Source organism: Ixodes scapularis, unplaced genomic scaffold (assembly GCF_016920785.2).
Source record: "Ixodes scapularis isolate PalLabHiFi unplaced genomic scaffold, ASM1692078v2 PGA_scaffold9__187_contigs__length_104089568, whole genome shotgun sequence".
NCBI lineage: Eukaryota > Metazoa > Arthropoda > Arachnida > Ixodida > Ixodidae > Ixodes > Ixodes scapularis.
In genome coordinates, this window is record NW_024609884.1 from 63,240,627 (window position 1) to 63,384,805 (window position 144,179).

The following is a 144,179-nucleotide window of genomic DNA, read 5'->3' on the forward strand; positions in this document are numbered from 1 at the left end:
CTATCGATAAATGAATGGTTTAAGTACTGGGTCAGGTTAATCAATATAAGACAAATAATTACACACGCGTAGCGTGATATAATGTGTTCATTATTCGATATGATTGAAATCAATAAACAATAAAGACGAAGAGGAAAATAACACACCCGAGTTCACTTCATGCCTAGAGTCACTAAATGAGCTTTAAAGTATCGGCACTCCGTTCCCCAAACTTGTTTTGGGCGCCGCTATTTTGGGTCTTGTTCAGAGCAAACGCAACTGCCGATCGTCATGATCCAAAAGTACTTCCTCAGCATTGGATGCGTTGATAGGAAGCTGATGCAATATTGCAATGCTCTGTCGCGGGTTGTTTAAACATTTTTGGGGGACGGAAAAGCGTTTCCTGTGATTTTCGATAAAGCTTCAGGTACCTGGCAACCATTATTTTAAGCCACAATATGACCAAGTGTCGTTACTCTGAACCGTAGCTAATTTACTGGCACAAGCGGGAACAATGAGGAAGAGGCAGGTGTCAAAAGGTCGTGGCTTGTGGAATCCACGGGGCTTACGTCATGGCCCCTCCAGGTGTTACAAGCCTCTTGAACAAGAGCATGAATAGTGTCATTAAATAAGCTACGCGGCAGAGTAGCGACACTTGGCCATATTGTGGCTTAAAATCATGGTTGCCAGTTATTTGAAGCTTTATCTGAAATCACAAGAAACGCTTTTCCGTCCTCCACTTTAAACAGTCTCCGACAAAGCAAAGCAAGATTACATGAGCTTCCTAACACCGAATCTAATGCTGAGGATGTCGCACTTTAGAGTCATGACGATCGCAGTTGCGCCTGCTCTGCACAAGCACCAGAATGGCGGCGTTCAAAACACTGTCGGGGAAGAGAGTGCCGATACTCTAAGCGAAGCTCATTTATTAGCTCTAGTTCCCGCGAAACTCCTTTTCCCTGACTGAAACTGAAAGTAAATATGAATAATACACCATTATTATAGCTTAATTAGTTATAACTAACTACACATAATGAGAGGAGGAAGCGGCCGGGTAGGAGAAACGCGGGTTTTATGTGCGACCGTTCTAACCGTCTCAAAAGAGAGAACGCGCGAGCTCGCGCTGGTTTAAAAAAAGGCATCCAAAGAAAAGAGGTGGCACGCTGTGCTCTTTGTTATTATGCGTCTAATTAGGGGGATCGGTGGCCGAGTGGTCTAGCGCACACCAGCTCGGAGCACGTGGAGCGAAAGCTCGCGCTGCAGAACCCAGGGATCCTGGGTTCGAGCCCCACCCCTGCCCGTTTCGATCTGGATGAGCATCGTACCGGCGTGCGGTCGTGTATCACTACTGCGTGATGCACGTTAAAGACCCCAGGCTAGCGGCTGTACCGCACTGGCTAAATTTCTCATCTACAGCTGGGAGACTCGTCGCCCCTGTGAGGCAGACCAAGTTCTAGGCTGTATAAACACACACACAACCCAATTTTTTATGCGTCTAATTGCAAAGTGTTGTCCGCCTTAGTGGGCGTCTGGTGTCTCAGCTGTAGATGAGCAATTTAGCCAGTGCGGTACAACCGCTAGCCTGGGGTCTTTAACGTGCACCACGCAGTAGTGATACACGACCGCACGCCGGTACGATGTTTATCCAGACAGAAACGGGCAGGGGTGGGGTGACTTCTGCAGCGTGAGCTTTCGCTCCACGTGCTTCAAGCTGGTGTGCGCTAGACCATGCACTCGGCCACCGACGCCCCCCCCCCCCCCCCCCCCCCTTTGTGCGTCTAATTTATATACATGTATAAGTATTTGAAGATCGACGATGGACGTCGATCGTCTCGAGGTAATGTAACGTAATAACATTATATAAATAATAAACTTGTTGAAGCACTGAACGACTCAATTTTTCAATTCTTGAATTGTAATATGTCGGTAGCCTATTGTACTTACTGTTGATGAAGAGCAATATGAGGTGACGAGGTAATGATTAAATGATGAGGCTCTATAAGGACGACGACATTAGTAGGTGTCGAACCAACACGTACAGTGCCAGACTTGTTTCAAGTATCGTGTACCCAAAGACTTTCTTTACCCGCAACAGAATATGGTAGAATCAATGAGGACGCTGCTTTACAACTGTACGTGGAACAGGAAAACTGCACTGTGCAGAAGTGCGGCTTATTCGTTAATAGGAGGGACGGATTTCTAGCAGAATTCCCTGATTGACTACTTGGAACAAATGGCCTCGTTGACATAAAGTGTCCCCGTTCCAAAAGATTCTTGAAGCATACTTAAACCGCAAAGGAGTATGAGGCGAAAAATAAGAAAAAGGAGCCTGGTGTGAAAGGTCCAAATCACCACCATAGCTTCTACTATCAAATACAAGGGCAGTTACACAATACACAAAGAGAGTTTTGTGACTCAGTTATATTTACACTCAAGGGCATTGATATCAACGCATTCAGAGAGATGACACCTTCTGGTCAACCAACATAGAGCCTTTTCTACTCAAGTTTTACATGGAAGGCCCGACTTCCGCTGCAATTCCTTACGTAGACGAGTTGTCCGATCGAATAAGCTGCAATGACTTTCGATCTGGGAATCTCTCGATCTTCGTTTGTAAGCCATAGTATCATGAGATCGAGGGAACCGCCGAATATTGCTTCGGCGGGTGTTTTTACCGTGTAAGATGAGACCGTCGGCGTGCTGCTGGAACAACAACCTGGCGATTCTTCACTGAACTGCTTCTTCCGTTAGCTTCAAAAAAGCTTTTTTTTTTTTTGTTTCGCACACCATCTGTTCTGCATGCCCGTTAGTTGCAGGATGGTATGGTGCACTAATGTGATGCCTGACGCCGGTTTTTTTCTTCAAAAGCTTGTTTATTTTGTTTGAAGCAAGATTTGGCGCGTTATCAGAGAAAGTATTTTCGGTAGGGCAAAAGTAGGTAAAAGAGACCGTAGAACATCAATGACGTGTTTGGACGTCGTGGCAGGCATCGTGTAAACTTCCAGCCACTTAGAGTACGCATCGCCCATGACTCCGCAGATGCGGATACGTTTCGCCACCCACCGATTGAATAGTGGATCGTTTTCAGTTACTGTCCATGATGGCGTTGGACTCAAGGAAGACTTCGAGTCTTTCCAGAAAGTTAGCCTAGATGCCAGGACTTTTGTCGAAAGCGGTAAGTGTTCGAAACGTCGACAACGTCGGTAGCCACGTGTTGTGCTTGACACTGGACACTTACCATTCGCTGAGAAGAAACTTGCTTGCTCGTCTGCCACGAGTCGTTCGATATCAGGTCATCACCGCAACACCATCTCCCGACAAAAACGCATGTCCATAGTTGGCAATCACGTGAACTTATAAATTCCCGAACGCTCATAACTTGCCGTCGCTAAACGCCTTTCATTCATAGCGTCTTCATTGCAAATAAACGTCTTCCTGTTTCTTCTGATGGTTTTCACCATATTCCTCCTAAGCTGTACTTACAACATTATGTGTCGGTACTTCCGAAAATATTTCAACGGCGTTTGTTTTCTGGGAACTATAATGTAACAACCTTTACAACGTCTTCCCGACGATATTTCGTGACGTTATTTTAGTCGTCATTAAAATGGTGAGGTAAGTACCGTAAATCGCGAAGCAGTTTACTTGACGTCCGCTTCCACTGGTGTCTTGGAAGATTGAGTCTACTGAGCGTGCATTCCTGCAGAAGAATTTTTCATTGATAGAATATTAACACGTCAATCAACATTTGATTCCTTCTTGATAAGATTTATTGCGAAAGTCCGTTACAACCGCGGAACCGCACCTCCCTATATCAGAGAACAATTTATACCCAGTCTGACATTCTCGCATACATCCGTTTGCTGGGCCACGCTACTTGAGCTAGCTGAGCACAGCTGGCAGCGGCGCGAGCAAGGCCACGAGGGGAACGTGATGGTGCTCGAGCCATCCCACTATGAGCCAATGTTTCGGCCACCCCACAGGTGCGTGTCGCCATCTATTGGTTGAACTAACGCCTTGTTCAAGATGGCTGCCGTGGGACCGCAGCCTTAAAAAGGAAAGCAGAAATTGTAACACTGGTGTCAGAAGTGGGCACGACGAGCGTTCCCTTCGTCGCGTGCCGTCGCGTGCCGGTGGCTTCTCTTTTATGTTTTTTGTTCACCCCGCACTCAGCGGCTCCGCTACAATATTAAAACATTTCAACTTGGAATGTGCGAGAAAATAAAGGTGAGGCAAAACAAGAATCTGTGACAATCACACATTTTTCGTGAACACCTTCCAGCGGTGTGAAGAGATCAAAACGATGTTTTCCCGCATACCAGAAGTGACGACATTCAAGGTGGCTGCACCCTTGTGGAAAAGGTGTATACGAGCAGTGTTACAGTCTTACTTTATTTTCTTCACGCCAAGAAGGTGTAGGCAAGCAGCGTTATTGTGAAGCCGATAATCCAGGACCTAGGAAGCGCGATTTCCACACCGTGGTACCACCATCGCTGAAAGTTGCGAATGATGGGATGGAAATGGAATTAACGCCTTTTGCTCGAAATGGAGGGAGTAGAATGGGCTCGATTCTTATGCAAGCTGTGTTAATTTTCATTTAGGAACTACGGGATAATGGCGCGATTCATTAGGGCATAGTAAGTGACTCTTGAAACAGCATTATTGCACTGGAGGTGTTTGATGGCTTGATTGTCTCACTGGGGCATGTTCCGTCGAGAATGAAAATGGCGCGCCCTCAGTGAAGCAACCAAAACTGAATAGTTGTAGACGGACAAGGTTTCTTTCCTGGTGCCGCGAGACGCGACAAAGCGGCTGTTGTAATGCGCGATTAGCATGTACCCATACAAAAATGGTCTATGGTCGGCTATAGAAAATCCTTTGTATGGCCGGCTATAGAAAATTGGCCCAATTAGCTATAGCCGCTTCTATGGCTGTCTATAGCTTTTCCTATGGTCTACCCTATGGTTGTCTATAGCTTTTTCAATATAAATTTGGCTATCGAATTTTGTATGGTTTAATCTATGGGTCTCTTTAGAAAAGATGCTATAGCCGCCTATGGCTTTTCTTTTGGTTCCTTTGGCCGTCTATAGCTTCTTGTAAGGTCTTCTATAGAGATCTCTATGGCTTACTTTATGGTTCGCTTTAGACACCGTGCTATAGCTGCCTATGGCTTTTCTTTTGGTTCCTTTGGCCGTCTATAGCTTCTTGTAAGGTCTTCTATAGAGATCTCTATGGCTTACTTTATGGATCGCTTCAGACACCGTGCTATAGCTGCCTATGGCTTTTCTTTTGGTTCCTTTGGCCGTCTATAGCTTCTTGTAAGGTCTTCTATAGAGATCTCTATAGCTTACTTTATGGTTCGCTTTAGACACCGTGCTATAGCTGCCTATGGCTTTTCTTTTGGTTCCTTTGGCCGTCTATAGCTTCTTGTAAGGTCTTCTATAGAGATCTCTATGGCTTACTTTATGGTTCGCTTTAGACACCGTGCTATAGCTGCCTATGGCTTTTCTTTTGGCTCCTTTGGCCGTCTATAGCTTCTTGTAAGGTCTTCTATAGAGATCTCTATGGCTTACTTTATGGTTCGCTTTAGACACCGTGCTATAGCTGCCTATGGCTTTTCCTGTGGTTTCTTTAGCCGCCTATTGCTCTTTGTATGGTTCGCTATAGCTCATTCTATAGTTCGTCCTATGGTCCTTTCTACCCATCGTGCTACGGCCGCCTATAGCTTCTTGTATGGTCTGCTATAGAGATCTCTATGGCTTACCTTATGGATCTTTTTAGACACCGTGCTATAGCTGCTTATGGCTTTTCCTATAGTTTTTTTAGCCGCCTATGGCTCTTTGCATGGTCCGCTATAGCTCATTCTATAGCTCGTCTTATGAGTCTCTTTGCCATCGTGCCAAAGCTGCCTGTAGTTTTTCTTTTTACCGCAATCGTATGAAATGTGAAACAAATCATTTGTTGTCACTGGACATCTTTAAAAAAAAACCTTGTGAGACGTGCCGAACTTCATAGCCCCATTTAAAACAAATAGCTAACATTTCAACAAAACAACAACAACAAACAAATGCACTCACTAAGGTGTTTACAAAAGCACAGGTAAACAGACACAAGGTATTGTTTTCAAATCTCCTAGAAGTTTATTACACACAGCCCATTCTGTAGACAAGCACACATTAAGCAATCTCTACTATGTGAAGAGGTACTACTGAGCTGTTATACAACTGAGAATATTGCAAAGCAAACAAGAACCAAAGGCAATTCCTGGGTAGTGTCTAGTCCCCCGGCAGCCGGCCGAATTCTCCCCCCCCCCACCCCCCCTTCCCCCCGAAATTCTAATGCCAGTCGCCACTCATTGGCGCTGCAATCAGTTTATCAAAAGACGTTTCATCGAGATCGTTTCATCAACACGTGACGTTTATAAACAACTCAAAATATGTTTGTTTGTTTTTTTGTAATAATTTGCCAAGAAGTGGCGTGAACGGGTGGGCTGTCGGTGAGCACGCGCTTCAGGAATACAGGCGCGACGAAATGTCCCTGCAGTGTGCAATTCGCGTAACGAGTGCCGACTAAACGTGTGTCCATGAAACCTCTTTCCACGTAAAGGTGTCCATGAAACGTCTTTTCACAAAACGCTGGGAGAATAAGAATGTCAGTATTCTAACTACAATTTTCACATGATTTCAGAGAGCTAATGGCAGGCGACTGCGTTAGAATTACGGGGAAATTATTCTCCCAGCTGTCAGAAGATAGGCACTGCCAGGAGATAGACACTACAGAACGGTCAATTGTCGCCGAGTAGGTTGCAGCGCACTTACGTTCAATAGCTTTTACCCATGGGTGTCGAACCGAACCGAAAACCGGAGCAAAGCCGTTATTTTAATTGAACCGGAAGAAGACTAACCGAAATCAAACATTTCATCGTGAACCCTAACCGGAACGGAACCGTAATCTCATGTAGCGCTAAACGATTCATTGAAAACGATTCGGCGTAATTAAAACTGAGCCGCTCCTTCTTGCGGGTGGCGGCGCAAAGTCAATTAAATATTCGCGACGATGGCGTCAGCGACTCAGTTTTGATTAAACCAACGGCAGCGCCTCGTCCTGTGTGTTCCTCCTTCTTGTCCGTGTGGTATTCGCGCTGTTTTTCAAAAAGAGAGAGAGCTCAATAAAAATGCAACAAATAAGTATATTTCCCGTCTGTGTACAGCACGAATTGGCGTCGGCAAGTCGGTGTGGAGGCGTACACTTGTATAGTTGGTTTCAGCTTATGATGAACCTCAAAGGACGCTACGAGCCACCGGAGCCAATTCATAGCTTGGAGGGCGTCACGTGTCGATCCTTCGGTTGGGCGGAGCGACGCGGAGAGCGCGAAGTCACGAGACAAGGTACGGATACGGATTGGCTTGGGTAGCTCATAGTGTCCATCGTGGTACATCATGAGGTGAGAAACGGAGTATATCTGACTATGCCGAGAGCACGGTGGCCTAAAGGCTAAAGAGGTATTCTTTGTGTGTGTGTGTGTGTGTGGGGGGGGGGGGGGTGCGTGCGAGCGTGCGTGTGTAGGTGTGTGTGTTGTTTTCTTGCTGTAAAGCAATATTCCCGAAGGAAAAAGCAAACATAAATGTGAAAATAAAAACAAAAAGTTGTGTGTGTGTGTGTGTTTTCTAGAAACAGCAAGTCGCGCGTTGTATGTTTTGTCTTTTCTTGTTTTAATCGTCTTTCTATGGGCCTTCGCAGTCTTTCTCCTCTTCAACTCAGTCGTCGTGCGGTGTGGATAGTTCGCCCTTTCGATCTGGATGAGCATTGTACCGGCGTGCGGTCGTGTAGCAGTACTGCGCACTGATCTCTATTGTAGGGGCTGGATGGCGCATTCAGCAAGCAGGTATGAAGCCACCGGAAGTAAGCGGCTTGTCCCGGAAGTGAGCGCTTGGCAGGCTTTGTAACCCTTCCGAGCGCTGGTTCGAAAAGCGTCGAAGGCGCTGGATTTTCGCTTGTCACCTCAAGAGGACCTGTTCGTTGCGCAGTAAGAGCGCATGCAGACCCGAAAAAAAAAAGTGGGTTGTGTGTATGTTTATACAGCCTAGAACTTGGTCTGCCTCACAGGGGCGACGAGTCTCCCAGCTGTAGATGAGAAATTCAGCCAGTGCAGTACAACCGCGGGCCTGGGGTCTTTAACGTGCATCACGCAGTATAGTGATACATGACCGCACACCGGTACGATGCTCATCCAGATCGAAACGGGCAGGGGTGGGGATTGAACCCAGGATCCCTGGGTTCTGCAGCGCGAGCTTTCGCTCCACGTGCTCCCAGTTGGTGTGCGCCAAAGGCTCTGGTGTGCGCTAGCCCACTTGGCCAGCGATCCCCCCCATGCAGACCCGAGAAGTATGATGGGAAGCCATTCAATGAGAATATCTTGAGGTTCTATTTGATCTAGTGTGCACATGTCCCAAGTTCAAATGCCTCATTTTCGGCATTTCATTCGGAGCATGGTTATTAAAACCCACTCAAAGACACCGGAAAGCAGACACCAAAACATCGACTGAAAGCACAAGGAAGCCCAGCAGACGCCCGACTCCCGGGACAAGCATCAAACTCCCAGTGGCTTCGCTTGCACCCTTCTCGGAGAGAGGCTATGCTCCATCCAGCCCCCATATAGACGCTTTGCAGCAGCTGTGCATGGGCGCCGCCATAACTGCCCTTCAGTTTTTGTTTCCTCTTATTTTGTTTATTGCACTTCGTGATTACCATTGCAGGCCAGGTTATTGCCACGTTATATGCAATTGGGTCCTTTCTAAAGCGTCGGCCTTTGTAGAGGATCGGCAACTACCGTTTCAGTTGCTCGGCATCTCGGTAAGACAAGAGAAGGTCAGCAATGGCGGCTGTAATTTGGCGCGTGTGTAAAGCGTCTATATAATAGAGATCAGTGTTACTGCGTGATATCCGTTAAAGACTCCACGCTAGCAGTCGTGCTGCACTGGATATATTTCTCATCTACAGTAGGTAATAATGTCACCATACCCTGGCCGACTGACTCCTGCTGTCTAAACAATTAGGAACTAATTCGTTTTTTTTTTGTTTTTTTTTTTTCGGGTAGTTTGCGAGTACGGTGCGTGCTACCGTCACGCTGTCACTGTGCGTGCTGGCTGATTGACCTCACATGTGACTGCTGTACTTTGTTACTGTTTCGAAGCCCCTGTATAACCGCGTACTTAAGTTTCATTGAACGGTGTTCGTGTTAAAAATTCAAGATCACAAAACGAAAGTAAGCATGCATTTGGTTTGCTGTCCTCGTTTCCGCAACACGGCTTCTGATGACTTTTTTTTTTTTTCTTTTTTTTTTTTAATGCAGATAACATTAAGTTGCCTTTCCTTCTTTTTATTGACCGGGAGTTTCGGGCTTCTTGTGTTTTTAACAGGTTTAACCTGGTTTGCGCTTTCGGTGGAACGGGTAACTGAACCGTTTTTTCAAGCACATCACTGAACCAGAACCGAACCGGAACAAAACTCAATGCTGCTGAACTCGAACCGAACCGGAATAGTGACTAGTCCAACTCCCTGCTTTAACTCGCGTTTATGTTTACGTTTTAAGTCAGGTTCCATATAATGGTGCTACAATCCATCGTGCTGCCGTTGTATGCCGATTGCACTTTGTCAGCGGTTTTCCCCTCTTGCCGCAGTGCGTGGATATTTGGGGCAGATATATAAGGCGTTACTTCAAGCAGCGGACTAGCGATGCTGTTGTGCAAATTCCAACCAAAGAGCAAGGCAGCTTCTTCTTGCGCCACGCATGAACTAGACATGTTTAAGGTCCTATTGTGCAAACAACACGCTAATCATGCATATATCTGTTGTTGGATACGGTCCGTTTGCGAAAAAATGGGTGGTTTCAATTGTTGGCCTCTCTTGCGACTCTCAAGCCTTTTACGCTTGATCGTGCGATCGATGTCTGCGGCGACTCGAAGTGCCACGAAGCGCTTTGTGCGACCACCCTTCAGCTTAGTAAAATGAACGATTTGAGGAAGCTTTTGCATAGTTTTTTAGTCGTCTCCGCGTCTGATAACGTCAGCAGCTTTAAGGCTGAACTCCATGGAACGAATTATGTGATGAATAACTGGCGAACGCCGCCCGACGGCACGCTGACTTTGCGCGCGACGTAGCAGCCGCTGTGTTCATTCCACGCGCAGGGCAAAAGCCGCCGGGCAAAATTCGTCGCTTATTCGCAGCATATTTGTCCCATGGAGTTCAGCCTTCTCGCTGCTTTTTTCCAGCAACAAAGTGTGGCTGTCAATTGCCATTTTTTCACGCCTAGAAATTAAAGGAATAGAATGGTGGCGTTCAGCAATTCCAGGAGAAGAAATGGACCCAGTGTTTTCATTTCGAGGTGTTGAAAGGAATGGAATGGTCGGAAGCTCTAATACCCCGGAATGGAATTGGAATAGAATGGGAGTGCCCATTCCGCAACATTGGAGCCAAGAGACGCTGTTTCACGCGTGCCAAAGGAAAAAGGAAAAAAAAAAAAAAAAAAGCGTCTAGGCGCTAGATATTTTGAACTCCCCACCCAACGATAGGAGGCGCGTACCCTAGCGGTGGTGGCATGAATCTGGCACTTTCGATTGTCTTACGACGTTGAATTTAGCCGATTTCGGACTTCGAAAAGCGTTTTTACGTTGTGCAGCACTACACACAAAAGAAAAAAATCTCATCGAAGGCGCTACAAGTAGCGCGAGGCCCAATCAGATGAGCTTGTAGTGCTACCAAAAATGAGGCTGCCACAGTTTGTTCATAGCATCAGCACAGGAGTATATGGACTTCCGCGTTGCCCAGGGGGCGCTGCGAAGCGTAACTTGTTTTGGGTAGTACAAACTTGTGCGTCTCAAACTGTCAAACGTGTAGAAGTGCGCCTCCTCTGGTGCGGAACGCGATCGCGAGGAAAATACAAAGAAACAGCAAAAAAGCACACGCCGCCGTAGCACAGGTCAAAGCTAAGACGCTAAAGGTGCATTGACACTGGCGTTCGAGTAGGAACCACGAAGCGGATCCGTTCGTATTCATCATCAAATACGATCACCATGAAATTGTATTGGATCTTAAGCAATCGCATTCGTAGCCACTTTGAGAGCGTGGTTCAATCGCCAGTGCGAATACAGCGTAAGAGCGTGAATCAAGAGATAAAAAGACGCGTTTACCGCTTTCCAAATTAAAAAAGAAAAGAAAAAAAAAACTTTCAGCCTTTTCACTCTGGTGAAGGAAGAGCAGCGGAGCTGTACTTTGTGCTGCCATCTATGAGCGACGGCGGCAACCAGACAATCAGCAAACCAGTTGTCTAGTTGCCGCCGTCGCTCATAGATGGCGGTAGCTGTCCAGAGGGTTGTGCCGCGATCTATTTGTCCACGGACACGAAACTAGGGAAACTAGCCCTTAAAGGAGCTGTGCAACAATTTCAGGGCTTTGTTTATAGCGAGTTCGTTTCACGGCACTCGTGCCCACGCGTGCCCACTCGCAGCGTGGAACGGGTTCGTTTCGGCCGGCACTCCACGAGTGGTTGCACTTTCCGAGTTCGTTTCAGCGCTGACACCCCACGCGTGCATGCACTCGCTGCACTGAGAAAATCGGGAGTGCGCCAAAATGCAATCCCGTCATGCCTCGCTCCGGCGGGGCCGGCGAGGAGCGGGAGCAGACGACGAGGGTTCGTCTGCTACAATGTGTCGCGGAACTGAACGGAAAAAAAGTCGATTTTCCGATAGAAATCGCGTCCCGCGGGCCACGAAATCAAACGCGAGCTTGAATTGTGAGCGTCTGCTATTTCCCGAAGGGAGCAATTGACAACCCGTGATTTATTTGCAGGTTTTAAATCGCTCTGTTGCCGTACAAACGCTGAAATATACCAGTGTGTAAAGGAATGCTCAGAACAAACTTAAGAGCGGCCCCCGAGATATCTATCACCATCCGTTTGCGGGTGAAAAATTTAACATTTGTCGACAAAACTCCCCCTGCAGAAACCTCTGGCTGCCCAATAAGCATCAGAGAAAGCTAAACATAGTGACTTTACCCGAGGCTTGGGCAATATCATCATGTTTCACGTTTACCTACGTCAGCTAACTTGCCCCGTCGTATTTTGTTCGAGAAAGCTCTCGTTCTCGGCGCCCTCACCAAGGCTAATATCTGATCCACCTATAATGACGATCCAAATCGAAAGTCCCAGTTTTGCCGGATATTCCAACAGGCTAGTTTTAAGCCGAACCCTTTCAGTGGTTCAAGCATAATACCATGCTCAAACGGATCAAGCTTCTGCTCGGACAGCATCATCAGTTTTCTTCTGTGTAAACGGTTATAAGAATTGAAAGATCGCAACCAGCTGCTTTGTAGACAGCCGAGCTGCTTGCAGCGACCAACGTTTGTAGATAAACGTTGGTAGCGACTGCACTCTCGCATTCCCACGCATCACTCCGAACAGAAAAAGACTAGTTTCGGTTTGAAGTCGGTACCTTTTCTACAACATAGATGGCGGCAGCATCATTCTTCTGCACTCGGTGCATTTGGCGAGTTCGTTTGAGTCCAGTTTTCCGTGCAACACTTTGTGAGTGCGATGCATTCTGGGAGAGAACTCGAACGGTGCCAGTGCGTGTGAAACGAACTCGCTATTAAATAATTGTGGGAGTTGATGCCTGACACTTCTGCAGTGAACTACAGAAAACAGATTTTGCCTGGATACCCTAGTTTTTATTTAAAATAATGAAAAAGATCCAGGTTTTTGCCGCCTCTCAACTCGTACATCGTCTTCCGGGTCACGTGCGCAGTGACGTCACTTGAGCAGGCGCGGGGTTCCGGGAAAGTTCTCTCTTTACAGCCATCAGCGAGCAGCCAGAACTCATCCGCTCACGACCGCGTGACCACGTGCTGGCGGGCGCCCCGCGAAATATACGGTGAAAGGAGGAAAGTCTCATCCGGGTCCGGCCATACCCGTCGTTGCCCATCCGGCGCTGTCCCCCTCCCCCTCCGGCTTCTGGCGGCTATTCGCGGTTTTGCGGACCTATAGGATAGATGGCGCCACTAAAACTCCGTATAATAAAAGTTTTGTCCATGATACCAGGGTTTTGACGCATTTATATATATGTTGGAGGGTGTATCTCGAAACAACCCATTCTTATTTGAACCCTTCTCGTTTGAACCCATTCGCAAAACGCCCTTCTCGTTTTAACCTTTCGCGTTTCGACCCTTTCTTATTTATACCCGTTTCATTTGAACCCATTCTCATTTGAACCCTTCTCGTCTGAACCCATTCGCAAAACGCCCTTCGCGTTTTAACCTTTCGCGTTTCGACCCTTTCTCATTTGAACCCGTTGTCATTTGAACACCGTAGTGAGGTATAGAAAGAAGGAAAAACAGTTGAGGATGAAGGTCGAAGGTGAAGCGAAGCGGCACCATCTCTTGCATAGCACATGAAACAATTTTCCTTATGCCTGCGTGCCACCCCGAGTCTGTTGACGTAGCTACGTGGTCACATGGTGACGTGGTTTCAAAAGTGCTAGCGCAGACTCGGTACTTCATTTCTCTTCTGTCGCTGTATTTCGTTAAGATGCCGTGCGGAGCGGATGGATCATTGTGCTAGTCGTGTGTTATTGCTTGTAATGGCCAATTCGGGTGGTCGTTTTCCCTGAAAAAAAGTTTTCCCATATCCTCGGCAAGGGCGTTCGCGTGGTCAAAGGCTGGCGGGTGCAAGCTTTTCGGGTTGCGCTTCTCAGGCGTGTACCGGCAATTTGCCAGCAGAAGTTTTCCCGAGCTCCAAGAGGTCGGGCAGCTTGTCTGCCAGACTGTATCCGGTATCGTCACATCCGAATCGGGTTAGGGAACCAAACGAAATAATGCCCGCTGAGGCGGCAAATAGCGGGTTCGAGTGGCAAACGAAGCCATCGAGACAGGCACCCTTTTGTGCTCTGAGAGAAGATAGCAAAAACAACGAAGAGAAAGATAATTTATGTTTCAAAGAAAGTCAATATTTTTGGAAGAATTTATCCAGCCTGAGCAAGGTATGTTTGGTCTGAGACACGGGCTGCATCATACATCACTTTATTTTACAACTCTGTAATAGCAAGTTATTACACCGCTGAAAAAAAGTATGCATAGTGATGCAGTTTGAAACTTGAACACGCATTACAATTTCAAGGAGGGTGGGTGCAATGAGAAGACTAAGGGTTCCAAAAAAGGTACTGGAGAGTTTTAGTAGATCGTTCCGATACCCCCGATAGCCCCGATAACGATACTATGCATGCGCAAGGGAGGCGGTGGCGGAGTATCGGGTATCGTTATCTGAGTCATAGGAACGATGTACTAAAACTCTCTACTAACAGTAAATAGAATATGTAAAGCGACGCTGGCAAGCCTCCGTGGCAACAGTTAATCGTAAATCCAAACGAAGTTCATTGAAATTTGACGCGCGTGCGGGCAGCACCACACTGATTTACACATCTGCCCTTTCATTGATTTTATATTTTAATATTCTGTCAGCTGTACAGACTGTGGTAATGCCAATATTTTGAAAAGTTTTGTGAAGTCGCTTCTGTTTACACACATCTCAAAGAGTCGTAATTTATGTTGTTGGCGTATGCAGCGTGCTCATGGTACCATAGAATGATTGAAGAAGAAGTTAACAGAGCTCACTCGCGACCCAGTCAAATAAAAACGCCAGTTCATTGTGCTTTGCATTCGGGTGGAGAGGGTCACGTGATGCGCCGCTGGCGCGTTTTTGGTCGCCGGTGTCACAGGCAAGGGCTCGAAGGCAATTAATTACCCGAATTCGCCATAAATACCGCAAAAAGATTGCGAGATCATGATGTTGGATTAATTTGGGTTCGAAATGAGAGAGGTTAAACTGAGAAAAGTCTTTCTGACAATGGTCAAAACCAGAAAGTATGTTTTGAGAAAATTTGAAATGAGAAAGGTTAAAATGAGAAAAGTCGTTTTGAGAAGGGTCAAAACCCGAAAGTTTGTTTTGAGAACGGTTTAAATGAGAAAGGGAGAAACGCGAAAGTTGTTTTGCGCTGGGTTGAAATGAGAAGGTAAAAACGAGAAGGTAGAAATGCGAACGGGTTCAAATGAGAACCACCCATGTTGGAACGACAAGATTTATAGAAAAGTTACCTTTTATCGAGCAGGGTATTCGCACAACTTGCTATCTTTTTTGCAACTACCCAAGTGACGTCACGCCCTTTGTTTCTCATGGCCGCCGCTCGTGGCTGCAGGTCGGGAAATATTCCAAGTTTTGCCTCGCTATTACGCGGCGGAATCGCAACATTTCGATGAAAGGAGATGTGTTTTCTGGCATTTGTGACACAGTGAACAATATCAAAAGCAGAAAATGCCAATTCTTTCAACGTTAAAATCGTTGCACAGCTCCTTTAACAGCTCCACTGTAAAAAAAGAAAAGCGTCGGGATGCCAGACATTTTGGCGTCATCTACCAAAGAGAGGAGACGCGTACCCAGGGGAGGTGGCATGGATTCCGCACTTTCGATTGTTTTACGGCGTTGAATTTAGCAGATTTCAGACGTTAAAGGGTGTTTTTCGTGTTTTTTCTTTGTTCTTCAACATTAGAGAGAAGGAAAAACCTGGGCGGGGACGCAACAAGTAGTGCGAGGACCAATCAGGTAAGCTTGAACCAACGAGATAGAGAAGCTTAGAGCGATAGACTGGAATCACATTCACCAGGCAAAAGTGACCCCACTTGGCTGCCGCCATGTTCTGCAATTGTGACCACTAGACACGTGACCGTACCAAATCCTGAGGCTTTTAAGCAAAACTGAGCCGAGATTTGTATTGCGATCGCTGTGAAAAACATGAGAAGCTATTTTCAGTACTGCTAGCCCCAGAGAACAGTGTGTGTCTAGCTCCGATAAAAACCCAAAATACAGCACCGCGGCTGACGGCATCTAGAGGAGCCGTTGCGAAGCTGCCGAGTTTTTGTCGTAAAAGCACATTTTGGAATTAAAACAAACGAAACAACTTATTTCGACGGTACTCAGTTCAACACGTGCTACCTAACCAACAACGGAGGCCGATCGCCTTTATGTCAAGAACGCTCTCCAACGGTGAGCACTCTCAGATTGACGAAGAAGCGCTTAGTCTAGTTGAAGGCGTAAAGAAATTTCACTAGTATTTCTTTGGACGCCACTTCACGCTGTGGACACACCACAAACCCCTGGTTTCGATCTTCAATCCCAGTAAGGGAATCCCAAGTACGGTTGCGGCAAGAATGCAGCGATGGGTGATCATCTTGTCAGGGTATGACTTCGACATAAAGTATGTGCTAAACGATCAGAGCGTTGTCGCAGACATGCTGTCAAGACTCCCAATGACTGACAAGGGCGCTACTAAATTAGAAACTACAAGAATGGACGGAATCAAATCTAGAAACGTTTCAAGCCCTACCACTGACATATAAGCAGATCAGCAGAGAGACACGAAAGGACACCGTGTTGTCCAAAGTTTTAAGACTCACCATGGATGGATGGTCGGAGCAAGTGAATTCCAGGGACCTCAAGCCTTATTTCCGTCGCAGAACGGAACTAACCGTAGAGCTCGACTGCTGAATGTGGGGAACACGCGTCTTCGTACCCTCGAGGTTCCGAAAACACTTTTTGAACGACTTGCATCAAGGTCATGCGGGAATGACTAGGATGAAGGGGCTGGCACGACACTACGTGTGGTGGCCACTTTTGGATCATGACATCCAAACGATGGTCCCAAGTTGTCGATCGTGCCAGGAAGTGAGCAGCAACGAGGCATCTAAAGTTCCCATACAACCGTGGGAATACCCCAAAAAGAAATGGTAACGCCTGCATGCAGGCTTCACAGGACCCTTTCACTGAAGAAATTTTTTGCTGATCATTGATGCATATTCAAAATGGCCCGAGGTAGTGCCCAACCCAACATAAAAGCGTTTCTAACTGTCTTTGCAAGATATGGACTGCCAGAAAGGATTGTGACAGAGAATGGCAGCTGCAATTCCGATTAAGCGAATTCCGGGATTTCATGACAAGAAACGGAGTGCAGCAGTCATTCTCACGCGGAAATCATCCCGCAACGAACGGTGCGGCAGAAAACTTCGTGGAACATTCAAGAAGTTTGACAGCGCAAGCCTGAAGTCGGGACTGACCATCGAAAAGGCATGCCATAACTTCTTGGTGGCATACCGGACGACCCCGCACACGATAACTGGCTCAACACCAGCCAAAATGATGACAGCAGACGAATTTCGCACAAGGTTCGATGTACTCAGTCCATCAATAACCGACGTCGTGCGATCAAAACAGGCAAAGCAGCACGCTTCGCGCAGCTCTAAAGAACGGCAACTACATCAGAATGACCACGTCTGGGCAAGAGACTACAGGAACGCCAAGCAATGGTCGAAAGGCGTCGTCGTCCGAGTTCTAGAAAACCGAACATATGAGATTCGCATGAACGACGAAAATACGTGGAAATGAAACATTGAACAGCTGAGAAATGTACCCAAGGATGACGAGGAAATATCTACGAATCAAGACGATAGCCTCAGGCGCGCAAAAACATCGAGAAAGTTCGCCCCTTCCCGCGGCATCAGTCAGCGAAACGGTTGACCATCTCCGATTTCCAGTGACGACTTTCCAACCATGATCCAAGACAGAACGATCCTGCAACACCGAAGGCAGGTACTTGAAGCTCGCCTCCCACACCACATGATGGCGCACGACACCAAGGCAGGGAAGGCAGCCCTCCTCTTCTCAGAAGATTAACACGGACGCGCCAGCCCGCGGCTGGGCCTGTGAAAACGTGGTTTTTAAGGGTAATATATTACCATGTATTGTGTGCGTGCTCGCTACGCACGACCTATTGAGCCTAGGCAACGACGGCGGATGCAACCGGCGACGCCGGCGGGGGAGAGCGAGCCACGGAGAAGCTCGGGACGCCTGGAAGCCACAGACTGGGCGCGGTCGCAAACCAAACAAGACGCTTCTCATAACACCTACCGATTGTAACCTAAGCAGTTTAATAAATATATCTTTGCATTCAAGCAAAAAAGCGCACTCTCAACTGAAGTTCATTGAAAATTCACACCTTATGTAGCTACAAAAACCCTGTTTACCCTATCTACTCAGCCCGCGTTTCAAAAATTCAAACTCATTTGTAGATAAAGATAGGGACGTGTCACTTTTACAATTCTTGTCTCTGGTCCTAATTTCAAACGCCTCGTGTTATTGTTAGTGCAGCGTGATTCATTCTTCCGCCCACCTTGCTTAGACCTTGAAGTCCTCAGTATGGACTAAATAAAAAAAAAAGTGTTAAGAGATTAGCGATAAGTTTCACCACCATGCTCGATCCTTATCACTTAGCGTTACGAGGGCTGTTTTAGGCAAATTCGGTAGCATTAAAAACTGCCCTCTTAACTTGTGGCGCCATCCCCCGATAGGCGCAGCCAGCAGGCGACGTACTCAGTCGTTTCTTCGCAACGCCTATGGGGAGATGGCGCCACATGTTAGAACAATCACAATCGCAATCGCCTCGTTTCCCCTCCCACAGAACAATCTGGACGTAGGTCCCACTTCTTTTTTAATGAAAATTCTAGCCGTTAATAAAGGTTTCCCAATCCAATCTCTATCCTAAAGACCCCCGGGAGTAGTACATAAGGGGTGGGAACCAGTGTTGTACGCGTTCCTCAAAAAAAGGAACGAAAACTCGTTCCTCGTTCCTTCCGATTTTTGGAACGCGTTCCCGTTACAAGTTCCATATGTGAAAAAGGAACTCGTTCCCGTTACACTTTAAAAAATGGAACGTATCGTTACATATACGTTACATTTGTATTTTTCGCTAATTACTATATTTAGTTAAATCAAGCAGAGTTTTATTTTTTTATTTATCCCATTAATAGTCAGCATACGAGTTCGTATGTCGTGATGGAAGGGCACCAGGAGAAGAAAACACGCGGAAGCAGGGTTTCATTTGTTGATATATTCATGTTAAAAATCTCAGCTATTAACCATGTCCATGTTTGTAGTGGACAATTCAGACGAGCCAAATGTACTTTTGCCAAGATTGCACGAGCGTTTTACAACAGCCTCACACGTTTCAATTCAACAGAGTCCCGTGTTAGAAGTTAACAACAGTTACTTCTCGATGTTGCTGTCCGTAAGACGAGCAAGTGAAGGAGAGGATAGGGCTTTTGGAAAGTCAGTCTTGAAAGCTATAAATACTTCGTTGTGAAGGTTGGATTTGTTGTTCAGTTTGAAGGTGGAGGACAAGAGAAGGAATAAAGTTTTTTTTTTGTGTGTGTGCATCTTTTAAGTAGATAATGTTCGGGATACAAGGGTGAGTCCGATATATAGCAATCTATGATCTTGTTGTAATTGGAGGTCTCGTTATTGAAGTTCAAAAATGGCTGTAGTCGGAATAAGATTTCTGGGTGTATGAGGATTCGTGGAACCAAAGAAAGTAGCTGAGTTTGAAACAACCCTCTTTCTTTGTCTTTTCCTACGACTAAAAGTTTTGCTTTTTGTACCGCAGTTTCAGGCACTCAAAAAAGTATCAATACCCACCAGCTCTCCTGCACCCGAAACTCTTAGCAAGCGAGGACCACACTAAATAATCCATAAGATTAGTAGCCAAAAAGTTAAAGAGATCCTGCACCTCGTAAAGGCATTGTTTTTGTACTTTCATATTTTCCCTGTTAGAAATAAATTAAAAATCACCCCACTGGACGAAAAAAAGGAACGCCGTTCCTTTTTCCGTTCCAGTAAAAATGTAACGCGTTCCCGTTCCAGTTCCAGCGATGCAAAATGGAACGACGGCGTTCCTTCGTTCCTCCTAAAAGGAACGCGTTCCAGGAACGCCGTTCCTTGGAACGCCGTTCCGTACAACACTGGTGGGAACAATAAGAGAAATTAAGGCCCAGTGGCGTCACTAGGGTCGGCGACAACCGGAGCGGCCCGCCGCGCTCCCCCCCCCCCCCCCCCCCCCCCGCCCCCCCCGCCCCTTCCCGCTCTGGCGTGGTGGCACTTAGTTCCATAGTGCGTTGAACTTCATAATAGGCGAATTTCTTTTCCCGTTACAAGTTATATTCTCATCATGCTCCTCTAGATAATTCCTTCCCTCACTGAGCCAGACTCCCAGATATTTGTATTTTCCTACACGGTCTATTACAGTGTCTTGAATCCTCAAGGGTTCCCTCTTTTCATCGTTAAACACCATCCAAAACTTGTCACCACTAAAACTCATGCCCAAGGTGTCTCCTTTCTCTCCACATATTCCAGCTAGTTCCTATACCATATCCTGGTTATCTGCCATAAGTACTATGTCGTCCGCATACATCAGTCCTTGTATTACCTGTGCTACATTTTTCCCTCCTCCCATATAATTCACATCAAAACCTAAGTTGCTCTGCTCTAATTTCTTTTGCATATCACTGATGTATATCATGAAGAGCAGAGGTGACAGTGGACAGCCCTGTCTGATCCCTCTTTTTATTGCTGCAGGTTGTATAGTTTCTGCTTCCCTTGTTATGACTACCTTATTGTCTGTGTACACCTGTTGTAGAAACCTAACCAAATTTGCATCTAAGTTAAACTCCTTCAGTTGAACCCAGAGTTTCTCCTGGCTCAAATAGACTACTTCCATAAAGCCCTGCATGCAACACGGCGCGCGTTGCACTCTGGGAACTAGTTGGCCAGGGAGGAGGGTGGCATGGTTTCGGTTTCGATCAACACGTCGACCAGAGATTGCACACAGAGCGTGGACTATTAACGGTCGTTATCTCATGTTTTCTGGTCCCGAGAGCGTCATTTGTGGTCTCTAAACTAACCTAAATGGCCAGACCTCGAAGCTTTAGCACAAGCCCGAGACGTATAGCTTGTCTTAACAGCTTGTTGTATTTTTGTACTTGAGCCTTTCTGTTAGCGTTTCGAGGTATGATGGACGAGCCAGTGCTGGGAATGTCGACGCTGCGAAGCTCGGGGATTTTGCTATGTACCAATCAACAAGCTGAAGCAACCAATAAGTATGCATTCATCGAGCTCGCGCCTTTACATTAGTGTTGTTGATCAGGAAGTTTGTTTATTTCGTTCGTCCATAGACAAAATATTACTTTTTGTAATTACTGTTTTCTTAATACGCCTGTGTACGCGAGGTAAAACTCGGAGGCGCCATTGAAAAGCTCAATTATAACACACTTGTTATCTATTATCTGTACTGACCCGCAGCACTGCACGAAGCGAAGTCCCCACCCACTTGCATTTTACTAATATTCAACATCGCGCATAGGCGTGCGCACAGGGGGGGGGGGGGCAGGGGGAGGGGGGCGGCCGCCCCCTCTAATCATCTAGGGGGGGGGGGGGGGGCGCAAAGTTGGCCCGACCCGAGGCGCGACGGCGCCGGCGGTATAGACCCTTTCAGGCAACATTTCATGGGCGCCGCCATCTTGGCGTCACGTGAGCCTGCCGCCATAACCGCCCTTCAGTTTCTCGCCGTCCCTCCGCGTTGTGTGCTGCACCGGCCACTACCGGAGCTTTGTTTTCGCGTTTTTTTACGTCCCGCGTTGAAATCCTGTTTTTTCTTTAGGTATTTTCAATATTTCGGGCTTTTATTTAATCATTTGGTATCTATATGTCAACATAGCTCTTGTATGTTCTTATTTATGAAATGGAATCGGACAGCGAATGGATCGACGATACAAGATTATGGCTTTAGAGACGATGTAAGTTCATCCCATTCTAACGTTTTTGTCGCTAATAAAGGGCAGTCAACACCATTGCGACATATGCAAATTTCAACTGACGCAGAGAGGCTATCGCAGTCGTGCTTCTCGCTGCATGCGCACGCTCGTTTCTGTAAAGCCGACCCGCATGTAAGCGATTTAGCGTGCGACGAGAGGAGCGACGGTGACAACGACGAGAGTCAGCGACGAAGATTTCTCACTGTCGCCTGTTGCATCGCTCGGTTTTTTGGGTTTTTAGAAAACGTCGCTCACCGTCTTGGTCGCTTGCTCCCGTCGCTTCCATGCGGTTTGCCTCGTCGCGCGACTGCCCGAGCGACAGCGAAGCGGGTCACCGTCGCGTGTCTCGTTGCTCGCCGAATCGCTTGCATGCGGTTTATACTTAATATCGAGGCGTCAATGCTTCAGTGCTGTGTGCATGGGAATTAATTGAGTATAAACCGCATGTAAGCGATTTGGCGAGCGACCAGATAAGCGACGGCTACCCGCCTCGCTGTCGCTCAGTCAGTCGCGCGACGAGGCAAACCGCATGGAAGCGACGGAGCAAGCGACCAAGACGGTGAGCGACGTTTTCTAGAAATTCCAAAACCGAGCAATGCGACGGGCGACAGTAAAAATCTCCGCTGCTCGTCTCGTCGCACGCTAAATCGCTTACATGCGTGTCGGCTTTACGGAAACGAGCTCGCACATGCAGCGAGAAGCACGACTGTGATAGCCTTACTGCGTCAGTTGCAATTTACATATGTCGCAATAGTGTTGACTGCCCTTTATTAGCGACCAAAACAAAACGTAAGAATGAGATGAACTTACATGGTCATTGAAGCCTCATAATCTTGTATCGTCGACCCAACCGCTGTCCGATTCCATTCCATAACTAAGAAAATACAAGAGCTATGTCGAAATATAAATATCAAATGATTAAATGAAAGTCCTTAGTATAGAAAAGACCTAAAGAAAATGCAAGATTTCAACGTATAATGTAAAAAAACACGAAAACGAGGCTCCGGTAGTGGCCTGTGCAGCACACAACGCAGAGCAACAGCGAGAAACTGAAGGTCGGCTATGGCGGTCCGGAAAGCGCGCGAAGGGCGCGCCGACTGGTGGCAGCTCGAGTAACTGACTCGCTGAAAGCGTCTATAGGCCTCCTGCGCTGAAGCTTTAAACAAACTGTAGCGCCCTCATTTTGGGTAGTACAAGCTCACCTGATTGAGCATAGCCCTACTTATGGCACGTTGGTCGAGCTTTTTCAGTTCTATGTGGTGCTAAAGGCGTTTTGGGGAAACCTCACCCCTCTTAATGAAAAATCCTGCGCACGCCTATGCGCGTAATGTTATCCTGCAATCGTATAGGCACATTCACACATACAAACCGTTTTAAGAAAGCAAAAGTCGAGCACTTGTGTGAAAAATGTCGCACCATTCGCCAGAAGTACGCCGGACGGGCATGAACCCCTATGAACACCAAATGACGAAATTATTCAAAGTGCATTTGACGGTTGCTAATGGCCATAATACTTGTTATGTGTTTGCTTCCTTCCTGCCTGAGTATGCCGAGATAATTTCAGACACACCGTTCAGGCACAGATCTTGGGCGTCAGTAAAAGCTCGTCCAAAAAGGCTTAGCAAGGGGTAGGGGACGCTTGTTAGGGCCTCCGTCGTAGCTAGCCGATCTCAGCGTTTGCGAAAACTTAATCTTCTATTAGCATAAAATTTGAGTGGGAGATATATGATGATACGAGGAAGACATCATAGTAACTTTGGTGGAGTAGTGAGGTCGAATTTATTGCGTTTCCTTAAAAGTTCATGCGTCAACGCTGGGCTCAACTTTGATACTCCTGTGAGGATGTGGCTTGCTTTTCGCCCAATGAAGTAACAAGAAGCGGATGTTTGGCAAAAAAAATACGTGTAATGCTCTAGGTGACTGAATTTCACTTGTAGTTCACTGGCACTAGACGGGATTATTGAAATTGAACTCAAAGATGAGGTAACTAAGACACGTCTTACTACGTTTGCATACGCACTCATAATATCCGGTGTTTCGGGAACCAAGGAAAGTGCCCCGGCCTTCGTTTTGTATCGCTCGAGAATGAGTGTATTGTACATTCGTAAAAAAATCAAATAATCGAAAACGCAAGCAGCGCGTTCGGTCGCGGCGTGATAGCATGAGATGAATCTGCTCAGTCGAAACCGAAACTGAGTGGCCAACTAGTTCCCAGAGTGCACTGCGCGGTATTTCGCCGCAATGGGGCGCGTCGGTTTTGGAAGAAGTCCATTATCGTACGCTCCCTTGAGGTCCAAGAAAGCTAACCATCAAGGAGTTTGGTTCTTCACTTCTATTTCTATACATTGTGTGGTGACGAATAAGTTATCTTCCAGTCTTCCATCTCTTCAGAATCCGTTTTGAAGCTCACCCAGTATTTGCATATCTTCTGCCCATTCCTCCATTCTCCGCTTTACTATCTACATAGCTAATCTGTATATAACTGAAGTTACTGTTATTGGGCGATATGCCTTAATGCTCTCTTCGTTTCCTCTGCCTTTATGTATTAGTCTCACATTACTTAGTTTTCAATCATTGAGTACCTCTCCTCCCATATATATTTGATTAATCACATGCCGTAACTTTAATTTGCTTGTTTTCCTAGTGTTGTAATGCGTTTAATGGGTATGTCTTCTGGACCTGTCGCTGTACCTGCTGGAACCTTACTTTCTGCCTTGTCCCATTTTCTTGTGGACATCTCCATTGCTACACAATTCTCCTCCTACTTTACACTGCTGCTGTCAGTGCTATCCACCCTCACCCTCTGCTCAAGCTGGGAGAAAGCCTCTTCGAATGTCCGCCCGATATATTCCCGCGCCTCTTCATCCTCTACTCTACTCTCCTCCTGTGTGGTCAGCAAGTGTTGGAAACCCTCTTTCTCCCCTGCGCTTTAATGTGCTCCCACACCTTTTTTGCCGCATTCCTATCTTTATTAAATTTATTTACATTGTTCACTGCACTCCTACACTCCCAATTTTAGCCTGTATTAAAGCTGATGTTTCCGTTTTCCGCCTCTTTGAAGTTCTCCGATTTTTACGCTACTTCAGTTGGCAAGGCTCCGCTTTCCTTTGTCCACCTATGCGCCCTAGCGCCAAAATGTGGCTGCAAAAACGAGGACAAAAACTAAAAAGCTGGTGGGATAGGGATCCCACCAGCTTTTTAGTTTTTGTCTTCGTTTTTGCTTTCCTTTTAGTTTAATTTGAGGCTTCTCTAATTCTCTTTGAAAGATTCATATTATATCCTCAAACGTCCAATCTCTTTATTGACGGGCTTTTAAAAAGGGTCTATTGGGCTCATGCTAAAATTATATTCACTGTTTTTCCTGTTTTCATACCTGCCTATTTTACGCCGAACAAACAATGTTATTAAAGAATTTCCTTACTAAGAACTTGATTCTCGTAACATAAACGGGTGGAATTGCAAAAAAATAATATCTGTTCTCAGTAACCAACTTGTGTCGCTCATTTTGGTGTGAATAAAAAAAAAAAAAAAATTAGCTTGATGTGTAGTTCAATGTCTGCCGCCGGAAAACTCTTCAGCATACAGTTTCTTGTTCTCACGTAATATTATATTTTTATATGAAGGGGTTATTATTAATATTTGCTTAACATCACAATAAAATTTAATTTAATTAAAAATTAATTAGTGAACATTTTAAGTTTGTCTGTATAGGTATGTGCACAACTCTTTCAGGAGTACTTCATTATCAAGCAAACCCATTATTAAGACGACAGGGTTGGAAAAACAATGAAATGTGTTTCAAATTAAAACATTTGTGATTGCAGACCAGTGTTTTCCTTGGTTTCATGAGGGTCAATGACACATTGGCAGACAGGCTGTTCTCAAGGATATTTCTCATGATTCTTTTGACTCGTTTTTATTCAATACACGAAGCCTCGAAGTTAGAGTTTCCCTTTGGACCGCTAGTTATAAAAAAATGCAAACGACTCGACCACACAAAGTGTGCTGCTATAGACAGCTGTAGCTGTTGCTGCGTCGCAGAAAGGAATGTTGATTGAGTTTTGCCTTTAGCCAGTGTGCTTGCTGTACAATGTTTACAATGGGCTCTTTGCTTTCAGTGGAATTGATCTGTGAGACGTGTGTGAGGAGATGTGTGCTTTGGGGGAACGATTGTGAAAGATGTTGCATGTGTTAGGAAAAAACACAAAGACGTGATTGATATTTATTAATTTTTTTTTTTTTTTGCTGAACCACTCTTGAGTCCACCGTGACGGCGCCTGTGCTGGACGAAGCGAAAGTACGTACGAAAGCCCCGCCGGAGCAAGAGCGGTGGCGGCCTACGGGGGGGAAGGGAGGGGGGAGCGAGAGAGAGAATTGCGTGTGTGAGGAACGACAGGGAGAGGGAGAGGAGTTCTTCTGCTGCAGAGTGGGGTTTTGCGTTCGTACATGGCATTTTTTGCCGGGAAGGGGCGCTAACAGCTACCACTTTAAAGGCCCGTTCACACTCTTGGAACCTCTTAAAACTGAATTTCTTAAAACCTCTTACAACGCGAGGACATACTGGGGCCATCTATTGGGTAGCAACGTAAACTTGGCGGTCCGGCCTATTTTCTATTTCTCTCCCGCATTATCCTTTCTTTTTTGGCTCGAAAAACTTTTGTCAATGTTATAAATGAGCCTTTCTTAGAGGTATTACGCACATTTGACCTCAGAAATACCTCAAAACCTTTGCTCTTGTGAAATGCAGTTCCAGGGTTGGTCATCGCATAGATGGCGCCAGCGTGCCAGTGTGTTCCCTCGTCCTAAGAAATTTTAAGAGATTTTAACAAGTCTCGTCTCTCTCGGTCGCACTAGGTTGCAAGAGTGTGAACGGGCCTTTGAACTGCAACTCTATTAGGCTCTCGTCATGCACGCGTAAATAAGAAGCGTACAAGCACTTCCATTCGAAGCTACATGCCGCCCAGCTTGCGCGCCGGCACTACCAAGCCCCGTCGGCTCTTTAGCTTTTCCTGGTGCTGGACAAGCTACCATGACGTCACGGGGGTGGGCGCGAAGGCTTGCCTTCTTGAACGTGTTGGCCAATTCCCACGTGCTGGCCCATCCTTGAAAAATCCATTGTGTGTTCTATCCTCTTGTCCTGTCTTGTCATCTTTACTGCCGACAGCATCATTTTAACGGTACGATAGAGATGCGGAGCTATCCTCATCTCCAGCATCGCCGCCGTCATCATTCAGCCATTTCGTCTTGCTTTGGCAGTCATCCGCAGCAGCAGACCGAACACCAGCCCATGGCTCCGCCGCCCAGACCCCGCCCATGCGCTATGACGAGATGGAACAGAGGAAGCCGACGGTCGACGTTCCCCAGCCCCCGTCCCCAGCCCCGGCATTCTGACACCCCATTACTTAAGTCCACCAGCGCGGACCGGGCCGTCGTGGTTGTTGCTGGTGGAGAGGTCTGTGACGCTACGGAGGAGGCCGAAATACCTCTTCATCTTCATCCCTAGCTTCGCTGTCGGCAGCTATCTGTTCTCCTCTGTGTATCTATACGAGTGCATAATCTTCCAATCTCCAAATCAGTTTTCGTCGGGGGTGACGGCAAATCCCGGAGAAAAGCTTGCAGTGTAAAAGCTCACCGGAGATAAGCGCACCGGAGAAAAGCTCAACCACGTTTTGGCGGGTTCGGAGAAAAATTGACCCGTGTTTTTAGAAAATCATGAGAAAAGCTCCTGTTGAATTAAATTATTTTGCAAGGTGGTCGGTATAAAGTTAGATAACTAGAGCTACTTAATCTTCTGGCACCTATCGCGCAGGGTGTATACATTTCGGAGGAGGGCGCTCTACTGCAGGTGTCGTTACACTTTCATGCCACCCGTTATCGCGCTACTGTTGACAGAGCTAATTCAGACGTAGCCGCATGAATGAAATATTACCTTTATTTATTTCCCAATTAGAAGGACTTGTAATTGAAAGTTTAACTTAAAGAAATGGTGAAATGTGAAGATTTGGCATAGCTTATGCTGTGCCTGCTACTACGTGAATAAAGTATAATTGCATGAAAACTATTAAAGCTGCAGCCTATTACACCGCTTATATATATCACCCAATCTATCTTTCAATTACCGTTTTTTTAGAAATTCCTTTTTTTATTTTAGTCGTACCATCCTGGGCAGGTATGAGGTAAACTTGAAAAACAAAATATCTGACAGTGATGTGCACAATAACCACGTGTGCACATATATGGCACCAGGTATACTTGAGACGAGTGAATGTTTTGAGCTTAGTAAACGCTAGATTTACAAATTCGCTGGGGAGTTTTTCTTCAGATCCGTCAAAAGGTAAGTTTTTGTGCGACGAGGTTTTCTCCGGTGAGCTTATCGCCGGTGAGCTTTTTTTTTAGTGAGCTTTTCTCCGCCACTCGCAGCGCGAATATTACTGTGATTCGGTGGGTGCTCTACCCACATGTACAAAATAAAATGATTTGTAAGATTGCAGGGGATTTTTAGTGTAGGCTTAGGCCCTATTGGGTGGGTCCGAGGGTGAAATACTCCGGAAATGTTCTTTTAACCGCCAAAGTTTTACAGTTTCTATTTGTCCCAGTCGGCGACCACTTTTCACTGGTGCGGTGATACACAGGGCCTTTTGTAGGTCCTGGATATCGATGGTGTTGATTCCATGTGCCGGGTGTAAATTTCCAATAGTGTTGAGAATTTAGTCGCACTTCAACCACGCCATTCGGGGCAAGACTCTCATGTTTTTTATGCAGCTTTAGTGGGTTAATGTTTGTTATGCAACAGTCTGGGTCCACTGGCTTTATCACCGCGGTGAGAACATTGATGTGATGAGTTATGTCAACCATAGGTGTACTGCTGGAAGGGGTGTTACGTCTTTTCTATCTTCCTCTGTTTTGTTCATCTGGTGTCATTTTACGGTCAATGTATATAACTGTTCACGAAGAACTCAACATATCAGAGTAGGTACCTTCCTTGGTGATGAATGAGGAGACATCTAAAGAGTTTGCCTCGTTTCGAACGTAATTTGCTAGAGCAGCAGCTTGTAGAGTGATTCAATGGGCGGAACACGAACAAAAGGAGTTCGAAATCAGGACTTAACGCAGATGGCTGATTTTCTTCTTCGTCAAATATCTTGACGAGTCTTACATGAGAAGCATGTTCTCTTGGCCATATGGCAGCCGTTTTTTTTTTTTTTTTTTCCTGGAACAGGGTTATCTAAAGCATCAATCTGTCAATTTTTCAACCCAAAAATAGTAAGTGAACGTTTAAGGTCAACGTTCAACCCTATAATGATACGAGCGTCCACAAGACAAATACTGCCTTTATTTCTGGAATAGAAATGTATAAATACCCAAGACGTTGTAAAACAATTATTAAAGTTTTCAATTAGTACGTCTGGCGCAGAAATAAATTATCTGCTCGCAGGTCCGCGAAATACATCATTCCAATTATCACTTGGCACGCAAATCCCTTGGAACTAACAGCGCAGTTCTGCTGGTGGACAAACGCCTGAAACGCGTTGGGTGGCACCGCGCGTGGTATCCTTTTGCACAGGAAACAAATGAAACAATAAAAAAAAGTGGACGCTGAACATGGCGAGAGGAAAGGCTGTCACCAGGACAGACACTTGTGGCAGTGGAGAAGCGAAACATACAACACTCCCATTTGTGCAAAATCCGCACGGCACCACAACACTCAGCAGAACGACATTTCTGGGCGCGGTCCTAAATATCCCCAATCCTCGGACCTGTATCGGTGCGGCGACGTATGAGTACCAGCTCATTAAATAGTCCGCTTTTCCCCCCCTTTAACTCTCTGTTATGAGCACACAGAATGGACAAAATATATTACTTTGCTCCGCCAAAATGACACGTCTATACCTACGACTCCTGGGGTAGATGCGCTGAAACTGAAAGACTATCGCAAACGCGGTAATACTGAACTGTACGAAGTGTTTAAAGTAGCTGCCTTGTTACAACTCAGTATCAGCGTGCTTGGTAACAACCACTGGTGCTGCGAGATTGAGAAGTGCACAGTACGTCGTGGTAAATTAGGATGATGGAAACGGGTGGGGCCACGGTGGAGCAAGGACGCGGGACGACTTGCACGGGAACGCCAGCTCGGTCCGGGCCGTCGGGGCAGATGCCTTGCTCTCGTCACCTTCGGGGGCACACTTGACTTGGGTGATGACGCCAGCGAGGACTGCCGAAAAACTAGAACCACGTCGTCGAGTCTCACGGATTTGATGTCGTCTCTTCTAGCTTTTCGCATTCTGAAACAACAGAAAGAGCAATCTTAGGGTGTGCGCACGCTATCCGAGGGGAAGGATTTACATTTGGACGTTTTTATGTTGAAGAGATTTGGATAAAAACTGTAAATATAGTCTCTGTGCTCAGCAAAGTCCCTAGTAACTATAAGCGCACTCGTAGTGTCGTCTTTTCTTCAGTATACTCATGTTTTCATTTTCATTTTCATTTTCATTTATTTACTCTCAAGGCCGAATCATTACAGAGAGGAGTGGTGAAGCAAAAAAGCACACAGCAGGGGGATTACAAAAAATGGTTGCAAACGGCGCTTTTGAAACGGTCGGTGTCAGTGATTGAAGCGATGGAGGCGGGGAGGTGGTTCCAGTCTGTGCAGGTTTTGGGAATGAATGAGTGGAAGTGCAAATTGGTGCGGCTGCTTGGGACGGCAACCTTGAACTGATGGTCGCTGCGGGAAGAAATGTACGACGGTGGCAGAAAGAGAGAGTCACTGAGTATTGAAATGATAAACCTTGTGAAAGAGACAAAGACGAGATAGTTTACGACGCAATGAAAGATCGGGTAAGTTAAGATTAGATTTCATAGAAGTGACACTGGCAGTTCGAAAGTAATTTGAGAAGATGAAACGCGCGGAACGGTTTTGAATGGCTTCTATTTGAAGAATAATGGAGTTAATATGAGAGTCCCAGATTGATGATGCATATTCAAGCTTTGACCTCACTAAAGTTTCATAAAGTATGAGTTTCAAGTTAGTTGGGGCTAAAGAAAAATTACGCCGTAGATAACCGAGTGCGCGATTAGCATTACTAGTGATGTAGTCGACGTGATCTTGCCATGAAAGGTTAGCAGAAATGATAATGCCAAGATATTTGTAGGACGAAACTTGCGTTAGGCGAACACCGTTAAGTAAATGGCCACACGGTAGAATGTGATTTGAATGACGTGCAATTCTCATTGACTTACATTTGGCAGGGTTAAGTTTAATTAGCCAGGTGTCACACCAAAATGAAATGTTATCGAGGTCAGACTGAAGAGCATGATGATCAGCAGGTTCCAGAATTTTGCTATAAACAACACAGTCGTCAGCAAAAAAGTTTTATAGATGAAGAAATGCAGCTAGGTAAGTCGTTAATATAAACAAGAAAAAACAAGGGCCCTAGCACTGACCCCTGCGGGACACCGGACGTTACAGGACAGTGAGGGGAGTTACGGTCATTGGCGGTTACATATTGCGTGCGATTAGACAAGAAGCATTCTATCCATTTAAAAATATTAGGGTCCATGTTTAGTTTACTTAATCTATAGAGGAGCAGACTATGACAGACACTATCGAATGCTTTAGAAAAGTCGATGAAAATGCAGTCAACAGTGATTAAGTGATCTGCAGCAAAGAATAAGTCGTTAGTAAAGGCGAGTAGTTGAGTTTCACATGAGTAATTTTTTCTGATGTTCTGTGTTGATGCATACTAAAAAAAGAATTAGTTTCGAGGAAGGATACCATATGACAGTATATGACATGTTCCATGAGTTTGCACGGTATACTGGTTAATGAAATGGGTCTATAATTATTGGGACAATGAATGTTACCTGATTTGTGCAGAGGAACCACCTTTCCCACCTTCCAGTCGTTTGGGAGCGTACAGGATTCTAATGATTGTGCAAAAATGTTCGACGATATTATAGATGAATACACTTCGGTGTTTTTCAAAAATTTGGGGTTAATGCCATCATCACCTGGAGAAGAGGAAAGCTTCATATTTTGAATTAATTTCATTACGCCTGCCCAGTCAATAACTATTGGATCCATCGGAATAAAATCATAAACCGGAACATCGGGAAACATACATGGCGTGCTGTTAAGAAACGACGATGAGAATGCAGAGTTCAAAACAACGCAGCAGTTTTCCCTAGGAACGACCGATTAGCTATCCGTAGCAAGTTCAATTGGTTTCCTTTCACTTCCGCTCACAACGTGCCAAAACTTATGCAGATTAGTTTTACCGAAATCACGTCAATCCCCCTAAAAACAAAAAAAAAAAAAAACATTTTAATAGTACAGCTGGGGTGCAGAAGCACTTCTAAGCACAATGCTTCTCAAGATGCGTAGCCTGCTGGCGAGAATAACGCCCAGTTATGCATCCATAGCCACAGTTTGCACTCAGCCCAGCGCTCCCCGGAACGTGGAACGTCCAACGCACACCGGAACGATAAATGCAGGTGTGAGCGGCTTCATACGCAGTCTGGAATTCAGTCACTGCGGTTTGGGAAAACCCAAATCTCGCGTGCAGTGCATCCGGTCACGAGAGCACTGGCCGCGCACATGGGAGCTCGACGCTGTGCCTCTTATCCAAACACTGGTCTCATGGGCGAAATCTTCCCATCGTAAGAGAAGAGGGAACGGAGGCGCAACGCAATTGAAGCTCATACGACGCGATCAAACGGCGAACAAAGGAGTGCAGCGAGATATTCAGCGGCGCGCAGTTAATTAAAGGGCCGACCGGGCGCGGGCTTCCTCTTTCGGCGTTCAGTCGGCAGGCGTGTGCGAACGCCGCGAGCGTTAAGCAGGCGGCTGGAGCGCGCGATGGAGTGTACGGGTGAGGGCGCTAATTAAAACCTGCCCATTTCCTGTTCTCGATATGTAGTCTCAGCACCAGCAATCAAGAGCCAATTTTGGCCTACTTAGGCCGCATTATCGTGACAAAAGAAAACGCGTTATTCCATTATCTGGAGCATTTAACTCCCTGACCGACCGAAGATACGCCCGCGAGTTCTGCCGAGCAATATATTTACTCTGACTAGATTGATTAATATAGACCTTACATAATTGGATACGTAGGTCAGTGTTGTGTTTTTTTATGCTATTTAGCTTTCACGATGCCAAAAAAAGTTTCTGGTATGTGTAGTTGAGCATCGAATAAAAGGGCGCTCTTCGTGGGAACCAGCATTGGGGAAGGTTTCGGGCTTGGAAGGCTCGGGGGCGATAGACGTCCCACACTACGCTGGGCCAGCCCAGCCAAACACGACTGTCGTCAAGCAAAGCACGTCAGATTTAGCACGAATACACCAATCAGCGCGGCGTATTCAGGCGCGGCAATGCATCTTGCTGCTCTGAGCATCGAAGTCATGGGATCTAGTATATTGATTGGTTTCAGCGTAGAAAAAATGCGATAAAAATACAAAAAAAAACAGACTTATTTGATTCAAATTATATTTATTTGACTAATATCAGATTTAAATCCTGTCTTTTTTTTTAATGTAGTTTTTTCATTGTTATTAAATGTGACAGATACTATAAGTTGCTTCAATGTACCTGGGTCTTGAAAAAAGTGTGCATCGAAAATCATTTATTTTAATTCTAACAGTGGAACTTTTTTCTGAATTGTCTAAGCACCAAAGAGCATGTTAAAACTCAAGTCGAAAGCGGCGCGCGCGAGCCGGCAGCAGCAGCGTAGGCGCCGTTTACGGGGGGGCAATAAAGAAAGGAAACAAGTTTGCAGACGGCAGAAAATAAATTCTAAAAGACTCCATGCAGGTCATAACAATTCGGACGGCAATTGTTAAGGCGCTTAATTCGCTCTTGCCCTACAAAATTAACAGAGAAAGGCGAAAAGGGGGCTGAGCACCTTACAATTTAAATGTCGGTAGCAAAAAAAAAAAAAAAAAAAAAAAAAAAGCGCCCGTAAAACAAGTTAAAAAAAACGAACAAACATTAAATACAAAAGAATATCTACGTGTTATCGGTGTTGTGTTGTTGCTCTATGGCGGCAACAGGCGACAAAATTCGAAAGCGCCACCAGACACGACCGAGAAAGCGAAGAAGCTTCAGCGACCGCGGACCCAAGAGTCGCCTGGCCGCCGGGTTCGCTACCGAGCGCCAGCCTGGCTCCACGGTAGTTCTCTACTTGGGTGTTGCCTCAACATTACGAGGGAGGGATGAGGAGGGCAAGCAGGGATGCCTTTTCTTTTCGTTCTTTGTTAGGAGAGAGCCAAAACAGCATGAAGTAAGCTTCGTATTATTATTATTTTTTTTTAAGGATCCTTCTTTCTGTCTTTTTCTGTCTTCAATACTCTCACTGTCTTCCTTCTTTTCAACTTTAACATTCGAGACACGAACGAGTAAGGTGGGAGCTTTGCATGTTAATACTGTTCCAGCAATATCACAAACAAAACGATAGCAATTGCTACTTTTTCCACTAGGACGGAGATATATGCATAGAGTAATGTTCGCAATCAAAACTAACAAGATGACAAAGCTTAATCAAGCATAATAATAATAATAGTGCTTTATTTGATTCGTTCCCCAGGACAACCAATAGGTTGTTCTGGGCATACTCGTATATTTATTCGGCTGCTCCTGTATTTACAGCCTGATTCTTATTATCATGCATGTTACACTGCAAAATGACTTATTTCCAATAATTATTCGCTAGCCGAAATCGCATTTGTAACCTGGTAAAGCGTCTTTCCAGGAGAAAGGGGGGGGGGGGCTCTCGCCCCCCCCCCCCCCCCCCCCCCGCCCCCGGGAAATTGAAAACTTTGCGCTTATGTGCAGCAGTAACTGTTTCTAAAGGAAAATGATAAAAAAATGACTCTTTGGACCTGAGTTCATGAACACCTTATTTTATTTATATACCTGGAATTATTTATACAAACAAGGCGAGCGCGTGCACGCGTGCACAAACGTTCCCAGTATTCTGCTTGCTGCTTGGGTATTTTGTTAAAATGTCTCTTATGGCGTACAGTACCATTTCATTTAAACACTTTTGATTGTGAAGCACGACCTTAAGAAAACTACAGAAACCTCCACTGTGTAATAAATGTCAGCGAGCAACCTTACTTCTGCTAGAAATATTTCTGCACAAAATATAACTGACAAGTCATCGACACGCCGAGATGTGTGCTACTTGAGTTGTGATATATATTAAAATCTTGTGCAAAAGGTTTCATCTCCCCAAAACTATGGTGCCTGCAACGCGTCTCCGACTCGTGTGTTTGCCACGTCCAAAAATGTGGTCCCTCGATTTCCGCTTGATGACGTCATAAAAGTGTCATGCTGTCGCCGGCCGCGATCCTGGCGGCGTCCTAACAGTTGTGGTCTGTGTGGCAGACGCCTGTTCTGCTGCAGGTCGCTCTCTGGTGTGACAGACCACGGAAGATTCGGCAGCCTTAAAGTTAAGACGCCGTGACGACAACAACACTCGCGTTCGCTCGTGCTTTTGGCCGGCATTTCTACGACCGACCGCCAGGATCGCGACATGCAACAGCATGACACTCCGGCTTCTGTGACGTCATTTGTTGCCATTTCGGGACCACTTTTGGTGCATGGGCGGCATAGGACGCTAAACACGCCAATCTAAGACGCGCTCCAGGCACCATCAAGACCGACCATAAGAGATTCTAGAAAAACGTTTCACAGAGCAGCTCACTTTCATCTTGATGTGGTGCCGGTAAGTGCAGCTCAAAAAGGGAAAGTTCCTAATATTGGGAAAAATCATGCGAAGGCTGCAAGCTAGGAAGAGGCCTGCTAGCTGGCGCATATGCTGAAGGCATGACGCCACTAAGGCAGCTCGCCGACAGCGCTGGCAATGAGGCTTGGGGAGAGACGGAGGGCTACACACTGTTCCCTCGATAGCCTTTCACTTTTATTGTTTAATATGTATCTAATAACAATATTGAGCGATGAAGTGCAAAGTGTAAAGTAAATTCAACACTGCAATTTGCTCCACAGATAAGCGTCACTTTGCTTTTCTCCCCCTTTCGACACAAATCTTTCTCACTGTGATTAATTTGACAAAACTATGTCAAATATAAGTGTGCTCATTAAAAGTATTCAATACCGAAGGCTCCAAATATAACTACAATTGTTTTCGAGATCATTACTTTTTATTCATGAACAGTCTGACCTATGTCATACCAGAAAATAATGATGCCGAAATCGCTACTTTCGCTACGCTGATTCTCGACGAAATGCGTTAGCATTTAGTGCAGGTGTTCAGACTCTGCGAAAGATGAGAATTCCAACCTCGCAATGGTCCGCGTACTGTTGTGTTCGGAGAGTCAGTCTGTTCTTCCGGTCGTCGGCGGTTTCGGTTGCAGCCACCACAGCTTCCCTCGATCGCCGCCTACGGTCCGCATACTGTTTGTTGTCTTCGAAGAGCCAATCTTTCCTCCCGGGTGTCGGCGGTTTCGCGCAGACGGCGTCGTCGATCTACCTCAGTTCTACGTTGTCGCGTACGTTGGGCCACCTCCACGACCGCTCCATCTCTTCCTCTTCCACTCCCGTGGCGCGCCATTGGAAGCCTTCCAGAAGTCTTTCCCTCTTCTAAGATGGAAAGTGGATGTAACGAGCGAACGGACCGAGCGAACGTGCACGCGGGAACCGCACCGCGGATTCACGAAACCAGTCAAGTTCAGTCCAGTCCAAACCACGACCGTCCAAACAAAAGACGACTGCATGCACCAGAGCAATAAATGCTAACGCATTTGTTAAAAACAAAAAGCATGATTTAAGTCACGATTTAAATCATGTTTTATTTTCCTTTTCGCCATGGCTAACTCAAAAGTATTCAGGATTACGCTGATGATACGCAGGCCACTTTTCGCCGTTGGTAACATTAAAAAGAAAAACAAATCTGTGGATGATTTTGTTGAGACTCATTACGAGCAACTAGCAGCCCTTACCAAAGATAACTGCGTTCAGGTAGGTTCTTAAAAGATGAATCATTCTCTCGCTCGGCGGCAAGTACAGAGCACGATACAAATCGCCCGAACGCGCGTTCCCTGGTTCTTTTGTGAGTCTCCTAAAGCCGTTTAGTCCTACTTAAGCGAAAAACAGAGCTCTATAACCGACACCGACGAACTTCATGGACGTGCAGCACGCACGCAAGCCATTTTTGGCAGGCTTGCAAATCACCGCTGCTTACTGCACCAGCACCGAATGATTGCTAGCCTGCCAAAGACACCTTTTGGTGCATGCAAGATGGTCGGTGTCGGTTTGTTGCTGTTTGTCGCTCATGTGAGACTAGGACACGGAGCTGAAAGACAGTCATCAAAATTACTAGTGTGGTGCAATATCCACTTGTCGAGTAACCAACATTGGAGGCAAAAAAATGGTGTTGACTATACTAGGTGGTGTATTATGAAAACGCGCGGAGAGTTGACTTCGCGCAAACTGTACAGCGGAGTGCTCACGAGTAGGCATTCTTAGCAAAGCACGCAGCCATACGCACGAGCACTCAAAATGGCACCGGCCACACGCTCTTTTTTGTAAAGGTCTATGGTTGCGCGCTCTTGTGTCGGGCACTCTCCCGCCGGCGCGCAGCCCTAGTTAGCTCCGGTGAAGTGGTAGCCGTGGCATGCAATGATCAAAATACCCCAGAAGTTACAGCTCTACACACAACTATAGGAGACAAAATCACAATAGGGGAGCAGGTGGCTATTGTTCTGGCCATTACCCAGCACCCCCGCTACATCATCACGGACTCTCAAGACGCCCGCCGGGAATGCCTATGTGATCTCATTTGCCCGGAGGTTCACCACATTCTCGACACCCACCAGCCACGTGAAAGGAAGCGGACCATCAGCGTCATCGGGACTCCGTCCCATACTGAGACCGAAGTGAGGGGTAATGCCCAAGCCCATCATTTGGCACGCGAAGAAGCTGACGCCCGTGCCATGGTTTCACGGTACGAACACCCAGATCAGCAACCGGATCCACCCACCCCACTCACCACCTAGAAGAACATTACCACTTACTACCGGGAGCAACGACGCACTCTACCAGCACCTCATCATTCGCTTGACAAAGGGGAACAGGCCAAGTGGCGCCTGCTCCAAACCAGCACTTACCCGACGCCATCCAGACTCAACCTGCTTTACCCCCAGCTCTACCCCTCACCCATATGCCCCAACTGTCAACAGAACCGAGGCACCATCTACCACATGGTCCTGGCCTGCCCGAAGCATCCAAAACACAATACGCAGCACGACTTCAAAACCGCCTCAACTCCTGGGAGACGGCCAATGAGAGCCTCGGACGCGGTGGATCAGCGCCAGCTGGTTATCCTATCCGATGGGGCGTGCAAGGCCAATGAAACCCCGGACAAAGGAACCACCCACGGTGAACTCCCGAAGTCATCCTTGATGACCTCAATAAAGTATAATCTCTCTTTCCCCCACCTTCCACAACGCTTCGGAGTCTCGTGTACCTCGTACGCGCGCGCTGTCAAAGCACGGTGGAAGGCATGGAGCGCATGCTTAAGGGTGGGCGTTACAAAGATACGCCCTGCTGTTCTCATGCTGTCTCTGACTATATATGGACGCGTGTTAGTGATACGAAGAGTTGGCCATCTTTTGTTCTAAAAGAAAGGAAAAGATGACCGCGATAGTGACAGTGCACGAAAGATGCTAACGCTGGTAGAAAGAGGGGAAAAAAATGCTAATTGAGGCTTTGGACAACAGCCGATGCTGTCTTGGCCAAACGTCCACTGCCCTTTCTAGCTTCCTTAAGGCTTAGAGCGTACTCTGTCCACGCGGAGTTTTCGTTCTACTTCGCGGGCTGAGTTGCTAGGCCGGTCTAAGATTGGTTTAACCGACTCGCGAAGAATCCCTTGACGATTCCCACTTACTGCAGACTTCGCATCCAGTTTCGTCACTGTTGTCTCCACAGCCATCAACGCCGCTGCACAGGATCGCAGACGACCGACACATGTTGTTCTTGCACCGGAAGCTGTCAGCCGGACATGACGTGCCTGCGTCGTGAATACAGCGAAAGCATTATTTACGTTGAAAACATTAAAAAGGAAAACTTTATTCGGGTTACATTTTTAGTCTTCTCCAAATCTTTTCAATATGCCATTACAGCGTCGTAAACTTTAAAAGTGCATGGCATGCTACAAACGTGATTTTTCTCAGACCAAATATACAAAATGTCCCCCCCCCCCCCTCAAGGAAAAAAGAAAATCTCTCTATTTTTCTCTCTCTCTCTCTCTCTCTCTCTCTCTATATATATATATATATATATATATATATATATATATATATATATATAAATTGTGACGTGCATACTTCACGATGTCCCCTTCATCGTCTTTCAGCATGTTGGCGGAGGAAGACGAGGCCCGCGTGCGCTTGAACTGAATGCGCGGGCAGAGGCGCGCTGAATGCTTAAACAGTGCGGACATAAAAACGGTCGTCGACTCTTGCTCTTCGTCACAATATATATATATATATATATATATATATATATATATATATATATGTATATATATATACAAAGATGGGCAGTATTTGAAATACGTATTTCAAATACTTTGTGTATCTTGCATTAGTATTTAATTGCAAATTGGGTAATGTATTTGACGTGTGTATTTAAATACTAAAACGTGGGTATTTCAAATACAATTATAATTAAACACAATTTTGTGGGCGAAAATACATCCCTCAAATTTATTGTCATGACTCATTTTGCTCATCCTAAGACGTGTTCAGAGCAGGAAGAAAACTACGTTCTGCACCGAATGCAGAGTCTCACACTCAAGCACAAGCGTTTAGTGACTTTGCGATTACGGTGCTAGTCCAGGGCAAGAATAGTGACGAAATCGACGTTCACAGGCAGACTGGATAAATAAGTGCCTGTAACAGCTTGTGATGCTTTCCAGCCTTATTTCGTTCCATATTTTTGCCTGGAACATTCTAAATGCGCAAGTCGTCCAGATTTTCGTAACTGGTGCGAGTTGCAACAATAAAAAATTCTCTGACTAGTGCTGCGCGTCTTGGTCGTCTCGGTTCTTTGTTGGTCTATACCAAAATGTAATCGATAAAAAAAGCTGCTTGAAGCTCTGTACTTTTTTCACCGATTACGTCCAAGCTGATTACATTTTTTTGTGATTATATTTCTATTACGTTACTAGAGCCTCGCACACTAACTCCCGAGTGTGCGATGCAAAATTAAAATGAGATACCAGAAATCCGTGGCAGGTGCCCTGAAATCGCTGACGCAAATTTTGAGGAATGTATTTGGAAAAGTATTTGGAGGAGATCAAATACATTTGATTGTATTTGTATCTTGTACTTAAATGCTTTTTTGGAAACGTAATTAGATTTGTAATTAAATACATTTTTGACGAAGTATTTTGTATTTTTATTTCGTTACATATTTGCATGTATTTTGCCCATCCCTATATATATATATATATATATATATATATATATATATATATATATATATATATATATATATATATATATATATATATTACAGTGTTTTTTTTATTCCAAAAATAAAATACGCATCGCGAAACGCCCAAATGTAACCCTAGAGATCCGAACGAGATGCCAAAGTTTCAGCACTCACCGTTATCTTCTTCAAGAGTTATGTGACTCTCTTAAATTTTCAACGGGAAAATGGCGGCCGACAGAGCTCTCGAATACACTCAGCTCCATGGCGCCAGGTACCGAAAACAAACAAAAATGGGCCCCATTTTCTCACTGAAACTTTTAGAAAATCACATAACTTTTCAGTCAGGTAAGGGTTAGAGTTTTGCCAACTGGTTCGGACCTCTAGCGCTACATTTGGGCGGAGAATGAGCGTTCGGTGATGCGTAGTTTAATGATGTGGTGAAAAAAAGTAATTCTTTTTTTGTTTGGGACATCCTGTCATTTATAGCATTGTGAAACACATTATTCTGTTCATCTTCAGTTCTATATTCGACAAGCAGCTCTTTCTGCCTTTTTGCAGTTTTACACAGCACTTTTATTGCAAATGGTGTTTGCAATAGAAAATAGCCGCCTCGGTGGCTCCGAGGCGAGAGCGCTGGCCTACGGATATAGCCTTCTATGTGGCGGGTTCGAATCCCGGCCGAGGTGCCCGCTATCTGACGGAGGCTTATGGCGGAGGAGGCGCCGTGTAACCGAGCTTTCGGTTGCACGTCAAAAGATCCCCAGGTGGTCCAAATTAATCCTCAGTCCTCCGCTGGGGCGTGCCAGATGCCCGTCGTTGGTTTGGCACGTAAATCCCCCAAATTTTGTTTGCAATAGAAGTGCTAATGGTGTTTTCACGTGACAATATAAGCGTCGAGAAACATTTAAACAGATATATTGAGTCTGTCTTTTACGTCAGATGACTGTATCCTACCTCCTTTACTTTTACACGAGCTTAGAATATGCGATCTTGTCAAAACGGCCTTTTTGAGGTATTTCAACTTAACCCCAAAAAAAGGTTGACTGTCGGGTTCTGACGAAATTTCTTATAATTATTTTAAAAGACAGGCGGAATGAATGTCTCGTTATCTGACAATGCTCTCTAGACAATTCAGAAGATGGACTGACCCAACAATTTAAAATGAGCAAAAATAATCCGTTTATAAACAAGGTGACAACTCAATCATACATCATTATAAACCCATTGCATGGATTAGCTTCTTAGCACACATTATAAATGACCACTTAATTAGATTTTGTTTTCTAAAACGAATAATACTCCGTAATATTCAGTTCAAATCTCGACGTGGACGATCAAACATTTTTAAGGTAAAAAATAATCTTCTTTGTGGTGTATTTTTGTTTATTTGTGAGCAGTTGAGACGACGGGAAGACGGACCCCGCAAAATCGTCCTAAACGACTCGAATGCATTGACATGTGCGCCTAATCAAGAATTGTTCTTGTCGTATAATTATGTTTTGAATTTTGTAATATATCTTCACTAGAGTATTTTCCTCATTTGAGCAGTTGAGCGAACCGTTCCAATCGAAGTAAATTAGGGAACTGTCGAAAACCAATATGTGGCGGAGCCCGGGTCCGTCTCATTATTTTTCGGCAGTTTCTTAACTTCAACCGATTGGAACGGTTCGTCTACCTGCGCATCTAGATTATGTTCCACTAAGTAGTCATTCTTGCATTGTCCAATAAAGGGATGTCAATACGAATAAATATCACTAAATAAAACTTTTTTTGGGATTCTCCTCGTGTATATGGTATAGCTGATATATTTTGCTGGAAATAACAAATTAAGCCCTATTCCACAGGATAGAGCAGCTAGCATTTCATTTTTGGTGAGGCCGTTTCTGTTCGAAAGGTCAGATTCCTAACCTTATACTTCGCTTTCAAGTATCTATAAACACACAAAAAAACGAAAAAAAACATGTGACTGTGGAGCCGCATGCTGTACCTTTTTTAAACAAATGAGTACAAACACGTTATTTTTAGAAATAATGAGACGAACATAAATCAACAGGACGGACAAGACAATTTCCCTGGAGCAATAGTTTCAAGGTAGCTGCCGGTTAATGACGCTCATAAATGTTGAGCTAACGTTTCTTCCTGTCGTCAGTACCGAATCGCGACTCTAAATAAGGTGGACGTAGAAGATGGATCACATAAAGAAGAACGCTTGTGCACAGCTTACAAAGGTGGCTTGTTTTTGTTGCTGAAATTCGTTTTTTGCTTTGTAGACATAGACGTTTTATTATGATAAACATAATAGCTTCTACTACAAGTGGCACCAAAAATATTTTTGCATCGGGTCTTGCAGGGGAGATAAACTGTGTATTCACGCGACATATACGTATGTCGTGTGACAGGCATGTAGCCAGGGGGGAGGCCCATGGGGCTCGCCCCCCCCCCCCCCCGCCGAAGTCTTCCATTTTGCTGGGACCTCCTCTCCCCCCTCCCCCTCATACAGCATTTTGTCATGGGCGGCCCCCCCCCCCCCCCCCCCCGAAACAAAATTCTGGCTACGCGCCTGTCGTGTGATGTGTCTCGGAGAAAGCCAAGTACATCATAAAGCTGTGAAGAGGAAGAGCCGCGAGAAGGAGGACGCGGTACAGAAAATCCGAGAGAGCGCTCACAATGCGGTGTGGCGTGCAGTTGAGTCAGCGGTGTTTTTTTTTATTATTATTATTCTTGTGAACTTGTTTGTAACCTTCGCGTACTCACCGAACAAAAGCGGAGGATATGAAAACAAGAAAGTAACCCGCAGCTCAACGTCGCTGACGGCAATCCTGGTGAGATACCTGTACAGTGTCCAGTACATCAGGGGTCTACGTATATTGTGTGAGCCAGCCAATGATTTACCGCGGCCATCCGTGGACTCGGCGGTGTAGCAAATATACGAGACGTGGACCACGAGACCTCTAACTCAGTGACCCTCCTCGTTGAGAAAACCTCCGTCTTGTCAATACAGCGCATCGCAAGGGAGTAATGATACAACCGAGATGTAAAGAGAACGGACAGGGGAACCTTCCTCCCCGGGTTACCTTTCACACAAGCGGCGTCTTCTTCGTCGCTGCCGTCTATACAGTCTACGACAGCATTGCAGAAGACGTACTTCGGTAGACACTGTCCATTCTTGCACTGGAACGCGTGCCTGTCGCACTTGATCCCTGCACAAAGGACGAGCTGAGTGTCAGCAGCACACCTGGATTGTTTTTTCGCTTGGCGACATGGCTGTAGAAGAAAGAACCTCGGAATAAACGACCCTGGAAAATAAAAGGCCCCGGAAAGAATGTTCCCAAGTGGAAAGTAGGAAAATATGGTCGCAGGAGGTTAGAAAGAAATAGTCCCCATGGAACCCATTTCGAAAGGGGAGACAGTAACCTCGTAAATTGCCCCATTACAGCAATCACATTATGGTTTTGAGTGCTGCCTTTTTTATGTAAAAAAGTCGGAGATGCTCTTCAACACAATGGCGTAAACATTCTCAGTACAGGCAGAAACGTTAGAATCAAATGGTACGGTCGGCAGCACGCAGGAGGTCCTGAACTGCTCTCGTCCCAGCGGCATACTCCTCACAGAGGTTCTTGAGACGGGGTTGCATTTGTACGAGCGTCGACTTTCTCCTTTCCTTGGGAGGAGCGTCCACTCGGTCTTAGGCACTCTGTATGAGTACGGTCGATTTCTTTGAGCGTAAGGCGTCAATTTCTTTCAACACCGTGGGAAGGCCGGCAATGCTTCCAAACCTCCTACTCCATGCTTCCGGCTAGTAAGTCAAAATGCATCTTCCTGTTGTTGTTGTTGTTTTTTGTTTTTTCTTTGTTGAAAAAATAAATACAGTATCTTAAACCAGACTGTGATTACTGTGTTGGGGCAACTTTGCAAGGTTATACATATTCCACTTCGAAATGGGTTCCGAGGAAAATATTTTTTACTAAACCTTGCGACCAGTTTTTCCTACTTGTCATTTGGAACCCTTATTTCCAAAAGCATTTTTTACGACGCCATTTTTTTTTTGTGGGGATAATTTTTTTAACCCTAACTAGACAACTCGCCACAGACGCGATCAGATGGTTGTGTCACCACAGAGTGAATCTGGAAGGCGAAGTCCCCTCACGGACCTCCGTTTGTCCTCCCTGGCCAAGAGATTTCACTTCAGCGTTCCTGGCGGTTTCTGGGAGAAAGCTCCTAGCCCATCACCATCGGACATTGGTGACTCCAGCGAAATCGACGCCACGTAGTGGCAATGCCGAGAACCTTCCCAAAACAGAAATTTCTCCACTGTCGTCTATTTTCAGTGCTTGGTTGTCGTGTGCAACATGGCTTCTTGTACTTTTTAATCAAACGCCACTAAAGAAACATGGCTCAGTGATATCGCAAGAAAATAAGCAATAAGCAAGGACGTGGATACAGCTTAATAGTTTGCAACGTCCTTCATCCGTGAGAAAATACAATGATATCGCAACCTAGGTTCCAGTTTGAAACTTGAAGTAAAAACCGTCGACAGGAGGATATTTATCAGAACAAACCAAGAAAACTATTTCCACTCAAGTGGTTTTAAGAACAAATAAATACAAATGAATCATAAGAACTATCCGTTTTTCACATGCTATTAAAATATCCGAACCTTGGGAATTTAAAATGTTCGTCACTACGGATGTCATAGCACGTTGTCAAATGTAATCACAATGACACGACGATGGGCGTGCTAGCTTATTCTCTCGCCTGCCCAAATCAAACTTAAGCGAAGACCTAAACTTTCCGAATTAGTCTACTACTCTGTAAAATTGACTGTGCTAACGAGTCAGGCGAAATGTGAAAATTGCACAACAATATTGGGACTCTCCGTTTCGTTAAACATCAATTTAAATGCGAACGAATACACACATTCATGGGATCTCACGTGGTTATCTCTAGGTTCCATTTCAATAATATCTTCGAAATAAGATAAGCCATAAGACGAAGCACGCCTACCTTACAACGCTATTGCACATCTTCACCGAATTTTCATGCCAACGTCTAGTCGAATGGCTTTTCGCCTCCTCCTCAGGGTCCTCAACATCACTACTACAATTGCGCATTCGTTTGCTGACGAAAGGGATTCTCCTCGGTATTGTAATCCTGCAGATCCGGTATGACCAGGGAATTAAATGGAGGGGATCGGCTCTACACTATGCGATAGGTTTGAAGTATCAAAGTACAGACATCGCGAGAAGCAACGCTTTCTCTATCTCAAGGTAAACATTGATGAGCTCTTTTGCTGTCCCTTTTTTTGTTTTGTTTCGTCAATCCCTGTGACCACAGACACAGCGCCGGTGACGGCTGTAACGGGTAGTTAGCACCACCAAATGACTTGTACTTGGCCAGAAATGTTTACGAAGGTATTGTTGAGCTTGCTGTACATAATCGATTTCTTGAAACGTGAAGCTGTTCGAAGCGCATCGAACAACACGAACAAGAAACCGCTCTTTGACCCATTAGAGGAGTTGATTTACAATAGCCCCACACAATGTTGAGGGGCTCGGGGGTCTCTATATCTTCCAGCTCGCAAAATTTGGGTTTAGAGGAACTAGTCACGAAGCCAGCAACTCCTAGATAACAAAGCCGTAGTGCTGAATGAGATGTCGTCATCAGCGAAGGCCAACGCTGGGCACAGAGTGGATACGAGGATTGCGTCAACGTTCGGCTCAAACTCGACTCGAAGCCGAGCGCTAACGCAGCACTCGTTTCTAACCTGTGTCCAGCGTTGGACTTCGCTCGTGACGCAAAAACGTCAGCACTACGGCCTTCTCTTCTCGGCGGTGTTACACAAGTCCAGTCGTCATAGGTCAACTGGTCATAGGTGAACTCGTCCGGTAGGCCAACTCGTCACTGGTCATTTCGTACAAGGAATTCTTGTCACGCCGGAATACTCGTCACAGGGATCACTCGCCGTAGCACTTAATTTTTTTTTTAAATATAAAATTCGACGTGTGATTTTTTTTTCGCAAAAAATCAAGTTAACTGGGTTTTGTAATATGACTAGTTAGTGTCTGAAAGAGTGAGTTACCATCTACAATTTAAGTTGCAAACAAAATAATTATTTTGTTTTCTACCTGTGAGTTGAAAACAAAATAATTATTTTGTTTTCAACTCACAGGTGACCAAAAGATAAAAATAACTTTTGGTCACCTCATAGCCTGTCACTATATTTGTCTATATATTTATGTATATTTATTTTTAGTTTAAGAAAAATTATTGCTTTAGTAGTTTTGGTTTTCTGATTGCTTCTCCTTGATGTTTCTACTGCTTCTACTGACTTATTATATGATGTTTTTGGTGCTGTGTCTCTTTGGCTGTTTCTGTTTAATTTTTTTTTTTGTTTTGTACGAGTTGGTGCATTAAAAAAAACGCCGTTTCAAGGCACCCGAAAAAAAAAAGAATAACGATTTACAGTCCTTGCAGAATTTTATATTGCTTTGAAATAAAGCAGATATGAAATACAATTACTCGTGATCATGCAGAATTTGCATACCGCTAAACAGAACCCAAGGATTAGGCGTGGAGCTTTGGAGAAGAACTCTTGTCGTGTAAGCCCACGCGATAAGCGCATTTTAGGCTTCTCGCTCGCGCCCCTGACTTGCATAGCACGTGAAACAACGTATTGTTATTTTTTTTCTCAATATGAAGGATTATTATATTAGCAGTCTTCACAACTGGCATGACAAATTTAAAGACAAGTATGTCATAGAACGAACTTTGTCTTTATTGAACTTATGCAGATCATACAAATGTGTTAAATAGCTAGCTCGACGCTGCTTTAAATATTCCGAAGTGTGCTGATTTCGGAAACGATTTCGAATATCAAGAAGCCTTCGATATCAAGTGGAATTCGATGCGGAAGGTCGTTTTATTATCTCTAGTTGAAAAAAAGCTGAGAAAAGAAGTTGAAAAACGACAAGTAAAGAATGAGCCCACTGTCATTTTCGAGCCTTAAAATAATGTATATATCTTGCGGATTTTCTTCATGCTGTGGCGTACCCTTGTAGAGCGGGCTGTTTGATCCCCATGATAAGTATGGGTGCCACTAACGGCCACAATACTGACGGACTCGTGCAATGTTATCGATTGCATTGCAGTAGTTGTTAACCCTATTCAATGCTAGAACTGCATTTTTTTTGGTAGGTGTGTAAAACATTTCGTAGTGGAGTGATACGAACATTTCTGGTCTTAAAGCAGCGAAGCGGGCTGTGGAGTGTTCGTTAGTTTGAATTTTCCTGAACGTAGTTATACCACTTACGAACATCCTAAACCTAATTATAAGTCGAAATCAAATTTTTCTCACTAGTTAAAAAGAAAAAAAAATATCGAAATAATTTCCGGCTTTGGGATTCTTTCGTGTGAGTCAAGGTTGACGCTGATTCCACCAGAACACAAATGACTTTGCGACCAGTATTCCGGTGACGAACGGCCCCCTGTAACGACCTAGATCCAGAAGGCCGGTGGGACCAGTTGTCCAGTGACCTGCAGTTTTCAAGTGACGGGTGGGAATGCGATGACGGTTCCTACAGAATTGAATGCCCCCGAAATAAACCAAAGATCTATCTTCCGCAAAGCTGCGTGAATAGAGTTAAAGATAAAACAAAACTTTTTTACCGCACTTCTTTTTAGGCTTTCAACGTCACTCTCTCGTAGTGAGGGGAGAAAGTTCCTAGCGTGAAAGAAGTTCTTTGCTTTCATATTTCAGCTTGATTATATTCTGCAATGCCAGAAAACTGTTATTTTTCGTATGCTGAACGACGAGACGGGACCTCCTTTCGTTCGCCATTTTGCCTGACTAGCGCGCCTCCTTTAGGTCGCTGGAGTCGCCCATAAAAGAGGGCGCACCATTGGACGAGCTCCCTCTGTCTACTGGACGTCAGCGTAGGACTTGGGCACAGAGAAGAGGAAAGAAGCGTCTGAACAAGGTCAGCCAAGGTGGCAAAAGTTTGTTCGGGGTTCTCGTGTCTCCCGTCAAGAGCACGCAAGGGCGGATGCAGGAATTTCCTGAGAGGGGGGGGGGGGGGGGGGGTCAGGTGTTGGTCAGCGTACCATAAGTTTAGGAACCCCCTCCCCCTCTCCCTCGTTTCACGCCCTAAATTTTACACATGCAGAAATCAAGAGGGGGTCAGGACATCCGGACCCCCCCTCTAAATCCGCCCCTAGGAGGTCTGCATACTGACTGAGGGCTAGTCGACTCGAGCCTTGCAGTGTGCGTGCGTATAAAGATGGCCCTTCGAGTGGCTCTCAAAGGCCCTCTACAACCACTATAGTCGGTTACAAGTCAAGGAGGTAGAAGAAGCTCCTCCCACAAGTGTGATGCGCCCGTTTCAAACCCATCCGCAGTCGAAAAAATAGTTCGCTGGAAACATCCCTTGTTCCGCTTCAATTAATAGATATTGGCTACAGAGTGATGCCAACTTGTCTCCGACCCCCACTTTTTAAGAAAGCGACCTTTGCATTCATCAGAGAGGGAACTGAGCCCCTGAAAGTGGCCTTTCTATCCAACGGAGGGGGAACTTAACCCCCCAAAGGTCGTATTTCTTTCCATCGGAGGGGGAAAACTCTAATCTTCCTCTCGTGGCTTCAACAATGCTAAGTCAAAGTCGAAAGAAAAAGCAAATATTTACAGGAAGGCAAAACCCTTTCCCGCGTTGGCCACGACGTCACGGAAACGATGGGACGATACTGGATGCGGAGGTGGCGGAGGGATATATGAATCCCTTTGAGGGGCATTTGCCGCTACCTTGTTGACCTGTAACTTACTATAGACATGTTTGAAAGTAAACATTTGAGAAACATATTTTTGGTTGGGAAAACAATTATTGAAAGACAACAACCTGGCACATTCAAGGACGCCAGGAAACATAAATAGGTGTTGGGCTTTGCCAACAGTCTATGTCAACGGGCTTGACCGTATCGCTGAAGGAAAATAAAAAATACTGCTCCTCATTGGCCATCGCAATAGTCATCCCTGAAGAAGAGCCGAGTATAGGCCTCGAAACATAGGGTAGTGATTAGATCGGGCCGGATTTTTAGGCCCTACCCAACTCGGCCCGATAAAGCCTTAGCCCGAACCCGGCATGAACCCAAAGTGGGCTTTCTAAACGTAAGCTCGCGCCCGACCTTACCAAAAACAAATTTGATACGAACCCGGTTCGAGCCCGAGTACTCTTTTCGACACGAATCCAACCCGAACCCGGCCCGAATCACGCCGAACCAGACCCGAACGCGGCCCGAGCCCGACTCTGTTTTCTATTAGTTCTATCTTCGTTTTATATGCCACCGTTCATATTGAACGAGAATTTCCAATCTCGGAAGTTAAACACATTTGTTTCAAAGGACTACACAGCATACTTGGGTAGTAATTCAATTACTGTGATTGAATTACTGCAATTTAACTAATTTTATTGGTAATTTTGGAATTGTAAATCATTTCTTTTGCCTAAAAAGAATTGTAATTGTAATTTAGTTAATTTCAGCTTAAGTAATTGCACAATTTCAGGCACAATTACAATTACTTTTGTAAAACTTTGCGGCGCTGACGGAACCTCTCTGAAAGCCTCAGTGCTCGCACAAGCGGCCTAGCTCTCGGTGAAACACTCACATACACGGACAACATAAATAGCTTCTCATTGTTTATTTTGTTGCTTACTTTGCGGGCTGAGAGACAATCCCCGTTGGAGCCTACCTTTATGGCGCCATGTAGCGCCGTCTGCAGTGCGAGCAGAAAACAATAGCATAAATATACCAAAATATTGAAAGAAAATATTGACCTTCAGCTATCAGCCGAGGTTGGGAATTTTAATTGTCTATCAAGTTATTTTTCTTTCTTTTTGGCAGTATTTTTACGTCCCTCTTCCAGTAATGTCGCATATGTGTATATTTGTGGTATTTTCAAGTTTATTGTCTGTTGTTTTCACTTTGGATATTATTTGCATAAGCACTTTGGAGACTGACCTCGCACCCGGGAATATTGTCACCAATGATTCGGGAGCCCCGATTCGGCGCCTATATATTTCTGATCCATCATAGTTTCAACTCAATGTAAACAATTTACAATACCATAATGCTTGTATGTAAATGTGGTCGTATTAGCGCGTGTGGATTTTACTTTTATATTAACACTTGCAAAATATTCCTATATGACTAAATGTCACATTTTTATTTTCCTGGCTAACAAACGTCTGCCAACCCAATTTTTTCTGTAGCAATGTGGCGTCTTCCAGCATAAGAACTAATTTATTATTATTTATTAAAAATATAAGAACGTAGTACTTGATTGCCCTATACTCTCAAGTTCTATCATGAATTTAACGAAATTCATAAAAGGAAAGTAAAACACGTAAACATTGGGGTAAGGAATGAAAGAATACGCTGCATTCTTTGCAACTTGTTTAAAGTTATATGGCCCACGTCGGGGGGGTTGCTCTCAGAAATAAGTAATTGTAAAGCAATTCCATTACTTTTGAAAAGTAATTTGTAATTGTAATTAATTACTTTTCACATAGTAGTAATTGTAGTTGTAGGTAAACTACTTTTGAAGCAGAGTAATTGTAATTATAATTAAATTACATTTTGGAAATAATTTACCCATGTATGCTGCACAGCCATTTTATTTACTCGGGCTGTTTCTAGAACGACGATACGTGTTTCAGATAATTATCTTTGTTTCGCCATTGATGCAAAGTAACGAATAGGCAGAAAATGTGATGTTTGGGCGTTTTATAGTATCGTATATTAAGCCTGGAGGTCAACGCGATCGATTAATTTTAGAAGTATTCGGCTAATCGGTAGCGAATAATCCGGTTAAATTTTTTAGTTGTTCAGCCCGCTGCAACGGCGCATGAATATTTCAACGAACAACACGCTTAAACAAAATGGTATGGGCTTTCCCACGGGACGCGTGGGGAGCTATACTGAGTTCCACATCGGCGAGTTGATCGGCGAGTTTGTCTCCTGCCGCAACTGGAAAGCGCCACGCCTCATGCGATTGCAACTGCTATCAAGATTGTGACGTCGGCTCACAGTTGCGTGACCGGTATATTTGTGACTTTCCCGAGCGTTCGCTAACACGGCAGGCGTGGTGCTGACCAATCGCTGCGGGCGGTAATCCCGCTGCGACCAACCAACACCTCCTGGAGCAACTCGCTGATGTCGAACTTAGCCCCCATGGGCGGAAGATGGGGTAGGATGGAGCTGAGAATGCACTCTAAAAAAAGCCCGTGCATATACTTTCCCGCACAACACTCAGGGAGCCAATCACTGCAACTTACGGAGGCAGCTCAGCGAATGACGATGATGAAACATATGTTGAGATCAAAAAACGTACTCCGAGTTGTGACATTAAGCAATGCAAAACGTCACGCGTGGATGCTTAATGTCACAACTCAGACTGTGTTTTTTGGCCTAAACATATGTTTCGGCATCGTCATTCGCTGAGCTGCCTATGTAAGTTGCGATGATTGGTTCTCCCAGTGTTTTGCAGAAAAGTAGACCCACGGGCATTTTTTACAGTGTAGAACCTAATGGCCCGAAGCAAAATATCCGGATTGGCGCTTTTTATGTTAAAACAAACTTTCCGCTACTTGTTTGGGTTTTCGAATATAAACTATATTTACCCAAATTCCAAAATATTTGGCAAGATCGGGTCGTGGGGTCTCGACGCCTCCAAAGAGGCCCGACTCGAGCTCGACGCAGTTCGTGATAAATCGGCCCGAACAAACTCGAACCCGAACAGTGCTCCCATATATTGGCCCGAGCCCGCGCAGATCTCTAACGTAGGGTTCCTATTTTTAGTGATTGGTTGGTTGTCGTTCTTTATTTATTTATCCTAGACATTCTGCGCCATTTCAAGGCGTGTGCCAGAAATGTGAGCGAACCTTCGACACACTTGTTCCATGGCGAGGCGGCGCCCGTTCAGACATATCTCTCTTCTTTCGCCGTTGACTTGTGCAAGTGAAGTAGGTCGCGCAGATACGGTGTTTTGACGGCCGATGCTGGCGGGTACGACAAATGTCGGCCCGTGGGTAAGGCTTTTTCGCGAAGCGCGTGGCGCGGGACAATTGTCCCGGTGCTGTACTTATCCCATGTATCATTGTTTGACATAGCTGCCTCCCATTAATCGAATTTTTAATAAACAGGAGCGGAAATCCACTCCGTGTCTGTTCGATGCCTTAATGATTTATTATGGTTCGAACACGTAGTCACTGGATGGTCCTTGTGTGGTCCGCTTGCTTAGTCACCGACCACGTAAGAGCCGGCTTGCCGACAGGTGTAGATATATTTTCCACAGTGCATACTGCCCCGCAATGCGTTCGGAAAGCCAAACGTGGTTGTTTTTTACGCTTAGCTATTGATAAGAGTGAGAGATGTATGTATCCGTTCAAGGATACCACAGTCGCAAACAGGGGCCCACACCTTTTCGACATAGACCAGACAACCAATGGAGCGCAATGCGCATGTCCAAACATTAAAGTTGGCACTAAAAGAGATTATCACACGTGATCGACGGCCGGCGGTGAAATCACCGCAAGCGGCGCCGCGTTGTCTCAAACACCAGGGCGAGAGTGGTGGGGCGGTTCACACCTTTCTTTCTCGGGGGTGCTTCTGCTGATGGAAGCGCATTCGGAATTTGCGTTGCCCCACCGTCATCGTATCCGTAAATGTAACAGGCTAAATTTACACCTAGCTTAGTGCAACGCCACAATGGGTCAGGAGGCCACGTGACGTGCACCAGGCCACGCCGGCTCACATGACATCACGGTGTTACGCGACTCACCGTGCGAAGTAGTGATGTAACGTGGCGTCACGTCACGTGACCACGTCGAGTGACATCGGGTCGGGTGAGAGCATGAGTGTATCCATCTCTATTTATCACTTACCTTTGTAGCAACGCGCTTCGTCGCTTCCATCCGGACATTCCCACTTGCCATTACAGACGGAAGCCTTAGACTTGCAGGTTCCGTCGTCACATTGAAAGGACATGGGTGGGCAGCCTTGAAATGGGACAGAAGTACGATGCATTACGATGCGCACACTCAACAAATCCCGAAGGCATCGAAAGGTGGTAGGTAGAACTCTAAACTATCTCAAGCCCCTTGATGTGTTTGTGTTTGTCTTGCAAGTAGCGTCAAATACGCCCGCGCACGAGACCCGTGCCTCTTCTGGCCCTTAGAAGCAACTCGCGGCACATCATTGAAATGACCTATCCAGACTGCGTTGTATAGGGGGTATTCTCAGGCGGCCATGACTGAGTTCCTGGCTACTGAGCGCGTGCTGACGGCGAGCTTCCACGGTGCTTTTGTAACATGCATTCTACGCCATCAAGATTGGCGGTCTTGGCTGCCTATACGTGTGAGCTCGTTCTGATCATACTCTACGAGCAGCGCACTCAAATATGACGTTCAGTAACTACCTGCTAGCGGGACGCTATGTCGTTCTTCCAGCCCTAGCTCGTGGTACCTGTCATGGGGTTCACACAACCACGACTACTTGATCACTTCCGCATCATCAAGAGATGCATGTAAAGCATAGGATTCCTTATATATTATTTATTTACCGTAGACATGCTGCGCCAACTCACGGCGTCTGTCAGAAATGTGAGCGAACCTTCGACACACTTGTTTCACTTCAGTCACTCCTGGTTCTGGCGCCCCTTCGCGGAGTGAAGAGCGGATTTTGCTCGCGTTGATCCGGTCTGACTTCTCGTTCCTAGGTCGCGGTTACATAACAATGTTGCACTGTAAAATTTCTCGCACAAAAGCATTGATTTCACTCTGAAATATATTTTATATCAATGATTTCATCAGTATGCAATGCCCTCTATTAAAAACAGATTCGAGATTAATATATTGAGTTTGTTTTTCACGCGGAAAGTAGTTTAACAAATCCTTGGCAACTAAGCCGACTGCTCTATAACGCCGCCACATCCGACGTTCGTTTGGCCTTTAATAATAATGGGTTAATTCCGTGGTACCTTAGTAGTACCAGGACACAAGGTGAGCTTCGAGTTTTTGAGCATGCACACGCGGTCAACAGATCTTTCGTTGAATTACCTAAGCACCAGGGGGTGCTATGAATGTAGGTATAAACGCTGCACGCGCTCGCCTTGCATGAATGAAAGATTCCAAGTAAATATTACAAAAAAGGCGTTGGCGAATGCACATGCAGCGTGACAGTTGTTGTACTTTTTTTTCTTTTTTTTTGCTCTTCAGAACAGTTACTGCTGCAATTGCTAGTACGTGCAGAGCGGGTAACTTCACTCGCAGCATGCTCCTTCGTGCTTCTGTAAATTAGGTCTATCGGCTACGGGATGTTGCAGTGGCTCCCTCGTATGGTTCCTATTTGTGACGTCGCAACCATAATTATCAATAGTCAACGACCATTTCGGTGGTAAGCGTAAAAAGCACGGTGGAAGCTTGGAGTCATGGCGTTCTTAAACCAACAGCGTCAAAGTAGACAGTCTCACGTTCCTCTTATTTTCATTGATGGAAATTAAATTCATCATACTCTAAACGTAATAATGAGTGCTTGGCCAATCCTGGAAGGCCGACAACAGCGGCACTTTCGGTCGCGCACGTCGCCGATACACATCCACGTGGCACTGCAAATGTCAGCCGGCTCGGGCTTTGATCATGATGCTAGATGCCCGATAGCTGCGACATCATCGCCGCGATTTCAAGATTGAAGAAAAGCGTTGGTCGTGCCTCGCACCGCACTCGCTGTTTTTACGCCAGCTACCGTCAACCAGAGCCGTTTCTACTGGCTGTCTCGGCTGACTCCGCTGTTCAGCGCCACCAGGCCCAGTAACACTGACTGCGGCCACTCGGAGAACACTCGTTTCAGCGGTAAAAAGAACCACTCGGCAGGCCGTTCCCAGTGGAGCGGGAACCTACTGTCTTGTGGCCATGGCACAATAATAGTTGTTGGGGCTTGTAAGAAAAGCGAAGAGCGAATTTTATTAAGGGGCTTTAGGGGGGCAACAATTCTCGGGCTGCTTTCAGGGGCTTTCGAGACAATGTACGCAGATGAATGGTTCCTAGTAAACTACTCTCAACGTTTCTGCAGGTGAACTGTTTGCGAACTTTACTAGGTTATGTTTTGTTAATGGTAACAAAACGAATGAACATCTTAGAATTTGATAACAACAGTTCGTAGTGAGTTTTTGCAAGCCAGATAGAGGAGCAGATTGAAGAATGAATTAGTGAAGAAAGAAAGCGACGTTGTCGCCTCCAGGTATGGTTGAACGTACCCGAAGAGAGGAATAGTGAGGGATCAAAGTAATTACATGCTTTACTCTGAAAATATTCCTCGCCCCATTCATTATCAGGCACGTGCTAAAAGGGCCGTGCAACGATATTTGGGTTGAGATTTTTCTTACTTTACACGAGCTTACTGGTAATAGCGGGACCCAAGTATATTCGCGAGCCACTCCACTGTCTAAGAGGCTACATTTTTGCGGTGTAATTTCACTGATAAAAGCGTACGTCTTCTTCAGTCTCTTCAAGAAACTTGACGACGTATCATGGGGTAGTCAAATGCGGCTCATAGATTATACATTATACGACATGAGCACTCGATTTGGGCTCGTGACAATCAATGCCTCGACGAGCATTGGAGGAGTGGCTCGTGTCCAATAGCTGCAATAACAAGAATAGCTGAAATCTAGCAAGGTGAGAACTTTAAACTATGTGTGCTTTTCCAACCCCGTCGCGTGGCTACGATGAACATTAGCGGCATATAATCATCACCACATCACGTGGTCGCTTGTTCAGTCTGCGAGTGTGTGTGAAGGGTGCTCGTTTAACTTTAAATTTTTTGCTGCGACTACCTTTGCACGATGAAAAAAAATAACGCGTGTTTTGTGGCTTATAAACGTCGACACATAATTATAAGCGATATTTTATGAAAATACAAAAAATCATTGCCCCAAACTTTCAACCGAAGTCAACAAACGATGATTTCCTTTCATGCTAGATATATCTTCACCGATAAACCTTACTCAGGATATACCACCTCTATGCAATTTAGACACTTTAAGCAGGCTGTTAAAGTAATGCACCCTTTCTTTGACACACAACAAATGCGAAATATTGCTTGAAGCATTCTCGTCGATTACAACCATCGGGATGTTAGTGCCTCCACTAAATTAAAACGACTAACCTTTTGAAACATGATTGGTGGGAGCCCATTTACGACAATATGTTAGGTTTTGCTGCACAGTCATGTTTTTTTTTTTTTGAGTGAAACAGTTCTGGGCTGTGTTATGAGATATAAATAAATCTCTGCCTATGTCATTTCTCCTTCATCATAGAGCACGCAGAGTAGACAGTACTTCGATGTACGGTAGCCAATTGAGGAACGATGGTGCCGGCAAAACGTTTTGAGAGGCAAACTGGAGTTTCTCTTTTGAAGATTGAACACGACGTCCGCGTACGAGAAGTCGTGCAAAGTGTGTCATCGTACACCTCATTTGTGGCCCAAAACGATGTTTGATCGAGTGATTCGCAGACCTCCCTCCGTAGACTGCAGTTATTCGTCATCCGCGCGAACGTTTGCCTTCGTATATCATCAAGGCACACAGAATAAAACCTCGTGAGCATTGCAGGACGCTTGTACACTTACCCGACAATTCCGATATGCTACGTATCTGAATTACCCGAAATTTTGCGGAAACAAAATCTATGTGTATAAACAACAAGGAAGTGTCTAAGGCGCCAATGACTTTTAGAAATCATAATATTTTCGAGGTTGACATCCAGACACTCTAAAAAGCGCTCGTGCGTCCACTTTCCCGCAGGGCGTGCGAAGAGCCAACCACATATACGCTCTGCGGAGTCGGAAGTTCCGCGTATGGCGGAAAATATGTTTAGACCTAAACTTGAAGTGTCCGATAGGGGCATGACGGAACCACGTGAAACATGATGCGTAATGTCGCATCGCGGACTTCAGTTTTAAGTCTAGACATAATTTCGGCCTTATCATTCACCCAGCTCCACCCTTGGATTCCAGTGATTAGCTCTCCAAGCGCTTTGCGATAAGGCAAACTCACGGCCTTGTTAGTGTGTCTCCACTGCCCGTGGGGCTCGAAAGGCACACGAGCGAGGACGTACTGTGTTTTTTGCAGCCGGACTCGTCACTGCCATCGGCGCAGTTCTTCATGCCGTCGCAAACGAAGTACCACGAGATGCACTGACCGTTCCTGCACTGGAACGTGTCGCTGAGGCAGCCTGGACAGAAGATCACGTGGACGTTACCACACCGAGCGCTGCATCCCAATCCTTTGTAACGCAGCACCAACAGAAGGCAGACTCTTAGGTTGTGTGACGTTCATCGTTTGCTTGCTTCTGACATCTCGAATGTATACAACGTTTCTGAGGCAAGCTTATACTAGGTAGATCCTTAAAGAGCCACTGAAAACCTCAAAATCGACATTCATTTTTACCGCCTGAACCACTTTGGAAGCGCGTGGCAAAACACACTAAAAAAATAAATAACCACGAGAAAAATAATTCTGGCGCACGAAAGAGCCCGTCCACATCCCCAAATTTAAACTCCGTCTACTTTTTTTTTTTTTTTTTTTTTTTTTTTTTTTTTGTGGCGTAATTGGCGAAGGCATTTTTGAAAACGTTGAAGGGGTAAGGAAACGAAATTTTTGGGCTCATTTTATTGCTTAGGAATATACCGCGTCGCATCAGCATTTGAGCAACATCAGTTTCTCGTTTGGTAAAGCAAGAAAAGTAATTTTAAAACGAATAAAACGAATTTACGTTTGCACCTAATAATTGGGGGCCGAAGCTTTGTTGGGGATCGCGACGTGTTGCTCCTTCCGCAGTGGCGCCATCCTCGGCGGTACATTGTACTCATAGAAATACCCAAGCCGTGAACGCAATGACGCAATCTCGCTGCTTCGCGCGGGGCGGGGGAAAGCTGTGGCAACAGCGTGCTGAATTACGAGACGCCGCCCATCGGGTTTCCGAACGGTGAGAAATTCCGAAGCGTGTGGATCCGTCTCGCGCGTCCGTCGTATCTCGGGCGCCGGTGAAAGCCGATGGCCTGTACGGTGACCATGTTCGCGATGAGGAATATGAAAGGCGACCCACTGTCCTCGGGAGTCTGGGTCTTCGTACCAAGAATATTCGGTTGCCACCAGGGGTTGTGTCCACTACTTTGTTTTCCCAAAAAAAGAAAACCAGAAGAGCTCAGCGAACCGCACGAAAAGCGAAGCAAACTGGTAAGTGAGCACGCTGTTAATAAAACACTTAATAGCGCATACCTCCAAGTTGGTCAATCATTATCAAATGCGAGGCATTTCTTGGCGACCGCGACCCCCCCTTCAGATTTTGTTGGCCGGACGGTCGGTCTGTCGGATGGTTCGCACGGTTCTAGCCCGAATCGCCTGTCCGTCGAAATGTGCGAGAGTGACTATTCGTCCTCGCCGACATCGACCGAGTCCCCTAGTCGCAGTTCTCGTCCTCTCGAGTCCATACCTTCTGAGAAATGCCTGCGCGTCTACTTGACCCGCAAAACATTCAAAGAGCCAATCTCTGCCATCTACGAAATCAGCTCAGCGAATGATGAAGCGGAACATCCGTTCAGGCCTAAAAATGAAGTCTGCTGTGTGGCGTTACGCAACGCAAAGCGTCATGCTTGCATTGCGTAATACCACTGTGCAGACTTAGTTTGAGGTCTAAACAGATGTTCCGCTTCATCATTCGTTGAGCTGATTTCGTAGATCGCAGAGATTGGCTCTTTGAATGTTTTTCGGGTAAATAGACGCGCAGGCATTTCTTAGAGTGCAGATAATGGCGGAACGCACCGCGCACTAGATGGACCGAAATGAATACGTCACGACGGTCGTCACGACCAGGGTGTAAGATAGACAAGTGGGGAAACGAGAGCCAAATGAGCGACCGGATTGTGTCTCCCTCGGTTTTCTCTTTTTCTATGGCGCCATCTATGTGGAGCACCGCGAACTCTCACTCCGGGTGGGCGACCTTTGGCGACCGACTAAACTGACGGACATGGTTTCTCGTGGATCTTCAATGGAGGACTGTCGTGCTCTCGTTTTATTTTCCGCACTCTCCGATAGAGTTCCATGCAAATCCGATTCCGATTTTTTTCCTCTCGCCGCAGCGCCATCTGTCGCAAATCGGGGGTACCCGCAAGCAGACGAGTACACAATCCGGTCACGGCGCGGCGGTAGACTTCTAAGGGCCGTTTCCCCACCTGTCTATCTTACACCCTGGTCACGACACGCAAAATGAATATGTCAGGACACGCAAAAGTCACCGCGTGGCGGCGCTCATAATCACGCCAGCCTAGAGTTCCTGTATAGGCTCCCTACGGGAGCCAGAGTTGCGCATTTGTTTTCCCCGCGCCGCCACGCCGCTATTCGCCGAGATCCATCACGTGAGGAGCAAAGCATCCGGTGGCGTGCAAGAAAGCCACCTTTACGGTCGCTCCGCCGACGTCTCTCTTGCCCCGGCGTATGTTTCCCTGCTTTCCGCCTCCTTTTCCTCCTCTCCTGTTTTCCATGCGCGGCGGCGCGCGCGGCGCCGCTATTCGCCAAATTTAGTCACGTGAGGAGCAAAGCATCCAGCTCGTGCGGGGAAGCCGGCTCTACGGCCACGCGCCGAGGCTGAATGCGCAACTCTGCTACCGTAGGTAGCATATACAGGAACTCTACGCCAGCCTTTGGCTGTGCTGAGAAGCCTGACGTCATGATTGTGACGGACCTTTCATGACAATCGCAAGCCTCGATGGCCGATTTCGAAGCGCTCGCTAGAATCGGAGGCTTGAAACGAGAAATATAGACATCCGCTCAAAATATGCACATGCGGTTGTCATTTGCGGATATCATAGGCCATATTTCACCCATTTCGGAAAGGTTTCCGTATATTTCAATTTTAGTTTTTGTACCTCTTTAAGAGATGTCTCAAGTTGCATGTCTATAAAAATTATTGCTGTCATTCATAAAGTAGGTTGTTTACGAGGACTGTAACGGTACTACAATGATTAATTGGAAAAATAAAAATAAGAGACCGGAAGTGTTAATGACGGAACATCGCTCGTCTCTTACCTTTTTCTTCCTACTCTCAATACGGCGGCACCCTGCGGCTGTGCTGAAGGCGTTGAGAGGGGTGTGCACAACAGGGAAGTCGAAAACGGCTGGGAGTAATTTTTTTTTTTTTTTTTTTTTGGTGCTGGATAACTTTTCGGATAACCTCTCAGGAGCACGTTTGCGACATTGCCCGTCACGTCGCTCACCAATGTCTGCTACACGGCGTTTTCTTTCTTACCTTCTTAAAAATCGTTTTAGACCGATAAGAAAAGAGGAACTGAAAAGTGACGCGTCGTTTGCACGCGAATAAAGGTCTCCCGAAATGCTCTCGTGGTTGACCTGGTGGCACGTGACCGTGCCCTTGAACGATGAGAGGGAAAGAGGGAGAGTTAATGGACACTTCCTGTTTTCAGTCATCCAAAAAAGCAAGGAGTGCACCATTCGCCATCATCTGCGTCATATATTCGGGCGTGCGTTTCAGATCAAAAGCTTTAAAAAAAAAAATTTTTTTCTGCAAACACGCAGTTGTCACTCTCAGGCTTGATATTTTTCGGGCGATCCATATAAATCCTTTTGAGTCGTTTGCAATAATAATATTAATAAAAATATATTGTTGTTGGGGTTGTCAGTGGCCCTTTTAGGTGAAGCAACTTACCAGCATGCGATGCGCTGCACCACGACGTGGGGTTGAGGCATTCACAGACACCGTCGATGCACGCGCTCTGCTTGTCCCTGAGCTTGCACTCGCCCGTCACATTGCACGAATGCCCCAGTGATACCGGTTTCAGCTTGGGTATCTCATTGTGTGGATTCACCTTCGTTGGGTTCACCGTACTGGGAGAAATCGCTGCGCAGAAAAAGAAAAATAATTGACCGCTACTTCGAAGCAAAGTTTGATAATGCATGAGAGGCCACCGTTTTGTAGATTTTGCAACACTCGGTTTATTTGTGCGACTTGTGATGTTCTTTGATTTGTAAAGCTTTTGAATCGTATTTCATATTTGTAAGACTCTCTATTTATATTTCTTTTATTTGTTCTTTTGTAATCCATATACATTTGTTCGACTATTACTCATCTGGCGTTCCGTATGCCCAATGAATGCAGTTCATGCATAATAAACGCTTCGCATCAAAGTAACCATTTTTTTTTTTTTTGGTTTTATGGTTAGATTGCGTCACCTCGGCTCGGCATCCGGCGGGCCCCTGCACACTGACAGGCTCTTACTAAGCGCTTGTGTTTCGCCTCCCGGGCTTTGGCCACGTTCGACTGCGAAGCTCTTGCTTTTACGTTTCGCGACCCGAGCCTTCTTTGGCGCCTAGGTCGAAAGAGTCGTTCTCTTGGAAGACGATGTAAGAACTGATGACACGGAATCGGCGATGCGCACAGCGCCAAATAACGTCTACTATTTGAAAGCACTCCCGCCAGTGTTTTGCGATCCGCTGGTAACATGCGCTGGTGCTTGCCAGTGACTGGCGAGGGGATGGACAGGGGATCTAGTCTTAGGTTTAGCTCCGTTAGAATACATTTCACACATTAAAAATATGCGCGTTTAGAAATGCTCCCGATCTGTCAGTGCTGTTTTACAAACATTCCGTTAGTCAAATTAGAAGCCGCGGTTATATTGTTATATTCGCTCTAGCACATCACCCCCCGTTTATACAAAAGTCCCTCGTGTCTACGTTTCAGACGGTAGGCTCACGTGACTCCGCCCGAGATCTCCGTAACCGAATGACAGGTTATCGCGGTGTGACTGAGATCTCGCTTGACCTTCAAAGATCCCCAGGGGCAATCTAATGGAGTGTGCGTGTTCGGCGGGGTCTATAACCTCACCGAGCACGCAACCAACATAAAAAAAAACTGTAACTAAAATGCCTTCAATTGTAATTCAAGCAGTAATTGTTTAAGCCTAAAATTGAAACCTGCATTGTAATGTTTACTCCGGGGCTATTAACTCATTTAGTTACATTTCATCTTGACCACATAGTATCAACGTTTATTTTCTTTTTCTCGAGGTAATGCATCGCCAGTGGCAACACCTGACTAAAATTACTTTCCGAACGATTATTCGCGGCGTAGCCGGGTGTGACCCCGGAGGCGACCTTTGCCTGAATTCCCCTGAGGTCTCCCGCTCGACATGAGACTAAGCTGGCGGAAGTAATACTACGAGCCCGACATGTTGCTGTCCGCCCTCGAAGACGTGATACGCGCCGCAGCTGTGACTTGCACTGACAGCGCGAAAAGCAAGAGAGGGTGGAGGTTCAAGCAGCCCCATTTTTACCCCTTGTATTTAGCTCACTCTTTGTGTATTCCCTCCGGTACTCCTTTTTCTCGCTATTTGGTCGTGCGGCTTTCCGGCGAGGAACCACCCTGCTCCGTGCACCCAGAAACTGACACTAGGGTGGAGGCTACGTGTTGGCCGGACCAAGCAACAAATAGCCTTCGACCACACGAAGAAATTCTTCACGGTGCATATACGTTTGGTGATAGACGTGCGTGATACAACACGGGCGATTGATCGGTCTAGCCAACACGTAGGCTCCCACTTGACTATCAGCTTATTGACGAAGGGAGCATGTGTAAAAAAAGCACGCGCTCGTCGCTTTTTTGTTTGTTTTTTGTTTTGTGTCATTAGCGTTTTTATTTTGCTTTGGAAGCACGTCCGGGTCGTGCAGCTCTTGCGAAATTCCTGTCTGCTCCGTATGCTCAGATTACCTAGAGTAAAAAAAAAAAAAAAAAAGAACGCTTTGTTTGCTTGGCCGTTATGTAACAAAGTTAAAAGGCGTGCGGGCCAAACGAAAAGAAAAATGCATGCCGGTTTGGCATCCTTCGGGGACTGCTTCTCGCAGACACCATAAAAATAAGCAGAGTTTATAGCAAACTGGGATTTATAGGATGAGCTTTATTTGGCCAAACAGATCGCAACATCAGATAATGAAAATCACGATGAACAAATATGAACATAATGCGACGCTATAGGCATAACTAACCACACCATTTGTCCTATGACTCTCCCTGCCAATACTGATCATTGATTTTGTTTAGGTATTTCAAATTTAGTCTAAAACAAAATAGAAGGGGAAGCTAAAACGTTGATTCCCAGGATCAAAATACTCAGTTACACGAACACTCGCCATCCCTGTCCACGTATACCTGGTATTCTCACTACGGCCCGTCGCACTTTTTGTCTGCCGCGAGTTCCGGCCGTACACGCCGTACACAGCGATCGTGCTGCCCCCACAGCAATACGGTTAACACGGTGCGGCCTCCTTCCCAACACCACCTTGCCATCGAGAGTGTCCAAAGAAGAGGACCTCGCACTCTATGGGCGCATGCTACAAGAACTACCCAGGAGCATAACGGGACCCGATTGAAGATTGCTGGACGGCGATCCCTCGAGCAACGCGAAGCATCGCCCGTCTGTTCCCGGTCCGGTCTGGAACGATCGTTGACGGATCGTCGGATAGTTCTTGAACGGGTGTCTGCTTGCGATCTTAAACTAAGCTCATGACGCAGGCCACAGGACACAGCCAATCACACCTTTTGCTGGCTGTCAGTCAAGGCCTCTGCTGCTGTTGTCTGTCCCGAGCCCCCCAAAACAAAAAAAGGAGGCAACAATTGCAAGGTGGCCAAGCCTCCCGTCCGCCTTGCAGCGTCGAACCGCCAAACGCGCTACCAGTTAGTCTCGATAACGAAAGCAGCCAAGCAGAGCAAAATGCGTGATGTGGAACAGGTATACAAAGAACCAACAAGGAACCGGCCCTTCACGGCCCTTCCGTACTTCCGTGGCGAGGATTAAACGTTTATGCGCTTACTATTAGTATGGCGCAGAGGTGACGACGGTAGTGAGACATGATTGATTAAGTGTTTAAATATGTTACTGAAGTCTGTGCTCTGCGCATAGAAGACCGCGGTCCTCAGTACCGTGAGTCGGGCGCTGGCATCGCCTCCTGTCTTAAACCAGTGGTCCAGCGTGTCGGGTCTTTCCAGTGATGGAGCTATTCCTGTTAAAGCGTCGTCAAACTTGCGATACGTGATGTCGGGAAGCACTTGTTCGTGGCAGTACTGGAAATCCGGTGGGGCGGGGAGAAACTCAGAGTTCGTCTTGCTTTTGGCTTGGGCATTCCATGTCTGGTCTAGGGCAGTGGAAACACTTCCTGTGTGATAGGGGACCACGGTCCGCGGGCGAGGAGATGAACAGACACATACCCAGGGGCAGGTCGCAAATGACCTCACTTGTGACGACTGACTAGCAGCTTTATTATGATAAGTGGTCTGGAGGGCCATTAAGACGTCATTTGCGAATCATGCTGTATAGATCCGAGTAGCATGGTTCACGTTTTCATTGAAATTATACACACGTGCCGAGACGAATAAGATTTTTGAAAAGCGAGCATGATTTTTGTCGTGCATGACAAAAATAAACTTGCTTTTATCACTTATAAATTCGGGGAGCACAGCTTCCGTTGTGCGTGTATTATGTGTGCGTTATGAATGATTTGCTCTGATTGGTTGCGGACAGTTTTGAGTGGTTTCGATGTGTTGCACAGATGACGCACTCTTATGATCTCCATGCTAATCAGAATGATCAAAACAAGCTTACATTCCTTCAAGTACGGAGTGTTTCACGAGCACGTCCTGCCTCTTTGGTGGGTGCGTGTGGGCCTTGAATTCTTAGTGCTCTTGGATTGCGAGGAGCACCTGGTAGTAACAGAAGCAATCGCGAAGGGAGGAGGTTTATCGCCCTTTACGCTATCAACTGACCTTTGCCTGAAGTTCTGAGTTTTTACATACATTGCGCTATCTCTTGGTACCATAAGATTCACACCGTGATGTCGTGAGTCCACATGGGGCGGTATACACTTAGTCGAGAACCAGATGTGGGCTCCGACGGTCGCCTGCAGACTGCCAACTTCTCGCAGTGATTTTTTTTTTTCTTTTGCGTTTTAAATATTTTGTTATAAATTGATGTCGGTATTCGCTTTTGTGCGCGGTAGTTTCTTTGTGATGACGTGAGGATTCGCCTGTTGTGCCACCGAGGAGTGTTCAACGTCCCAGCGCTTGGCCGAGAGTGTAGACCAAGTGCCCGTCGAGACCGGAGGAAGGCTTGTCAGCGCCGCTTTTTTTCCTTTGCTTTACGCCTCTGACAAGTTGCGTGGCAAACTCGTAATGGTCTGAGCTTCCCTCACATTGTTTTCTGTGGGGCGGCGTGAAAATGCTGTGCTCCCCCCTATATCGGTGCTATACGCTGCGTGAAATGCTCGAGTGACGCCACCACCGCGTGCTGCCTCACCGGACTCCGTCTACTCCTCCGCTGGTTTTAGTATATGAAGGATACCTACTGAAATGTCGACTTCAAAGCAGTATTTATTTATCTGTGAAACGTGGTGTTTATTCCAAGCCGCGTAGTTTTCAATCAGTCGCGTGATAAATCAGGTAAGCAATGATTGCCTCGCACTACTATTGCCGCACATGGAGGCTTCGTGCGACCAAGTTACAATCGTGCCTTGCCGTCATCATCGAGGTAGCGAGGATGACGGCAGGGTAGCGAGGTAGCGAGGGAATTTCGCCGCCTCGCGCCGATGTCATTCTGCTTGATCGGCAGCAAGCTTCGCGCCTGGAACAGATCGACGCTACCGACGTCACTTTGTCGCGGAACAGACAAAACGCTATTTTCTACAGCGGAGACACCACATCACACCCATTGCCGAAGTACCTCCACTAGCCTCCGCCGCATTGCGTATGTTGGGCGTGTATGGGCTTATACGCATTGCGTATACGCCCATGTTCCCAGGGTTCCATGTTCGAAGCGCTGGAATGCGTAATACATATTTTTTTATAGCGATAGCTGTTAGTTGGATACCTCGCAGGTTTCGCGCCGTCGACTGCGCTCCATATGGACGCGGGCCATTTTCGGCACTCCGCAAAAACATTCCACGGGCCACTAAGAAGATAGCAAGCAAGCACGATATCATGCATGGTCATGCATGGTGGTTGCGAGATAACATGCATGGTCAGTAAAACAGTCCCCGATGGGAAATCTGGCACTGCACTGGGATAGGTGCCCATGGACCCACACTCTAAGAAAAAGCCCGTGCGTCTACTTTCCCGCACAACACTCGGAGAGCCAATCACCGCAACTTACGGAGGCAGCTCAGCGAATGACGATGCCGAAACATATGTTTAGACAAAAAAACGCAGTCTGAGTTGTGACATTAAGCAATGCAAAACGTCACACTTGCATTGCTTAATGTCACAACTCAGACTGCGTTTTTTGGTCTAAACATATGTTTCGGCATCGTCATTAGCTGAGCTGCCTCCGTAAGTTGCGGTGATTGGCTCTCCGAGTGTTGTGCGGGAAAGTGAACGCATGGGGCTTTTTAGAGCAGAATTAGCGCAAACAGCCATTCTCGGGAAATATGCAGACAAAATTGCCTTACAAATTTACGATGCATTCTGTATCAGAAAGCACATGCGCTGGTGCCCCGTCATATCCATCTGCAGGGCAGTTTTCCGAATTCGCGTTCTGTCGTCAGGCAAGGACGTAGCAATGTAAATTACTTTCTTACTACTGACAGACATGTCATGCATGCCGAAGAATGCCCCATGCAGCTTCCTGGCGCTCATCTCCACCGCCTTGAGCATTTACACCCCAAACGTAGGAGAGACCTGCGCGTGGTCCATTTCGGGATTCTCCTTCGACATGTCGGTCACCGCCTTGTAGAGGTTTGACACACCTCGATTGACCTTATTGACGTAGTCTACAACGTAGGCCGCGCACGAGTAGCAGTCCTGTGACTCCAGCTAGAAACACCCTCGGAAACTTGTGTACGTGACGTTGAGTCGTTCCACGAACATCGAAGGGCTCTTCTTGACGAACGCGGAAAATGATTTCATGTTCCACCACACCAAATCGAACGTCGATCGTGAATGGGCGGACCAGTTCCGGGGACTGCAAAACAACAAGCTCTCCACAATCACCGACCGATGCCTTGGCATGTTGGGAAGTTGTCGTCTCACTATAGCTTCGATGAACGTCAGGTCAATAAATGCTCACCGAGACGACGTGGCACACGATCATGTGCTGGGAGAGATACCTCTCCTATGACTCTCAAAAACTTGGGAAAGCGCGTATGTGAGTGGATATGACTGTGTGGTGACCTCTCACCGCCCCGAGTCACGGGCGGCTGGTGTGGCATACAATGCACTCCGAAGGACGTCGTGACACATTCGAAGTACGCCGACGCGTGTGCGGTGCGAACCCGCGATAGGATTGTCATGATGAATGTTTACGTGTCTCCAAACCGGTTCATGGAGGAATGCAAGACCTTCCTTCAGTGCGCCCTTGGTCCCATAAACGCTGGAACATGTTATCCTGTATGGCACTTATGCAGAACTCTTTTGGGCACAATTGCGTGCGGTGTTAAGAGTGAATAAATATGTTTCATGCCGAAGTGCGATGCTTCTTCAGTATGGGTCAGGCGAAGGTGGTCGTTCATTTGAGGTTCTAACCATGCTGGGCCTTCATGCACTGCGGTGGTCAAGAACGGATAACCTCCTTGTTGTCGAGGGAGGGAAACCAGCGTGGAGGCATTTTGTTGAAGGCTTTTGTTATGCCAGTTCACTGCTAGTGGCTACAGAGCAGGAGGGACTAGCTTGTTGAGACGCTGTTGGCTTGTTTCGGAATGCGTGGGCTACCCTGTACACCACCCAGGTGAGGACTGCTAGATGCTTGCTGGAGTTCTGTTCCCGTCCGGTCCTGTTTGTTGTTTTCATTTTGATTTATAGACTGGATATATTATATTGTGGTCCTGTGTTTCCTCTTCTTGAAGCTAGCATTGTATGTCGGACTGTTTTCGGGTATTCTTAATCATGTACAAAAACCCGTCTTTTAATGAAAAAATTAAAAAAAAAAGTGCGGCGGACATGGCCTAGTCAATACCGTGTCATGACTCGCGACCGAACGGTCGTGGGTTCGAATCCCGCCTAATTTCTTAAAATTCTTCCTTGAGACAAGTGAATTACCTTATAACGGGAAATCATTTGAGACATGCGGCGTCTTTTAATTCGCATTACATGTCATGTTCCTTAATCACTTTCATTTCACGCGTGATGTCACATGTCAGCGTTGTGGGTTGTAGGAAATTCTCGCGCGAGGTCATGTGGCTTTTACGTCATGACCTATCGACCAATCAGGATTTTCGCGTCACGCCACCGACGCCGGCTTTTCTGCCACACCACCGAGACCGGGGTTTCCCCGACACAAGCTCCTTACCGCTATCGCGTTAGAATTGTTTTAACAGGTTTACGAAATGCTCTCTACTTAATACTGCCTCACTGGATCCAAAACACTATGGAATTTTTGTCTGGCGTTTCATTCGATTTAGTACGGAACGCCTCTGCGGACTCTATGGTGCGCGCTGGCACCTTTACCGTTCATTCAGTCCATCTGCTCCGAAATGACACCTTAGCGGCTCCGACGTCACACCCTGACAGCGCTTAGGTATACTAGATCAGTGATGGCAGTAATGCAATTACAGTAGTGTGATTAGAGTAATTTAGTCACTCTTGGCAGTAACTAGTAATTTAATTTAAAACTTTTTTGGTTTGGGTAATTTAGTAATGTAATTAATTACTCCGGGGGGTAATTTTAATGAAATTTCTTAATTATTATTCTTTAGCTTCAAGCATATTTTGTGCACCTGCGAAGTTGAAGTTGAATATATATGTATATATAAAATAACGTTCCGGGCAAAGAGTAAAAGAAAGTAGAAAGGAATAAAAGAAATGCATTAGGTGGCTTATTGAGGGACACGTCTTAAAGACCATAAACCTTTTGAGTGGAAGAATAAAATTGCTCGAGCAGGAGCACTCAAAACACTAAAATAATATACAGTATTTACTCGAGTAATAGCCGCACAGTTTATGAAAAAACATCCAGAGGGATCGCTTTTCCGCGGAGCACACGGATTGCCAATCACCGCAATCGGCAGCATGATTACAGTGGTTTACAGGACAGAGATAACGTCTTCGCGCGAAGATACCATCTCTGATGATGGCACTTGTATGGAGAATCATGTTTTTGATCTAGTTATTTGCTGTTGTTTATGCGCAAGACGATGGTTGGCTGCATATGTGTTCTGCGGGAAAGTAGACGCAAAGGCTTTGTACATAAATATAGTGCGGCTATTACTCAAACAAATACGGTACTCCTAAAAAAAAAAAAAAAACTGAACAGAAAGTTGGTGCCAGAAAAAAGTACTGAATCTTTTTTTATTTTTTTTCTTCGGAGACTATTATGGTAAGGGGACCCGTGACAAGGCTGTGCCTAGTCTTGTGGCTTGTAGAGGCTAGAGAAAAAAGCACCCTTCCGTAGATGCTACTCTATTTTAAGCCCACGAGGGTTGACGGTGCCAGGGTGTCTCGAAAATATGCAATGTAGAGGAAACAAACTGATTTACCCTTCGTGAGCGAAAGTTACGAACTGACACCGTCTGATAGTCGTACCAGCAGCCGCTCGGCAGTGTCCGGCATCGTCTGCTGTTCCACAGGATGTTTCCTCGTCAGATCGTGCAATGATGGTCCGGGTCATATTTTCTTTTAATAATTATATAAAAGATATATGTGAAACCCATGTTCTTGGCAAGAGTGTGCAGTTATATGTGAATGGTGTAGCTAATTTTATTTCGGGGATACGAAATTTCGAAGTTCGAGCCGAGGAGATTGTCAATTGTTGCAGTGTGGTGTAAAGTCAATTTCACACCGAGGCATGCACGTACCATTATATCCCGAGAGAGAGCCCACCTAAGATTCAGAGCAACTTGGGGGAAACTTAAGAATGGGCTAAATTTCGGTGTAAAATCAATAAAAGGTGGAAACAATTATATTTTTTGGTGATATGTGCCCCTGCCAAACTTCTTATCGCGGAGAGGGGAAATCAAGCATCGAGACAGTACTTCCCATTCAGCGATGTTGGCTTATGTCCCACAATAGATAACTAGCCACATTTGCTCCGAGGCCATCATTGATCCGAACACTACGATTAAAAGAAGTGGGCTATCTTTCGGTGTTTAAGAAAAAAATAGAAAATCAAGCCAAAGATAGGGGTGGGTTATCTTTGGATATAATTGAATAACTTCGAATAATAATTGAAGAAGCTCTTCATGAATCTCCGAATATTACGGTAGTAATATTTTTCCTAATTACTTTCTGAAAGGTTTACAATATGTACACAGAATAATAAAAATTACAATAAAATATTTCTATGCAAGAAAGCTACGAAAAATGTCATGTAAACACGTTTTAGAGTTAGATTAACCAATTATTTACCAACAAAATACTCCATATAATATGGTGGAAAATATATCAAAATGACAATATTTAAATGCATTTTACGGATCTATAAATATATAGGCTTAGCCATTATTGTAGTTGTGTGATTAAACAGAAACGCCGCGGACTTATCTAAATTTGAAACAATTGCACGTCAATATTAAAAAAAAATAAACTCAATTTTTTTTTTATACTATTCCTAATCGTCTGCACTGCCTTGAGCCAACTTCTGGTGGCAAAACATTGAGTAATATTTAAGCTAAAAAAAAAACCATCAAGCTTTTACTTATAGACCAACATACGGCCCTGACGTCACGCAGCTGCGGTGGCGCTGTCGACGGCACTGCGCATGCGCAGACGCATCACTCCACGCGAATTCGGTTTCGGCGCACGCGCAGTGCCCACACCTGGTGTGGGCAAACGCGGACTTGTTTGTAAACAGCGTGTCGGTCTATAAATTTGCGGCACGACGTAGGTATCCAGGTGCCTCCTCGGTGGATGCCACCTCGGAAATTTGCTTGCTTTTACGTACGTCGCGCGTTAACGCTGCTCTGTTTACTGTCACGAGGATGTCAAACACAAAAGAACGAGCGCTAAAGGGTCATGGTTATATCGTGCTTGCGAAAAAGCTGGACGTTCAGATAGGGCAGTCGGGCCCTGAATTTGCTCCCTGGTTTCACTTCGTGAGAAATTTCCAATGCACCGCCCGGAGCATGAGCTCCCGACGCCATAGCGCTGGTAGCGCAGTACGAGCAGAACCTAGCTCGGGAACTCCCTGTAGGCGCGCAAGTCGTGATCCACAAAGCCATGAGCGAGGACGGATTGACCAAGTAGCGCTCCTACATCAGGAAGAAGCGCCACGGCCGACCAACAGCAAGGAAAGCTCGCGTTTTCTCAGGCAAAAATTGAGCTAGAACACCCGGGTCCGCTCTCCGCCACTGCCACCATGTTCAGAGCTGCTCACAAAGTCCCACAGCAAACTTTGTAGTCTCGCAGCGAGCGCCTTCCCAGAATTCTCCGCTTTGCGAAATGCGATGCGACCTCCGTTTACATGTGCTGTATGAACGCGCATTAGCCGTCTCGATTAATTGCCGTCTATCGGCTTGAATGCAATGTGCTTTCCTCGCAGGTTATGCCGTTTACATGACCGCACTGAATGCGATGTCTGGTGTCGATGCGCTTATGTCTCATTCATGTAAACGCGGCTCTAGATTACGTTCAGGCAGGTCGTCTAAAATATCAAAACTTCTACTTTTTGTTATTTGATTGTAAATTATGTTTCAGAGATGAATATCACATTCTACTTTCGAAAATTGAGAATAAATTGGTTATTCATTTGCAACAAGAACGAACTGCATGACTCATGCTGAGACAAGACGTTTGTACCACGAACATGAGTCTGAGCACAACTACCGCAGATTTTAACGGCCGTGGTATAGGAATCTTAAACTTTTTCAAGAAAACAAGGGCGCAGAGCTTACCATACTTGTCCGCATGACAGCGTAGCTTGTTCCTCGACATCTTGAAGCCGTGGTCGCAGATACACAATGACGCGTTCCCTTTCCGACCGCAGAAAGAGTTTGGAGTCACCTTAGAGCAGTCTTGGTTCGAGTGACACTCATTCTCTAGATCTGAAACAGGACAGAAGGGCAGGCATTATTTCAGTCAGCGTCCCGCTTAAAAGTGTGCAGTGAACCCTTCGTGAAGCCTGCTCAATGTAGGACATGTCTAGTTATATTTCCTTTATCAGACCAAGGCAGCCAATATGACGTGATTGTTAAACGTTGCAGAGAAGCAAAGTATTTGTATCTACTGCTTCTTTCATGCAGTGTATTTACAGGTTCTGGTATTTCATTGGAATAGAAATAATTTAGCTCACTTAAAGAGCTGCAGCCAATGCTCGGATAGAATGCGATGAAATCGTTACTTAAATTAAATATCTTCCAGTGGCGCAGAAAAATTATTGTGAGGGATCTTGAAAATACGGTAAAGTATAATTGAAATGGGATGGGTGTAAGGTGGTAGCATCTGCAAATAAGTTGGTCGAGACAAATGGCACAGTGAAAGGGAATTCGTGTCAACCTCGGCGCCAAAATATTAAAGGGAATTCAAGTTGCTGCATTTAATCCACTCGTTGCACTCACTCGTTGCACTCCAAGCTTTGCGACTGTCTTTAAACTTGCTGCAGTAATCTCGCTGCAGACCACGTGACCACAGTTCCAAAAACACTCTCAAATTGACAACAGCCCGCAACTGTTTAAGTGAAGGGTTTGCTGTGTTCGGTTAACACTGATAGGAGCCGATAAACGTACGCCGAACCAATTTTTCACAATAAAAAGGTGATTAGTTGAGAGCAGTCTGGCTCAGCTAAGTCCCCAGCAGCGTTACAGTAACTCATGCAAAGATACTCATTGAAGAATCTACCTAAGTACAGATACAGTTACTTAAAATATACTTTCTATTTTTATGAAAACGGCGAATAGTAGTGAATGTATTTGCGTAACTATTTTCGAGTAACGCATGGGATTAGTTATTATATTTTGTTGTTAACACTACCACGAGTGAAAAAAAAAATACATTTCATATTTCTGGTGTTTTGAGACACCAAGTAATACGTTTTTGTAAACAAATCCTCTGACCCTTAATTTTGCCCCACACTCTTTTCGAGCCCTGGGAATCAGAAACGACTGAAAAAATGTCTCGGTGTACAGTTCAAACAAATAAAGTATCGCGCTATAATTGTTTCAGGCAGCGGTGTCCCAGCACTCTCTTGACCGCTCTGCTCGGCGTTAGGACGTTTTGCGGCCCAAGTCTTGTAACACCCCGACTCTTTTTGAAAGTTAACAATACATTTCTGACCTTCAAAGCCGCTTTCAATTGGAGAAGGAAACGTGCCCCCAGGAGAGACTAAAAAAAACATAATAAGTGTCGCTACTGAGGTGGAAAATACACACACTCATACAAAAAAAGTAATGCCAAAGTAACATGCATTGCTTTTGATTGTTATCTGTAACGTATTACTTTTATTTTGAGATTACGTAGGGGCGGTAACACATCACTTTTATTCGCAAGTAACGAGGAACGTATTTCGTTACTCATTTTCGGTAGCGCCTACAACGCAATGCGCAGTCGACGACCACACGCCGTCTCATGCTGCCAAAATTAACGTCTTCATTCTGGGGGCACAGCAAGCAACCCAGGCCGCCTGAATTTTTCTCGATCTTCGTTATCTCTGACTGAATGTTCCCTTCGTCTCCACCTGAACGCGTCAATACTTCCCAATTATATTTTTCTATAATTTGGCTCAATCGAGCAAAAAGTACCTCCAAAGCGTAACTTCACTAAGTTACAAGTTAATGGAAAATGTATCCCAGATGCAGGTACAGACAGAGATAAATAAAAGTACCTAGGTTTATACCTTAGGTACAATGTAGTTACTTGTACCTAGGTACTCTACAATTCTGGTCCCCAGTTGGCGGGTTCTATTCTCGGCCGAGGTGGCAACAATCTGACGGAAGCTTATTACGAAAAGGAGCAGCGTAACCGAGATTTCGATTGCACGTCAAAATATTTCCAGGTTGTCGAAATTAATCCTCAGTCCTCCGCTTGGGTGTGTCAGACGACTCTCGTTGGCTTGGCATGCAAAACCGCCAAGTATGATTTCATTTGATTTTACTTGATTTGTCTCAACTGATAAGCGTTGCGGAGTTGGGTATAGAGGGTCGTTATCGCGTTACCTTGTAACGCACTTATCGAGTTATCATCTTTGTTGAGGTTCGCCTCATGTTCTTCTGAATTAGAGCTCCACAATAAATACTCATTAAAAGGTTAAATGTTTTGCTTTTTCTTTGTGATCGGATTTTGTGTGCCAAACTTGCGCTCCCTTCGAGGTGGGATTTGGATTGTTTTATTTGTCCAAAATGTCCCACAACTTCTCAATGTGTGAGGCATTTTCAAAGTTTATATCAAAGCCGATGACGAAATTCGAGCATTGCAACCAGAGCTTTATGAGTACAAGAATTGTGTAGTGCTTCGAAACGTAGTATCGGTTGTCAATTGGCTTGACGTGTTTTACTGACTGACCAGCTTCAGCTCACGTCGCCTCACCTACGTCACCTCGATAATTTGCCAGTTTCGAGTGTAAATACACCGGTACAGAAGTGCAGCATCAAGTGGCCGTGGTAAATAGTAAAAATGCGTTTCCAAAACTAAGAGTTAGAAACAGAAAATAACGGGAGAACATTAATATAGAAAACCTGGAAAATTGCGTCTGTTTTATAACAATAATCTTTTAAGTAATAGACCGATCTCACCAGCCAGTTTGACTAGGCCACCGCTGCCGCATTTGCATCGAGGGAAGTTTAGTCTTTCTGCCCGTGCGACAACCTAGCTGAAGCTCTGCGAATGTATAGAGCACGAGATGGAACGAGTCCCCTCGTGCGCTGTCGTCTGCCTCCTGTGTACTAAAGTTATGGCGGCGTCACGCATGCGCCGAACGCTTAGTGAAATCGGTCTATTGCGATCTAGATTGTACACGCTACTGAGACAGATAAAAATATTATTTTGTGCATTTATCTCGTTACACGTTGAGGCCCACTTTGTTTTCCGGATTATCGCCCTTTGATATGGGAGCATAGAGGAGCATATGGGAGAATTTTCACATGAACAACATTGCGCTAAACACAACCATGCGTTAATATTCACCTAGCGATTACAAAAAGACAAGCAAAACAATGGTCATGTACGGTCTTCCGTCGAATGAAGACACCGCACAAGTCAGCAAAAAAACAAATGTGTGAGCTTTGATATGTTCACTTTTTTTCCCCTAAATAAAAAACCGAAAAATCTACACCGAGTTTGGACACCGAAAAAGTCACACCCTGTCCATAATGAACTCTGTCTGACAAATCCTTCCCGCATGTGTTCTTTCGTCGTAAAAAAGGGAAACAAGAAGACTGCATTTGCTTGAACATGCGGATTGCTCAAATCTACTCACAAGGCATACATTCTTGGTCGTGCGTGAGCATGTACCCGCTGGGACACTTGCACTTGCCGTACACCCTCGGTATGATGTACTTGCAGTAGCTGAATCGGTTGGCCATCTTGCACTGGAGATCGTTGAGGCAGTACTCTTCCAACTTAGCGGCTGGGAAAGGAGACAAAAACAGGAAAGAAAACCTGACGCTTCTGAGTGACGCCCGAGGAGCAGCGACGTTGGCCTCCCCGCGTCCGGCAACGCGCCTCCCGCCCTTGTGTAAAGAGGGCCCCTGCCAGGGCGCGCGTCAAGAACTTCGTGCACGCCGTCGGCAGAAGCCGTCAGCCGAGTTTTGCACATGCTGTCGTTTCGTTTGCGCGCTTCTCTCATCTTCGGGGTCAGTTATAATTACGAGGGGATACCGCGGGGGGATAAACAAGCAAGATCGGGCTACTTACGAGGCAGGCACTTGTCCAGGCGGTATGGGAGGTAGTTTTTCTGACACTCGCATAGTCCCTTGGAACCGCACTGGCTGTGAGGCACCCGCCGTGAGCATTGTTCATCCATTGCACAGCCGTAGGATAACAGAGACGCTGGAATGGAGAAGTCACGCAGGCTGGTCAGCGAAGGCCCGCGGAATGCGTAACGACCGTTCCAGTTTTTGTTTATTCGACGCTTGACAGGGACACGGTGTGCTGTTTTACCCCAAGAGTTGGCCTCGGAAATGTTAATAAAAATGGGGCATTTCTTCACACTGCTAACCCCGAACGCGTCTACGACTTCTTTTTTTTTTTCTTTTTTCTTTTTTTACGCGTTTAGCACGAGGCCGTTTTGTCTGGCACCGCGTTTTTCCACTTTTCTGAAGTCTTTAGAATTTGAAGGAGCAGAGGTAACAGTGCCGGTTTAAGCGCGGCCTGACAACAGCTGAAGATACAAAGTTTGTTGGGAATCACACTTGTTAGTTTTGTTAACCCAATTCATGGAATCTGCGAAAAGTCCTCTATATACCGTGTAATATATGTCGTATGCTGCCGAAGCCTACTCAGTTTGTTTTCGAGATTAACAACTCACGTGTTCATGCATGGCTTAGTAGGCCATTCCAGAAAAGCGCTTCGGGTCGGTATCATTTTTAAGCGATCAGGCGTATGACGCGCGCTTTGGTCGCTTTCCGAAGCGAAGAAACATGCGCGTGCCAAGCTGCGATTTTACCACGATTAGTAGTTTTTACGCGAATATCGGAGCAATATATAGGGTGTAATCACTGGCCGCCCTTGCTGTGTAAGCTGCTGCTTTGCGTATGTCGACATCAAGCTCTACCACAACAGTCATTCTACACTATCGAAGCTGATCTTTTGTGGTGCAGGAAAACTGATATTAGCCACAGCTGGTCCAAATGGCTACGTGTGAACACTCCCTATATGGTTCGTTTCACTTTACGTACGAGCTACTACAGAAACGAGCACGTTTCCCTGTACGATGCTTGCACTGTGCGCGAGCGCGTGTGCTTGGCTGGGATACTCGAAAGCGCGGATCGCGCCCTTGTAGCTTCTGCTACGCCAATACCATCTATACTCCGTTCAACCTTACGTCCGGATGGAGCGGACGCCTACGAGCTATTCCAGCCAATCCCGCTCTGTGGACGTAGCTCGTGATACGCTTTCCGCGCGTCGCTGGGCCTCCTCTCCAAGGTCACGTGACGATGAACACGGCCTTGGTTTGGCTCCGATGGCTCGTAACATCCGCTGCGCTCGGACGTAATGCCCGAAACGTGAGCACTAGTGGAGTCACGCAGCCCCCGCCGCCTATAGTTCACGTCAGCGTCGCCGCCAATGCTTCTCGCAGTTTCTGACAACGAGAAGCGACGCTATAGGACGCGGAACCGCCGAGAGGGACGCGTCCATCTTGGCGGTTCCGCGTCCTAGCGTCGCGCTCTAAAAAAAAAGGGAGGGGGGGTTGTCCCATACAATTCACCCCAAAGCTTTAGTTCGGCGTATGTACGGTGCACTGAAGTCGAACAGACGGCCCCAACGTTTAGGAGGGGCTTGATAACGGTGGGGAGATATACCTCATTAAAACAGCTGAAGTATCAATATCTACAGAAAGTTTTCTTGGCCCTACTGCAGAAAGAGTGCAGTGGGGGCCAAGCAAACCCCGATTACTTTTTTTTTTAGTAACACGTACCTTAGTTATTTTAATAAGTTGTACTACTCCGCTATCAAGCCGCTCGTGAAAGTTAATGCCATTGGTTCGACGTCAGCGCACTCAGCGTCGAACTGAAGTTTTGGGGTGTCTTATATGGGACAAAGGGTGTAAGAATGTATACCGTTTTTTTTTTGTTTTTTTTTCTAAGAGTGCGCGTTTGCCGCTTTGCGGCAACTCTCTTCGACCTTCAGCGTGTTTTCCGCTCGGGCCGGCCGGCTCGGGGATCCACTAATGATGACGTCAAATGCACGGCCCTTGTCTTCTAGGTAGCACTGGCTACGCTCGCACATAAGCGCGCGGGTGGAAACTACGGGAGGGGAGGAGATGAAAGCGCGCGGGGACGTCTGCAGAGCGCCGAGCTCCAGTTGGAATTAGTGGGTAGACGCAAAACTATAGCTGTAATTTATCTCTACTCACTGTCGAACGCGTTCGAACGCCGAACGCCATCGTCCGGCGTTTGGAGTGCGCGTTCGAACAGCACTGAGTAGACATACAGCTAGCTTTGCGTCTGTCCACTAATCCTTTCAGTCAGAGCTCGGCGCTCTCGCGTCTCCACGCCGCTCTCGTATCCTCCTCTCCCTTAGTTTCCACCCGCATTCGGCGCTTCAGGCAGGCGCCACCTTCAGAGTTCGTGCGTATGACGCGTGTTTTCCTCGCTTTCGGAAGCTACGATCCCGCGCGTGCTGGGCTGTGGAGATCGCACGATGGGCTGTGGATTTGTAAACATTAGAAAGGTGCATGCTTACGTTGCATTACGTTACGGCGCTTACGTCTGCTCACGACGCTGAGTCACGTGTTGCGTACGAAGCGCGGTAACCAATTCAAGGCGTAGCTTTGCACGTGACATACGAAGCGCAGACGTCCCGGTAACTCCCTTTCGCATCATGACGTAATATAAGAAAACGAAGCAAACGCTCCTGTAGTGACGATGGCAAGCAAGGCGACTTGCAGCCACCGCCATGTCTCTGCTTCTGTGGACAAGCCCGCCCGCGCAATTGCAAGCTTGCCGAAGCTATGTTCAAGCGGCACCTGCTTGCACACATGGGGCTCCAGTCGGAGCATCATATGCTCGCAATTGTCTATCAACAGTCCTTTAGAATAAGGCGTCTGTTTCCCGCAAATAAAGCGGGTGGACGATTTTACTGTCTGCAAAAAGTATGTCCAGCGGCCCGTTCTTCGGCAAGTAAGGGAAAGGCGCGCCGAAGGCACCGACATTTAAAGTGGCAGCTGCCGGAAGCCGTTGTGAGGAACGTTGCTCAGCAAAGGTGAAGATTGCGCAGGCGCAACTTTAATTCGCGCCGGCACTCAATGTGCGCTAGCTCACCAGGACCCCTAGCTTGAAAACATTGTCCCAGAAAATCCTCCCGAGCATAAGAAGCATGGCGCGCACTCAACAGCCATCTCTCAGACTACACAACACCGCCAAAGCTGCATGCAGGCGCGACTGTTTGAACCTAAGAAAAACAAGTTTTCTACCTGGTAAAGACAAAACAATTTTCGTCATAAATTAAAAAAAAGGCTTTCTTTGACTAATGCTTATCCAACAATCAGAGCTGTACAAAATAATTATTTTGTAATTACATTACATTACTAATTACCTTGCCTAAACGGCTAAGATGCAATAAAATTACAGAACAAATTACCACGGCAAAAATAGTTAATTACAATTCGAAATTATTTTAAAAAGTAATGAAAATACCTATAAATTACTTTTAATTTCGGTATCCAAAAAGATGCACTAGTTTCCTTCTACCCATAATTTTATTTACAGACAACAAAAAGTTTGCCTGCTTTATTTTCTCCTCTCCAATATAGAGCCACGAACAAAAGAAAAAGCTTCATGCGGTGTTCTGTATTTTTGATTTTATATTCCTTGCGCCCCCTTATGTAATGCCCATTGGGCCTTTAAGGGTTGAATAAATGAAAAAGTCAATGGCTAACGTCTCCCTTATTTCCCCTTGCGACTAAAAATGTAAACACCTGCCAGTTGTTACACACTTATGAATTTTTTTTTTTTTAAGTCATTCAGAACTTGACTAATCCTCTCTTGAACGGTACATCCTGATCAGTGAAGAGAATGTGGAGGAGTCTGTTGGTGGTATTCGGGAGTACAACCCGCTTCAGGCCAGTGCCCAGCTCTGCTAGGGCCTTTCCTATTCTATGGCACCCGTACACAATCAGCGATGCATTCTAGCTTTATTGTGTCAACCTTTCGATCCGGAATTCCTCGCTAGTTCGTAGCTTTCGCTAAAAAGGGTCAATCAGCTTGTTTGCCCCTACGTCACATATTTTTGGAGAAACCCTGGCACCGTAAGCACCTGTGGGCTTAGGATAAAGTAGCTTCTGCTCGAGGCTGATTTTATACCTAGCCTCTACAAGACACAAGACTGGGCTGAGCCTTTGTGACGGGTCCCCTTACCATAATAACCTAAGAAGCACAAAAAAAAAAAATGCTGTGTTTTTTTTTTACCAAAATCTTTTTTTTTTTTTTTATAGAAGCATAGTATTCTCTTGTTTTGAGTGCTCGCGCTCCAGCAATTCGACACTTCCCCTAAAAGGTTTTTGGTATTTAAGACGTGTCCCTGAATAAGTCACCAAATGCATTTCTTTTATTTCTTTTTGTTTTCTTTTACTCTTTGCCCGGGAATTAATTTATATATATATATATATATATATATATATATATATATATATATATATATATATATATATATATTCTTTTTGTTTTCTTTTACTCTTTGCCCGGGAATTAATTTATATATATATATATATATATATATAGAGAGAGAGAGAGAGAGAGAGAGCAGGGGATGGGCAGTATTTGAAATACGTATTTCAAATACTTTGTGTATTTTGCATTTGTATTTAATTCCAAATTGGGTAATGTATTTGACGTGTGTATTTAAATACTGAAACGTGGGTATTTCAAATACAGTTATAATTAAATATAATTTTGTGGGCGAAAATACATCCCTCAAATTTATTGTCACTGTCCAGAGCAGGAAGAAAACTACGTTCTGCACCGAATGCAGTGTCTCTCAATCAAGCACAAGCGTTTAGTGACTTTGTGATTAAGGTGCTAGTCCAGGGTAAGAATAGTGACGAAATTGACGTTCACTGGCAGACTGGCTAAATAAGTGCCTGTGACAACTTGTGATGCTTTCCAGCCTGATTTCCATTCATATTTTTGCCTGGAACATTCTAAATGCGCGGGTCGTCCAGATTTTCGTAACTGGTGCGAGTTGCAACTATAAAAAATTCTCTAGCTAGTGCTGCGCCTCTTGGTCGTCTCGGTTCTTTCTTGGTCTATAACAAAATGTAATCGACAAAAAAAGCTGCGATAATATCATCTTCTTTTAGAAAAAAATTTTTTTTTTCTGCTTCTTTCACCTTATTTGATTCTGCCTTAAAAGCTACTTACTTTTTTGTAGTCCAACTTCTAAGGTTGACCCATTTTATTTGAGAATTCCAGCCAGGTTATCTGCTTCTCAGTCACCGTTTTTGAGAGTCACCCTTTTTGTTAGTCATCTTTTTGCGAGCACTTCGAAAATGGTAATAGTCTTCATTTTCTTTTTTTCCTGTTTTTACCCGAGCAGGACGCATCTTATCTCAAACAGATATTTTTACAAATAAAACATAATGGCGGCTGACGTAGACTTGATATTCTGGGCTTGAGGAGAGAGTGAAACTCGTGAGCGGGGCTGTAGTGTGGCTTACTTTGTACTCTACTCTACACTGCCCGTGGCGTCAGCGGACGTCTATTTGGAAAACACCGGAGTAAACTGCAGTCGTTCCGTGCCCCGTGCGTTTTTGAACGGCATTTTGAAATGTGCACACTGCAAACGTGCGTTTACATTTCCTTGTTTTAACCAACGTTCTAATTAATTGTTGTTATGAGTGTCCTGGTGTTTTTTTCTCTCTCGATTACTTATAGTTATATGTTGGAAACTCATTCACCAACGTCTCAACCGAGGCTCGGCCTGTTCAGAACCAAAGAAAGAATATCGAGCCAAACCTTATTTATTATTTAATTATCGCCTTACTGTTGCCAACTCTACTAAAACTCTCGAATATAAGGCAACGGCTGTAACGATGAAGCTTTGCTCTATCTTCGAGCTAAATAGTACTTCCATTGCTTTGCTGAAAAAACTCAATGCAGAGAATTAAATATTTGTGAGGCACAATATGGCACTCCTATCCAGTGCCTCAGTTCAAAAGGTGTTCAGCGTAGCAGTCGACAGCTTCAGTAAGACATGACGCAAACTGTCTGACGAGACTTTCGAGAGCCAGCTCTTGCTAAAAATACTCAAGGTCAATAAATGGAACAGGTGGCAACAATAAGAACTTGAATAACCTTCTTCCCTTTGTTTCTTAGTGAGGAAAATATTGTTGAAAGTAACACCACGAAAGTAAAGGATTACTTTTGGGGATAACAGTCACTTACTTTTATGAGAGGGTAATTGTAATTGTAAAAAATTACAATTAAGCCTTGAGTAATTGTAAATGTAGTTCCTTACTATTTTTCAGTAACGTGTACAAGACTGCACTGATATGAGACGGTTAGCACAAAATAGCCAGCGGAAGCCCACTCTTTCGCTACATGCTCGCGGTTTTTTTTCTTCTTTAGCATACTGCTTCTAACCAATAGCGTAATAGCTCAAGCTTCTCTAAAACAGTCGACTGATAATTCCTCTTTAGTTTCATATCCTCTTTGCGTGTGCCTTTGGATTCGCTGAGATACCTTCTTATACGATCCCGCCAACGTTAATCCTAGCCACGCGCTGGGGCTGGCAAGGTAGAAAACGCGAGCTGAGCTCCAGGCATTGTAAGAGTTGGGCTATTCTCATCACCGCAATGGTTGGACACGAGTCAATACCTGAGTGTCCGCGGAGGCATTGATAGTTACGAGCCGAAGCCGAGTGCTCACGCAGTTCTCGTGTCCAATTCATGAGCCACGCTCGACTATCGTCAAGCGGGTGGTTTCGATCCCACAATTACGTCATCAAGCTTTGCGAAGACAAGACTGAAAGAAATAGTTCCTTTTTATCCTTTCAATCTCACCGCGACGAAGAAGCTTCTAATTCAGTGGCGGTCTGTGCGAGTTTACTTGGGCCAGATTAGGACCTGTACGCCTCTGCAAAGTTATGAACATTCCAACCCGATATCGGTTCATGACTTCGTATGCTCGTACGCGACGGCACTGATCAAGAAGCTTCTTGGTAACGATAACTCCGAGTATACCAATGCGGACTTTCTCTTTTAGAGGGCAGCTCTTAGGCGCCCGTTACCGGCTTGAGCGGCGTCGCTGTCGGCGTAGGCGTAACCGCGCTGTGCATTATGGGGAACGTCCCATAATACACCACACCGAAACGTCACGCGACGCTTCGGCGCGGTGCCGAAACGTCACCGTGACGTTTCGGTGGAAGTAACGTGCGGAAACGTTACTGTGACTTCACCGAAACGACACGTGACGTTTCGGCACCGCGCCGAAACGCCGCGTGACGACGCGCGTTTCGCGCGTGAAAGAAGGAGGACGGAGGGGGAGAGGGTGCGAATGGGGAGGAGGGGCATACCGTCCCCTCAACCGTACCCTCTCCTTCACGTCTTTCATTTTTTATTCTCTCCTTCGAAAAACCTGATGGCGTAGTCGTGAGTTCCGCTGTTGACGTGGGGCACCCTTGGTGACGATATTCAGATGAAACTCGTACAGCGAACACGAGCGCTGCGTAACACTCGGCTTGGGCTCGTGACAATCAATGCCTCGAGAAGTATTCGGATAGCGGCTCGAGTCCAGTGGCTGCAATGACGGGAATAGCAGAGCCCTTACAATGTCTGGAAATCAGCGCGTGCCACGTGCTTTGCCAGCCCCAGCCCGTGACTATGATGAACATTAGCAACATATAATTGGCATCAGGTCGTGGGTCCGCTCGTTCTGGCTTCAAGCTAAAAGGTTGAACGCTGCTCTTTTTTTTTTCAATTTGTTTTGCGACTGCCATTGCGAGAAGAGAAAAGAACTAACGGGTGTTTTATTGGTAATGAACATCAAGGATTAACCCTACACTCTAAAAAAAAAGGGTATCACCTTACACCCTTTTGTCGCATATAATACACCCCAAAACTTCATTTCGACGTACAGCGCCCTATAGTCGAACAGACGGCACCAAATTTTACCAGGGGCTTGATAACGGTGCGATATAACTTATTAAATTGCTAAAGTACGTATCAAAGCCCAAAGAAAGAAAACTTTTTCAGTACGGCCAAGAAAACTCCGATAATCTTTTTTGTAGTCAATAATACGTACATCAGCTATCTTAATAAGTTGTACCACACGGCTATCAAGACCCTCGTAAACTTTGGGGCCGCCTGTTCGACTATAGGGCGCTGTACGTCGAATTGAGGTTTTCGGTTGTATTATATGGGACAAAGGGTGTAATAATACCCCTTTTTGCCTGAGAGTGTAGTCATTATTTATTGAAAATACAGAAATGGTAGCACCGCCCCTTTAAGCTGATGAAAGCTGCGAAGGCTATAAGCGCGACCCGACACGAGCTCCTTGCTTTGAATTGTGCAGCCTCGGTGACTCAGAATCGAAGCGTCGGCCTAGGAATTCCCAGGTGCGGGTTCAAATCCCGGTCGATGGGCCCGCAATCTGACGGCGGCTGATTGCGGAAAAGGCGCCGTGTAAACAAGACTTCGGTTGCATATGAAGACACTTCTAGGTAATCGAAATTAATACTCAATCCTTCGTTGGGGCGTGCCAGGTGCCCTTCGGTGGTTCGGCACATAAAACCCCCAAATTTGACTTTGCTTTGAAACGTGCCTTTCCAGTCTGCGTTTTACTTGAAAGGAACCCCGCGATAAAGTTTGGACGGGCTAGACGTTTGCACTCGAACTAATCACATAGAACGTAGTAACTTGGATATTAAAAAGAAAAATAGGGAAAGAAGAAAGATGCCGTTGTTTTGTGAGTTTTGCGCAAACTAAAATAAAAAAAAGAAGAAAAAATCAACTTTCAGCCCTACCACTCAGGTGAAGAAGGAAGAGCAACGGAGCTGGTACTATGTGCCGCCATCGCTCATAGATGGCGGTAGCTATCCAGAGGGTTCAGTCGAGATTTATTTGTCCATAAACACGAAACTGGGGAAACTAGCCCTTAACAGCTCCATTGTAAAAAAAAAAAAAAAAAAAAAAAAAAAAAATAACGAAATACGTTATTCGTTACTTGACAATAAAAGAAACGCGCTACCAATCTACCTCAAAATAAAAGGAACGCGTTACTGTAACCGTTAACGTTAAAAAGTAACGCGCGCTATTTTGCATAACTTTTTATTTATGAGTTAAAATGTTTTATTGTTTCGACGTCACAAGTGTGCCTAAGCGCCATATTTGCAAAAACATATCATGTCCATGTAGAAGCGTCGTAATTACCACATCTTCTTTACGGTTCCATCCGAATACTCACGAGGAAGAAAGCAGAGTAAAACGTGAAAAACGCAAAAATTCGTATAATTTGGCGCCTAAATACACGAACATATCTTAAGTGCAATTTTTTTTAAGTTTTAGGAAGATGTAACGTAACTACGTCACCCGTTACTTGAATTAAGTACCTTAAGTACATTACGCGTTAGAGTTTTGAAAACGTAAGCAGTACGTTACTACGTTACCGAAAAAAAAAAAAAGCAACGGGCCGTTACTTGTAACGCGTTACAGCCACCAATGCAAAGGGCCCTTACCACTTGATCTGCATCGCCATTGGAGCGTGCGATCTCGATGCTCCGAAAAACTGAGGGAGAAGAGGAGACGTCAGAACGTCGAGCTCTGATTGGAACGAATAGTGGGTAGACCTAAAGCGAGCTGCCTTTGTCTCCACTGCACTCGTCGAACACGTTAGAACGCGGAACGCCGACGTCCGGTGTTGGCTCTCGCATTCGACCGCGTTCGACGAGTGCAGTAAGTCTCCCCACTAATCGTTCCAATCGGAGCTCGGCGTTCTGACGTCTCCTCTTCTCCCTCAGTGTTTCGGAGCATTGGCAAAATCGGCGTCCAAGAGTGTCACTGTGGTTAATGTTCCACAATTGGCCAAGTACTCACTTTGACGTCTTGAGTATGGCGAATTCTACTTTTACTAATGGAGATAAGAGGGATCCGAGATTCGTCACCTTCGACGGTTGGTTTAAGGACGCGATGACTCCAAGCAAGGGTTTCTTGGGAGCGGTGACGTCACACTTACGGGGTCAATTGATACTCCTGGTCGTGACGTCACGGATAGGAACCTTAAGAGGGGGCCACCGAAACATCTCGTCGCTAATACAAAGCATCCACATGTCGTCATCAGCACGAGATATGGGGGAAGCAATTAACTTACTGTCTCCCATGAACAACTGTTTTGACAGTGCGAAATAAATCTGGTGAATGTTCGCTGCCAGCACGCGTGCTTGACAACAGAGCACACGACTATAGCCGCCAGTGAATCCTCTTTATTCTTGGGGTCAACTTTCTGTGACACTGCAGTCAAGAGTTTGTGCCCCTGATGTGCGAGCAGTGAGTGTAAGCATTGGACCAGTGCACGCGAACGAAACTTTGGCCAGCCGCCAGAGCGTCCTGTACAAGGTTTGGAATAAATCAATCTCACCAAGGGTTCGGCACATGCGTGAAGCCGCCCTAACTTTAGTTCACAAAAGCAGGCGGCAGTGCCCGAGACGGCTCTTGCTGCCCCGCAGGCGGCAGTGCCCGAGACGGCTCTTGCTGTCTCGTGCTCTGCACGTGCAGAGTTCCAGCGAGGTTCGGACACGTGCAGAAAGACTAAAGTTCCCTCAATGCATTGCGGCAACGGTGGCGTAATCAAACTGCTGGTTAGATCGGTCTCTTCTGGAGAGCTTTAAAACCAACAGAAGGTAACCTGCTGAAAACGTGAGACGTCAAAGCTAGACGCCAAAGCTAGATGCAAAAGCGTAACAATAGAGAAAAAAATATGAATATGCCAGGTTTAGAGGAAACCCCACTTTAGCGTATTCTCCGCAAAATCTGGCGGGTTTATTTGCTTATCTCATGATAAGTGATTACGTGACCAGTCACAGCCAATGACCTTCCGTGTCAAAAAACATATTCTTCTAAACGCTGCATATATCACTGCACCAAGAATCACCAACCTAAAAACGAATTCTACGATTGGTTTGTCAGTTCTTATGGTCAATGTATACTCTTAGGAATTTGTTAACGTTCAGTGGTGCTCTCACATTACCAGCGAAGCGTGCACCCGCAGTAACAAAAAAAAACTCAGTCGCCTCATGCAGTGCACGGGACAATTGAAGATTAATGCCTGTCGTCTTTGCTCTGGTTTATACTATATGGATTGCACGGACGTCACACCAGCGGCCTTTGTGAAAAACTTGCTGCTGCCGGCTTACCTTCTGAAGCGAGCGTTTCGCCCCACCGAATTTGTTTTTCTATAAAAAAACCATTAGTAATTACCAAAATTTACCATTTGTACGGTACCATGACGTCAAGTGCAAGCCATGTATTCGTGGGGGAAATGAGGCTTTTGGCTGGTGCCACTTGCAGGGTTCGTCACTACGGCACGCGCTTTAGTCGCTTTCCGAAGCGACTAAAGCACCGAATATCGCATGCTGGGCTGGGGATTCTCCAGGATTTCCCGTGCGTCTGCTCGCCGAAGCTGGTCAGTGTGCTAAAATTAATCTGTTTGGCTACAAACACGAAGCGGTCAGAGCAGGAGCATATCACAGGTAACAGAGATGTTGACGTGCGTTAAGAAAATTAGCATGTTGATTTTTAAAAGTTCCGAAGTGGAACGCAACAATTTTTATTTGAGGGCACTCGCTTTTTTCGTTAACACTGCACGATGCAAGAACACGCCCGCCAGAACCATGCGGTAACAGTAGCACCAGGGCCGATATAGTCCCGGCCACCGCCTCCGTCGCCGTCCCCGCTCCACTGGTTCTTCACTCGTCCGCCAGAGGGCGAGCGGCGGGCTGCAGTTGCGAATACATGACTTGAACTGACGCCACATGCACCTGCCATTGTGGTGGTTATGCTGCTGGGTGCGTTCCTCACGCAGGACACATTTCTCACCACTACTTTTGCTTTTTTTTTTCGGTAAGAAGAATTCGAAATGCCCTCCATCATGGTGCTAAGACGTTCCGTGGAAACCATGTCTCTGACATTGAAATAAATATTGTACATCCAATAGAATGCTTGGCACATCTATTTTGCGTCTTCTATACATCTTTCTATTAATTACAAATCCACAGCTTTATGTGCAATCTCCACAGGCGAGCACGAGCGTGTTCGTGGCTTCGGAAATCGAGCAGAGCACGCGCAATACGCACGACCGCGGAAAATGGCACCGCTCTGCAGGTCTTTTCTGGAATGGTTTATTGGCGACGTGAGCGATCCGAAACGTCGCTGTGGTCGGCCCTCTGCAATCGACCGAATGCTGACTATGATGTCAGCAAAGGATTTCTCAACGACGGAAACAAGAGAAATGTAAGAACTTCAATTTTGATGCTGTTGCCAGTGTTGCTGTCAGAACGCAATCATTTCAAGCTTCCAGCATGCGCCTTACAAACACCATCGAACTTGTTGTTTGCAAGGTAATGACGTCACGAGAGCGAACCATACGAGGGCACCACCGAAACATCTCGCCGCTAATAGACGTTTGCAAACATGGGTTCTCGACTGAAGCCCCACGCGTACAAGCACGTGCAGCATGCGCGTGAAAGTAGCTTTGGCAAGATTTCACTTGCACGTGCTTGCTCACACGAGCAAGAACACGGCGGAGGCCAGATGCCTTCTTTGCAATAGTCTATACTCGCGGGCAGCTTTTTCTGACATTTCAGAAGTGAATAGTGCGAGTGAGCACCTCTCATCGGTGCTCGAGGCAGTAACAGTTCTATGAACGCTTTGAAACGGAGAGATCTCTGGCACGGTGTTCAGGCCAGCGTCCTTCAGGAGAGCAGACTCTCCGAACCGTAAGAGCGCGCGCCCGGGAGCAATTGGCACGAGTCACTTTTTTAATGCGTAAGCATTAGTGCCCTGGTGCATGCACTGAGCTCGAACGGGTTAGAACACACGTATTCAAAGTTCGCAACGGGGGCACGGGATGACGCCACAGTCCCGCGTAACACCTAGCAACCGAAGATCGCCGGCGACGTCCTTCCTCGCCAATTTCGGTGCTGCGCAGTGGGGGACGGTGGGTGTATCACTGAGGCGCGTGTCAACCACCCCCTTCCCCCCGCCCCCGCCCCCCCCCCCCCCCCCCCCCCCCCCAAGTTAACGCCGCTTGACGACATCAGTCTGCGGACGATCATTAAAAACTATTAACCCACCTTGGATTAAGACACCCTTAACACGCCGCCTCGCGGCGCCACGCCGGTTGTCCAAGTTCGCCCTAGCCCCGCTGTCCCCCACTGCCCCTCGGTTCCTATACTCGGCGACAACCTTTCTTGGCAATGCAGTGGACGGTACAGGCACGAGTTCCCATGCAATCCCATTTTGAGCGCTGGATAAGGCTGTGCGCGGGCACTCCAAAACTTCCACTGCATTGCCAAGAAACGTTGTCGCCGAGTATAGGTGTTACGTCACGCGGTCGGCGTGCGGGTGTACGCTTTGAACAACTCCGGAAGCTCCTGCCCCCGGCTTTCGAGACCTGTGGACGCACGCAGGCTGCAGTTCCGTACTTCGGCCTACCACGCACTTCTTAAAGCGCAGTTATCATGTCACCGGGTCGTAAGCGCACGGTGTCGTCGCCCCTGTATGCACAACATGTATGCACAACAACGAAATGGCTCTGTCGTGTTCCGCGCACCGCGCACAGGGCCTTCGCGCACACGCTAAGTGACCTGATCTGCTTGCACCAGAGAGAAGAGGGTTTTCTGGAATGTTCACCTTGCGGAAAGGTGCTGCGCGGCTGCATATTGCTTTCTTATACACTACCGCTGCGCGAAATACTAACGCATTTCTTCGAGAATCAGCGTGGCGGCGCAGCAGCGATTTCAGCCCAGTTTTGTTTTGCTTTCTTTGTTTCTTGTTTCCTCAGTTGCGGCGTCTGGAGGGCGGAGACGCTGTCGGCTGAGGCTATTCGGGCGCGCGTCAATGGGAATTTGTACATTCCGAGCAGTGTTCGTCGTGTATTGTGTCCTCGCCGATATATCTTACACAGTTTACGCGAGTATACATAGCTTGCATGTAACGTCATTCGCGGCCATGCCAGCATTTTATGCGCCGCTAGCGTTCGGTCCGCTGTGTTAGTTTCACACCGCAGAAGTTGCAGTTCGAAGGAACCAGTACAAGTAGAAATAACCATCAGTATTAGCGGCGAGATGTTTTGGTGGCGCCCTCCTATGGTTTCCTCTCGTGACGTCATTACCTTGCGAACAACAAGTTCGACGGTGTTTGTAATTAGCATGGTAGAAGCTTAAAATCATTGCGCTCTGAAACCAACACCGCCAACACCGTCACAAGTGAAGTTCGTACATTGCTCTTATTTCTGTCGAAGAGAAAACCTTTGCTCACGTAATAGTCAGTATTCGGCCAATCGTGGAAAGCCAAACACAGCGACGCTTTTGATCGCGCACGTCGCCAATAGGAAGTATTCACTGGCGGCCATAGCTGTGTGCGCGGCTGCTGAGCGCGTGCTGATGGCGAGCTTCCACAGTTCTTCTGTAACGTGCATCCCGCACCCTCAAGGTTGCCGGTCTTAGCAGCCTATTAATGATGGCTCGTTCTGAGCATGCGCTCTAAACAGCACCCACAAATATGGCGTTTAGTGAATACTCCTTATTAGCGGCGAGATGTTTTAGTGGCGCCCTCCTATGGTTACCTTTCGTGACGTCATTACCTTGCTAAGAACAAGTTCGATGGTGTTCGTAAGGAGCATGGTGGAAGCTTGAAATCATTGCGCTCTTAAAGCAACACTACCAACACCGTCAGAATTGAAGTTTATACATTCCTCTTATTTCCGTCGATGAGAAATCCTTTGCTGACGTCATAGTCAGCATTCGGCCAATCGGGGAAGGCCGACCACAGCGACGCTTTCGATCGCGCACGTCGCCAATACCCAGCAATGGCGAGGCTTGCGAGCTATGTATAGCTACAGTATAACCAAACTTAGATTCTCGTGCATTTGGCGGCCTTTCTGAAATATAAATATCGAAAACCGGCCGCTCCAAGTCACAACAGATAGAGTGTAAAAACACCCTCGGTGGATACCTTTCAAGCACATAGAGTTGTTGTAGCGAACGTGATACGGCTGGCAGTCGCAGACGGCCCCCCTGTGCCAGCTGCAATGACTGTTGGCGATGAACAGAAGACACTCCAGCGACGACTTGCAACTTGAATCGAGTGCTAGATGCGATGGCATTATACCTGGAGCCAGAAGAATGGTCTTAGAGGTCACCCGAAAGCGTTCACCGTGCTCAGTCTTGTACACATTCCTCGATAATAGTTACCTGAGAATGAAAGTAATTGGGCGTTGCTTGAAAAGGTAACCGTTCTTTTTCCAATTACTTCATATTTTCAAAAGGAGAGATATTTCTACCGGTTCAAAAGCGGGTCTTTCGTACTGTCCATTATTCGATTGGAATCACCTATCTCAAAACTACTTATCTTGTCAACCCAGCAATTTTGGTGAACCATCCTCCTATCGGAGATTTGGTTCGAGGATTCTTTGGGAGGAAAGTTGTACAAAGGGCGCCGTTAAGAAGTGGAAGAGAAAATAGTAACGGTAATGAATATTTTAGTGCCTTCAAAGGTAATCAGATTACCCTCGTGTTTACTTTAAAATAAATGTATTCAAATGATTACAAAATTTAAAAAAATGTAATTGATTACAAGTGATTTGATTACTTGTAATGATTACCGTGCAAGTCTGGCGTGTTCTTCCGCGTCCTTGATATAAAAACAGCCGCAGTTGGCCCCGCTGCAAACCTCTCAGCGAAGACGCGCCGAGATGACAACGACGCAGACGAATGGCACAGATCGTTCGTCAGCGCTCAGACGTCAAGGAACAAGAGACTGAGTGAGCTGCGACGGCCCGTCACGCGGCAGCGCAAAAAAAGAGAAGAAAGAAAAGAGTCCTCGAGGACTTGAGTGGCTACGCTATCTTTTCATTTCCCTTGTCGGCTTGACATCCGAACATACGAGATCCCCGTTAAACAAGAGGGAGAGAAAGAAAGCAAAAGAGAGAGAAAGAGAGAAAAGAAAATGGGGGGAGCAGATGCTCCAGCAGCGGGCAGGAGCGAGGTGCCAACCAAAGCACCATGGCATCGGATATGTCAGTTAGTCAGTCAATGCCTTGATCGAATTCGGAACGAGCTTGTGAACAAGGGAGCGCAATAGTATAAAAATGACATTTATTTCCCACCGAAAATGCGTATTATTAGCTGGGAGCGTTCCTTGTCAACCCGATCTTGCTTTTTGTGGCTATGACCGATGCTGCTCAAGTTAAGCTACTCGACGTCGTCACTGTGCCTATTCAAGTCTGGGACTAGAAGGCACAGCCGGGTCCGAGATGTGCGGCTCGCGTCGCTTTCAGAGACAGCGCAATTCAAGAACGCTGCAATTTGTAACCTAGCAAGAAGCGGCCCTGCGATTAAGGCTGCCGACGAAAATAGCGGGTGCTTCCCGGCAACAGCAGCTGCTGTTGACGTCGCGAGAGCTGTCTTTGTTCGGTCGAAGGTGCGCCTTCCGCTTCTTTCAGGCGTGATTGTGCACATCTCATGTGCGTCGTGCCAAGTTTTCGGGAAGGCTAACGGAGGGTCGCGAGTGTGGAGTTGCGCAGTGGAGAGGCAGTTCGCTCGTTAGCGTTCAAGGTGGTATTCAAGCTGCTGCGGGCGCGCAGCAAACTTCCGTCCAACACCTGCTCATGATCTCTCTTTACCCTCTGCAGCATTTCTGTTAATTGCGCAGAGAGCCAATCATACTGGTCTACGAAAAAGCCAAGCGACTTACGGGGCGACACACAAGCTTTGACTCGAACACAGAACCGGTCCAGTGACAATTTGCGCGACGTTTCGCCTGCCCATTGCCCCTCCTCAGGTTTTGTCATCTAGCCGAAGTATCTTTGGCAACTCGTCGTTCGTTCGATGCGCTTTGTAGATTGCAATGGTTGACCCCCTCGCTCTAAAAAATGTCTGTGCGTCGACTTTCACGCACTACACTCGGAGGGCCAATCACCGCAACTTACGGAGGCAGCTCAGCGAATGATGACGCCGAAACATATGTTTAGACCAAAAAACGCAGTCTGAGTTGTGACATTAAGCAATGCAAAACGTCACACTTGCATTGCTTGATGTCACAACTCAGACTGCGTTTTTTGGTCTAAACATATGTTTCGGCATCGTCATTCGCTGAGCTGCCTCCGTAAGTTGCGGTGATTGGCTCTCCGAGTGTTGGTGCGTGAAAGTAGACGCACAGACTTTTTTTAGAGTGCTGCCCGATCCACAGAACACCGACCACGTGGCCATTTTGAGGGAGTTACACTTTGTAACCGTTCAGCGAATCCCCGCAGAGCACGAGTGGAGCGAATTGTTCTTCTCTTGCTCCGTTCAATGACGAGGTTGAGAAAATGATCCTGATATTTAACCTGCGTTTGGACACCCAGAATACTATAGTTTTGCTGAGTCACAAACGCTGTTTGTTTGGCTCACCTTCTGTAGAAAGCTGTCCTTCGCCCCCTCTGTGATTGGCGGCGAAACAAGACGAGCGACTATTCCTTTGAGCGCAACGTTTCCAAGAGCAGTGTTCATTCAGCGATACCATTTGTGAAGCGTTATTGTTGCGACCCCGTCATTGTCAAGGCATCTTCGGGAACGTCACTGTTAATGTTAACAAAATCTTCATCGTCCTTTTCTCTCGTGTCTAATATCGTTGGTTGTCGCCAAGCTCACTTCTGAGGACGTACAGGCTCCGACAATATGATAAACCCATTAGGCAAGGCAGTTTCGGGCGGCTGTACTGAATTCGCTTTGGCCAGGCCCGCATTGATTGAAGCGAGGAAATAAAAAAAAATAAAAAACCTGTGTTCTAAATTCTTAAACAAAAACGAAAAACAAACAAACATCTGGCCTAAGTGCACTATAGCACCGCCACATGCACTGCCTAGGCGAATGGGTCTTTTATATTGTGGGAGACTGCCCTTCAAACATTTTCCCGGTGAAGGATCGGGTCAACCTCTACGCCACCGATCCACCGGCGAGCGAAGCAAGCGGTCCAACTAAGCCCGCGGGATGTTCTCTTCTACTCGCTGAAAGTGACGGCCGAGCCTGGGACTGTCATCGGCAGTGACAGCTGAGGCCTAGTTATTGAGGAAGATAAACACTGGGCGAGAAAGAAAGAAGAACCAGAAAGCGGTCATGACACTAACCAGTGCCCTCCGTGCTGGGTCACTGGATGCAATTATTCATTTCATCCTTCAAACCGTTTGCGGATAAAAATCCCTCCTCACGTGTTTTTGTGGGATCTCCGAGTTTCCGTAGAAACAAAGTTTCCAAACAAATAAAAATGAGTTGGAAGCTGATGAGAAAGAAAAAGATAGAGGGAGAGAATCAGAGAGAAACCATACATTCCACGTCAACTCCTATATGCGTTGTCCGGCGACGACGCGTTCTCTTTTACCTTTTCGCCTTATTTTTTTTTTTTTGTCTTTGTTTGCCGTACAAATAAGGTACCGACAAGGCAAGACATAGGCACGAAAAAAACAAAGGGGCGCAAATTAGTGTAATAGTTTACTCTCTCGAGGTAGCAGGGAACAATTTGTCTGTCTAGTACATAATTTTTCGAGGTCGCGCGGCGCACCGCTCCGTTGCAGCTGGAAGTGAGCAATTTGGTTAAAGCCCGCGTATGCGCGTCGTGCTGGGCAGTTTATGTAATTCGCCTTGGAAAGGTGGACGATGTAAAAAGTACGCACCTAAAGGTCTCATCTGCAGGGCTCCCTCGATGTGACTCCACATGACGAAAGTCTACGCGAAGAGAAGAAAACGAGGCACCATGCCGCATTAGGGAAACGCCTCAGAACGTCTGTGACAGTGCGATTGAGCTGCCTTGCTCTCACCGCAAATGGCTTGTTTGCAGTGTTGTAATTGCGACGATCTTGTGACCCGAGCGCTTTGGAGCTTACCAATAGGGGAAGTCTTTCAAGCACCTCAATGAGTTCTTTACGTTCTGCTAAGTATTACTGTCACGAGCGCCTCGGGCCAGTAAATAGCGACCACTGAGACTGAAATGATCAGATCATCCACGGAAAGGACAAAGGAGAGTGGTTTTCTTTTTCTTCTTCAATCCATTGAAGTGTGCGACTCACATTTAGTAAATGACGCATCTAACACAGAATGGGACTTTGGCAGCAAATACGACTTCGGTAAGCCCTTCAGTATGGGTCATACAAGAGAAGTATTGAGAACACTCACCAGGTATGCTTGAAGTATCCGTAGGACGTCAGACGATGGCGTGCTCCATTTCATGTTGAAAGAGGTGTCTGAAAAAAAAAAATAAAAAGAGCAACAATTCCATGAGTTCCTATCTAAACCATTGAGGAAACACAAAGCATTACTGCGAAGAGTTTAAAGAAGCCATACAATGACTTTTCTACTTTCGCTAAATGCTACTTAGAATCACTCCGTAACGTTAATAACTGAAAAATTTGCCTTAGCTTTCCTCTTTAGGTAATGGCAGTCGCCAAAGAAATTCGAGAAATAAAAACATCGTTCATCCCCTCAACTCGGAGCCAGAACAAGCGGTCACCTGGCCTGGTGCCTATCTTATGGAAATCACGTTATCATAGCCACGCGCTGGGGTCGGCAGAGTAGAAAACGCGAGCTGAGCTCCAGGCATTGTAAGAGTTGGGCTATTCTCATCACCGCAGTGGTTGGACACGGGCCACTACCGGAGTGTCCGCCGAGGCATTGATTGTTACAAGCCGAAGTCGAGTCCCTCATGCAGTTCTCGTGTCCAATCTATCAGCCGCGTTCGACTGTCGTCAAGCGGGTGGTTTCGATCCCACAATTACGTCATCAAGCTTTGCGAAGACAAGACTGAAAGAAATAGTTTCTTTTTATCCTTTCAATTTCATCGCAACAAAGAAGCTTCCAAATCAGTGGTGGTCTGTGCGAGTATACTTGGGCCAGACTAGGACCTGTACGACTCTACAAAGTTATGAACATTCCAACCCGAAATCGTTTCATGACCCCTCTAAAGGGGCGATGCAACAATGTGTCTCCTTTCAATAAATAGAGATACGAATTATTCCTTAACATTCATGACCTATGAAACACACGTTGCTTTTCTTATCTACGCAGTGGCAGTCGCAAAACAAATTCAAGAAAAACAAACACCGTTTATCCCCTCAACTTGACGCCAGAAAAAGCGGCCACGTGATCTGGAGCCGATTATGTGCCGGCGAAGTCTTTACCACAGCCACGCGTCGGGGTTGGCAGAGCACACGAGCCACTACCCGAACGCATGCCGAGGTATTGATTGCGACGAGTCAAAATCGAATGCCTTCGCAGACCTCGCGTCCACTGTATGAGCAGCATTTAAATATCGCCACAACAGGGATCGCAAAGCTTAATGACGCACTTCTGCACTCTTTAAAAAAAATGCTAGCAGTATTTACTACGTAAGAGCTAATAACTGCTTGTCATATATGTTGCTAGGTGCCTAGTAACCGTAGTTAGTAACGGTCAAGCTAGTAAGGGGTTACTTGGTGATGAAACTAGTCACCGGAAGACCGGAAACGCAAGCAGTCACGTGATTTCCAGTGGGGGAAAAAAAGCCGTGTGGTTATACTACTTACCAGCAGGTGGCAGGCGCAACAAAACTTAAAACTGAAAATGAGTAATCCAGGTAGCGCTAATCACCGTCCCTTTAAAGTTTAAAAAAACAGTTATATATAGTTAATTTCAATGCTTCCGCATTTGCAACTAGATACACATCTCGCACACAAACATCTTTAGCACACAATTGATAAAATGCGTTCAACACAGATCACATACAAATACGACGAACACACGTGACACGCTTGCTCTAGACATTCTAATCGCTAGCTCCCTTGACTGCCCATGGGTCATTTATACACCTTTTCCATAAGGGCGCAGCCATCTTGAGCGTCGTCACTTCTGGTATGAGTTAAAACATCATTTTAATCTCTCCACGCCGCTGCAAGGTGTTCACAAAAAATGCGTAATTGTCACACAATCTTGTTTTGTCTTACCTATATCTTCTCGCATATTCCAGGTTGAAATGTTTTATTTTTTTGTCCCCCCCCCCCCCGGGGCCCCGGCATACTAGATACGGAACCCACGTGACTGAGAACGAAAGGAAACGAAAAACGTTAAAAACGTCTATACTGACCATTTGAGCGCGCAAACTTGTCATCGCGAATCACCACGTTAGTGAATAATGTTGCAAATATAGTGATCGCATCGCACCAATATCCTTCTTCAAGTTTGCAAACGATTCATGGTTTCTCTTACACTCTAAAAATGCCCGTGCGTCTACTTTCCCGCACTACACTCGGAGAGCCAATCACCGCAACTTGCGGAAGTAGCTCAGCGAATGACGATGACGAAACATATGTTTAGACGAAAAAACGGAGTCTGAGTTGTGACATTAAGCAATGCAAAACGTCATGCTGACATAAAGTTGCGGTGATTTGCTCTCCGAGTGTAGTGCGGGAAAGTAGACGCACGGGCTTTGTTTAGAGTGTAGTAGAAAACAAAAGTAAACACGAAAGTAATTTGCGACAGTCGATAAAACAACCTCCCCCACCGCTTCTAAACATCCATGTCTTTACTTCACCGCATAGTGGCCGCGAACCAGCTTTCTCGTCGCTTACGTTAATCGAGAACTAAAACGAATGCGATTGCCGTCGGCGAGAGATTGCTTTCTTCTGGTTAACATGCGCAACAGGACAACGGACAGAAAGGAAGACACAAGCCGCGTTTACATTAATGCGACTTAGTCGCATCAAATGCAATTGTGGCATACAATGCGGTAATGTAAACGGCATAATGCGCTAAGGAAGCGCATCGCATACAAGTCGCTAGACAGAGGTGGATCGAAACGGCGAATGCGCATTCATTCAGCCCATGTAAACGGGGGTCGCATCGCGTTCTGGAAAGGGAAAGATTATGGGAATACGCTCGCTGCGGGAGCGAGTGAGCAGCTGAGAACATGACGGCGGCCGACCTCGTCGGCGGCGCGGAGAGCGGTTTTGTGTGGTCGCCCGCAGTTTTCTCCCGAGAAGAAACGCGAGCTTTTATTGCTATCATAAGTGAGCGGAATACAGCTGAACTGCTCGATGAGGGCGGCCCCGTCCAAGCCTTGCAAAGTACGACTTGCGCGTCTGAGGGAGTCCCTAAAGGCTTCGGCGCAAACACGAACGATGCCGAGAGCTCCGAGCACTGCATGGGAGCGCAGTACGAGCAGCTCCTGCCTCGGTGTCGTTCCTGGCTGCGCCGGAGCCTTTTGGCCTCGGGGTTCGGTTGGTCCGGTCGCGGGCGGCGAGGTTTGGCGAGGCGAAGCGCGGTGGCGTGCTCAGAGCGTTCGGAAACGATCTGGCTCGCCGGGGCTTGCGCACGCACGACGCCTCTGGTCCAGGGTGACCCGGCGGCCCGGCCCGGAGCCCAAAACGGTTGGGTTTTGATGTTTCTTCCGTTTCGTAACTTCTTGCAGAGCATCGAAGACAGCGGGCACGATCTTCAAGCTCGCCGAATGCGTCGAAAGGCCTGTGCGATGCACCGGAAGATGCGGTCACGTGGTGCGGCTGGTGTCGGGAACACAGCTTTAACCTTGAGCTTTGACACGGCGTGGCGCCTCCTTCGCGTAGGGCTTGCCGCGCATTCATGTAAACGTTGCCGCGTCGGCTTCATTCAAAGGACGATTGGAGTCGACGCGCTGAAGTCGCATTCACGTAAACGAGGCTACAGATATAGCGCTGCTTAGAACTCAACTTTATTTTCGCAGTCACTTAATATATATACCGGTGCCAACAAAAGCAAGTTAAGAAAAATAGACAAATACACATTGCTAAAGGGCTAAAATTGTGACATCACCCATCGCACCATATAAGACTAGTCATCCCTGGTTGAGGAACAGCAATTCCTTATCCGACAAAGTTACAGAGGGTGCGCTGACACAATGCAGCCCCAGTCTACCAATTTCCTGGGCCTCAAGTATTTCTCGTGATTTTGTTTTTGTTTTTGTAAAATACAGCACAGTCAGCGTCAGCAAAGAGTGGAGTACAGCCACAATCTCGGCAGTGCACACCGAGATGCCCAGATGCGGCACTATCTACGTTGTATCGGTGCTCCCTCAACCGTTAATTCAGGCAGCGGCCCGTCGCCCTCAGCGAACGCTTTCTTGTCGTTAGCCTCAGCGAACGAAGGCTGTAATTGACGGCGAGTAGGACGGCAGCTGCACTCCTTTCACGCGTTGCGCGACAGAAATGCATGCAAATTTAATACGAATGCTCGCGTTTCTGGGGAAAATATAAGCAAATTCAGAAAGACTCGTAAAATGCCTAGAGAGAGAGAGAGAGAACAACTTTACTGAAAATGCCTGCAGAATCGGTTAGGCTCCCTCCACGCAGGGAGGATGAACTTTCACCGCGACGCGGCCACTACGTCAGTCTCGTGCGTTCTGCTCCTCGAGGTCTTGCTTCCTCGCTACTTCCGCGGGTCCGAGAGGGCCGCCGCCCCCTTCCGGGGGGTGCTGCTCCCCTTCTCCCCGGCCTAAACATTTTTTTTTTTCATTAGTCCTAGAGCTGCAGCGTGGACGAAATGGATTGAACGCACTTTAAACTGACTGCATGAATCGGGTTCTTACCGCCGAATTCCAGAAACCTCACTCAAACTACACTCAAACTGAAGGGCCCCTCCACTTCCTCGAGGAAGGCGCGAGGGCCGGCGCTGGCCAATCGCGACGGCGGATCCGTCCTCACGATTGGCCAGCGCCGGCCCTGGCGCCTTCCTCGAGGAAGTGGAGGGGCCCTTCAGTTTGAGTGCAGTTTGAGTGAGGTTTCTGAAATCGGCGGTTAAATTACCACGCTGGAATTTACAACAGAGGTGTCTGAAGTTAGTGGAAGCTTTTGCTAAAATTGCGGAATGATTGGCTCACCTGAGTAAATAAACGAAAATAAAAAAAACTGTTTTTTTTTTTATACTTAGTTTGTACGATCAAAAAATATTATGTGTTACTTTGGCGCTTATTGGGGCGAAATGAAGTGAAGAATAGCTAAGCCAATTCTGTTTTTTTTTCCCCATTTCACAAATTTTTCCATCGTAGTAAATACCAGAATAGCCCACAACGATTTTCTGATGATTTTGATGTCAAAGGCGATAATTTTTTTCAAAAACAAAACCACCTTGTTTCATTTTTTCTTTTTTTTTATTTTGAACTTCGGAGGTTTAATGTATTTATACTCTCAAATAATAAATACACCAGCCTCGAGCACCTCTGTAGTAAATCCCAGCGCGAAAATGTAAGAAACCGATTTAAGCGGTCAATTTAAAGTGCGTTCAATCCATTTCGCCCACGCTGTAGATACACTATTTACGACGCAAATCAACGGTCGTGACAGTGCACTAGCTGTCCCGACTGTAGACAGCTCACTCAGAATCATTCAACCACCGAGCACACACAGACCGTGAAGAAGGCGTTGTCAGTGTCAAGTAGGAGCGAAGCAGCGAAGCTTCTTGGACGGCGAAACCCATTCCGCTGAACCGGCCGAACGATCCTGTCCAGCGGCGGATCCGTTTACGAGTTGCCCGCTCGTCAGCGGCTAGTTAGGACTATCCTCGCAGTAGTCCAGGTCCAAGCACACACTCGCCCAGTCAAGCGCACGAACGTTTACTATGCCACGGACTATGCACACCAACTCGGGAACACGAGAACAGCACGGCAAAAACGGCAGGGTCAGAGCGTCTCGCAAACTCCGACTGGCCCGTGCTTGTCGTACAATGTTACCAAGCGTCTTCTGTGAAAGACAAACCTAAAAAAAAAAAAAAAACACAAAATTACAAAAACCAGAAACAGAGTAAACCTTTCTTGTCTTTGGAAACGTGTTTAGCACGTCCCTGCGTGGCTATTTTCATCCCAATTCAAACCAAAACGAATATATAGATGCTTCCAAAGAATGCAAACGGGAAGGACATCAGGACAGCGGTCAAAACCCGCATGGCCAATGCATGAATAATGGCCGAGCTCGTGGCAGCGCAGGCTTCCACGACATGCTGGAACAGAGGCCGCGATCGTAATAAAGCCCGCTCCAACCCTTTAAAGGGTTATGCAATGATTTTGGTACTTTGCGCAAATACCGATCAGAACGGATCTCTGACGTTAATTACCTGTGCAACACCCATTCGTTTTTTATCACGCGCAATTGAAGTCGCAAAAAAAAAAAAAATGAAAGAAACAGCGTTCTAAGCAAGCAGTGTTCTCCCCCTCAACTCGCAGCCAGAACAAGCGGCCACATGATCTGGAGCCAATTATATGCCGCCAATGTTGATCGTAGCCACGCGCTAGTGTTGGCAAAGCACAGGACACGCGCTGAGTTCCAGACAATAGACAGTTTTAGTGGATCGTACGCTAAAGCCTTGCGTACGCAATAAAATTGCGGGTCGGGAGTGCGCGTGCGCAGAACGCAATAGAAGAGCTAGCGTATTGCGTACGCACGCAACGCTGGGGATTTTGCGTGGCGGGCTAGCGGGCTCTGCGGGACGTTCTCGAGGGATCTCAGACCCAACGAGAGCGCCAGTTTCAAGATGGCGGTTACCTCGACTGGCGCAGCAAAGGCGACGTGGTGTTTTCGAAGTTCTGTGTTACGTGAAATTGCGTGGTGTTCAGCTCGGCGATTCTTTCCGGGACCTACGGCGGTCGAATCAGATTGCCGTGCAGCTGAAGGAGTGCACAGTGAAAATGTTCGCCGCTTGGAATGTGCGTCAACGCTGCGATCTGCTCAACGCTAAGCCCATTCGCACAGTTCATCGCCGACGGACGAGCGACTCTAAAAGAAATCGCCGAAGTTCTCGCTATGTACTGGACATCAGTAGGTCATGAATTTCATTCCGCGATAGCACTGATAAAAGGTGCCGTTTCAAAGGGAAGATTGACGGAGGCTCCGTGATCGAATTTGGCTACGCACTCTTAAGCCTGGTTCAGACAGTTTCGTTTGACTGCGTTTGACTGCATTGCGGCAGCGAGAAACCAGGACATCCCTGCTACTTATATCGCGTGCTAAGATGATTTTTTGAATTGGATTGCACGCTTCACACGAAGCACAGATGTGCCGGTGACTCGCTTTCGGTTCTCGACGCAACGCAGTCAAACGCACTCAAACGCAAGTGTCTGAACCGGCCTTTACTCGTAGCCTCTGTACCCCGCAGAAAAGCGCGCTTGACGAGGCAGCTGCGGCTTGGTTTAATTTGAAATAAAATGATTGGACACGTTTTCATTTTCAATTTTTCTTTCCAGCATGGTTGCGCTATAAGCACGCGGAATTCTGCAGCTCTAGCAAATCTAACCAAGATCATGGGCAGCGTTCACTCTAAAACGTAACGCACAACTAAATTCGGTCCGAGCAGGTCATTTTTAGCGTACGCTATACTATTGCGTATTGCGTACGTAAGAGCCAGCAACGCTATACTAAAACTGTCTATTGTTAGGGTTCGGCTACTGTCGTCATTGCAGCGATTGGACACGGGCCACTACCCGAATGCTTCTCGAGATATCGATTATCACGAGCCCAAATCGAGTATCCATGTAATGCTCGTGTCCAATATTATGTGTCCAATAGCCGCATTCAAATATCGCGACTAGGCGGTACTGCGACCGCCCAGCTACGTCATCAAGTTTTGCGAAGGAGAGATTAAATTCGCAACTTTCAGCGATGGTGGTACCGCGGAATGAGAATCGCGCTCCCTAGCTCCTGAATGATCGGCTTCACAATAATGGTGCTCGCCTACACCTTCCTGACGTGAAAAAATAAATAAGGCTCAGATACTGCTCGAATAAAGCAAAACTAGAATTACTTACGCGTTGCAGACCCCGCCTCGTACTGCTGTTCTAGGACGATCATCCAGACGACAGCCATTTTGATAGGCACCGTCGCGCCCCCTATAGGTCGTGAAAGTTGCGAATGAAAACGCTATACTTCGTTTCACCTTATGTTGTACCGCAGCGAAGGCAAGAAGCGCGAGCTGATAGCGTTGGTAGCAGCTCTTAATTCACGAGACCTTGTGACGCCGAGATGTGCCCCAGTGCAAGGAGCTCGCGCTTGTAGCCTTTCCTGCGGTACATCATAAGGATTACACAGCAACAAAGGCGATTGTTGGCCAGTGGCGTTGCGTGCGAGTGTCCTTGAGTCCCACTAGTGCCAGTAAGTTCGTGTATACATTCCAATTGAATATCGTTGCAGCGCCCCTTTAAACATGCACCCTCCTACAATGTTTGATGCTGCGATTGTGTGTGGATACCTCGCCCTGCGTTCCGAAACAGTAAGTGAGTCGCTAGCGCTGGTACGCATAGGGACCCGCGGCGTCTGTTGCATCGCCGATGGCGCTGCAGCAGACGCCGCCCGGGGGGGGGGGGGCTATTCTTATGTAGAAACTCGTTTCGTGGAATAGACCCTTTCCGAAATTCAGTGCCATCTGGTGGTTTGTACAGCAGTTTAGGTTTTGCCATATCAATGGCGGAAATGAACTTGTATCGGCACCGTCACTTTCGCAAGTCAACAGCACGCGAGGAATTGTTCAGTGAGTTCTTTCTCGATCACTTTCAGTTCGACGGTGGCCAAGAACCTGCATTCAGAACAAAGCTCCAACCCACTCAGATGCCTCGAGAAAATTCTACACACCAAAGTGCTTTAAAGCAGATTCTGTCCCGCACTCAGATTGACTGAATCTGAGTTATTGGAAATAAACGCTTACGTAGCTCTTGCGTTCCATTCCTACGTCGCCTATTACTGACCTTCCGAATGTACAGGCCTCGCAAGATCCGCTTAGGAGCATCCTCAACGTCTTCTTTTATCAGTCACTAGAAGGCCGCCATTCGTATGGCACAGATGCAAGGAGGTTATAATGGGCAGGAGGTGGCGTCCCTATCCCCAATGCATGGAGCGAAGTGTAACGGAAGTAGGCGTGGCCACGAGCCGCAACGAGCATTTCTTGACCAATGGGAAGCCTAGTGAGTGGGCGCCGCCATTAATTTCGGTGCAAACAACCGCGTTGCGATGACATTTCCGTGGCAACACGACTGTGTGCACCGAAAGTAATGGCGGCACCCACTGTTATTTGAAGCAGCGCTTAACGGGAGACTTTTAAACCGGTATGGTCGGAATTGGATGAGATTATTATAAACGAACGCCTGGTTGCCCAGCAGAAAGTAAGTGACTAGAATTGAGACGCTCTAGACGACGCACCGTGAAGGACTTGGCGGTGCGCAACGCATATTTTAATAAACAGCAGCAGTAGATCGCACGAGCGCGCATGCAAGCCAGGAGCGCGCAGAACAACGGGCTCGCGCTTCCAGTTCTGACTTCGCTCGCACATAATGTGGAACTAAGTATAAACACTCACGCTGCAAAGCATTTGCATCGTGGACGCCCACGGCGGACGCCGACCGCATCGAAAGCTAGCCTCGTGAAGCACACGCCGGAGCAGATTAGAAAGCAGACGAACCGCCGGTGCGCAACTCCACGGCCTCGGAACGGGTGCGCAAGGCAGTCTGGGATTAAACGCCTCTTCCGGCTTCACTCAGGCTGACGTCATGCCGGGTCCTGTCTGTTTAAACGTCCTTGCACAGATGCCGTTCCACTGATGATGATAGTGATCAAAGTAGCCAGACTGAATTTCGGAAAGGGTCTATTAAGTTTCGTGCGCCACTTTTTATGGACACACGTTCCATGGACACACGTTTGGTCGGCACGAACGTTTCGATGACACCCGTTACGCGAATTTCACGCTGTAGGGACATTTCGTCACGCGTGTATCACTGGGGTGAACGTTAACCTATCCCCCGCCTGCGTTCACGCCGCTTCGCGGCGACAGTCTTCGGCGGCTCATTACAAACATGTTAGCCCACCTGACCGACCCGTACACAGCGCTTCGCGGCGTCAGTCTCATGCAGCTTATTACAGAAAAAAAAGAGGCTACTTTGAGCTTTTGATGACACGATTTGTCGATGAAACGATCTGTCGATGAAACGTCGTGCGATGAACTGATTACCACCGGTTGTCCCCACAGCTCCGTCATCAAATTTTGCGAAAGAGAGACTGAAAGAAAAGGTTAACGTGTATCTTTGGAATTCTACCGCGAAGAAGACGCCTGTTGGTAAGCGGTGTGGCGTTTCAGTATTCTTGGGTTCCACTAATGCCAAGAAGCTGGTGTAAAGTGAGAAACGGTTCTAGTCAATATCGTTGCACAGTCCTGTTAAATTTTGAGGCCTCTGGGGTTGAAGGGCACTTTTTAAAGCATTCAACGTTCTTTAATTACGGGCTATAATTTCTTGTTTGTATGGCACGGTATAATTGTCTGAATATCAAGTTTTGAACTTTGGTTTGGGGCATTTGCGACTTCGTGGAAAGACTCGGGAGCGGTGGCGAAAGTGGCGACGTCACCTTCGTACCACTGTGCATGGCATCCGAGACTGGTCAGCGAAGCTCCGACAATCCCGAAAAATGTCAGGGCCGCTCGAAATTTCTTTGGACGTGAATTCGAGTGGCCGTGCACGCGCATACTCAAGAAACAGATGCCGCCCTGAACTAAGATAAGCAAACACGCGGTATCAGTTTAAACAATGGATCTTAATATTTTATTTCTTGCGTTTCCTATTAGAAATAACTCGAGGAACATATTTACACTCGCTTCGTATATGAGGTCAGTATCGTCCACTCGCAGAAGGATATTTATGACGTGTGTGATGCTGACTCAATTCTCAAGGGTTGCAGTCGCCTGACCACAAATTTAACGTCGGGGCCAGCCGACTCTCCGGACAGATGCTCTTTTGCTTGTAGCCACGGATACACGAGAGCAGCGTAAAGGCTACTTGTGTGATGCGCGGAACGGCCAGCGAGATACGAAAGGGAAGCAGCCCACCGGGCATCACGAGAGAGGGCGAAGGGGCACACGGGCTGCATTGCGACGGCAGCCATAGAGAAAGCGAGCAAACGCGAGACTGCGGCACTGATTTTGCACGAAAAACAATCAAGCGTCTTCCCTGGTCCAACATGGAGCCTTCTCACAACTTTGACAAGTGTTTTCAACAAGTTTTGCTTGGGAAGCCTCCCAGAGTTCCCGCCTAGCCTTGCTCCTGGGTCGCACGGCGTCGCTCAGACGCTTCTCGAGTTCGCCGAGTTTTGCCAGGGCCCTCTGCTTCTCTTGTTCGGCGAGCTGCTCTCGGCGTGCCGAGGCCCTCGCCTCGCGCTTCCAGGCGGTACACATGAGGCACGACTTGGGCGCATAGAGACTCTGGTCCGCCCAGATTCCCGATGGATCCCAGACACTGCGGCAGTCCTTGGTCAGCGATCCGAAACTGCGCGTTAACCAGGGATAACAGTAGTCGGCGCAAGCTTGACTGGCCTCCACATTCGGGTCCCAGAGGAGATCGGCTGAACTGATCACGCTAGTAATGACCGAGCTCACCACTTCCACCAGTGTCTTGTCATCTTCGCTTTGAGGAATCGTTTCCGTGACGGCCGGGGGACCTTCAGGCCGCGACGGCGTGGGACCCTCGAGGGCTGGTCGTCCCGAACCCGGGGCGGGGTCAAAGCCGAATGGCGGGAGTTGGACACTTTCGAGGTCCTCTGCTGCCAAGGCGGGCGGGGTTTCGTCGAACGGCGTTCCAGAATTTGGGTTGTCACTGGTAAGCGAGGATAATATGGCACCGTACACTTTCCTTACTTGGGCCGTCTCGTGTTCAGAGTGGGCGAACGAGCAGAAGGGTCCCCGGGGGCAGTAGTTGGTGCGCTGGAAGTCGTTACACATCGTGGACTTGTAGATTTCTGGGTGAAATTTTTGCTCTGTGCGGCCGTGGCAAAAGCTGCACAGGTCGCCCTCGGCGCAGCTGTCCGCGTCACTCCATTCGGTTCCCTGGCGCACGCTGGGACACGGCGTCGAGCTGTAGTGATGGCTGGGTGGGCTGCGCCTCCGGTCGCGACAATCGTGGTAGTTGGGGCAGGCCAGACCCATGCGGCAGAGACCGAGATGCGGAGGACGCAGGCAGGGTTGCACCTTGTAGTGGGTCAAGACATACCCCACGTCCTGCCAGCTGGGGTCCTCGTGTAGAAAGGTGGCCCAACACTCAGGCGGCAACCACAGACCCAGGCGCAAAATGCGGCACTCGACGCTACCGTACACGGGGTTGCGCAGGTCCTGAAGTCCATGTGCAAACGCGCAGTGGGGACCGTTCTTCGAGCAGTGACCCTGCGTGCCAGCCTCGTGGACGCAGATGACCGTCTTGTAGTAGCGGGGATGGTAACGTCGCTCCGTGTCCCCCAGCGTTCGGTGCAGGAAGCTGCAGTCGTCCCCGTTCGGACACACTCCCGTAATTTCGTCGTACGTGGCGCAGTACACGTCTGGGCTGTAATTGAACGCACCGTCGAGAGTAAGCGTCGGACGCCGGCGACGCTGGTTTGGGAAATGCCAGTAGAAACAGGTGTATGGCTTGTGGTTCTGGCACTTGTAGTTCGGGAAGTAGGGGCACTGCTCTACCCGGAAATCTCGCAGGTAGCGCCGGTGGGCCGGCTTCTCAGTCTCCAGCTCGGCACTGCTGTCGGCCCCCGACGGCAGCATTCTCAAGTCCCCGGCCCCCGCCTCACAGTTGAGCTTGCTGCCGGGCCTGGAGAACGTGCTGCATGGCCGTCCCGGGGGCCAGCCCCGCTGCTCGGCTAGGAAAGCTTGATGCACCGCGAGGAGGCGCCCGCAACTATTGAATTCGCCAACCTCGAGAGCCAGACTTGGAAGGAACGGCATTTTCATTGCAGGTCGGGGGATCGTATTTTGCACGAAAATGTGTTCTGAAAAAGCCCTCTTTATGTTTTCTTTCCGCTTTAGCTAACCTTGGCGCTACATACCATAGAAGGCAGCACGAATGGGTTGTACTCGAAGTACTCGAAACTGCCTCCGCTCGTGAGAACAAGCACGTCGCACGTACTGCACGTGCTTGCAAGCACGCGGCACCAGCCGGGGCATCTGCTTCAGTTGTATCGCGTCCAGCGCGAGCTTCCTACCTTCGAGAACGCTTCGGTGTTCAGCCTCAGCGTGCATGCGCTGACAAAGCACGCTGGAAGGAGCGCGTGCTGGAGGCTGCGCATTCAAAAGAGACGCCTTGCCATTCCCATCGGCACAACATTGAAGTGACCCAGAAAAAAATACTGGGTTCGTGGACACATGTACTATCGCGGACAATATGAGCTGAAACAGCGCTCCGGCCTGTGCACGGTACTACCTGCGCCGCCTGTCGCATCGCTCCGTAAACACGGCGCACCCTGAGGCCGAGATAAATTCTCACTTGCGCTCACTGCGCCGCTGCGCTCTTCCGGCAGACTGCTACCGAAAATATTGGTCGACGGAACCACCATCACGATGCGTGTGCCGTGTAGCCCAATGTTCACGTTTTCAGCTAACATGCATTCAAGTGCATTTCAAGAAAGCGCCGAAGTGGAAAATGCGTTGTCACGCTCGTATCTCCTCGAGGAGCGCTGCCTGACGAAGCTGCCTTGGCCCCAAAAAGAAGCCGATCTAAATATCACCGAAAACATTTGGAGGCGCATCAAGGTAGCCATGTCACGGCATCCCCTCGACCGCGCCACTGCCCACAAATTGTGGAAAGCAATCAGAGGTGAATGGGAGTGGCTTGGGGCTGAGCCAGACTTCGTGGCCGCGCTCTATGATTTCTTAAAGGGGCCCTACGGAGCGTTCTGCGATGGTCTATTTATGGCGGTAACTCAATCTACAGGCCCTAAGGATCCTAAAAATCATAATATTACCGTCATGCGCGGCGGATTTCCCTATTAAAATTGCTATCAAAGTCCCCGGCACGCCCCCCTTTCTGAGATGACCTCGGAAAACGGGAGGGGCATCTCTTTACGCGTCAGCCAATAGCAGGTAAAGGATTCCGGCGTCACTGCGCGTCACCAACGCGGCCGACCGCCGACCCGCGGAGGAATCTCTCGAACACGCGCGAACCGTCGTCAAGGGGCCCGGACTTTGTGCTCGGCGGTCGTCGTTCGCCGCACCGCACCGTCGCGCTGCTACTACAATACGCAGTCGCATTCCACAGATGACAAGGAAAAGTTTGACTCGTTGACGTGAAAGGATCGAAAAGCTGGCTTCGGAGTCGGGATCCACGGGAAGAAGGAACACCTGTCCCGCAAACGCACGCCTGCAGACGCCCCGGGAAGCAGACGAGCCGACGCGTCGACGCATCACCCCCTAGCAACAAGCTTGCGGGGAGAAAACATAGTTCGCTGGTTTTGGAGCGATAATTGCGGACTATGTCTCCCGTACCACAATCAGTTTACATTTTTCTCAAACTCTAATTTACAACAAGCTTAAAAAGTGTTGCTATAATAACGTTCGCATTCACCGCGAGATGCAGCATTTCCATTGGTCAAGTTTTAGCGATGGGCAAGGAATGGGGGATTGTCTTCCATGAGAAAATAGTCCCGATATATTTCTCCTGCCTTTCTGCGATATATTTATCCTTTTGTAATCTAAAACTTTGTATACATATTAACTTGCACCTACTACGCAATATAACAACATAAACAGACGATCGCAGAAAGCTCCGGAGGGCCCCTTTAACAGACAGGATGAGAGCCGTGGTCGCTGGTCAGGGGAGAATGACGCGGTATTAAATTATCTTGAAAGTTTTACTACGCCTCAGAATCCCCTGCACCGGACTTCTGCCGATTGGAACAAGGCTTGATGCTACGGTTGCGACACACTGTTTAACGCCGTTAACCACGCATACTTTTGTATATTGCCTCCTTGCTCCCGATCTTCTTGTATAGTGCAGTTGAACTTCCACGCCGACTATAAACCTTTTGTGTCTTACATTGTCGTCTGAAAATATTCTTTCGATTAAGTTTACATCTCCTTCTTCGGGAAGATATATATGACTGTTTGTCCCACTTTATTAAGACTAGAAATTTGTAACGAAAAAAAAAAAAAACTGGTGTCTTGTCAGCAATTTGTTTTGTTTGAAACAAACAGGTGGGCCCAATAATAAAGAAATTATATTTTTTAACCTTTTCATACCAATCATGGTTACAAAACCTTCTCAATAACATGCATGCTTAGCGTTTTTGCAAACATCTGTAATCAACGAAAAAGAAAAAAAAAAGTAAATACCTTCGAGCCGGACTAAATCCGGCATACAGATTTCGGCCTATATTTTACGATGTCCTACTTTGTGCATGCCCCTATATTCAAAGAAGAACAACCTGCAACGTCTATTTATGTGACTTTCAAAAACGATAATCCCAGCTGAAATTTAAGACACTTCAACATTTTTTCTTCACCAATCAGGGTTTTTTGTACGGGATTCTGCGTGATAAATAGTAGATCAATTCCAAAAGAGGGACGACAAGTGTAATCCTTGGTTCCCCCTGCCGTCCTACCGCACACACGCCCGCTGTCGCACCCGCCGTCTCGCTTGCAGACGGCCGGAACAGCGCAGTGGCGCAGCGAGCGCAAGTGAGAATTCATCTCGGACTCAGGGTGCGTCATGTGTGCGGAGCAAGGCGACAGGCGGCGCAGGTAGTACCGTCCGCCGGCCGGAGCGCTGCTTCAGCTCCTATTGTCCGCGATAGTACTGGACGTGCTGGCTTCTGTGACAGCAACTTTCAGGGTAAATATTTGAAATAACTGGTGCATTACACGCGCAGTTGTCATCACCGTATTTCAGTCATTTATTTGGAATTTTCCTACAGACGAGGTGATCACGTGAGGCGCGTGTGCCTACAAATCCAGTGTGCATTTAGTGTTACAATAATCTAGCAACTACACAGCTATCGGGGCCTATCGGAAGAACTGAAAAGAGCGCGTGCACAGCTTTGATCCGCAAAAGAACGAAGAGAAAAATGTCGGAAGCCAGATACCCTGCTTGCAACCTATGGCTACGAGCCTTGAGATGCAGAGCGTCAAAAAAAGGTGCTTACCGGCCGGCCAGCGCTTAGGTTCACGGGTTTTAATTAAATTTCGTTCAGCTCGAGAAAACAAAAAGCACGTTTCAAATTTGTTTTTAGCACCGCTCAAGTGTGCCTGCTGTTTCCGCATTCTTTCGCTAAGGGTACCACGGCCGTCAAATGACAATTAGCTATTTTGTTTTTATCGCTGTAAAATATGCCGTAATCTTTAAGACCAAAAATACGATTTTAAAAAGTTACTTTAGTGACTTGAATCCGTGTGAAAATAATACAGTCGTGTATATTTCAATGCGCCGAGAAGGTGAGGGAGAGGAGGAGACCAGAGTGCGCAAGGACGCCAGAGCTACGAGCTCTGGCTGGAATGATTAGTGGGTAGGCCTAAAGCTATGCGGAGCGCAAGTTCGTCTGCTTCTTTAGCAGGGGTTGTGGTGACGTCAGAAAGACGCCGAGCTCTGATTGGCTCTGACTGGAAGGATAGTGGGCAGAGCTCAAGGCAGCTTGCTTTGAGGTCTATCCGCTATCCTTCAATCAGAACCAATCAGAGCTCGACGTCTTTCTGACGTCACCACAACCCCTGCAAAAGAAGCAGACGAACTTGCGCTCCGCATAGCTGCATCGTCTCGTCGAACGCGTTCCAGTGCGAGAACCGAACGCCGAAATATGGCGTTCAGCGTTTTAACGCGTTCGACGAGTGCAGTGGAGACAAAGGCTGTTTTTGTCCCCACTGCACTTGTCGAATGCGTTCGAATACGAAAGCCGAACGGCCAGACGCCGGCGTTCCGCATTCTAACGTGTTCGACGGGTGCAGTGGAGACGAAGGCGGCTAGCTTGACGTCTACCCACTAATCATTCCAGCCAGAGCTCGCGGCTCTTGCGTCCCCTCTCGTCTCTTCCTTTCCTTCACTTTCACGGTTGTGACATTAAGCAATGCAAGCGTGACGTTTTGCATTGCTTAATGTCACAACTCAGACTGCGTTTTTTGGTCTAAACGTACGTTTCGAAATCGTCATTCGCTGAGTTGCCTCGGTAAGTTGCGGTGATTGGCTTTCCGAGTGTTGTGCGGGAAAGTAGACGCACGGGCTTTTCTTAGAGTGTGGCATGTGGTATTCTTCCCTTTACAGGTCCTTGTTCGTCTTCTGAGAGATCCGGTTTTGCGCAATAAATTGTTGATTGCCGTAGAACGCGACGACGGCAAACGCTTCCGTTACGATAGGCACACAATTGTGCGTGCACAATAAACAAGGAGTAAACAAACATTAATGAAGAGCACATTGCTGGCAGTAATCGCGAATGCACAGTTGTGAATTTAACCACGAACAAACAAGAAACATCGCCGCTTCCCTCGACGACGCTTCGAGGTAGCTTTCAGCGACGGTTTGCGACTACTACGCTGTTTACGAACGCTCGTTTGCAGTGCCCCTTTAGTGAGCACAGTGCCTGTGCTCACTAAAGGGGCACTGCCTGTGCTCACTAAAGGGGCACTGCGACATGGAAAAAATAAAATATGAGATAACTATACTGCTAGGACCCATTGCATGTTCCTATAATCCTGCTAAATTTGTTTTGAAAATGGCGCGATAGTTTCGTGGATAAATCGATTACGATTCGGGCCCCTTGGAGGGGCAGATCCGGGCGGAGCTGGAGGTTAGCTACGTAGCCAGCCTCCAGCTCGGTGTCTCCTCGCACGCACTCACAGACTTGGCTCTCTTGGCGTCTCGAGCCTCAGCTTCCTCGTTTATCTTCCACGTTTCGAGCATGCTGTCCGTGACGATTACGTCTACGGCATCGCTCGCCTTGTCGAAGTGTTCAACATTGATCGCAGCAGCGATGAGAGCGATTGCTATCAAGAGATGTTGGAAGCTGTTCCTTTTGACTGCGACCCTCTGGCGACCAGCTCCAGCGACGACGAGTTACGGACGAACTCGCCGTGGTCGCCGTTGTCCGGGGATGTCTCGCAGGCGCATGCAGGGTGGAAGGTCAACGGGCCGGGGGCGAGAGCGAGAATAGCTTTCGGGTTACCGAGTTGCGTGAGCGGTTTTGATCGTACCGCGACGAGGAGAGCTTGGGCGATCATGGGGGCGCCTAGAATGGGAGAGTGTTCATGGTCACGTGGTTTATGGACACTATGGTGTGTCTAACTTGGGCTGTATTGCCTGGTCGCCAGAAGAAAATGATAAAAATTCGTAAATTGAATATTGCAATTACCAGAGCTCTACAAATTGCGTAACTTGGAGTATATACAAAGTAGCCTATGAGTATTCCATTTCAAGAATAATCTATCCGTTTAATTTTCGTGTCATAACCCCTTTAACAGAGCGTTTTATGAAATGATCGGTAATTGGGGCCAAACCCCTCTCTGTAGCAAATCGTCTGTCCGCCATTCCGCGTCCCCTCAAAACGCAATGCTGTAATCGCGCCGCTTGAGCTCAACCAGAAATGTCTGACAAATAATCTCACCTACTAGGTCATGGCAACAAAAAAGCGAATAAGAACATGACTTGGTGGAGGAGGACGCGAATCTTTAGCCGGCTCTTTCACACGACCGAATTTTTTTTTTTTTGTCGCCATTGTTGATATTATTTTATAGGACAACTGGCAACTTCATGATCCATATTTTTTTTATTGTCTCGAACGCTTTAGGGATCCTATGTGGTCACGCCGAGAGCGAGAGCGAAATCTGATTTGCCTCTCACGGAGCGAATTATAATTGATATCGTTTAAAGACGAATCGTTTGCTAACAAGCGACAATCACAGCTACGCAAGCGCTCGCTTCTTTTCTTCGCTTAAATATTCCCAGAAAGTTGTCTCTTAGTTTAGTACGTAAATTCGAAATTCGTCCAAGTTTGACTTATGGATTGTTACTGCCCGACTTCTCTTCGCATATTTCGAATTGTGGGAAACAAATAACTTCTAAATTCGTTTGTTTTATATTTTACAAAGTGATCACCAATGTTTAGAGAGTATAAAATGAAACATATGTACTTTTGATGCTTTAGTGAGTTTAATAATTGTGAATCAATAGAACAATGCACTCAATAAATATTGCACTTTTCCTCCATCAGGTGGCGTCTGCATGTTTTCAATTTTGAGCATGCGCAGAAATGTCGAACTTGAGTCAAAGTGTTCACGAACTTCACTCAAGAGGTTCGAAGATGTCGAACCTGGTTGAGCTCGAACCGCGGCTAGTTCGGGACATCCGTGTACTTCGTTTCAGCTTTCGTCCGACCGCAGCCGACGCTGCGTGCGGCCGGGACCAACCGAACTCCGGCAGTAGGTCACAGCAACCCCCCTCCACTCTGCGTGTCATTCCGCACGGCGCATGCGCTCAAAATCTAAAGAAGGCGGTTTCGTCTGCTACAGGAGAATCCACGGTATCGCCTGCTGCCACTTTACATTTGACATTTCGCATCCTAAAACGGTATCGAGTACATCCATGCATCATGTATTTACTTATTTATATACATCATGATGCGAAGTATGCTATAACTATATCATATCTATTTTTGACATGCTGGCCTCAGTTGTTCGTTCTGCTTCCAAATCCATACATATTCAGCACGATTTGTCGCGCCCGACTCCTAAACGAGTCTTTGACGAGGACAGCCCTGATGTCACTTAAGGACGAAACCTCCGGAGCACATGACTTGGCTCTCGCGGGCACGAAGTCACACGGGAAAATCAAGAGGGAAAAACGTGCTGAAACCGAATCACTGGAGCACGGTGCTCTGATGGATGGATTGATGAATAGATGGATGGATACTTGAAGCTGTACCCGTTATAAGGGGCGATAGCTTGCGCCACCTAGCTCGGAAAAAAAAATATATGATTCCTTCGCGCCCTTCTAAGACAACCTGCTTCCTCTCTTCGATTTCGCAACTATGACCAGACGTTGTGGGATATCACCAGGGTGACCTTTAGGGGATCGGGCAAAAAGCAACAACAACAACAACAACAAAAAACACCACCCCCGCCTTTTCCCACCGGCGAGGGAGTCGCCTGAAGTGATGGAAGCTGCAATGTTGACAGCAGGGCCTCTAAACTCGTCAAACACAAAGTTGAGGCCGAAGTTGACGGAGCGCACAGATTGGCCTATCACGACGATGATTTCGCGCTTTTTTCGCCGACGTCCAATCGGCGCGCTCTGCGACCTTTCGGCTCCAACTTTGTGTTTGGCGAGTTTCGGGCCCCTGGTATATGTTTCTTCACCAGACTACCAAACAATGCGCATTACAAGGACTAAAGAAGACTTGAACGAAGGTCATTCGTTCTAATTTTTTTTTATTAATTTCTAGTATAACCTAAATAAAATATCATGCAACGCTTACGCCAGAACTTTATATTTTTAAAACTTGACGTTAACGAACCTTCACCCGGTGTAGGAACGATCTTTTCAATGTTGTGAACTGTCCGCTAGCCTTAAAATCATGGTTGCCAGTTATCTGAAGCTTTACCTGAAATCACAAGAAACGGTTTTCCGTACTCCTTAAATGTTTACACCGTTCGCCACAGAGCAAATCAATATTATATGAGCTTCCTACACCGAATCTAACCCTGAGGAAGTCGTACTTTTCAATCACGGCGGTCGGCAGTGGCGTCTGCTTTATACTAAGCTCCAAGATGGCGGCGCCCACAACAATAGGGGCTTTTAGCATGCCGTTACCGTACCACCGTTACCGTACTACCGTTACCGCGGGCCCGACTGCGCATGCGCGACTTGAACCGACGTCACGTGCCTGAAACACTGTACCGTGGTCGCCTTACCATGATACCGCGGCTCTGCGTTCAACATGGCGGCGTCCCCGCTCCGGTGCTGCAAGCGTCGACGACAGATTTACGGTTTCAGAATGCTAAATGAGCCATCTAGAAACTGCTGGAGGAGCTATATTTAGTGGCGATAGCCACTTTTATAACGATCCCGGCACGTCGCAGAATGCGTTTTTTTTTTTTCTGCCTACAATATATATAAAAAAAAAATATAAAGACATTTACAACACCCTGCAACGCCGAATTATAGCGCAGCTCCTCCCTCCTCTTCCTAGTCCTCGTCCCCCTCCTCCCCTCCCCTCCTCGTCCTCCTTCACCTCCTCCTCCCCTCATCTTTCAAGCTCCTCTCCTCCTCCTCCCCCTCCCTCTTCTCCTCCCCCTCATTCCTCCTCCTTTCCTCTTCCCTTCTCCTCTTCTTTCCTCCTCCTCCTCCCCTCTTCCTTCCTCCTCCTCCCCCTCCTCCCTCATCCTCCTTCCCCTCCTCGCTCCTCCTGATCCCCGCGCGTTGCATCATGGGAAATGTCCCATAATGCACCGCGCGGTTACGCCGACGGCGACAGCGACGCCGACACCGCTCAAGCCGGAAACGGGCGCCTAAAAGCTAAGCTCTAAAATGCTTCCGATGGCAATGCGTCTTCCTCGTTCGCTCTCTGTTTAAAGCATTTTACAGGCAGTGCCTTCATCACGCTCGTTGCATTTCGGCGCGCTTTGGCTGCGTGTACCTGCGTGAACACTCTTCTGCTTTCAACACGAGAAAGCTCGCGCTGGAGGCGGAACTTCGACTGCGCTCTTCGCCAGTCACCGCGACGATAGTGTTTGTTTTTTGCACCATAAAGAGAGCAAGGCGATTTATCATAACAGTTATTAAACGTCTATAAACCAGACAAAATGCTTCTCTGAATAATTTGTTTCAGTACTTAGACCAATGACATAATACAACACGTGCCTTTATTTTAACAAGGATCAGTACTCGTGTTGGGTAGAGTTGCGTCTAGCTGCGGTTAGTAACCTCAGGCTCAGACTATACGCAAACAAGGATTTATAGAAGTCTGTTTGGATATGTGAGACGCCGTAGAGTCATGCGGAGAGCCTCGATGCCCAGCACCCTCACGTTTTGCACGCTGATTACCTCGGCGGGCATCTTCAAACGATGCAAAAGTTTGTACAGGTCGTACTTCTCGAAGCGGAACAGTCCTTTGAACGTTTCGTCTTGCGTTCTAGTGATGTTCAATAGACCAATGTCGCTGACCGACCGTCTTGCCACCTTTCATCCGTGTAAGAAATGCAGCTCCTCATATTTTAGCCACAACAGCGCGTCGAGCAGAAGCGGATCGCATAGCACGCTTTAATCCATCGCCGATTTCCAGCACTTGAGGCGGGCAGCGCATAGACCGAGCTCGAAACAAGGTAAGAAACGGACGCGGCTGTTGTGTTGGCCTCCGTGAGCACGATACCGGTGCTGGCCACTCGGGGGCTGATTTTCATGGCATATCAGAAGAAATAAAGAGGGCACGCGTATAGATTCGATCGGTGCCCAGGGAGCGCGAGCTGAAGTACGCCTTTTGAGTACGTTGCCGAGAAACGCTGTCTCTGATTATCAGAAACCGGATTATGCCGATCCTTAGTTTTATTACTCTTCCACTTTACTGCGCCACCATTTTTATAAATTATCTATTGCTGTCAACTTTTGTCACCAAGGTATGCTGCAGTCGAGCTCCGGCACCACAGTTCGAGTACGCCACCGCTGCCGACATGCATCGTGGGAGCTGTATAGTCTTTCTGCACACGCAACAACCCTGCTATAGGTCTGCGCGAGCAGAGCACGAGGCGGCATGGGCTGCCTCGAGAACTTGCGTCTGCCTCCTACGAACTACAGTTATGGCGGCGTCACGCATGCGTGGAACGCTTGGTGAGATCGGTCTATACTAGAACACGGGGTAGTGTTTGGATCGGCGCGACTCGACAATGGGAACTGTGAGGCTGCGCGTGGCGTGTAGAAAACAAGCGCGGCGCTGCTATCGACAGGACAGCAGAAATTCTCTGCAGTTCGCACGTGCTGCCGCACGTGCGCGTCCACGCGGTGCACGCTCACAACCACCATCATACTGACCCCGCTGCCGATGCGCCCATGTCGACACCTATCGCGATCTACACCACACCCATCACGTGAGCCGCTTATGTGCCAACACTACCCCGTATCCTAGTACATTGTAGTACGAGTACACGGTAGCTAAAATAACATTTTGCAGGATTTGAACGGTACGCGGTCGCACATGCGCAATCGGGCCCACAGTAACGGTGGTACGGTAACGGTTTGCTAAACGTCCCTCATGGGGAACAGAATGCCGATACTCTAATACCCCTGTTACACGGGCACACTTAACCGCGGTTCACTCAGCTTTAACTGCTGTTACGTGGCAGCACAGATACCGCACTATACTCTCGGACAGCTACTTCAAAAGAAATGAAGAGAGCGCGTGCACTGCTCTGATGGGTGCTCAAGATGCTCAAGCGCACGTTCGCCCATAGCTCTGATTGCATCGAAGCAGAACGTTGTCGGCAAGTATTGTGCGCTAACTGTGGCTTAACCTAACTGCAGTTAAGTGTGCCCGTGTAACAAGGGTATAAGCGTAGCTCATTTAGTGATTTTAGAAGGATCTAAGCTGAAACATGGCGTTCAATCGCACGTGCTCTGCTGCGAAGGAGGCGCCAAACAAAGCTGCGCGCTCGCGCAAGTGGCTTTGACAGCGCTGTGTGCCATGAGCTCCGTGGCAAATAAATGGGGCTTGTCCCGAGGTGTCTAATGCGAAAATTGCACGTTCTGCTCAATTTCGAATTTGATCGCGAATCCCATAGAATTAGCTTGCCCGGTTCGCTCCAAAACGTCTGCATTCAAACTCCTCAAGATTGCTAACCCCTTCGTAAAAATGTCAGACGTTCCGAGGAGAGGGGCAGCACCCCAGCGGCCAAAGGGAGTTCCGCTTCAGTGGGCACGAAAAACTTGCGTACGAGCGGAAGAATAAGCTGAACAGCCCACGCTCTTCTTCCCCCAAGAAGATGACGAAACATGCTTCCGTGAGTGGCCGAGTTTTTTTTTATTCTTTTTTTCTTTTTCTCCTTCCGAAATTGCGCGCGTACCGCAGGCCATCAATGACCGAGATCGTGAAAAAGAAGACAAGAAAGGGCGGCCGGCAAAGAGCCATGCGGAGACGCGCTGAACATAGACGACCCGACGGCGGAACCCGTGGAAAGCGGGTTGCTTGACGATTCACGAGGAAAGAGGCGCCGAGCGAGGCTTGTTTCCACTTAACCCCAGCGCCGAATCTCAGCGGTGCGCGACGACTATGAGCACTGCCCTTGACTCCACGCATGGCTGCGCCGCGAGCATTCGCCGGTGTGGCACGCGGGCCGGAGTCGCCAGCGCAGTTTTCGCGATGCCCATTCGTCTTCGCCACTTGACGGAATCGTGGCGTCGGGCGCGCTGGGCGTAGCGCAGCTACCGACGCGTCGAGCGAGCGCCGTACAGCACATTCGGAGCGCCGCGCCCAGCGGAAGTCGGAGTTCTTTGCTCCACCAGTCGGGAAGATAGTGGCCGAATTAATGTTTATTTTGTAATGAAATTACATCACTAACTACTTTGCCTTATATGGCTGATATCTAATTAAATGTCAATGCAGATTGCCATGGCAGGGAAGTAATTATTCGAAATTGCAAATTATGTAGAAAAGTAACGGCATTACTTTTAATAATTTGTATCTCCTTATACAAAAAGAAGCAATTAATAGTTTTTGAAACGGTTCAGTTTATTGCTATTATAAATATTTATCTATGTAAGCGATTGTTTGAAGTCTGCCACACCACACCCGGAGAATCGCGAAGCTGATCGTGAGAACGAGGGGCGAATTTTAGGAGTGAGAGGTTTGGCAGTAAATTTTTGGAAGGATTCGACAAATCTAGATTATATATCGTGTCTAGTAGTTTAGGGGAAGGGTGGAATAGATATATTTCTCTGCTTCGTTTTCCCTTGCACACAATACACCCCTAAAAAATAATAAAGTGACAGCTTCTGCTCAGTCGCGTCGTCAATAAAAAAATGTAGTGACCCTTATCTCGTAATATTTGACCAAATGTCTGTTTGGTCGTGGCTCTATTCGTCGTCCCAATCCTGCTGAGGTGTCCATTTGGCTGATGGCACAATTTGGCAGAAAGGACCAATGCAGCTGTGCGCTCCAATTCGGCTAAATGCCAGGCTTGGCTAGAATCTCCAATCCTGCTAGATGCCTATGTTTGGCTAGAATCACCGATTTGGCCAGAAGGCTCCAATTGGCTAAATGCCCAGTTTGGCCAGAATCTTCAATTCTGCCGGATGCTTTAGTTTGGCTCAGGCATATCGATTGGGCTGGAAGGTTTGTCTTATAGGCATGATTGGCTGAGGTGTCCCCAACGTGCTTGGGTGGCTGAACTACCTAGCTCTGCTTGCATCATGCTTTAACATTTCGATGGCCAATAAAAACTTCATGCAGTCAAGAGGACCCCGTGGCATACGGTAGCCACAATTGCCTGTCTCTAATTACCATTCGTCTTTGTGCTGTTCTTCACATTGACGTGCTGTGCACACAGCAGGCTCCAGACAAAATGTTTCGGTAGCTTTACCACAGAATGAGTAACAGCTGTCCAGAGATTGGCTCTTACTTCTCTGCTGGCCGCCATCCCTTTAAAAGGGCAGGACGTCCTGGCTGCTCCTCTGTCCGACAACTGAGGTATACAGAAAAAGAAGATGTAGCATGAGTCAGACAACAAAGCAGTGTTGTAGGAATTCCACCAAATCATTCAGGTTTTAGAAAGGTTACGAAGAATGTCACTGCAAAACTTGCATGGTATACCATGATAGTAACACAATTGTACACGTAAGCAATTCGGAGGAATCCCTACAACACTGCTGTGCCGTCTGACGGATGATTATATATATTTTTTTTTTTTCACATCTGTTGCTGATTGTCTTGGCTGTTGTTGAGGAGCAGCAGGGACGTCCTGCGCTTTTCAAATAGATGCCTTAATGAAAAAAAAAGAAGAATATATATATATATATATATATATATATATATATATATATATATATATATATATATATATATATATATACATGGTGTTTTTTTTTTTAATTCTTTCAGATTTGTTTAAAAAAGGCCGAGAAAGCTACACTTATGCAGTTTGTGCAGGTGGGTTATACGGCCAGGCGGACATTATGTGGGTGTCTAATCTTTTGCGATAAGTCGGCTAAGTAATTAAAATTCGTTAATTAACTTTTTAATTAGTGAAAATAGACATATGGTTCCAATGAAAAACTTGTAGAGCATCATTGAAAACCACTAAATCAACTGTTCTTAGAAGGATATAACGTGGGGGCTGCATTATACGGCGTTCTGTAAAAACTCCATTTAGACGCGTTTCTAGATTTCGGTTTCTTATCGGAGCGCACCTTTGCGCCCGCGGTCCTGCTCCCCGGTGGCCGCGGCGCGAAGCCACCTCGCGTCCCTCGTAGAACGGAGGCATCTAGGGCGCACGTGTGTTGCACGTCTCAGCCACTGGGGAGCAGGACCGCGGGCGCGTAGATGCGCTCTGATAAGAAACCGAAATCTAGAAACGCGTCCAAATGTAGCGTTTTTACAGAATGCCGTAAAATGCTGCCCCGGCGTTATACCCTTCTAAGAGTAGTTAATTTAGTGGTTTTCGATGATGCTCTGCAAGTTTCTAATTGGAACCATATGTCTATTTTCACTAATTAAAAAGTTAATCAACGAATTTTAATTAATTAGCCGACTTACCGCAAAGATTAGTCACCCACATAATGTCCGCCTGGCCGTATAACCCACCTGCAGAAACCGCATAAGTATAGCTTTCACGGATTTTTTTAAACAAATCTGAAAGGAAAAAGAAAACACTGTATGAATATATATATATATATATATATATATATATATATATATATATATATATGCATACAGGTTTTAAAAATGTTAGGAAGAATGTCACTGCAAAGCTGGCATAATATACCATGATAGTAACTCAATTGTACGCCTAAGTAATTCGGAGGAATCTGATTTTGCTACATATTAAATATATAGATCGGCACTGAAAAAAGTGCAGATATCTGGACAGCTGTCATTTATTCTGTGGGCAAGCTAATAAACCATTTTGTTTAGAGAATAGAGTGCTGTGTGAAAAATAGCGGAACGTGACAAACGATGCAAAGACAAATGGTGTTTGGAGACAGGCAAATGTGGCGACCGTGCGCCATGAGGCCTTTTCTACTGCAGGACGCTTTTATTAGCAATCGAAGTGCTAAAGCATGATGCAGTTACCCAAGCACATTAGAAACGAGCTTTAAAAAAAGCAAGAAATTATTTTTTAAATGTAATAATGTCGTCTTGTCTCAAGTTCTCGCTACATAAATTTTGGCGCTTTATATCACCTTCGAAAACGCTTTATATCACCATCAAATGTGAATGAACTGAATATTAATAATGCGATTGTGGACGACCCTTATTACATGCTGATGCTTTTAATAAATACTTTACGTCAGTTTTTAGCGAGGACAACGGACACAGTCTGGCTTGGGAGGCAACTCGTGGAAGTAATTATTGCTCTATAAACATTTTGTCTAATATAACTATTTAAGAAGGTATCCTAAATTATCTAGTGAATATTAATGATAAAAATGCTTCTGGGCCGAACAGCATCCCTAATGTTTTTTTTAGAGCGCAGCTCTTAGGGGCCCGTTCCCGGCTTGAGCGGCGTCGCCGTCGCCGTCGCCGTCGCCGTTGGCGTCGCCGTCGGCGTCGCCGTCGGCGTAACTAAGGTCACCCCAAGGTCACACGACCCCCAAGGTCACCCCAAGGTCACGCGACCCCCAAGGTCATCCCGAGGTCACCTCAAGGTCACCTCAAGGTCACGTGACTCCTCCCCAGAGGTCACGTGACCCCTCCCCAGGGTCACGTGACCCCCAAGTCACGTGACCCCCTGAGGTCACGTGACCCTGCCAAGTCAAGTGACACCCCCTGAGGTCACGTGACCCCCTGAGGTCACGTGACCCCCCGAGGTCACGTGACCCCCCGAAGTCACGTGACACCCCCCGAGGTCACGTGACCACCCCCCAGGGTCACGTGACCCCCCGCCGAGGTCACGTGACCTCCCAGATGACGTCACCGGCGTCCGCATCGTCGTCATCATCACTGATGACGTCATCAGTGACGTCAATGATGACCTCACCGGCATCCGCATCGCCATCGTCATCATCACTGATGATGTCACCAGTGACGTCACTGATGACGTCAACGGCATCCGCATCGTCATTGTCATCATCACGGATAACGTCATCAGTGACGTCACTGATGACGTCACGACATCCGCATCGTCATCGTCATCATCGCTGATGACGTCATCGGAGTCCGCATCATCATCGTCACTGATGACGTCATCAGTGACGTCACTAATGACATCATCGGCATCGTCACGTGACCCCTCAAGGTCACGACCCCCCAAGGTCACGTGACCCCCCCAGGTCGCTTCACCCCTCCCAGTACCCTTCCCTCCTCCTCCTCAAGAGCTGCGCTCTAATTCGGCGTTACAGGAAGTTGTGAACGGCTTTCACTTTTTTTTTTTTTTAAGTACGCCGAATAGAGCGGGTAATACTTGACTATAATATTACTATAAGGTAATTCGAATAGTAAAGTCTTGATTCAAAAGTAGTTTCCAATTTTAGACGAAGTATATCTTTGCTTAGTATTTGCAGTAAAGTCTTTGAGCATGAAGTGTTTAAACACATATCGTCCTACCTTGAGCAGAATAATTTATTTTACTGATTCTAAACATGGTTTTCGTCGAAGAGGTTGTACCATCAACCAACTGACAGAAGCAGTGCCTGAGTTTGCGTCGGTAATTAATGCGCGTTGGCAGCAGATGTGGTGCACTTTGACTTCGAAAATGCGAAGCGTTTCAGCGTTCCACATGAAACATTGCACAGTAGATTGGCAGTTCCACTAAATAATAATAACATTATGACGGGATTTGGGAGATATTTGACCATGAAGCAGCAATTTGTGCAATTTCATACCGCCTGTTCCGGTACTAGACACGTGACATCTGGAGTCCCACAGGGGTCGGTTCTATACTCCATTCAGCCTTAAGCTGAGACGAGAAGCTTCGCCTTCAGCGCGAGCTCGCTCGCTTCCGCAGTAGTTTGGTTGCGCGTGCGAGCGCGTTCAGCAAAAAAGTTAGCGCTGAAGGCGGAGCTTCTAGTATCGGTGTAGTATCGGGGGATCGGTGGCCGAGTGGGCTCGCGCACACCAGCTCGGAGCACGTGGAGCGAAGGCTCGTGCTGCAGAACCCAGGGATCCTGGGTTCAATCCACACCCTTGCCCGTTTCGATCTGGATAAGCATCGTACCGGCGTGCGGTCGTGTATCACTACTGCGTGATGCGCGTTAAAGACCCCAGGCTAGCGGTTGTACTGCACTGGCTAAATTTCTCATCTACAGCTGGGAGACTCGTCGCCCCTGTGAGGCAGACCAAGTTCTAGGCTGTATAAACATACACCCCCACCCCCCTCTCCCCTCAATTTCGGTGGAAAGACGCGTAGGAGTGTGCGTTCCTCCGCCTTTGTAACTGCCGTTACAGGGTTTAGGATAAATTGCGTGGCCGAACCGGTATAAATGAGTAATTTCTCGAAAGGTGAGGGCCGGATTAGGTTCGGGATCTGTTTGGGAAGGTCGGAAGGCGTAGCGCGGAGAGTGAGCGCGCGGCGGCGGCGTCTGCCGTTTCATTGCCATCGGGCTTATTGGGCAACGTATGTGGGCGAGCCTTCATCAGTTACACTATGGTGCCGGGAACGCGTCTCCGACTGGTGTATTTACCGCGTTCAAAATAGTGGTCCCTCAATTTTCGCCTGATGACGTCATAGAAGTGTCATGCTGTCGCCAGTCGCGACCCTGGCGGCGTCCCAACAGCTGTGGTGTTTGTGGCAGACGCCTGCTCTGCTGCAGGTCACTCTCCATCGTGGCAGTCCACGGAAGCTTCGGTGGCCAGAAGTCGGAACGCCGTGACGACAGCGACACTAGCGTTCGGTAGTGCTATTCGCAGCTTCTCGTTCGCATTTCTACGACCGACCGCCAGAATCGCGACATGCAACGGCATGACACTTGGGCTTCTGTGACGTTGTTTGTTGCCACTTCGGGACTACTGTTGGGCAGCGTAGGACGCTAAACACACCAGTCGAAGACGCGCTCCAGTAGCCATAGTTATACTCCGTTTCACCTTATGTTGTACCGCAGCGAAAGCTAGAAGCGTGAATTGATAGCGATGGAAAGCTGCCCTTAAAGGGCCCCTGAAAAGAAACAAAACAAATGTTGTTTTTCTCTAACAGTCTGGTAGGGACACGAATGCAAAGAAATAAATTTTCGCGAGAAAAAATAATTTTAGAGCAATATAGACGGCTAGAGATTTATTTTAAATTTTGCGCGAAAAGTCCAGGACGTCACGGAATGGTCATGCAATTTTTCCACCTCAACGTGACGGCCGAGCCGATCGACCTCTCCTCCATTCGCCCGAAAAGCCGAGAGAGAAAACGAGTGGTTGGAGGTGACTACCGACTAAATCGCTTTTGGCGCCGTCAATATTGCTCTAGAAAAATATTTTTCGCGAAACTAATTTTTTGACACTTGTGTCCCTACCAAAATGATAAAGAAAATATTTTTTTTTTTTTTCTTTTCGGGTGTTCTTTTAATTCACAGGAGCTTGTGGCGCCGAGATCTGCCCAAGAGCAAGGACCTAGCTCTTGCAGCCCTTCCTGTGGTACATCGAAATAGAGTATAATTGAGGTTTTCCCACTTCAGTTGAACTCAATGATCCTTAGCGGCTCAATGACAGGTGGCGCCGCCGGGTTGGAAGATCGCGATTGAGTCAAGGGCAGCAGTGTAACTACGGTATTAATGTTATCTGTGAGCGTTGATGTAACGCTTCTGCCCTAAAATTCTACACAGACTTTTTTATAAACTAAGCGGCATCGATAAAACAAATCACTCACTTCAACTTCACTTTATTTCTCACAGACGGTATCACAAGAGAAAGATCAGGCCTTTCTCATCTAAAACTGATATCTTCGAAAAAAAATTTTTTTTTCGACTCGCATTTAGCGCTAGAATGAGTTAACAGAAAATAGTCTCACAAAAAGAAAACTTACATTTTTTTTTTCAATCCCTGCTCAGTTTGCAACATTTCATATGTGTTACATATTTTTGTGTTTTTGCTTTAGAGCATACATATCTGTTATAGTGTTCGCTGTTGTTTAACATCTGTGTTCGGTGTAGGCAGCGCGTTTTTTAATGCGAAAGCATTAATTGTCTCATGGAGCGAGCTGACGCCATCAGTTTGAAGCGCGAAAACGGCTCCGGGTTTCCGTGATCCCGATAGGAGCGATTCGCCTTTGGTTCCATTGGCTGACGCGCGTCGACGGGGCTCCCATTGGCCGCTGCGCTATGGCCTCTGAGATCCCAAACAGCAGACAACAAAGGGAGCGGACGAGCGGCTTGCAGGCTTTCGCATTCACAACTCATAAGAAATGCTTAGGTGTACCTCGAGCTTTTCTCTAATGTGTTGTGGCGTCCATTTACTTGTTTGCCCTTCCCCCTCTATAATACCCTCACGGGCAGTCTGGGGTACCTAAGATAAATATATAGATAAAGAAATAAGCGCGCTGAAACAAGTAATCGTATAAAAATTCGTATCATTCAGTAGTTGGCGTCAAAAGGCTCGGCGGAACCCGGCGCGCCGATCGGATACGAGGGCTAGGACATCCCTGAATTTGGGCGTTGTTAAATGATCCCTGTTCAGGCACATTGACAGGTATGGCGTACCAAGGGTAGCGCACTCTCCAACAGCGGTATCTTGTGATGCCTTCTGGAAGCTTGCGCTTTGTCCGAATGGCCTTCCCTGTGGCGCTCTATATCTGATTGCAAACGCACGCGCCTGTAGTGCAGCATGTAAGCCCAAGACTGAGACAAAAAAAAAAAAAGAAGGTAAAATGACAAGACAACATTACATTTCTTCAGCATGTTTAGTCGCGGTTCGTAGATGTCCAACACTGATTTATGCAAATCATTAAAGAAAAAAAGAAAAAAAGACGGCGAACGCGGGCATTGTTGGGCTAATTTTTATTCTTACGATTTTCCGTATTTTGTCATTCGTTTCGGTTGAGTCGGTGGAAACGGGCCGTGTGCGTGTCCTTTCACGCGTACAAACTCAAGAAGGAAAAAAAAAGAAGTAAACTACGAAGGCAGTAACTCGGCGTCTCCCATCGGCCCACATCTGCTGAATTCTGTCGCATAATGACACGGAACTCGAGTGGAGAAAAAATGAAAGCAAAGGAAACCATCTTGTCAGCACAAAGTCGGACAAAACGAGACAACTGGACCAACTCGACTGCGACGGGATCGCCAAGAAAGCACGAAAAGAGCCAAAAAGTACGGACAAGTGCCGCGTTCGGAGGCGGAACCGAAAGAGAGGAAAGAAGCACCACCGCAACGTAGTCTCGCCGAATGGCCAGAGGAATCCATCTCGGAAATGCTTCGTGACGAGCAGCAGACAAGGCGGCCGCCGAAGGGGGACCCCCTCCCGCGCGAGAGCTGAAAAAAGAGAAGTCATTGAGGCTGAACGGATTTGAGGAATCATAATAATACGGACGACGGGATGTCGAGCGTGGAAAAACACGGTCGAAGTGGGCAAGCGGGCCGGCGACGACACGACGGCGGCCTCTACGCACCGCTTGCACGCTCCCCTGTTTCTTTTGGTCTTGGGAAGAGCGCAAGACGCTGTCGTCTTCTTTTTACCCCTGGGGTTCCACTTCCTTGCACCGCCTCGCGCGCCGTGCCAACCAAGTGGTAACTCGACGATCTCGAGACGACCGGGTCCCAACGAAGCGGGGCCATCACTCTGAGCCGCTCAGGCGACACAAACTACAACAGCAACTTTAGACAGAGCTCGCACTCTCGGAACGTGATGTCTGCAAACGTTACGCTCCAGGTCAAAAAAAAAAAAAAAAGTCTTTATAGAAACGTCGCCACGGCTTCTTTCTCTAAATCGCAGTCTGCCGGTCCCCCGCATATAGATACAATGAGCTGAAAGCTTCCGCGGAACGGCCAGTGCGTGCGTGAAGGGTTGTGCAGTGCAAAGCGCTTCACATCTGATCCGCGCACACACGCGCGCCGCAGAGGCCTTGTTTGAATGGGTCACCCCGACCCGAACACGTCACCTTATCTTACCGTTCCGAACGGAGGGCGGCCTCCGTTTGTTCTATTCGGAATTCTGAAAGGGGAACCCGGTAAGGCCCGGATTTCGGGACGTGAGCCCGAAATGCGGAGGTGGCCGTGGGGGCTTCCAAGGTCGCGCTCGGAACCTGTCCCACGAGGGTCCAGCCGCGTGCGGGGTGACAGGTGCGCGGACCGGCTGAGGGTGCGCGCGCACAAGGCAGTTCCGGGGTCTGCTTCGTTGGGCACGCGTAGGGGGCCTCCCGACGGTTGCGGTGGTCGACGGCCGCAGCCCGACCGGAGTATCTTGATCGCGCATTAAGAGGTCGCGTAGGATCGACGATGAAAGTCGGCGGAGATCGCAGTCATCGGATCCGGCTGGCCCTTCCGCAATCCGACACAAACAAAATCGATGAACGTGCTCGCTCTGGGACGTCGTCAGCGTCCTTTGAGCTGGGCCCGTTCTCTGCCCGGCTCAAATACGTGTCGACTCTCCGAGCGACAGAGCATAAGGGGCATGTCGGGGCGGAAGCATGCGCTCTTTCCTTCCTCACTCGGGCCACCTACTGTGAGGATCAGCCCCCGGTCAGATCCCCGCGAAAAGTTTTAAAGAAACTGACAGTTTTTTTTTGTGTGTTTTTTTTTTACAGTTATTTTAGTTTTAAACTATAGGTCAGCGTCCCTGAAAACGCGTAACCCGCTGCGTCTTTCCCTGTACATGATTGGTTCAGCGTTGATAGAACACGTATAGAAACATGATGGATGCCATGTTGGTGCGCTTTTCACGCTGTATCGAAGTTATTGTAATGCAGTTAAAGTAAATTGCCGTCCGATAAACCCCATACGCGTTATGCGATTCCTAATTGAGAAACAGCATCCCAACGAAATACGAGGTTATCGGTGTTCGGCGACAAAATGAAATATGATATATTTTTTTATTAATGCGTTAGCATTAGTACCCAGATGACAGGGTGAAAAGCTGACGGCGTTTCACTGTGGACAAAATAGTAAAAAGAGAAGCGCGCCGCGTAGAGAGGAGCAGACTAGGGAAGGACAACGGCGAGAGGGAGGCGACGTCACGAGGCGGAAGGCAATGCGCGCGCGAATGCTGGGGCGAGTTTGAACTTGCAGGGGTGGGGAGCGCGTACGCCTTGCTTTGGGCTACAAAATGGAGTTTTGTGAACCAAGTACGAGCGTCGGTCCAAGTAGGCGGCAAAAACATTAAAGGAAGATCCATCGGTGGATCCTTAGGGAATGCGTTAGCATGGCCCGTTGGGAAGCGCCACACAGGACCCCCTTTAGGAAACGCTAACAGTGACCCCGTAACGAAGCCAAAAAGAGGCAGCAAAAAACAAACAAAAAAAAAAAAAAACACAGGAAGCAAAAAAGAAAGTCAAAAGAGAAAGAGGGGTCAGCGTTAGCGTTTCCGAAAGGGGGACGCGTGTCCCAAGGATCATGCTAAAAACATTCCCTAATGATCAATCAATGGATCTTTTTGCCTGACTTGATTGTATCCTGAGCAGCTTTTAGTGAGCGATAACTGAATTCTATGGGTAGTATAGGTTACGGCGCATATTGTCGAGGCGAGCACCGAGCAACGCGAGCGCACGAGACCTCCCGCTAATTCTTGTCGGCATTAAAATTCCGAGGCACATAAAAAAAAAAATGCATGCAAAATGCATATGCGCCCAGTTTTTGCATTTATTATTTTCTCATCAAACGAGCGTACCTCGATCGCCTCGCACTACAATACTGAATTGCGTAAAACTTACATTTCTGCCGGAGTTCTTTTTTTTTTTTTCTCGAGTTGCCACATTAGGGAGCTTTAATGGTTCGTTCAGATGTCTCCGATAATGTCACCCGATAACGATACGAAGCATGTGCAAACGCGTCAGCGGAATATCGGATATTCTCATCGGAACCATCTACTAAAAGTCCCTATTAGCGCCGAGATGTTTTGGTGGCGCCCTCTTATGTTTTTCATCCGTGACGTCACGACTGGGATTTGCCTCGCCGTGACGTCACCAGTTGTTATCCTGGCTACTTACCATAAGGTGCGACGACGAGTTTGGTGGTGTGTTTAAAAAGCACAGTGGAAGCTAGGAGCCGTCGCAATCCGAAACTAACACCGTCAAAGTTGACAATTCGACAATGCTCATATGCCCATTGTTTGGCCAATCGTGGAAAACTGACCGCAGCGACGCTTTTGGTCGCGCACATCGCTAATTATATCGCGAATGCCTTACGCCTGTGACACATTTTCCCGGGCTCTTTAAAAATGCCCGCGCGTTTTCTTCCGCACAGTGTGGGCGAAAAACAAAACCCTCCGCGAATGTCGGTGCCCCGAAAAGGCTCTAACCCAAGCAATGGCACAAAGCCGCGGTTCCGAAAAAGACAGCCTGCGCACATCGTCGGAGGCGTGTTTTTTTTTTTTTTTTTTTTTTTTTTCGCATGACATTCTTTTTACGTTGCTCGTACAGGTCTTTGATTTCTACACATTTATGGCGCAAACCTGCCTAGAAAATTCTCGAAGCCTGTCCTCAGGTCATTTAGGCGGTTTGCAGCGAATTCTTTTGTATGATGCATGAGCAGTGTGACAAGGCTAGTCGAATGGGTTCCCAGCGGCACCTTGACAATATGACCCGCGACGTAACAGCCCACGACAAAACAGCACGCGTCAAAAGAGCACAACGTCAAAAAAGCTCGCGCCAAAACAAAACAAAACAAAACAAAAAAAAAAAGAACGCAGCGTCAAAATGGCACATCGACAAAAGAGTGCCAGCGAAAAACAGCGCCGCGTCAAAACAACGCAAAAAAAAAAAAAAGAGAGATGCCACACGGCGTCAAAAAGAGGACGATTGACAACGTAGAGTCCGGCGTTAAAACTGCACGTGTCATACCAGCTTCGTAGAATGAAAGGACGATATGCAAAATACGGTGGTTACAAATGACAAGTTACAATACTATTTGCCTCATAAACGATGCTTGTAAAACTATATCTACTGTCGAACTTTTTATTTATTGCTATTCTAATTTCTCGCTGTTTTGATCGCACGAACAAGTTCGCAACCATCGCATTCAGTCGCATTCGCTTACATTAGGGGTTTTATACCAATGGTTCTTGTGGCGCGCATTGATTTCCCAACACCCCCCCCCCGCCCCCCCAACCCCCCTTGTTTTTCTGAAGGAACCTCCGTAATTGGCAACGAATCCTCTATTCTCAATGCCCCCCCCCCCCCCTCCCAATTTCAATTCCTGGGGGAGGGGGGGGGGGGGGGTGGCGTATTTGACGCGAGCTTAGAATGCCGAAGAAAACATATAAGTTACGTGCGGGCTGTTTTGTCGTTGCGCCGTTTTGGCCCTGTGCAGTTTTGGCATGTGCTCTTTTGTCGCTGTGGTGTATTGACGTGCTGTTTTGACCGTGCTGTCTTTGTCGTGCGCTGTTTTGACATGTGCTGTTTTGTCGCGTTCCCGTTTCCGGCGCGGATTCTCTTTCGGTGTAAGATGAGTGTTGCAGTGTCGTCGTTTGGCTCTTCGTGTGCTCCGAGGAAAGGTTGACCCGCATTAAGATCATCTGGCGGGCTAGTTGATTGCACATATTAGAATATAAAAGCGCAAAGCGACGAGGAAGGGAAAAAAAGGGAGACAGGAAAGAGCGCTATTTTAAAAAGTTGACCCGCTGGCGGTTTTGTCTCTGTATGTCATTAGGAGTCTCGGAAAGAAGCCAACAATTAAAGAAAAACGGAGATCGTCCTCCGTCAGTAGGTGCCAGGAATGCGCAAGAACATTCGGAAGCATATATACGAGAACAATGGAGTAGCCCTGCGTAAATCCAAAGTACAGTCACAGCGCTTAGGTTTTATTCCCTTTGAAGTAAGCTCTTAACCTAGGTGAAGAATATTTCAGTTCTTACAAATCTATTCATTTAAATACTTGGTCCGCTCGAAACAAAACTGTGGAGCTTGGTTTTTTCATTGACGAATTTTGTTTTTTGTGCGATGTTATTACGTTATCAGAGACGTGGTATATACTGAAGAAAGCGACGTTTTTGAATGGCCAATGTATAAAAGCTATTTTTTTAAACGGATCAACTGGTTGTGGAGGTGGTGTGTCACTAATGGTTAGGAAAAATACTTGCTGCGAAATGGTAGAAGAATTCTTATGCGTGAATAAAGATCTTGAAGTGTTATCTTTGCTCGTGGATCACAACGTGATCTCTGTATTATGGATGTACAGCATCATTTTGCTTTTCTTTTCTAGACACATACTGTAAACGACCTAATTTTCGCGAGGACCTAATTTTCGCGAATTTCGCAAATCGCCTACAATTCGGAAAAAATAGGTCCCGCGAACAATTGCGGTGAAATCTATATTGAAATCCCACCGGTCGCGAAAATTAGGACCCGCGAATTATTCCAAAACTTCAGCTTTTACCTAAATCGCGAAATTATGAGCCCGCGAAAAATAAGTCGTTTACAGTATTTCATCAGCGCTAATGAGAACTAGTATAACATTATCGTGGGGGGAGGTTTTAACATATAATGTGCTTTTGGACACCCCGATGAAAAGACAAATGAATTTGGTAATTAATGTCCGCGGTTGCAATAATGCAATTAGGTCCCCCACGAGAACCACCTCTGATTCTTCAACATTGCTTTATGTGCTCGTCACAAGTTTTGACCCACCATACATAAAATCCGGAATAATATGTACTGACACAAGTGATCACCTAGGTGTCTTTATGTATATGAAGAAACAGATCGTTAAGGGCAGAAGTCCAAAGCTACATGCACATTTTCTAAATATTACAACTAATAGCAACTAATAGACAAAGTTTCACAGACTTCGGATGGGAAGAAGTGTATGAACAGGAGGTCGCAAATCAAACATAGAACTTGTTTTTACACAAATTCGCGCAGATATGGAGTGTGATCCAAATAAGTCTGTTAAGAATTTTTTTTTTTAATTCGGAGACCGTGTTAACTCCAAAGCTACTGATCAAAATTTAAAATAAAACGTTGTACAGGTCATTCATAAAAACAAGAGAGCCAGCAGGTCTTGGGGCATTCAAAGTATACCATAATAGTCTTACAAAAGAACCCAAGAGTTCTAAGAGAAGTACTTCAACAACTTATTTTCATCATCAGCAAAGCGAACAGACATCACATGAAAGAGATTTATAATATCCTTAATCGTTCATTTAAAGTAAAACAAATCGATAAAGTCTGCGTAGGTAATATAGAACTGCAAGAGCGACAGTTAGCAAATGCCTTTAATGATCATTTTGTGAACCTGCCAATAGAAAATCCTGATGAAAACATTTGCTTATTAAAACAAGAATGAGCAGTCCATCTTTCTTGAGTCAGTTGTAGATACGGAGGTGACGCTGGTGTTCTTATCACCAAAGAACAGTGCAAGTTCTGACGCTGACGACATTGAAATCAGCCCTATAAAACATGTCTTAAATGTGATATCTTCCTGTTTTGCGTATATCTTTAACTTGTGTCTGCAGTCTAGTCTCTTCCCTAAAAATGCAGATTGCTAGGGAAACTGTTCTTTATAAAAAAAAAAAGGTGATAAGGAAGTACGACACCAGAAACTATAGGCCGATTTCAGTTTGATACTTTTTTTCTAAGGCTTGCTTGCTCTCCTATAGTAAAAATAATACATGTTGCGAATATTTGGTAATAAAAAAAATTACACTTGGTATCATCATTGGTTCTATTAAAGCATTTGATTATTTAAAGTATAGCCTCCTGAGAAAAATAAAGCGAGAAAAATATGGGTTTCGTGGAAACGCGTCAGCTCTCATTTTGTCTTACTTTGCCCGTCGTAAACAGTACGTTCATATGAATGGTTACTCTTCAGACATTAAAACAATCGCATCCGGGGTTCCACAATGCAGCATTATAGATCTCTTCGTTTAATTTATACATTAACGACATTGTAAACGTAAATAAAAATAAAACATATAATTTACGTCCACGATACGAGTCTATTTATTTCAGGTGACTGTTGTCTTGAACTAGTAGGTAGGGCTAATCAATCTCTTTTGGAGCTGGGTATATGAAGCCTATCTAACGCGTTAAAAATATACGTGAACTAAACCAAGGCTATTCTGTTTCAACCAAAAAATAAAAATGCTCTATCAAAGAGATATCGTGTTGAATTCGACCAATATAGAGGTTTCGACTAGCTTCAAGACACTTGTAATATTTAGGGAACGAATGACTTGGGAGGACTACGTAAATAATATTCTTGTAAAGTTGTCTAGGATTGTTTTGTTGGCATATTATACCGTCATCGCTCTATTTTTTCCGAAAGTGTTAGAATCATTATCTATAACTCATTATTTAATTTCGCATGTGCTCTATTGTCATCTTGACTGGGGAAATACTACTAATGCATCTAAATAAGTAATAAATCTAAATAAGATACGTGTGCTTCAGAAAACAATATTAAGCATTATAAGGAATGTTACAATACGATACGATACGAGTTTATTTTTCACCATAGTGAATGGTAGGCCAGACAAAAAAAGCTGGAGAAATGCAGCTTGACTAATCTCCGGTCCCCCCCCCCCCCCCCCCCCCCCCCCCAAGCAGAGGAAAATCTATTTACAAAAAGTGTAAGTATTACATATAATGGACAACGTGCAAGGCTAAATGAACAGTTCTAGGATAGTGCTTTTGAACAGATGTAAAACATCAATATTTCTATCAAAGTAGCTATTCAATAAAACAGGCAAAGTGTAACTTATTCTCTGTTTACCAGAATTGGTCCTACATTTCGAAATCTTCCAAGGCTGGCGATGTCTACATGAATAAAAGTCAAAATTTCTTTAAATCAGAAAGTTAAAGAACAATATCTGAGCGCCCAAATGCCGCATATTTATACGCGATGGTTAATCGATAATCATAGACCTGTTGTATATTCAGAATTTTGTATGATTTAAACAATGACTGTGTCGGATGTATGTAGGGGACGTTTGCAGTTATTCTAATCACCTTTTTCTGCAGTAAATGTAGTATGTTTCAATTCGAAAAAGATGTGTTTCCCCAGACTAGATTACAATAACACAGATGAGAATAAAATAGAACCCTCTTTACACTTGTTGGAAGAATATGTCTGTGTTTATTAATAATTCCCATGATTTTTCCCAGTTTAGCGCAGAGATAATTAACATGATTAGTCCAAAGCATGTTCTCCGAAAAAACAATTCCAAGCCCGTACAAATTCTTACATGCATACAAATTCAATATTTAAAGAACCAACATGAAGAGGATCGTAAAGTCCATTACTCGGACCTCGTGGACGGAACATCACGGCTTTTGTTTTGGGTACATTAATATGCAAACAGTTTACTTCTGCCCAAGTTTTCAACTTTAAAAGAAACGCATTAGCTTTATCCCTCGGACCCGCTTCGCATACGTCTGAAAAAACTATACTCGTATCATCCGCGTAGATGATATATTTACATCCTGAGTCAATGTTCACTATGCGGTTAACATACAATAAAAAAGTAGTGGTCCCAGAATGCTGCCTTGTGGTACTCCTGATGAAATGTTTAAAATATTTGAGCGTTGGTCATTGATTAGAACAAACTGACAGCGATATTGTAGATATGATCTAATTAAGGCAAGTGGAAGTTCGCGAATACCATAAGCAAACAATTTTTCTAGTAAAATCGTGTGGTTAATACAGTCAAAAGCTTTATTAAAGTCTAAAAATATTCCAAGCGTTAATTTTTTTTTTCTTCGAAGTTTCTGAGTATTTTCTCTTTTTGAACTAATAACGCTGTTTCTAGTCATCGTTTTCATATGATTACACTGTCAGATCTCATTTTTAAAGTTTAAATATATTGCATGTGTATAATTTACATAAATACCGTTCACGCCTAAGTTACAAGTCAAATGTCAGGAGTAGCGCACGTCATACTGTCAAATTCTCTGAAGATAAGATTACCTACATATCACACTCGTATCTTAAAAAAACTGGAAAGTGCCTCATTGCACAACAACTTACAGTAAGCAAATATTAACGTACGTGCTTCCCAACCTACATAATTATCTGAATATTCAAAATATGAATCCACACCGAAAGAAATCCGATCCTTTTTTAAGAGTGTATGTAATGTCATGACTACGACCAATCAGTTTCACTTAATGGCCTGGTGTGTGTTTAGCTATTGTATGTCTGTCAGAAATAAGCTTAGTAAAAATTTATTATCAGTGATGAATCATGTTCTGTAAGTCCCTGCATAAGTGTATTTTGTTGCTATAGTTATTATTATTTTTTTATTATCATCGAATTGTTAGAGTTGAATTTGCGCCGTGCTACCATGTCATTTTTTTTTTAATTGTTGGCCCGATTCATTTCGTTTTTTGTGTTTGAGCAATATTATTTTTGTTTATATTGTGTTCTTTGCTGGCACTGCTGCTGACTGCAGCAGTGGCAGCTGACTGAAGCAGGCCAAGAACTCGTCAAGCTGCGTTTATGCATCTTTTTTTTTTTTTTTGTCGGCCTCTTGCCATCACGAATGTAATGTGATGGAAAATAAGCTTATTATTATTATTGTTATTATTTTGAAATCTTTAAATAAGACATACAAAAAAAAAAAAAAAAAAAGTAGATTATAAAAAAAAATTGCGTCGTAGCACTATCAATGCCAAAAGCTCGTGCCGAAAGACGCGTTTTCACGCGCTCAAAAAAAAAAAAAAAAAAAAAACACGTTTGGAGCAAATTGCAACAAAGCAAAAGCGTTTGAAACACAATGGGCAGAAATCTCTTTTGTTCCGAACGTTTATGTTCCCTTACCCCCCGGTGCGTGAACGCGACGCCGATGTCCAACGACTTCGCCGTGACGTGTCGTAAATATCGCTGGCTGTACTGCGGATTAACACAAAACTGCTCAATCTTATTTTCCAGAGAACGCGTGCAGAGAGCAATGGGTACTACAAAAAAAAAAAAAAAAAACTTTAGAGCGGGCTAGTTCTTTCCCTACCGCAAAAATTAAAAAAAAAATAAAATACCGATTCTTTTTATGTGCCCTATTGGCGACGTGCGCGACCGAAAGCGTCGCTGTGGTCGGCCTTCCACGATTGGCCCAAAAGCTGACTATGACGTCGGAAAGGGTATACCATCGACGGAAATAAGAGGAATTAAAGAACTTTAATTTCGACGGTGTTGGCAGTGTCGCTTTGAGAGCGCAATGATTTCAGGCTTCCACCATGCTATTTACAAACACCATTGAACTTGTTGTTCGCAAGGTAATGACGTCACAAGGGGGAACCATAGGAGGGCGCCACCAAAACATCTCGCCGCTAATACTCTGTTTCACCTTGTGTTGTACCGCAGGAAAGGCTCCATGCGCGAGCTTCTTGCTCTAGGGCACAATTCGGCGGCACAAGGTCTCGTGCACCAAGGGCAGCTACCAACGCTGTGAGCTCGCGCTCCTAGCCTTCGCTGCGGTACAACATAAGGTGAAACGGAGTATTAGCGATGTGCGCGGCCAAACGCGTCGCTGTGGTCAGCTTTCCACGATTGACCAAGCCATCGGCATATGAGCAGCGTCAGATTGTCAACTTTGACGGTGTTAGTTTCGGATTGCGATGGCTCCTAGCTTCTATAGTGCTTTTTAAACACACCATCGAACTCGTCGTCGCACCTGGTGGTAAGTAGCCAGAATAACAACTGGTGACGTCACGGCGAGGCAAATCCCAGTCGTGACATCACGGAGGGAAACCATAAGAGGGCGCCACCAAAACATCTCGGCGCTAATAGCCCAGTTCGTCCATAGTAGCGTGGACGAGCCCAGCTCGTCGTCAGGGGGAGCGGTACAAACACACTTTAAAAAAAGCCCGTGCGTCTGCTTTCCCGCACAACACTCGGAGAGCCAATCACCGCAACTTACGGAGGCAGCTCAGCGAATGACGATGCCGAAAAATATGTGTAGACCAAAAAACGCAGTCTGAGTTGTGACATTAAGCAATGCAAGCGTGACGTTTTGCATTGCTTGATGTCACAACTCAGACTGCGTTTTTTGGTCTACACATATGTTTCGGCATCGTCATTCGCTGAGCTGCCTCAGTAAGTGGCGGTGATTGGCTCTCCGAGTGTTCTGCGGGAAAGTATACGCACAATTTTTCTTTAGAGTGCTGCACTGTGGACGAACCCAGGTCGTCCATGGTAGGGAAAGGGTTAATGTTAACGCTGTGGCGTAGCTCAGCGGTAACGCCTCCGCGTCGTAGGCAGCGGACCCAGGTTCGAATCCCGCGAGCGGCGGGCGACCATCTCAAGGATTTGGCAACATCGACGACGGACACCCTACATCGCTAACTACAACATCAACAACGGACGTAATTTACGATGGTGGGAAGGGCCCATCAACATCAATGTCATCCAACTTGGTTGCCTTTGCTTTATCTGCGCGGCTATTGGCGACGTGATAGCGTCGCAGTGGTCGGCCTGCCGCGACTGGCTGAATGCTGACTAGGACGTCGGCTAAGGCTTTCTCATCGACGGAAATAAGAGCAATGTAAAGACTGGTTCGGACATCTGCAACGAGCGCGTTAGCTACGACTGCGTCCGTTCTAACCGGAGCGACCGGAACGACCGCTCTGGCAACCAGTGCAACAATCGCAGGTCGTCAGCACGGCTGCCACGCTTTTCTGCCGCCGTCAGCTATTTCCGCAGTACCTCTAAAAAGAAGGGGACGCGCTGCCACTCACTGGCCTAACAGAAAATAGACAAAAAGTTTTCTATATCGTCAATTTTTTTTTTTTTTATATAGGCTTGCAGGGACGATGAAAAGAAATATGCAGTACGCCGTCTTGGACGATCACGACTTTAACACACGACTTCACCGACAGTAGAAATCTCACCACACGCCTTTTTTTACGATCGCAAAAGATGATGTAATCTTGGCAGCGAGCAACGTAGAAATATGATTTCGTGATCACATAGACATTTCGAGCGTTCAAGCGTGCTAACACTGAACACTTTACTCGAGTGATGAAAACGCATGAACATTCGCATTCTTCGTACACGGCTTTAAATACGGTACGCACCACTCATGTCGTGAACTTGAGCGCACGCATGGAGTGCGCAAAATAAGAAATCCGGGCGATGTTTGAGGACACAAATGCCAAGAAAGCATCACCCTAGTCGAGGTAAGCAAATACGACGGCACGAGCGTATCTGCTGTCTTGGGAGTGCCGCTACGACATCGCCGCACGAGTAGATGGATCTTCATTTCTAGGACGTGCTGGGTTATCATCGCGACACACAGCGCGAGTTCACAGTCAAGGGCTAGCGCTCTACGCGGAACGTGGAGCTTCCACCACGGCGACCATGGTCGACGATCTCCACCGACGCCAATTTTTTCAGCAGATAGAAGGAACCGCGACCGGCATGCAACGCGGCCGAGCTCTCCTCGACCCGTGATTGGTCTGTCGGTGTGATCGCTCTCTTCGTTCCCAGACGAAGCAAAAAAGTTCAGCCCGACTCAACTCCCACGCGTTGTGAACGAACACGAAGGAAACGGCCGTTTGGCGCTTCGTTGCCACGGCAACTCGGCGTTCCAGATGGTTGCATTCGTTCGTAAGCAAAGTGGTCGCTCTGAACGCAAGTGTGTGGACGGGCCTTAAGGACTTTAATGTTGACGGTGTCGGCAGTGTCAATTGGTTTCCGAGCACAATGATTTCAAGCTTCCACCATGCTCAATACAAACACCATCGAACTTCTTGTTCGCAAAGTAAGGACGTCAGGAGAGGGAACCACATGAGGGCGCCACCAAAACATCTCGCCGCCAATACTCGGTTTCATACTTAGTGTACAAAGCTACCAAAGCTGCTGGCGCGAGCATGGAGCTTGATCTCGTTGATCATTTGCACGCGTTCTCTCGCAAACGAAACCATAGATGAAGCCACGCGCTCGTGCCAGTAGCTTTGGCAGCGTTGTATATTAAGTATGAAACGGAGTAGAGCTTTGAGGCGGCGTGAGAAGTGTGAGGCGAGCGAATAGCTTAAATGTGCCCCTCGTGCCTCTGCTGCGCATGCGGCCGTGTTATGTGCGTAGCCCCCGGAGGCAAGTGCTCCGCGATCGTCATGTCGTTGCGCAGGTCGAGTTTCAAAACGTGACCCGCGCTAGGACAGTGCGCAGTCACGCGCACTGTTCAGCCAGCGAAAGATCCCACGCACTGCGTCACTTCATTTGAACACATTGTACTTCGTTCCATCACGCCGAGTCTTATACGCAGGGCGAAACTGCCGAGATGAACTGAAATGAGCGGCGTGGCCTGCTCAACAGGTCCTTTTTGAGTCTTGGAGATTCTAAATCATGTGAACACCGGGCTGAATGTCCTCTTGCGCCCACCCATGAGAACTTTCTTCTAGGCACGCGCTTTATCGCTCTATCATATCCAGGTTGGCGCAGGAACAAAAACTAAAACACCAACAACAGTGGCAACGACAGCATTAGAAAGTGCTTGCTCTAAGCTAACGGACCCGTTCCCGCGTACCGCCTTCTCGCCTCCACTCTGAGTTGCGTAAGTAATGCCACTTGGTCCGGCAGCCTAAGTGGGCTCGCCTTCCCACTGTCCCTTGGTGTAATCCCAGCGACCAGGCCCGCTCGCCAGAAGGCCAGTCGTAAGCGTGACCCGACAGGAGTCCAGCTACGCAAGGACGAAAAAGGAGTTCATTCCAAGAACTTGGCGCAGTATGTAATCTCACCGCGTTTGCTCCGAATGTATCTTCTCTGTATCAAAAAGAAGCAGCATAAGGAGTTGCTCCTGATCGCCTTCCACTTCCGCGGGGAAACAGTAGCCTTCGCAAGGAAGCCGTCCTGGATCTCCCCGTATTATATAAAATTCGCCAGTAATTGCGGCCGCGGGCGCTAACGGTTCTTCGCGTGGAACGGGACAAGGCTATACTTTCGACTGCGTGGCGAGTGTCCGAGATGACCGATGCGGCCCCGCGGGTCAACGGGAGCCAGCCCCGCGCCGTGTCACTCGCGGCGAGGGTCGGCGCAGGGGCGGATCTGGGCCATGATCGCGAAGCCGCGTGCCTCGGAGGGCGCGTCCCACGTATCGAGGCAGCAGACAGAGTTACGCTGACGCCGTGATCACAGACTCCGCCGCCACAGTCAGGCTACCTGGGACCGGGAAGGGTGCGGAAATCGACGCGAGAATTGCGAGCTTTTCTTCCTCCGGCCGGCGAAGACACGTCGGTCGCGAATCGGGAGCAGAGCAGACGGAGACGGAGGCCCGGGAGGACTGTTGCATCGGGTCCCCTAAGAGAACAAAGAAGTGGCGAGGCGGTACGTCGATGAGTGAAAAGCGCCGAGTGGCCAAGGCTGCGGGCGCCCTTCAAGAGCGGCTTGGGTGACCGATCATCCGGCCATTCATTCGCTAGACGTGTCGAGGCGTCTGCGCGCTTGAGCGCTCGCGCGAACCATTGCGGTTTTGACAATGGACCGCGTAACGGGCGCTAGAAAATGATGCCGTCGGATAACGAAAACTTTCGCTGGAGCCGTAGCCTGAGACGGAAATGCGATACACGGAAGCCGGATGTCATGCGGCAGCAGCGGAGATCCCCCGCGTTTCAGCGGACGTCGCCGCCTTTGAGGATTCCGTGATAGCCGGAGCGAGCACTTTCTCCCTATAGAAAAGCACGCACACACGTGCACACAACCGGTTTGCTCCGGGTGTGCGCGCGTGTGCGTGTTTCTGTCGCATTCGCCGTATGTGGGCTTGAGGCGTCTTTGACGCCTCAAGCCCATAAACGGAGGCGTTTGGTGCGTTGAAGCGCTGCGGTCTTAGCGGAGGAGCGTTTCATTTTCTTTCACACTCCACCACACAGAAGGTTCCCTCTCACCTGAATATGAACGCATGACACTGGTCATTTTTCAGAGAAAGGACTCCGAAATCTTCTCCATCATTTTCAGAGCGTCAAAAGAAATAGCTAATGACCACGATTTGAAAAGAGTGCCTAGGCAAATGACGAGTCTCCGAATGCACGTTAATCTATTATAGAGACGCGAATTTATGCTGGCTGCGCCGCGTAGCCAAAGCGTAAAGAAGTACGGTTAATCCTTTTAACAGTATACCTCTAAGTTCAGAAATAATAAAGCGTAAAAAATCTATCGCTACTATGTACGAGCATTCGTTTATTATTCTACACAACCGAAAGTTACCATATTATGCCGAGCCTTTAGAGCTCAGACAACCCTCGTTCCCTAGCCATGTTTGAGATTAAGTGCGGAACACTGCTTAGGGCTGAAAATGATGCCGCAGTAGTGCCCTGTTCTGCTTGGCAACCAAACGGCCAAAATTCACAGGCTCTCATACGTTATCCCTGAGACGACTTGAAGGCAAAAGCCCAAGCACCAATGTTTTTCAACTGGGCTGTGGGACGCTTTTTAAGCGTGTGCAGGAGCTCTCTTTCACAAAAAAGACACTTTTCTATCGCTTATCACCCGAGCGAAAAATGCTGAGTCACAGAGCTGTGGACGCATGCGCAGCGTCTGATATACCGCACAGCAGAGCAACAGCGAATGCTCAGAAGGTGTTCCACAGCCCAGCAGAAAAAGATGGCAGCGCGCGGAAGGCGATATTTGCGAAGGCTTAGACCACTTACTCTATATTTTTCGCCTGGGTGATAAGCACTGGAATCAAGTGTTCCAAAATGTGCCTTTCACCGCACTTGAACGCAAGAACGAGCATGCCAATCAAAGGGCAACATAGACAACGCGTAGGGAACACGCGATAAGGAGGCAGCCAATCGCGTACCTTTTTTGGTTCAAGTCAGGAGAGGTAAACAAACGTATGAGGTGCGCAAAGAGTAGACGAACTTGCAAGGCCGTATTACAGCGAACCATGGAGTAATCGTGAAGTTTTGCTGGTTCTACTCGAACGTCTAAAAGAGCACTCGCGCGAGCGCTACCGGGGTGCTCCCCACTGAAGGCTGTTGGTACTGCAACGTAACAAAGGCGAGTGTCCCTTTTTTTTTTTTTTTTTCAGGTGAAGCAAGCTTGGTGTTAGCTGCCGTTCACCATTGCTTGAGCAGGGCTAATGCAAGACTTGGTTCCATCCGCACTACATAGATATCTTGCTCTGCGCTCTTCCTTTTCGATGGGCGTCTTACGTTAAGCTTAGCTGCATGAGCCATGCTCCGCAAAAAAAGAAAATCGTTTTATGCGTGAATATCAAGTGCGAAATCAGGCGGCCTCCATACTGATGACCATCATGACGAACACAGTCTGCTACTACAAGACTAAATCAGTGTTCTCTCAGTTATTGGACACTAGAAGGAGAGTTGCCCGGAACTATATCTAAACGAAGGGCATGAGCGATCACGTAGACTAAATCAAGGTAAAATTGTTCAACCCTACCACTCTAAGAAATGCCTGCGCGTCTGCTTACCCGCAAAACACTCAAATATTCCATCTTTGCGATCTACGAAATCAGCTCAGCGAATGATGAGGCAGAACATTTAGACCTCAAAATGAGGTCTGCGCTGTGGCATTACGCAATGCAAGCATGATGATTTGCATTGCGTAATGCCACAGCGCAGACTTCACTTTAGGTCTAAACGGATGTTACGCATCATCATTCCCTGAGCGGTTTTCATAAATCACAGAGATTGGCTCTTTGAGTGTTTTGCGGTTAAGTAGACGCGCAGGCATTTCTTAGAGTGAACGGGAGCGAAATAATTAATTTGAAACATTCATTTTTATTTATTATTGTTAAAGGGTCGGAAGAGTGAAATGGGCTTCCAGAACGTGTCGCCCATTCCTCTAAAGTGTGTTGTATTGAATCTTTATTGGAACATCTGTTTACCCAGTGAAACATGAAGCATCTCATTGACAGTTTGCGTGTGTACTACCAATGCTACGTTTTTTTTGTTTTTTTTTAAATGTTAGGTTCTTATATGAAAAAGTTCAAGCTAAAATCGTAGTGTGCCTCACCTTTGTTGCGCTCGTGTGCATTTTAGAAGTCTTTGCGTAATTTTTTAGGTTATTTTGCCTGTCGCAATTTCGGTACAATTGTGTAACACAGTCTGAGTTGTGACATTAAGCAATGCAAGCGTGACGTTTTGCATTGCTTAATGTCACAACTCAGACTGCTTTTTTAGGTCTAAATATATGTTTCGGCATCGTTATTCGC

General features: G+C 46.7%; 3 protein-coding genes across 3 annotated transcripts; all 3 read right to left on the reverse strand.

Annotated features, from left to right (window-relative positions):
* Positions 1-29,031: 29,031 nt before the first annotated feature.
* On the reverse strand, positions 29,032-72,135 carry LOC8032041 (low-density lipoprotein receptor 1). Its single transcript, XM_040220797.2, has 7 exons — positions 72,096-72,135; positions 60,940-61,131; positions 57,334-57,450; positions 53,104-53,217; positions 43,246-43,371; positions 38,619-38,741; positions 29,032-29,999 (listed from the first exon to the last, which is right to left on the reverse strand). The coding sequence occupies exons 1-7, from the start codon at positions 72,133-72,135 to the stop codon at positions 29,962-29,964; spliced, it is 750 nt and encodes a 249-aa protein (XP_040076731.2). The 3' UTR covers positions 29,032-29,961.
* Positions 72,136-75,602: 3,467 nt separating this feature from the next.
* On the reverse strand, positions 75,603-94,761 carry LOC121048410. The gene is made up of 4 exons (XM_040504715.1): positions 94,716-94,761; positions 91,019-91,174; positions 76,048-76,182; positions 75,603-75,760 (listed from the first exon to the last, which is right to left on the reverse strand). The coding sequence occupies exons 1-4, from the start codon at positions 94,756-94,758 to the stop codon at positions 75,603-75,605; spliced, it is 492 nt and encodes a 163-aa protein (XP_040360649.1). The 5' UTR covers positions 94,759-94,761.
* An 11,244-nt stretch (positions 94,762-106,005) lies between these two features.
* LOC8024145 (putative E3 ubiquitin-protein ligase UNKL) lies at positions 106,006-107,772 on the reverse strand. The gene has a single exon (XM_002404441.3). It carries the CDS (start codon positions 107,770-107,772, stop codon positions 106,006-106,008), a length of 1,767 nt encoding a protein of 588 aa, XP_002404485.3.
* Positions 107,773-144,179: the final 36,407 nt, after the last annotated feature.

Excerpts from the sequence above, each read along its gene's own strand:
- LOC8024145 (XM_002404441.3), bottom strand. The coding sequence starts at position 107,772 with ATGCCGTTCCTTCCAAGTCTGGCTCTCGAGGTTGGCGAATTCAATAGT.
- LOC121048410 (XM_040504715.1), bottom strand. The coding sequence starts at position 94,758 with ATGTGGAGTCACATCGAGGGAGCCCTGCAGATGAGACCTTTAG. Across the intron at positions 91,175-94,715 it reads CCTGCAGATGAGACCTTTAG|GTATAATGCCATCGCATCTA; the intron begins GTGCGTACTTTT and ends TTCTGGCTCCAG. Across the intron at positions 75,761-76,047 it reads CCTGGACAAGTGCCTGCCTC|CCGCTAAGTTGGAAGAGTAC; the intron begins GTAAGTAGCCCG and ends CTCCTTTCCCAG.
- LOC8032041 (XM_040220797.2), bottom strand. The coding sequence starts at position 72,135 with ATGTCGAGGAACAAGCTACGCTGTCATGCGGACAAGTATG. Across the intron at positions 43,372-53,103 it reads CGAAGCGCGTTGCTACAAAG|GGATCAAGTGCGACAGGCAC; the intron begins GTAAGTGATAAA and ends TCCTTTGTGCAG. Across the intron at positions 30,000-38,618 it reads AACTGGATGCGAAGTCTGCA|AATGCGAAAAGCTAGAAGAG; the intron begins GTAAGTGGGAAT and ends CTGTTGTTTCAG.